At 35.4% G+C, this 144179-nt stretch overlaps 2 protein-coding genes, 1 long non-coding RNA gene and 5 pseudogenes across 3 annotated transcripts; 5 read left to right on the top strand and 3 right to left on the bottom strand.

Annotated features, from left to right (window-relative positions):
• Positions 1-12010: 12010 nt before the first annotated feature.
• Positions 12011-17771, bottom strand: LOC120157929 (WD repeat-containing protein 3-like). Its single transcript, XM_039168897.1, has 13 exons — positions 17538-17771; positions 17029-17133; positions 15946-16931; positions 15760-15889; positions 15438-15560; positions 14672-14858; positions 14320-14612; positions 13959-14168; positions 13259-13386; positions 12738-12852; positions 12510-12632; positions 12253-12303; positions 12011-12154 (listed from the first exon to the last, which is right to left on the bottom strand). Exons 1-13 carry the CDS (start codon positions 17769-17771, stop codon positions 12011-12013), a joined length of 2829 nt encoding a protein of 942 aa, XP_039024828.1.
• Positions 17772-51145: 33374 nt separating this feature from the next.
• LOC120157927 lies at positions 51146-51975 on the top strand (annotated as a pseudogene).
• An 11-nt stretch (positions 51976-51986) lies between these two features.
• Positions 51987-60689, top strand: LOC120157906 (annotated as a pseudogene).
• Positions 60690-62100: 1411 nt separating this feature from the next.
• On the bottom strand, positions 62101-68717 carry LOC120157926 (annotated as a pseudogene).
• Positions 62736-67578, top strand: LOC120157903. Its single transcript, XR_005519180.1, has 3 exons — positions 62736-62895; positions 67114-67122; positions 67487-67578. It is a non-coding gene; the product is annotated as an uncharacterized LOC120157903 (long non-coding RNA).
• Positions 68718-75495: 6778 nt separating the features above from the next.
• Positions 75496-94470, bottom strand: LOC120157925 (annotated as a pseudogene).
• Positions 94471-103918: 9448 nt separating this feature from the next.
• On the top strand, positions 103919-105309 carry LOC120157924 (F-box/LRR-repeat protein At3g58900-like). Its single transcript, XM_039168896.1, has 3 exons — positions 103919-104347; positions 104389-104413; positions 104534-105309. The coding sequence occupies exons 1-3, from the start codon at positions 103919-103921 to the stop codon at positions 105307-105309; spliced, it is 1230 nt and encodes a 409-aa protein (XP_039024827.1).
• Positions 105310-110990: 5681 nt separating this feature from the next.
• On the top strand, positions 110991-132774 carry LOC120157923 (annotated as a pseudogene).
• Positions 132775-144179: the final 11405 nt, after the last annotated feature.

Below are 144179 nucleotides of genomic sequence, written 5' to 3'. Positions count from 1 at the left end.
CCTATAATCCTCCTCAGTTAAACCGTATTTCATTCTCAATTATCTTAATTATATTTAGTATGCCTAGCATACCTATATTTCTTTATATGTTTCTTTTATTTTATTTATATATTTAGTCATTATTCTTTATTTTTATTGAGAGCATTCATTCATACTTATTATGCACCATTATGCATTTTCATTTATGGCATTCTTTCATGCCAATAATGTACCCATATGCATTTTAATCATGGCATCCTTTCATGTCGATAATGCACCCATATGCATTTCAATTATGGCATCCTTTCATGCCGATAATGAACCCATATGCATTTCAATTATGTCATCATTTTATACCGATAATGTACCCATATGCATTTTAATTATGACATTCTTTCATGCCGATAATGTACCCATATGCATTTCAATTATGGCATCCTTTCATGCCGATAATGCACACATATGCATTTCAATTATGGAATCCTTTTATGCCGATAATGCACTCATATGAATTTTAATTATGGCATCCTTTCATGACGATAATACACTATTATACATTTCATTTATGGTATCCATTTATGCCTTTTTTACAACATTATGCATTGTTATACATCTAGTCTTTTACTCAAAGGTATTTAACTTTTTATATATATGGCATGATTGACACCTTTTTGTCAAATGCACAGCTAGGTCATTAATCTTTTACTCAAAGGTATTTAACCTTTCATCTAACTGGCATAATTGACACCTTTCTGTCAAAGACACTTAGCCTTTCATCTAACTGGCATAGCTGACACCTTTCTGTCAATGCACAGTTAGATCTCAAAGGCACTTAGCCTTTCATCTAACTGGCATAATTGACACCTTTTTTTCAATGCAAAGTTAGGCCTCAAAGGCACTTAGCCTTTCATCTAGCTGGCATAACTGACACCTTTTTGTTAATGCACAGTTAGGCATTGTTTATGAATTTCCGTATGGGCACTTTGTGTGCAAAAATATAAGAAATTCGTAATTTATTTATGAATTTCCTTATGGGAACTGAGTGTGCAAAAAGTTAAGGAATTCATAATCTGTTTATGAATTTCCGTATAAGAACTTTATTTGTAAAAACTAAGAAATTATATGAATTTCTTTATTTGTATTATGGGTGAAACCCACGTAAATTATAGTAAGATTGTGGGATTATTGCAAGGACACTATAATTATAAAACATAGAGTGTATAATGATTTGAAAGAGTTAATTGATATTATGAATAATTATTATAGTAGAAATTGTTCTAAAATGAAATATTTAAGTCCTAACTATGTATTGACATAAAGGTGTCAATTATGCCAGTTAGATGAAAGGCTAAGTGACTTTGATGCCTAACTGTGCATTGACAGAAAGGTGTCAATTATGCCAGTTAGATGAAAGGCTAAGTACCTTTGAGGCCTAACTATGCATTGACAGAAAAATTTCAATTATGCCAGTTAGATGAAAGGCTAAGTGCCTTTGAGGCCTAACTGTGCATTGACATAAAGGTGTTAATTATGTCAGTTAGATGAAAGGCTAAGTGCTTTTGAGGCCTAACTGTGCATTGATAGAAATATGTCAATTATGCTAGTTAGATGAAATGATAAGTGCCTTTGAGACCTAGCTACTCATTTGATAGAAAGGTGTCAATTATGCAGTTAGATGAAAGGTTAAATACCTGAGTAAAATATTAATGGCCTAGCTGATCATTTGACAAAAAGGTGTCAATCATGCCAGATAGATGAAAGGTTAAATGTCTTTGAGTAAAAGACTAGATGTATAACAATGCATAATATTGTATAAAAGGCATGAAATGATGCCATAAATGAAATGTATAATAGTGTATTATCGGCATGAAAGGATGCCATAATTGAAATGCATATGGTGTATTATCGGTATAAAATGATGCCATAATTGAAATGCATATGGGTGCATTATCGTCATGAAATGATGCCATAATTGAAATGCATATGGGTGCATTATCGGTATGAAAGGATGACATAATTAAAATCCATATGGGTGCATTATCGGCATGAATTGATGTCATAATTAAAATGCATATGGGTGCATTATCGGCATGAAAGGATGCCATAATTGAAATGCATATGGGTGCATTATCGGCATGAAAGGATGTCATAATTGAAATGCATATGGGTGCATTATCAGCATGAAATGATATAATAATTGAAATGCATATGGGTGCATTATCGGCATGAAAGGATGCCATGATTGAAATGCATATGGGTGCATTATTGGCATGAAAGAATGCCATAAATGAAAATGCATAATGATGCATAATAAATATGAATGGATGCTCTCAATAAAAATAAAGAATAATGACTAAAGAGATAAATAAAATAAAAGAAAAATATAAATAAAGATATGTAAGCTAGGCATACTAAAAATAATTAAGATAATTGAGAATAGAATACAGTGTAACTGAGGAGGATTATAGGATCCTTAAAGAATATATGATTTAGTACGAACTAATTAAATATGACATACTTATGTATATATATATAGATTTCTTTACAATATTATGCCTCACAAAGTAAATACTTAATGTGTGTTGATTCCACGCGTAGGTAAAAGAAGAGACAAATCAAATAATGAGTGTAGCAGTAGCAACGTATATCATCAATTAAGGTTGACTCTTCAGTTACTATAGGACAATCTGGTTTGTTTTTGGGAAAAAAAATTAATTGGCATGTAATTAGAGTATAAAAAATGCTCTGAATTGTATTTAAGTAGAACCTCTTATCATATTTCAATTAATGTTTTACTTTATATTAAAAACATTTTGTTTTAAGAAAACCTGTAAACAAAATTTTACGGGTTTTTACTAAAGATAAAATATTTTAAAAGTGATATGACATATGTATTTCGTGTATGGAAAGGTATACGGGATATGGGTGTTACACCATCCTTGACATAATTGTAATCCCTTGAGTATAAGATTTCCCTTTCCTCTAGAGTTAGATTCTTGAAGACATCTTGAGTTTCCTCATCCTTCACTTATTTTGATAATGATTCACCCATTTCATTTGGATTTAAGATACCTACATCATCATCAATACAAGAATCAATTCTGACCCAAAAGTCCAGAATCGAGCTCGTTAATCCAAAAATGCTTAGTATTTTTAGCATTTTTGCTTATTTATTTGAAATTTGATTATAAAATTGTTTTGGGGAACCTACATATTTTGGTGATCAGATAGGGGTAGTGTCTATATTTTTAAAACATGTTTGATGAATTTATTTTTTTTAAAATATTTTATATGTATGTTATTATACACCTCAAGGAGCACACTGAGCTTTTTAGGTCATTTTGAAAATTTTAACCTTTTTTGATAGTAGCAGACAGTAGACTAGCAGACTTGGCATCAAGAGGACCGATGATTCCTCATTTTTGTACCACTGTATATCCCTATATGCCCTTTTTTTATACTTTGGTGACACGTCTTTTTTCTACTATTTTGATATATATGTACTACTAGTATTTTGTTATGTATATGTTTTATATAGTTTTTCCGATATATGTATATATATGTTTATCGTATAATCTCACTGATGGTGGTTTCTTATAATACTGATATATAGATTTCGACACTATTTTAAATATGAAAATAACTTTCGAATGCAATATGTGACCACCTAGATTTGGTCATAACGTCCAGGCAGGGCCTAAGGGATTACATTTTTTGAGTCAACATTCTAAAAATATATTTTTTACATTTATATTCACTGTCTATTTATCTGTTAAATATTATATATTTATTTATTCTTACATGCCATTTAAATTTATTTTTTTCACTCTAATTTCAGTATTAGTTCATGATGTCATGTATGATTCATATTATTTTTATGTTGGTACTTGTGACCTTTTTATCTCAATTTTATAAATTAGATTTAACCTTTTTTTCACTCCTCTAATTTATTTAATTTTACAATGATACATACTCAAATGTATGTAATTTGGATATTCTCTTTAAATTTTTACTATTAAGACAACTCATAATCCTGTTGGTACCGAAAAGGCGATGTAGGGTGTTCATCCTTCCCCACACGTAATCAACTTTCAAACTTTTCCACATAAATCTCTGGTAAGAAATAGATATGGTAAAAAGGTAAAATTTAGGTATCCAACCTTACCTAACCCAAAACATTGGTGGCAAATCCAAAAGGTAAAAATATCCACTTTATGTTGAGATTCGATCCCAGACCAAAGGTAAAATACAAACCCTGATCAATAGTACTTTACCAGGAAAATCTTGTCTATAAAAAAACACACATGAACTAAATCAGACCGAGCTAATGGTTACTATCCAATGTGAAATTCTTTGTATTACCAATATTCTCCCACTAATGCCAAATAATTCTTTTGTAAAAACGAAGAATTTGAAGCTAAACGCGAGAAGAACAATAGCGAGATTAGTTGCTCAAGAACTAGTGAACATATCTTGAACTAATACATAGTGATGATAAGTAATTCTTATTTTAGATAAGTGAATGAATCTTGAACTTTCTAAGATTAGGGTGAACTCATAATACATAACTAATTCTTTATCCATCAAAATCCACAATGTGTCAATAAGATATATATATATATATATATATATATATATATATATATATATATATATATATATATATATATATATATATATATATATATATAACCCTATTTCCTCAAGATTCTAGTAAGTGTACTAGAAAAATGACCCAACGTTTTTCATAGAAGATGACTAGTCCTTCTCACTTAGGTAGGTTATCATCAGGTTTATCTCAACATAAATCACTCGAACCAGACTATGAAATAATTAAGAGTTTTTACAACAGCTCAATGTCACAATAAATAAGGTGAATTTCTTCAAGTTCATATTAAATGAACCACTCAAACTCTGGGATTAGTAATCATTAAAAATAAATACTCAACCTATTTAATCGGTGAATTCAATATGTCATTCTCAAATAAGATCACCCAAATTATAGGATTGAATTCATTAAAAGTTTAAGAAAACTTATCATCTTTAGCGATAAGTTCATATAGTCCTTTGCGATAAGACCACCCACTTAACCCTGTATTATGAACTTATTAAGAGTAAATAGTCATCCAAAGATGGTAAATTCATCAAGTCTTTCTCACTAAGATCACCCAAATCCTGAGATATGAATTTATTAAAAGCAATAATGCTCATTTTGTGCATGTATATTATTCTTCATATGGATAGGTATGTAAAAATTTACACTATGAATCTTTCCACGGCTTAGTTTGATCACATTTAACTTAGATAACTAAGTTGGGTATTCATCATGAATTCATTAACCATTGAGCTTTAGACCTATCCCCTCGACAATCAATAACTTATTTTCGACTTAACCCTTTGGTTAGGGGATTAGCTAAGTTCCTCTCCGACTTCACATACTCTGAAGATAGTATCTCGTTCCTTATTAAATATCTTACGGATTCATGTCTTATACAAATATGCTTATTCTTACCATTGTAACTTAGTTATGAGCCACACATATCGCTGCCTGTGAATACATAATAAGGACACTAGAGGAGTCAGTTTTTCCCATAACGGAATTTCTGCTAAAAAATTCCTAAGCCACTTATCTACTTTCCCAACTAGATAGAAAGCAATAACCATTGAATCCATAGTAGAACGAGAAATGCATGTTTTCTTGGAAGATCACAAAATTGCTACTCCACCTAGTTGAAAACATACCCACCCGTATTACTTACCTCATTGATAACTTAGTTAGCATTATAATATCCCTCTAGAATTGTAGGACAGCAAACAAACTATAGTTCAATACTTTTAAGATACTTTAGTAAGCGCTTAAGTGCAATAGGTATATCTATTTTGTTTCATATACCCATACATTCTCTTATAGGCTTGACTATTATACCAAACTTGGTAATTTATGAGTCTTGTAAATATAAAAAATATTGAACTTTCTCATAAGATTCTCAACAAATAAACCATAGATTCATTTGACTTTTGGTTGACTAAGTCAATAGATATCAGCTCAGACCCCCACAATAGAGCTAGTAAAGTATATTTACCTTGCAAACTTTCACAAAAGTTGCTCTTATTCAAAATAAACTCATACCACTACTAGTGTGCTATAACTACATTATCGATTACACAATCTATATCATAATTTTTAGTATATCTGATAAAATGAAATGTCAAGTTATAATATTCCTTAAATTCTTAAGTAAAAACTTAAGTTTTTCGTATTTATTACTTGAATTATGGGCAGCTCTATTGAAATTAGCTTTCAAGTTAAATAAAACTCTTAACATTTTAGCATCCTTACAATGTGAAATATTGTTTCATTTAACTCAATCTTGTATGCTAAGTTTAAACAGAATATTTGAGAAATTCCTTCATTACTAAAACTTCTCTAAAACGACTTCACTTAAATAATGTCTTTTATTAGTTTTAGTAACTTTTTTATTTTTAGGATAATTAACTTATCCAAGTTTTGTTCATTACAATTTAAGAGGATAAAAGTTATCTTAGTTTCATAAAATTACTCAAAACATCACACTTATACGTATAAACTATAAGTTTATATGTTTAAACATTATACTACATGAAAATTATTTTTAAGATACCCCACAATTTCTACTACTTTTATGGTAGAAATCACTCTTTTAAGCATACGGACCTTAATTCACTTTATATATAACACATGAACAAATCCTCTCTAATTTACTCCATTTTACTAGAGTAAAGTCATAATAGGTTTCGAACATCAAATCCTGATTTAAACATAATCATGTTATGTTTTCATGTGTTTATATTCTCAACTCTACTAATCAGTAAGATTAGTATATATGATTTTCAATTATTATAAAATTCCTTTTATCTTACTCAAAGAGAATTTCAGTTTTTCCTAATTCTTCAGAAGAAGTGTTCAAGAAATTAGGAATATTATAAAAAATATTAGGAGTTTTCAACTTTTTCTAAAAAAAAATTATCTCAAATAGTTACCAGAGATTTCAACACAACTCCTAAGATAAACCATCTCTTTTCTTTTCTCTACTTGAGAAATAAACTCAAAGAGATTTAACCAATCTTTTAGTAGCACTAATGTCTATCATATTCTCATTCATATCATTCAACATATTTCATCACATATTTTATTTATTATGAATAAATTTGGTATTTTACTAATCACATTAATTTCTACTATTTTAACTTCTAAAATAAGTTTAAAGAGACTTTGACTCGTCATAGTATTTTTATAAAAGTGAGCACATTAAAGAACAATGCATCATGTATGTTAACATGAAAGAGAAGTGGTGTACTAGGCACACTTAAATATCAGGTCTTTCACAGAACCAATCATAGACATGCATTTTCATAATGTTTTCATATAAATCATTTATGAATTTTCTCTTTCTTTAATGCCTCTTAAAGAATTATGCTTGATACTTTTACTTATAATGATATATTATTAAGCATATACATTTTGGGTTCAGTACTGTGTTAGCCTTAGTAATCTTTCACTACCTTAGTCTTTACTAGTGGTTTATCTCATTTTATAATTTATCCACTAAGTTTTAAAGACTAGCTTAAAAGCTCATACAATCTAATTCATGTATTTTTAAAAAAGAATAAATTAATAGACAACAAGTCTAAATAATCTGAATTCATAGGTAAAACCATAATATCAAAGTAGACTTGCTCATTCTCACCATGCTTGTAACTTTACTCTTCACTCTTTGCATCATAATATCTTAATTATGATGATCTCAGAATCTACCAATCTTCAAATCAGAATAAATTCAATAATATTAGTCATTGAAATTTATTAACAGTAATAAATTTCATAAAAAAATACTGACAGTAATAGAATCCTTATCTTTAGGATTTGACAACTATTTGATTTGGAGAATTTTTTCATGTCAGCATAACCGATTTTTTACTTCTCCAAAATTGCAACGGACCCGTTGTCTTTATAAATTTCTAAAAATAAATATTTAGTTCGACAAACCATAATTATTTTCACCTTAGATTCTTGAGACTAAATAATATTACCCCATGTGAGAATAGATGGTTGCACGTCTCTACATACCGATTATTTCAAGAGCAAACATCTAAATATTACCAAATTCATCATTTAATTTTAGTAACTCCCTATAACCGTTAAAATAAATTTTATAAAATCAATGGTTGGTTTTGGTAAGACGTTAGTGAATACATGCCCCTAGGTTCTAAAAGTACTCTTATAAGAATGAAATTGTGATGGTGCTTCCTCTATGTTATCTCTTTTTACGAAAGTGGTGATGGTTTTGAGTTCCAAGTGTAGTCTCAATGGTAGGATTGAGAGTTGTGTCTCTCATCTTGGTAATTTTACGATAATTTTCTACCTAGGGTAGAGAATCGCAAGGTTCCGATGTTTGTGAGAGTCGTTGAGACGACATTCTTTAGAGGTTTGATTTTCATGCTTAGAGGGGTAGTGAATGTTTTTTGTACAACACAGACTACTTAACCAAACGCTCTGAGTGTGACAACACTATTAAAGTCTTTGATAGAGAGACTAAGGAGGTATAAGACTAAGGTGATGATAACCCGATTTCGATTGATCAGTAGTGAAGAGAAACTATGACTCAAAGGCAACTTCACCTTACCCCCAAGGGTAAGCTAGGATGTGCCACTACTTTGCTCAATCTAATAGCAGGAGACTATAAAAATGACTCTACAGCCCGAGATGCCTATGTGGGATCAGTCTCTAAGTCAGTCCAAGGAAAAGTATATCGAGGCATACATAAATGTCTTGAGGATGCAGTACTCCCAATGGGTTAAGGAGATTGTACGATGTACGATTACAAGAGAGATTTCTTTTGGTTGACTTGATATGCTTCAGAGTTGGTTACAACTGAGTCATTGAGTTGCAAGAGGTCTCTTGAGAGGCTTCGTATAAGTAGGGGTGTTCAAATTTTCGAATTAATTCGATTAACCGACCGAACTGAATTAGTTCGGTTAATTCGGTCAGCCACCGAATTAGTTCGGTCGGTTAACGGTTAATGTTTTTTTAGATATTCGGTTAACGGTTAATTCGGTTCAAAATCGGTTAATTAACCGAATTAGCCCTTAAATATTTTTTAATATTTTTTCACCATGTTGTCCCCACTTAAATATTTTCTTTCCCTTAAATATTGTTTCACACGTAGGTATAGCATGGGTGAGGCATCACTGCTAATGTAAATTATTATCATTTCTTTTGTTCTTGGTTTCAGCTTTGCTTTTATCAACTTCGATGGCAGCCTGGCAGGTGGGTTCTTCTATGTCTTTTTGCTGCAACTTTTTAGTTTATGGTGCATGTCATGCACGCTTTGTTGATAAAAATGTTGAAATTACTTTTTAAAGTAAAATTTTTATATGTATATAAAGCTAATGGTGAGACAAAATTCAACCTTGAGTTTTTAACATGCTTTTTTGCATAGAATAATGGGGTTTGAAGATGGCGTATGAAGTATTTTGCATGTTTAATATTATAAATTGTTTTTTAATTAAAAAATATTAAATTCAAAAATAATAAAAAATTTCGGTTAATTTGAAAATTAATCGAAATTTATACGGTTCGGTTAATACTTTCATAAAAAAGTTTGGTTCGGTTAACGGTTAAATAAAAAAATCGGTTAATTCAGTTAAGGGTATTTCAGTTCGGTTTTAACCGAATGAACACCCCTACATATAGGTATTAATGTGCAGTGGCGATAAACCCGCCCAAAGTATTCCCAGAGTTGACACGATATGTTAAGGTCGTGGAAAGGGTACAAACATCAGGATTAGTTTGATAGATGGTATCAATACGTTGAGTAGAAGGATTTTGGTATCGGTAGATCTATCTCAGCTGAGTGGCCTATAGGGTTGTGGATTCTCGTGAGAAAAGGAGGGTAACACCAGTTCAGTCGCACCAATCGAGTCAAAGGTCTAAAGTAGGGTTATGTAGGAGATCGCTAGCGTCACAGCCTATGGAGACCACGAGGGGTTTTGACATAGCGTAAACATATCCAGAGTGTGAGAATTGTGATAAGAGGCATCAAGGGAGATGCTTTGGACTCTCTAGGACGTGTTTCTGATATGGGTCCTTTGAGCATCTTGTGAGAGATTGCCCTACCTCGGATAACGATGTTATAAATCGACCTCGGAGCCCAACATGATGGAGGGTCTGCACATAAAGGTTTCAATGCTATGATCGAGAAAGAGAGCAGTGGAACAGATCGACTTGTTCCTAGCTTAGCTGCATATATCCTAGCTTGTCAGATCATCATGAGGTATATAGAGGATGTCGTAGTTGAGATATCAGTATGTTTTTAGCAATTTCAGTTGATAATGTTGCACTAGTAGACGTGAATTCGTTCATTCCTTCGTGGTGTCAAAGTGAACTAAGTAGGAAGAGTATTCACGTAGAAGATCCTGATGTGAGGGTCCAAGTGCCTTTTAGATTAATGTACTCATGTGAGAACCGTCAATTGTTTCTTGTTGAATTGAGAGTCAACTCTAAGGAGACATTTGATAGTAGATCTGTCCACCCGAGAGTGTTCCATGAGAGAGTATCGAAGTGGCTCTTCAAGGAAATGATTAAGATTATATGAGAGTGTGTTCGCATCAAGGTTGCATGGTTCATATGACCAGCTCGGTAGAGCTTGAGTAATCCTAAGTTTGGATTTTGAGGTGTATGTCCCTAAGAAAAACGTTGAGGATGTTGAGTTGCTTGTTTGTTGATCGTTAGTCGCGTGTAATGGGTTACTCAAATTTTCTAAGAGTAGAGGTGATGGTCATGTGCGACTACGAGATGTATGTTCCTGTCACGATAGCGATCCAGGTCTCATACAAAGTACCTATGTTAGTAGACTAGTGGCGTATGAATCTTGCGATGCTGTGTGACCCGACACTACATCATAACCTCTGTTTGTGTGTTTGGATAAGTGTTTGAACTTTACGACCCAAATTTTGTCTTTAATATCTTTGTCTTTAATATCTTTTTCTTGCTATATGAGTGTGAGCTATATACAACACCTAATGATATGCAAGATTATGATGCTTGAGGCTAAAGGAGACTCGTTTGGCTAGCGTTAGCTTATATTAAATAGCACGTTCGTGGTTAGTACGGGTGTAAACGAGCCGAGTCGAGCTCGAGTATTGCTGAGCTCGACTCGACTCGAAAACTCTGAAATGGAGCTCGACTCAAAAACTCGCGAGCTTAAAATTTTCAAGCTCGACTCGAACTCAAAATCCTGAACTGAAGCTCGTGAGCAGCTCGAAAGGGCTCGAAATGAAAAAAAAATCTTAAACTTAACTCGATTTAAGCTTCAAACTCGAACATGTACCTTAAATACATGAAAATCTTAATGTATTTTTTTATAAAAAAAATCAGTACATAAGTATTAATATTATTAATAATTTATTTTTTAAAAAATAAAATCTTAATATATTATATTTTCGAGCTGCTCACGAGCTTTTCGAGTTGAATATCAAGTAACTCATTTCGGCTCGTTAAGAACTTGAGTCGAGCTCGAGATCGAGTCGAGTCCATTCAATCCAAGTATTTATCAAACCTTGATCGAGTCGATCTCGAGTAGCTCGCGATCTCTCTCATCTCATTTACAGCCCTAGTGGTTAGCGATCAAGGGTACAAGGAGAATCTTGGATCCAATAATGTTCCCTTTTGAAAAGTTAAGACAACTTTTTAAAATTTAAACATCTTTTATTAATAGTAGTGTATTAATATTATTTAAAATCATAATATATTTATATTTTTATTATCTTCTTTTTTCTATTTTGTTGCTCTTGAGCTGAATGCATTTGTACCCAACTTGTATTTCTTCCTCGGGCTAGCATAATTGTAATATAGACATTAATAATAATAATAATAATAATAATAATAATTAATTATAAAACCCCATTTCAGTATTCTTTCTGATCCATGGGTATAGCCAAACTGGTCATGAAAATAAATAATGAAAGTTTTCCCATCTTGGAGATCATCACTCTATTTCTTATGTTTCTTCTTTTTTCGTTTTTCTGTTTTGGTCTCCGTTCTTGCTTCAAAACGCTTCAACTGCTGGGAACGTATCTCTACCAACTTCGACTTTGCATCTCGAAATAGAGCGTCCGATCTTGAAGCCATCAATTGCTGAAATCGAATAACATGCAACAGTTGGGGATAAAATTAAGTTTCTGCTATTGTATTAGAAATTGAATTGAAAATATTGGAAAAGCCAATTTACAAACCTTTAGATGATCCATTGCTGCGAGGTTGAAACCAAGAGTATCATGGCATTCCTGAGAAATTCAAAGTTTATGCCATTGAAATAGATCCTTAAGTTTTCCCAAATCAAAAATTTATGGATTATGTGACCATTTTGAACTTAAATTCAACAGTAGAAATGAAAGAGAGATCATTAAGGCTACTAGTTGCAGAACTGAATGTTTTTGCTCCAAGTGAATGCGCGGGTTTTAAACAATCATAATCCGAAGTACAAATTTACCTTAACTCTTGCATAAATAATCTCTTTCAGAACAGACAACACTGGTCTGGCAGATGGGGTACTAATTAACAGACTATGGTGTGTCTGCAACAAAATCGTAACAATCCTGCAAACCAGTTCAACCTGCACAAACAGCATAAATTCTAATAACAAGTATTACAAGTCTAGTGCTCAGACGCATAAGACGTATGCTTTCCTAACATCAAACGCGTCACAGAGAGCATTTACCAAAACATCCAAACATAAGCACATCCATAAGAGCATAGAGGCCAACTTTGTCATGATTTGGAGTCCAGTCCTTCGTATAAGAGAGCAGCTTGAGGGCATCTGAGAATGGTAATGCCTAGCCATAAAACAACTTCGACTCAGATATTGAGATAAATAATAAGATGCGGGAAAGATGAGAAGATCCTATCTGTATTGTACAGCATGGACAAGTTCAATTTAACTACTAGACATAGATAGTTCAGCCTCCATATATGAATTTAACTTGGCTATTAACATGGCTGAAATATGAAAATAAACTCTCTTTAAAGTGACTAGAATTTCAGTTGATGAGGGTCTTTGGTCCCATTATTAGGCCTGATTATCCAGATGTTTCAATTATGAGCTTAATCCTCATAGGCCTGATTGCAGGTGTGTAACTGTCTCCATGCATGCACTTGAAAACATGGATGAAATAACATATCATCTTTTCCAGAATGTTGGACTAGAACTAGAGCAGATCCCATGCATAATGCTCAATTAACAGTAAAGTCTGCTCCAGATCATTGGTGCTAATATTTGAGAGAGCACGAAGGACATAACCCGATGGGGATAACCCAAGCATAATCAGATTCGGTTGGAATTCAGCAACTTTTCCTCTGGCCTGCTCCTCCTGAAATATAACATAGTGAACAAATTAACTGCAACACAACCATTGAAAAATTTTGGCTCTTTCAGTTTTCTTCTAGCATTTTCAGCTGCTGTACAAATTTTCCAAATTATTCCAACAAGCATTTCTGAGCAAAATGAAAATCATCTCTGCAAGACAGATTTATCATCTTGGCAGTTGTATCTTTCTACAAGTAAAAAAAGTAACCGTTGTGCTGACACTCAATATAGTGGATAGGGAAAGTAACGAGCAACCACACCACCCCAAATATAGTTAACAGCTTTCTTTTCCTTTTCCCCTTCTTCCTTAGGGGAAGAAAAAATTATTTAAAAGTGTCAACCATTGATGATCAAAATACAACTTTGTCGTCAATGGAAAGGTTAAGGCCCTAGAAACCTTAATGTTTCAGGTACGAGTCCCAGCATGCGTAAATACCATGTGTGGGGTCTCAGTCCAGAACATATCCTAGTCTGGATATTTATGGTTATTCCAGTTTTTCCTCAAATTTAAACAAGCCAGTTAAAGACAACAACACGTCAGTATAGAAGAAACGGACCAAAGAAAGAGAAGAATACCTCATGTTCAGCTATTCGTTTTAACTCCACTTCTGCCACTTCTAGTGCATCAATAATTGAATCAGTGGCTGTCAGGGTTTCCAGAGTTCTCTTCCCTGCTAATGCAACAGCTCCCTCTTCTGGAAGTTCTTCCTTCGGTGCATTTCTGTCTTCAAATGTATCGTCCATGTAAGCCTCGAAGATTTCTTCCAATCTTTTCTCTTTTTCTTCCTGCACACTCAAGCAGGGTTAAATACAAAAAGAAGAAAATCCATCCCTAAAAGTAATCACAAATGCAGTGAGAAGAACTAGCTTAACAATGGCATTCTCATTCCTGAGCCAAGAAATTCACTTCTGGTACACGGCAAAAATTCGAAAATACCTCAATAAAAAATGGCTCCTCAGTACGATCCCAACGGCGAATAGACCGGTCATGAGATCCTGTAACAACAAAGTCACCACGGTTGCTGACTGCAAGGCACCAAACAGCAGCATGATGTCCCTCAAGCGTTAAAAGCAACTCAAACTTATCAGCATCCCAGTACTTCAAAAGACAATCTTCAAAAGACGATCTTTCCCAGCACTGAACATGTAATGTGTGTTGTGGACAAATTGAACATCCATAACACTGAAAAATTACCTCATCAGAATTAGTGATCAAAAGGTTCACCAAAACTACATAAACAATTTAGGATCAAGAGAACTTTTGCATTCCATAATAATTAAAATCGTACAAAACCTGTCAGCATGTGCAAAGATGGATTTGTGGCAATCGCCAAAATCCAAGCCCCAAATCCTCAAATTCTTATCTGCAGACCCAGTTACAATTAAATCTCCATCTGATGAAATATCCATACATAGGACAGGAAGTTTGTGTCCGTATAAGGAAAGGAAAATTTTGAATGAATCCATAAAAAGGATCTGCATAAAAAGGGAACTGAAAATCATTATTATCATTATAGCCCCCATAGTAGTGCAAAACAAGTTGACTCGCACATCCTGATTGACAATACAATATCCTACATGCTATTATTAAGTCAAATTGGGGAGTTATTCAGTTGATTAAACTTTATTTTTTCCATCGGAAACTTATACCAGAACATGTTTAGAGAGAAAGAATCTGAAAACAAACATTTTTGAAATCAACAGATTTAATTAGCACATATAAACCAATCTTTGCAAGACATGATTAGTGTGGTGGCATACATATAGATGCAAGGTCACATCTAATTCTCACATTTAAATCATGAGCTATAGAAGGTTTTATACAGAGGGCTGAAGCCATAGACAAAAACTGAGATGGTAGGAAAGGGCAACTATATAAATCAACTTCGTGTTTTACAAGTTGAGCAGGAAACTGCATGATGCTTCCATTTACAAATTCTAGGAAAACAATAACAAAATAAATTCATCAAACCATGACAAAATAAATTCATCAAACCAACCAACAGTGGACAAAGTAAATTCAAAAGAGAGAAGGATAAGTCGAACATTCCTTACCTTTACAGTGCAATCCAACAATGCAACAGCAACATATTTAGCATCTGGGCTAACGGCAACCACTAAAACATCATCATTCATTTTCATAGTCCTCACATTTAATATTGTAAGGCTTTTGGAATCCTGAAAATCAACAAGACCAACCTAGCATCACTCATCTGTTAACTCAGCATGATGACTAGATTTGTAATAAAGGATGTGTTATACATTCCATTGTATCAAGGCAAAGCTAAACAAGATGAGAGTTAGGGAAAATATATGAATAAATGGAGTTAGATACTGAAAAATGTTGAAGAAGGTGATGAAGGTATGAGGAACACACTTGACCAGGTTTTTGGTTGATGTATTCCCAGAACTTTACATCATGGTCTGCACTGCCAGTAACAAAGCCATTTCCATTTGGAATGGTAGCAATTGACCGCACAGAGCCACCATGAGCTCCAACAACTTCACTGCAAGTACCATTATCAATGTCAATAATTTCAATTTCCCCATCTTTAGTGCCAACAATTCCATATTTGTTATGGGTACAATTAGACCACAGAGTCCATAGCCAGAATCAATTGTTTTAAGGCAAGAACCAGTACTTGGATTCCAAATCTTCACAGCATTGTGACTGGTTGACATCAAAAAACTATTGTCTGAACTAAGTGTGACACTTCTAACATCGGAACGGTGTCCTTCAAGCTCAATAGAAAGTGTTCTCTCAAGCTCAATAGAAAGTGTTCTTTCAAGATTAATAGAAAGTGTTTTTTCACTTCCATCGCTTTTAATTGAATAGAACTCCAGCAAGTTATTATTCAAAGACAATGCTAAACTAGCTAGTGAACTCTCTGGTGTGACTGGACAAAAAGAGATGGAACATATCTTTTTGCTGACTAGAATAGTTGGAAGAAGCTTAAAAACATCAGGAACTTTAACAACCAATGTATTCCCAGCTCCTTTTGTTTCATGATTTGCTTCCACATTTTCAGTTTCTTCAACTTCCATTTTTGCAGACTTCTTCTCTTTCTTCCTGTTTTTAAGTCTTTGTTTTGCTTCGCACTTGGATTGAACTTCGTCAAGTACAAGGAATAGTTCAACAGTTTTTCCTGCCACCTGACAAGCAAGCAGATTTCCCGACTTGCTAAACCTCACAGTCGCAACCCTATCCTTACTTTGTCGCGTAATTTCACCAAAGGGCTTCAGAACTTCCCACTTATTTTGAGTAGATAACTCACGGTCATTCCCAGTTTTAGCCGCAGTTACATTCACCATAGACTCTCCACTCATCAACTCATGCTTTACATTGTAAAATAATCTGAGTTCAAGATCTGCTGAACCAGTGACCAAGTATCTTTCATCCGGGTCAACATCAATAGACCAAATTTCACTATGATGGCCGCTAACTATTTGCATACAATGCTGAGTTTCAAGATCCCACACTCGCAAAAATTTATCCTTGGAAGAAGTAACAAGTTTTTTATCAGAATCAAGGAAAACAAGGTCCGTGATCTGCAAGTTGCAAAATGCAAAGAAATTAAAACATATACAGTTAACAAATACCACGATAAGTTCTTAACTTTAATAAAAAGATTTACAAATGACAAACCTGATCACGATGCCCACGAAGGCGAAAAAGACCCGTCTCACCAACAACATCCCAATATATAATAATATCATTGTCTTTACTTCCGGAAGCAAGTACAGATCCAACCTTATTGTACCTTCAAGCAGTCACAGCCCCTTTATGTCCATTCAATGTAGTCTCACAACTTCCTTTATCACAATCCCAAATCCTTATACTACCATCAGCATAACCACTTGCCACCTGCAATTTAAACCTTATTTTCATTCGCTCATACTAATTTTTATGAAAATCGCTAAGAATGCATGAAGCACTTTAAGACTCCATTTGGTTGTTACTATTACAGTTCACAATTTTTTAAAAGTTCCTAATTTATCAATGGGAAAACAACATCGGGCAAGTTTATTATTCAGAAAAGAATATATATTATATCTAAACGAAACTTTCAGGTATTGCTTCAATCAAAGCTACAAAATAAAACGGAGCATCCATTACAATTAATGATAAAGGAAGGAGAATGAAAAAAAAATTACCAGTGAAGAAGGGGAGGAGACGACACAGTTTACGAAGAGAGAGGAGCCGCGAGAGGAAACAGAAGGAGACAGAGTTTTGGTGCAGACGACTTGACGGACGTGCCAAACACCGATCTTCTCGAGAGCCGGAGCTAGAAGGTGCTTGCCTGAGCTGTCGTATGTGATATTCGATTCAACAGATACAATTACACCGAAGGAAGCCGCCTGCTCGTACCTTAGATAGGATTTCACCATTGTCCCCGCCGCCGCCGCCGCTGTTGTTGCTTCTTTTTGCTCTGGCAGTTTGGTAACAGTTTCAAGGGTTTAAGCAAAGGTTTCTCTCCTTCAACTTTTGTGTGTTTTCTATAGACTTTGATTAATAAATGTGCTAATTTAAAGCTCGATAAAAATAACCTATTTAATTTTGGGCTTAAACCGAACCCAATATATTTTTTCATAATAGTCTTTAAATTCGATGATTTTTGTTTGAAAATATGTATATTCGAATTTTTTAAAAAAACTCAAATTTTAAAATAAAACTAAATCGTCACTCTTTGGATTAGATGTGGTGGAATACTTATAAAATTATTTTTGAAAAGAAAGATTCTTGAAAATCTTGTTTCTAAAGATAATTTTATCAAGTCCACATTTAAAAACTAGGGAATAAAAATAAATAGATTCGAGAGTCGATTATGTTGTTTTAGTAGTGTAATTACAAGTTCAAACCAAATTTAAATTGCGAACCTTATTCATGCAAGTTAATATAAAAGATTGCATTTTATTTGGAAATAAACAAAATTAGCTTCATTTCAGAATTAAATTATATAATTTACATGTTTTTAAAAAAAATGTCCTTTTGTTTCAAAAACAATTAACGAATATTTCACTCCAATTATTTAGGAGACTATAATATTTCACTCCAATTATTTAGGAGACTATCTCGTTATTGTTCTAATAAAATAATATTTTTAATTTAAATCAAATACGCTATGCAACGACATTATTGAATATCATGAATGAAATATATTTAAAATACATTAAATAAGTGAAAATAATAAAATTAATGATGTACGAAATTAATTGTATTATAATTAAAGGTAAATTAAATGGTTGATCACTTTCGTTTACTATTTGTATACTCTTACTCAACTAAATTTATAAAACATAAGTTTTGGTCACTTACGTTATCGTTTTATTAATATTTTGTCACTGAGATGTAAGTTGTCGTTTGATGATGTGCTACGTTAGTAAAAAGATTTAATTTTTATTTTAACCCCTGGACTTTAGATAAAATATTAATCTAAGTCTTTTTCTAAACCTAAAGTAGTTTAGGGATAAAATATCAATTTACCCCTTTTCTTAATATGTTTTCTTCACAAACCCTATCTTAAGCTTATGTAGTAGCACACCTCCATTGTTGTTCATCATTTTCGTCACTGGTCACCTGACGAATATGGAGCAAGAAGCTCTAGCAAATCGATCTCAAGCAACAATCCTAGTACTATCTTAATTTTGTTTGACAGGGCTTATCATCGGTTTCAACTAGTAAATTTAAGCAATCTGATATCGCTCGAAAACAGTATCACAATAGTCATGTGGTTGGTAATAAGGTTAGGTTGATGAAGTTTTTCCTATTAGATTGGGCAAGATAAAGCTTGGTGGCTTGAATGAGCTCTATTGATGGCTTCAACGGGTTGTACTAAATATTGTATAGTCTATGCATCATTTGAATTGCCACAGTTGTTTGACTTATTTCTTTGCTTTGGTTATAGTTTACGGAAAGAAACTTTCATAAATTTGTCTGATGTTTGGGCAGAAAAAGTGGAGCTTTACTCTACCAATCAGGACTGTGTCAAGATGTTTATTGGAAAGTAAGTTGATAGAGTAAGTTTAGTGTTTTTTGAAAGATAAATCAATATCGTTCACACGAATCAAACCTATCTATCGAAAAAGCTAAGAATAGATTAAATAAGTTTATTATACGTCTAGAGAAGATCCTCTAGAAAGTATCAAATTTCCGTTAACAAAAATCTTTGGAAGATTTTTTCTCTCTAAGAAGAGTCTCTAGAAGTTCTCGGAGACACCCTACTCTCAGTAGAACCATCTTTCGCTGGAATCACTTTTCCAAGTTATACTCCTCAGTTTTTGACATCATTCTTGACAGAACCAACAGTTGACATTCATATTTGCTATAGTTTAACATTTTATTAACTAGGAGTGAGTAAATATCAACTCAAAAAATTGATTTTTTACTCGACTTGACCCGAAAAAACACAAATTGACTTTCGAGTTGTATTTTCATAAACTCGACTTAAAAAAATTTGAAATTCAAATCGAGTTGTAAAATACAACACGAATAACTCGAAATATTTAATAATTAGTGGATTGATTTTCAAGTTTATGTCGGTTCGCTCCACAATCCAGCGTTGTACCATCGTCGTTCCGTGTCTCATCAAGGGTTCCTCTCTCCAACTATATTTTCAGGTGTCCAGTTGAAGCGTGTTTCTGCTTGGAATCAATACTGCCGTATCACTCTGCCACTGCTTCGGCTTTGATGACTTCGATGCTCACTGTTTCTCGCAGCAGCGCTGCTTGGTTCTCTGAAGGGTTGACTTTACATTGTTATAAAATTCTCCATCATAGTATGTGTAAAAAGTTGGTTTTATTTTTTAAATTTTAGCATTTTTTATTATTATTTATTTTATGTTTTTTACTTCTTATTATTTTTATTTTATTAGTTTTAGAATTTAACATTTTTTTATATTTTCCCTCTGATTCATTTAATATTATTTATTTAATATTTATTTATTATTTCTTATCTAACATTTTTAACTTTTTATGTATATTTTCAATCGATCAAAGGTAATTAGTTTGAATTGAATTTTTAAATTTCGATTTAAATTTTAATTTTAGCAATTAAGACAACTGAATAATTAATTGGTACCAAAAGGGCAGTACAAGGGTGTTAATCATTCCTTGACTATAACCGACTCCCGAACCCGACATATTTCTGGTAAAAAGTAGACCAAGTAAGATGGTGTCCGATCCACCTAAATGTTTTTAAAATGATCGGTGGCGATTCTAACCCATTATTTCAAGTCGAAGTCCAATTCTGGGCCCAACAGAAAGACGGCCGCGACATTTTGGCGACTGTGCTGGGGATAGGTAAGTGAGTCAGGCCATAATTAATTTTCGGTTGTCTTTTTATTTAAAAATAGTAAATTTTAATTTTAATTTATTTATTCAATTCTAATTATTTATATTTGATTATTTTTTAAATAAATAGTTGTACTGACATTTTTCTCAATGATTTCAGATTTTTGAAAAAGTTTTCATCTCAAGCTCTATACCTGAGCTCCGAACCCTTTTAAGTGGGGCGAAAACGACGCCTTCGCGAGAATTTATTCTCCGCATAGACCTAGCAAGTAACCTTCGGGATTTATATACCTTATGTCTTCGTGTGAATTTATTCACCTCACAGACATAAGGGAATGTTTCCGCTCGAGTTTAACTTAGTCCACATAAGCTTGTAATGGGCTTAGGACTAAGGGTCTGACAAGCCCAATCGGGCACCAGCAAGGAGAACTCGGGTAACTTTTTTTAGAACCTAAACTGGGAGACTACAAGGAGTTAGAGCCCACCCCAAAACCTCATTCCAAACCCTAGGCTATCTTGAGTTATTTCCTGCTTTACTTTCTGTTCAAAGCATGCGAACTAGAAAGATATGCGGTTAGGACTTGTTCAAAATTAACATGCGGGATAGAGATGTTGTCCGGGTAGGAATACTAAGCATGCTTGGGTAGATATCATGTGGGGTATGACTTTTTCATGACTGTTTTGATTATTATCTTTACCTTACTAACTTTTTTCATTTTTTCTCTCTTTCATTTTATTTTCATCTTTTTCATCATTCATTTAAAAGAGGTGTTGATCCACCGAAAACGTGTTTGTTAAACATAAATAATTTGCATTAATGGACAAAGGGGTTATAATACAAAAGATGAAAAACTCAGAAGTCCAACTATGGTCAGAGAACACTCAGAATGGACTGAAATTCACACTATGCACACCAAAAGTCAACTTTTTGAGCTGGCAAAGGTTACAAGGGCAAGACGAGAAAAGGTTATTGACCTGGAGAGCTCCTTCAAAGACAACATGCCACTATAGACAAATTCAAGAAGCAAGCTTCCGATAGTTCTTATTGAGGGAGGACTCCAATGACGCTTTCGTTAGGAACATGCTCAACAGAGAGTGAAAACCGGAGATGCAGTCCTTCGAGACTTTTTTGGGGCAAGCAGCTCGTCACTTGCACAGTTTAGCTAAAGGAACCGGAACGGTTTGACACGATATTCAACCGGTGACAGAAAAAATATGGAAGACGGATCAACTTGTCAGAGGCTGTTCGGGATCTATACCATCAAAATGTTTTTTGTCTCTTCAGATGTAACACTTTTGTCCCTAATAAGGATTGTTTATGATAACAGGCACATTTTTGGATCAATGCCTCGAACATTGCAAGCATTATGCATTTAAACATATATTTGTATTTTGTTTCTTTACATTTGCATTAACTAACAGAAGAATGTATCCTCAAAAGGAACAAACAATAAACATACAACCTCAAGCATTGGACATACCCCATCCAAATAACACCGTTTCAAAATGAAGAAGATGAAAGCTAGAATTGCTCAGATGGAGGAGAACATGTTGAAGCTGCAAAGAGAGTCGAAAGACAAGATAAACCAGAGCAGTCGAAGTACTTTGGATGCAATCACAAAGAGCCAAGAGTCCTTGGTCGATCAAATTGTGGCTAAGTTATACGGTCTACATCAAAAGAATTCCTGGCAAGTGAAACAGATGAAGGCCCTAGTCCTCAACGTTTGGAAATAGTGGGGCATCCTAATTAGGGATGGCAACTCAACCCGAATCCGATGGGTTCCGACCCGACCCGACCCGATCGGGTCAGATTTTTTTAAAAAAATTTTGGGGTCGGGTCGGGTCGGGTTTTTTTTAAATGCACTGTTCGGGTCGGGTCGGGTTTAAGGTAAAAAAATCTGACCCGACCCGAAAAATATATATAATTTTATCTTATATATTTAGGGATAATTACAATAATATCCCTCCATATATAATTTTTTTCAATTAAGTCACTGTTTTCATTGAATTAAATTTTTTTTTATTATTTCGGGTCGGGTCGGGTCGGGTCGGGTTTCTAAGTCATATATTCGGGTCGGGTCGGGTCGGGTGAAACATTAATTTTGTCGGGTCGGGTCGGGTCACGGGTGGAGAACCCTTTCTTCTCGGGTCGGGTCGGGTGGCCCAAAAACCCGACCTGACCCGACCCATTGCCATCCCTAATCCTAATGAGGATTTATTCTATTTTGCAGCATCCTATTTGGACTTGTTTTTTGAACATTCTCATATTTCATTTTTGTAACTTGCTTTTGAACTTTGACATATTTCTTTTTATGAATTTATGATGAGCATTGAATCAAATTTACAACTTGAAATTCTTTGAATATCAGCTGAATTGAAAAAACTCTGTAAATGATTCAGAGTTACATATCTTTGACAAAGTAACATGATTAAAAGCCGGTAAAATAAAGACTTAGACCTTACCCAAAAAATACGCTCAAACACCATACCCTTCTCTTGCAAATAACTAATATAGCCTTCTCCCTTAATAAGGCTTGGTATTTAGATATGTATAGATGCGGATAACATGGGACATCTTTTGCATATGACATTACTATACTTTTTGTTTAAAACATTCAGTGATGATAATGATCTTCACAGATGGAATAGTCGGGTAAGTGAATCTAGTTTAGGTCAGTTGCTTGGAAATTGAACTCTAAAAATGAGATTCCTTGACTTTCAACAACACATAGGCTATAACAGGTTCTTCTTGACAAACTTAAGAAATTGGAGTCGTATACCCAGATTATAATATTATATATATATACAATAAAGCTTGAGTTGTCCCTCTAAATCAATTGGTTAAACGCCCTGACTTTATGGATAAGATTCAGCTAGCCTGATAAATGTGATTATAATATACAATAAAGCTTGAGTTGTCCCTCTAGAGCAATTGGTTAAACGCCCCGGCTTTATGGATAATATTCAGCTAGCCTGATAAAGGTGATTATAATATTAAGTTGTCCCTATAGAGCAATTGGTTAAACGCCCCGGCTTTATGGATCTAGGTAGCCATAAATAAGGAGTTTCGGTAAAAGATAGACTAAGGGAGTTAAGAAACACCTGTTATAGTCAACTTCACGCGAGCACTCAGGAATTTCATCTTTAGATCGATATTTCGGCACTACCATTGTTAGAGGAGCCTACAAAACTTGAACAAATGGAAGATTTCAGAGGACCGAAATAGAAGGTCTAGTGATTGATCATGCTAGTTGCGTCATTTTGTCTGCATTCAATTAAAATGCCAAGCCAAAGAAAAAGCATGTTGCAATGACCAAAAATGACATTTTTTATGGCTGAAACCTTAGGTCAACCTAAAACCAACTCATCCATTTGAATATTTGTCAAAGAGCTATAACTCTGAAAGCGGTAAAGAGCTATTGATTCTTTTGATATTCTTTGAACTCATGTTTATGATTTGATTCGATTGCGAGCCTAGATTGAAGGGCGATGTTTTACAGAATTTTTACATTTTTATATCTTTTTTCTTCCCTCCTAGAATGAGGCTCCATCCAGAAGATAAAGCAGAGCCAATTCATGTCACATGCATCTTAGGCATATTTAATAGCATCACATTTGTTGTTTTTTTCACATACATAATTTTTGCAGCTTTAGAATCAAGTTTTGTTGAGTTAATCGATTGACGGAATCGGCCAAGAGGGGGTGAATTGGCAATTAAAATTTTGGTGGAAGCTTTTGCAGAAAATTGAAAGAAATTGCACAGCGATTTAGAGTGGTTCGACTTTATCAACCAAAGTCTACGTCCACTACCTTAGCTATCCACACTAAGGATTTTCCAAAAAATTCACTAATTTGTTCTTTCTTTTGAGGCCAAAGAGATAACCTTACAACTCCCTCAAGAATATACCCCAATTCTTGAGAACACTCTTTTCTCAAAGAGAAGATTACAAATTTGCAAACTTACAAGAAAACCTCACAAGGTAAGATGTTTGCACAATTCTAGAACAAAGAAAGAACACTCAAGAATAAATACAATTGAGCACAATAAGTGTTCTTGAAAGAAAAATGAATATTGAATGAAAATAGGCTTGAAATGCTCAAACTTGAGGTTTGATGCTTTCTCTTTGATTCTCTCTTGATTCTAGTTGCTTGATGTTTCTTGTTGTTGATCAATGGCTCATAAGCTTGCTTAAATACACCTTGAATCACTTCTGAACGTTGGGAATGATTAGTGAAGATAGTATAGCCGTTTAAGTGTGAAAACAATTAATTTTTCTGGGTGGAGCGTCTCATGCATCGATGCATGATCAAGGATGCATCGGTGCATACGTGTAAAATTCAAATATTTTGACCGTTAGGACACTTAGTGCATCGGTGCACTAAGGATGCATCGATGCATAAAATGCATTCGATGTATGAAAAATAGCCTGGTGCATCGATGCATGGCTTGTGCATCGATGCATCAAATGCATTCGATGTTTGAAAATATTCAGAGTGCATCGGTGCATGAAATGCATTCGATGTTCAATTAAATCATAGGTGCATCGATGCATGGACTGATGCATCGGTGCATACCTTTGAGAAATTGATTTAAGGCTTGATTTTGGTTCAAAATACTTTGTGAACATTGTTTCAAAAAAGTTTAAGTACAAATCACAATTTTACACATTTAGTAAGGATTAAAATTGATCTTGAAAAACTTGGAGTAGTAATTTGATATTCGATTAATTGAATCGAATATAATTTTCAAAATCATTTGTAAAATCTTAAAATTCATTTAACTTAATTTGTTATATCGAAATATCAAAAATGTTTTCAACAATCTCCCCCTTTTTGATATAACAAAACATTTGTGTTATTTTAAGATTTTCTAAAATTTTGAAAACAATTTTGAAAAATTACTCCCCCTTACTATAACACTTCTCCCCTTTAAAAACATTTCAAATTTCAACACACTTTTCAACACACTCACACTTTTCAACACATTTTCTCCCCCTTTTTGTTAAATCAAAAAGCTTCAAAACGTTTTAAACAAGTTAATGAAAATCATAGCCAATTGATATATATATATATATATATATATATATCTTAAGCTGCTAAGATCACAATCAAAAGAGAGATTAGCCATTAGTTTCATAAAACAATATTCATATAACATGCAATGGATAATTGGTCATATATGTCTAATGATGCAAAAAATAAGAAAAATTAACCAAACCAAATATATATATATTAAGTTCAAGCATTCATAAAATAAGTCCAAACATTCATCAACCAACAAAGTTAAAGTATCCAAAAACAAGCAAACCAGAAATATCAAAATCAATCCAAGTTTTAAATTTAAGAAAGCATGACAAGAAATATAAATCTACTCCATCGGAGGATCGAGAGGAGGAGGATAATGAGCTCGAACTTCAAGAGTAAGAGCATCCATACGATCACGCATCTCCCTCTGAAACTAAGTAAGCTGAGACTCCGTGGAAGCAAAACGTAGATCAAACACCTCTAAAAAAGATCAGAAATAAGGTGGTGTTTGATCTTCTTGCCGAGCGGGTTCCGGTGCATTAGCTGGATCGTCAATATCTTGAAATATCCCTTGAAGCTCGGGATCGTCATCCGCAGCCGGAGGAGGAACACGAGAAGAGCTAGGAGCAGCTCGTGAAGAACTAGCTCCCGGGGTTTGCTTACCGGGTCGAAAAGACCATAATCCGGTGTTCTCATCCAATTTCCAATCCGATTTCTTTAAGGATGTGATATTGATTGGGTTTTGGAGCGGGATAGGATTGTCGAGGGAGACATCTAGGCCGAGTTTGATAAACAAATTGCTTAGTAGACAACCATAAGGTAGGGTTTCTACATGTTTTGAGGGAATGATGTTTATGATATCGATAAGCGCGCTAAAGACAATATGTGGAAAATTGATTTTCTTTTTGTTCTTTATACAGTGCATCCACCATAAGTCTGTAGTACGTAGTGTGGAGTACCGACCTGCGGATGGTCTAAACCACCAAGAGATCATTAAGTGAAGAAATCGATCGTGGTGAGACCTAAAGGTAATGACACTAGCATTAGGGAGATATGGGTATTCCATATCTTCATTCTCATTAAATAAACCCTCGTCATCTAAACCAAAATGAGATGCGATAGATTCAGAAGTAATAGTGATATATTATCCTAAAAGATAGGATCTAATCGCTATAGTACCGTACTGAGTTGTGTTCTGAATACAAACTGCATTGGAATAAAAAATGCGAACAAGTTGGTGAAAGACGATGGGTTGAAGAGAAAAGAGTTTATCAAACTTCCATCGGCGAAGAATTGAGAGGTATTCAAATTCAAGTTTTATCATAGCTTGTAGAGAAGGAATACGCTCTTCCCTAATACAATAGGATTGGAAGGAGTTCATGTACCTAGAGTTCAATTCATCCCTACGGTGTTCTGGCATGTTAAAACAAGTACTAATGAGGGATGAAGGAATATTGGATGGATTTTGGGGTCTAGGAGCAGGAGGACGGTTTTGGTGAGACCGACTCGAGGATGACCTAGGGCGTTTGGGATTAGACATGGTTAGGGAAATCGGAAAAGAAATATCACCTGCAATTTAAAAAACACATGTATGCACAAAAATCAATCCCAAAACTCAAATGAGTCCTCAATAATTCAAGGTTCTCTAACATAATCCTAATGGGCAAAGTTTTTGAAAAACTATTTTAAAATAATATCATAATATGTATAGTTTTCATGAAAACAATACAATTAAATCAAAACTATCACTTAATTTTTGAAAATAATAATATTTTTTTTAATTCGAAATTTAAAAATAATTTTGAAAAATTATGTGTTTTTCATGAAATTCGTTGTAGAAACTAGTTTAGAATCATCATATAATCAATGCCCGATAATTATTTCAAACTAGAACTAATCTAAACTAGTCCTAAGTTCAAAAATTAATAAAATAGAGTTTTTAAAAAAATACCTTGAAAAATTCGGATTGAGGGGAATGAGGAGTTGTTTTGCGCGATTTAATGATTGTAGCAGGTTTGTAGGATGAAAATCTTGAAGAATCCGATGATTTCCCGAAGATTTTGAGCAAAAATAGAGATTTGAGGGAGAGAGGGGTCGAACAGCCGGTTTGGAGAGTTTTGGGGTTTTAGAATAATGAAGAAGATGAAGCAATTTAACCTAAAACCCGACCGATGCATGTTCTTATGCATCGATGCATATTCAAGGCATGCATCGGTGCATCATGCTGATGCATCGATGCACATTCAAAGGGATGCATCGATGCATTGTTAAGTGCATCGGTGCATTAAGCACAAAAATGTCAAAAATCCGTTTTAAACGCTTAAAAATGCTAAATTAATAGGCTCTAGTGGTATTGGCAACTCATATATCAAAAATTAATTATGTTAAATCAATTAAATTAATCTTTAAACATTATTTGAACATAAAATTAGTTTTCACTAAGAATCATAAACTCCCCCTAACTAATAGCAAGAATGCAATCAAAAATTATTATTATAAGCATTTTTCAAGATTTATTAAAAGTGCTAAAATTATTTTAAACACTAAGTGAAGATAGGTCAGTTAAACCTAATTCTCTCCTAAGTGTCCAAAATCTTTCCTTATCTAAGGGTTTTGTAAAAATATCCGCTAATTGGTGCAAAGTATCAACAAATTCTAGAACTACATCTTCCTTAGCCACATGGTCTCTAATGAAGTGATGTCTAATTTCAATGTGTTTAGTTCTAGAGTGTTGGATGGGATTTTTAGTGAGACAAATAGCACTAGTATTGTCACGCTTGATAGGAATAGTACCTACTTCAATTCCATAATCAAAAAGTTGTTGTTTCATCCATAAAACTTGTGCACAACAACTACCGGCTGAAATGTATTCCGCTTCAGTGGTAGATAATGCAACACAGTTTTGTTTCTTTGAAAACCAAGAAATCAGCATATTTCCAAGGAATTGGCAAGTACCGGAGGTGCTTTTCCTGTCTAATTTGCATCTTCCATAATCCACATCAGAAAAAGCATGCAAGCTAAAGCTAGAGTCTTTAGGATACCAAAGTCCTAAACTAGGAGTGTCCTTAAGGTATCTAAAGATTCTCTTAACGGCTAGTAAATGTGATTCTTTAGGACATGATTGAAACCTAGCACACAAGCAAACACTAAACATAATATCCGGTCTACTTGCGGTTAGATAAAGCAATGAGCCAATCATGGATCTATATAATTTAACATTCACACATTTACCTCCTTCATCTAAGTCAAGCTTTGTTGAAGAGCTCATTGGAGTGTCATGAGGTTTCCCATTTTCCAATCCAAATTTCTTGAGCATATCCTTGACGTACTTAGCTTGATTGATGAAGATGCCATCTTTTCTTTGCTTAATTTGGAGCCCCAAGAAATATGAGAGCTCCCCCATCATGCTCATCTCGAACTCACTTTGCATTAGCTTAGAAAATTCTTGGCAAAGAACATCATTAGTAGAACCAAATATTATATCATCAACATAAATTTGAACTACTAATAAATCTTTACCTTTATGCTTTAAAAATAATGTAGTGTCAACCTTTCCTTTTGAAAACCCTTTTTCAATTAAAAAGTTTGACAATCTTTCACACCAAGCTCTAGGAGCTTGTTTTAAACCATAAAGAGCTTTTGTCAATTTAAAAACATAATCCGGAAAAATTGAATCTTCAAAACCTGGAGGTTGTTCCACATACACTTCTTCTTTTATAAAACCATTTAAAAATGCACTTTTAACATCCATTTGATATAATTTAAATTCATGAAAACATGCAAATGCTAATAACATTCTAATTGTTTCCATGCTAGCTACGGGAGCATATGTTTCATCATAGTCTATGCCCTCTTCTTGAGTATACCATTGAGCAACAAGTCTAGCCTTGTTTCTCACTATATTACCACTCTCATCAAGCTTATTCCTAAATACCCATCTAGTACCTACATTAGATTTATTACTAGGCCTTTCAACTAATGTCCATACTTTACTTCTCTCAAATTGATTTAATTCTTCTTGCATAGCCATAATCCAATGTTCATCATTTAATGCTTCTTTAATATTCTTAGGCTCTAAGCATGAAATAAATGCAACATAATTACAAATATTTCTAAGAGAAGATCGAGTTGTTACCCCTTTGGATGGATCACCTATAATCTCACCACCCTTGACATAGTTGTACTCTCTTGGATAAGATACTTCCCTTTCTTCAATGGTTGGATTCTCAAGAGGATCATGAGTTTCCTCATTTTTCGTTTCTTCCTTTGATGATGGTTCTCCAACTTCATGTCTAACGTCATTTGTATTTATAACACCTACATCATCATTCACACAAGAATCCTTCCTCGGAAGGGGATTATCATCGAAAACAACATGTATAGACTCTTCTACAACTAAAGTTCTTTTATTAAATACTCGATAAGCTTTAGAATTTAAGGAATAACCCAGAAAAATTCCTTCATCACTTTTAGCATCAAATTTGCCAAGGTTTTCTTTACCGTTGTTTAAAACAAAATATTTACATCCAAAAGGATGAAAATAGCTAATGTTAGGCTTTTTATTTTTGAGAATTTCATATGGAGTTTTCTTTAAAATTGGCCTAATCATTACTCGATTTACAACATAACAAGCGGTATTTGTGGCTTCCGCCCAAAAATATTTTGGCAAATTATTTTCACAAAGCATGGTTCTAGCCATTTCTTCTAAAGTTTGATTTTTCCTCTCAACAACTCCATTTTGTTGAGGGGTTCTGGGTGCTGAAAATTTGTGGCTAATACCATTAGAATTACAAAAATCAATAAATCCAAGATTTTCAAATTCAGTACCATGATCACTCCTAACACTAGTTATAGAGTAACCTTTTTCATTTTGGATTATTTTTGAAAATGTGATGAACTGTTCTAATGCTTCATCTTTAGTACTTAAAAATAGAACCCAAGTATATCTAGAATAGTCATCTACCAAGACAAATGCATATTGTTTTCCACCCAAGCTAGTAGTCCTAGTTGGCCCAAAAAGATCTACATGGATCAATTGTAATACTCTACTAGTTGATACGTCATTAATGGATTTAAAAGAAACTCGCGTTTGTTTTCCTTTAGCACAAGCATCACAGATTTTATCATTATCAAATTTAAGCTTAGGCAACCCTCGAACTAAATCACCTTGAATTAGCTGTTGCAAAACACTCATACTAGCATGTCCTAGTCTCCTATGCCATAACCAACTATCATGTTCATCCTTAGCAACTAGGCACAAATTAGTCATATCAATAGAATCTAAATGCACCCTGTATATGTTTCCTATTCTATGACCAACAAGCATAATCTGATTAGATGCAATGTCAATGACCTTACAACCATTAATATCAAACATGACATTGAATCCCTTATCACAAAATTGACTAATACTTAATAGATTATGCTTTAATCCATTCACATATAAAACATTTTTAATTTGTATGGAAGAGGTATTACCAATAGTACCAATACCTTCAATGTGACCTTTTGAATCATCACCAAATGTCACTTCTCCATTTTTGGCGTTAAGCTTAATGAACCGGCTTTTGTCTCCGGTCATGTGTCTTGAGCATCCACTATCAAGGTACCATGAATTTGAATTTGTTTCCCGTGCCTTATAGCAATGCTCCTTTCCCTACAAACATAGATTAATTTTTGATTTTTGGTACCCAAATTCTTTTGGGTCCATATTCATTAGTTTCCAAAATTCTAGTCCCCTTAGGTATCCATTTGTGTAGGATATCTTTATCTTTAATAGTAATGAGTCCTTTAGAAACCCATATACTCTTAAAGATTTTACCATTTAAGGTTCGTTGAGGATTTCTATGATTGTAGTTTCTAAAATCTTTTCTAACAAAGTTGGATTTTGAATTTTCTTCTTTTTCAAAACGTTTTGTTCCAACTTTATCAAAAGAGATTTTAAGATCATCAATTTTCTTTTGATGATCATCATTGACCTTTGAAAGTAAATTTTGCAAATCTAAATTTTTCTTTTCAAACTCTTCTAGTTTGATTTGCAAATCTTTGATTTTACTTTCAAGATCGTTGTTGGTTTTGGATATGAGTTTATTTTCATTTTTCAATTTTGAAACATCATTTTTATATTTTAAAAATAATTTCTCATAATCCGAAGCCAACCCATTATATTCCTCTAATAACTCATAATAAGATAAATCATCAAAATCAGATGAGTTACAGGTTACCTTAGAATCTTCCCCGAATGCCATCAAGCACAAGTTTGCTACTTCTTGTTCCTCTTCATCGGAACCTTCTTCATTGCTCCATGTAGCCACATGAGCCTTGTGCTTATTCTTCGATTGACCCTTCCTCTTCAATTGTGGGCAATCATATTTGACATGCCCTGGTTTTTTGCATTCATAGTAAATGATTAGGTCCTTCTCTTTTGGTTCATTTTTGAGGCCTTCATTTTGTTTGAATTTTCTTCCTCGGTAAGGTCTTATCATTTTTCTGAACTGTTTGGCAAACAATGCCATTTCCTCGTCATCATCATCTTCATCCGAATCACTCTCATCTTTTGTGGATTTGAGAGCAACTCCAATATTTTTCTTCTTCTCCTTCTCCTTTTCCTTTGGTGTCTCTTCAATCTTACCAAGGTCCACCTCATCTTCAAGCATCATTTCATGGGTGAGGAGTGAACCGATTAGCTCTTCAAGAGTTAAGGATGTTAGGTCCTTAGACTCTATGATTGCCGTCTTCTTTGATTACCATGATTTTGGGAGAGAGTAGACTAACTTCCTCAAAAGCTTTTCATTTGAAATGATCTCTCCATATGATTTGAGACCATTGACAATCGTTGAAAATCTATCCGTCACAGCTTTGATATCTTCATTTGGTTTCATCCTGAAATTTTCATAGCTATGCGTTAGAATACTAATTTTAGATTTCTTTACCTCATCGGTACCTTCATGAGTGACTTGAAGTTTGTCCCATATTTCTTTGGCGGTTGTACAAGAATAAACTCTTCCATATTCTTCTGGTCAGAGAGCACAAAAAATGATATGGATGGCTTTGGAGTTGAGCTGGAACATTTTTGTCTCTCATTCACTCCATAATCTTGGATGAGTGAGAGGCTTGATGTATCCTTCTACTACGACATTCCATGCTCCCATGTCACTTGCTTGAATGAAATACATCATTCTATTCTTCCAATAGACATAGTTAGCCCCATTGAAGAAAGGAGGCTTGTTGACGGGCATCGAATCGAGACCGGAGTCGAAGTTTGAAGCGAAGGCCATTGATGACTTTGATTATCAATATAACTCTTTCCGAATCGACTCAAGAGGCGATTAAAGCTTCAAATGAGTTAGGCTCTAATGCCAATTATTGAGTTAATCGATTGACGGAATCGGCCAAGAGGGGGGTGGATTGGCAATTAAAATTTTGGTGGAAGCTTTTGCAGAAAATTGAAAGAAATTGCACAGCGATTTAGAGTGGTTCGACTTTATCAACCAAAGTCTACGTACACTACCTTAGCTATCCACACTAAGGATTTTCCAACAAATTCACTAATTTGTTCTTTCTTTTGAGGCCAAAGAGAAAACCTTACAACTCCCTCAAGAATATACCCCAATTCTTGAGAACACTCTTTTCTCAAAGAGAATATTACAAATTTGCAAACTTACAAGAAAACCTCACAAGGTAAGATGTTTGCACAATTCTAGAACAAAGAAAGAACACTCAAGAATAAATACAATTGAGCACAATAAGTGTTCTTGAAAGCAAAATGAATATTGAATGAAAATAGGCTTGAAATACTCAAACTTGAGGTTTGATGCTTTCTCTTTGATTCTCTCTTGATTCTAGTTGCTTGATGTTTCTTGTTGTTGATCAATGGCTCCTAAGCTTGCTTAAATACACCTTGAATCACTTATGAACATTGGGAATGATTAGTGAAGATAATATAGCCGTTTAAGTGTGAAAACAATTAATTTTTCTGGGTGGAGCGTCTCATGCATCGATGCATGATCAAGGATGCATCGGTGCATACGTGTAAAATTCAAATATTTTGACCGTTGGGACACTTAGTGCATCGGTGCACTAAGGATGCATTGATGCATAAAATGCATTCGATGTATGAAAAATAGCCTGGTGCATCGATGCATGGCTTGTGCATCGATGCATCAAATGCATTCGATGTTTGAAAATATTCAGAGTGCATCGATGCATGGAGAGTGCATCGATGCATGGAGAGTGCATCGGTGCATGAAATGCATTCGATGTTCAATTAAATCATAGTTCATCGATGCATGGACTGATGCATTGGTGCATACCTTTGAGAAATTGATTTAAGGCTTGATTTTGGTTCAAAATACTTTGTGAACATTGTTTCAAAAAAGTTTAAGTACAAATCAAAATTTTACACATTTAGTCAGGATTAAAATTGATCTTGAAAAACTTGGAGTAGTAATTTGATATTCGATTAATTGAATCGAATATAATTTGTAAAATCATTTGTAAAATCTTAAAATTCATTTAACTTAATTTGTTATATCGAAATATCAAAAATGTTTTCAACAAGTTTCAACTTCAAGGAGAAAGTTACTTGATTCAAAATAGTTTGTAAAAAATCGATAGTGGTTTCTTAACTCAACAGCGATGAGCTACACCTCAACCAATTTGATATATTGAAAGATCGACAGATCTTAGAATCAACTTCAAACAGGTTCGAGAGCCAATTAGAATAGATCCAGTTCACTTTTTCAAACCAGATTTCAGCTCCACGACGGAGGATATCCAGCTGACAAAATTTGGCTTTCCCGTGAAAGAGAGTCATCCAAAGATTTATGATCGGTTTAAACCCATGGATGGGGGCCATCCTTCATTTAAAGGAAATTTACAGCATGGATTAAGTCGAGAAAAATTGTCTGTCAACAAACAACTTTCTAGTTTCACTCAGAGTCAATTTCAACTTTACAACGAAGGATATTGAACTCGAAGCAACATTCATCTTTAGATTGGATTTCAACTTCACGACGAAGGATATCCAATTCAAGGCTCAACTTTACAACGAATGAGTCATCCACGATTTTAACTTCACGGTGAAGGATATCGTGCCCACCAGCAACATTCATATTTAGATTGGATTTCAACTTCACGACGAAGGATATTCAATTCAAGGCTCAACTTCATAACGAAGGGGTCATCCACGATTTCAACTTCACGACGAAGGATATCCAATTCAAGGCTCAACTTCACAACGAAGGGGTCATCCATGATTTCAACTTCACGATGAAGGATATCGTGCCCACCAGCAATATTCATCTTTAGATTGGATTTCAACTTCACGACGAATGATATCCAATTCAAGGCTTAACTTCACAACGAATGGGCCATCCACGATTTCAACTTCATGACGAAGGATATCGTGCCCACCAGCAACATTCATCTTTAGATTGGATTTCAACTTCACGATGAAGGATATCCAATTCAAGGCTCAACTTCACAACGAAGGGGTCATCCACGATTTTAACTTCACGACGAAGGATATCGTGCCACCAGCAACATTCATCTTTAGATTGGATTTCAACTTCACGACGAAGGATATCTAATTCAAGGCTCAACTTCACAACGAATGGGCCATCCATGATTTCAACTTCACGACGACGGATATCGTGCCCACCAGCAACATTCAACTTTAGATTGGATTTCAACTTCACGATGAAGGATATTCAATTCAAGGCTCAACTTCACAACGAAGAGGTCATCCACGATTTCAACTTCACGACGAAGGATATTGTGCCCACTAGAAACATTCATCTTTAAATTGGATTTCAACTTCACGACGAAGGATATCCAATTCAAGGCTCAACTTCACAACGAATGTGTCATCCACGATTTCAACTTCACGACGAAGAACATCGTGCTCACCAGCAACATCCATCTTTAGATTGGATTTCAACTTCACAACGAATGATATCCAATTCAAATCTCAACTTCACAAGAAAGGGGCATCTGTCAACAAACCCTCGAGTTCGATTACATTCAGCTAAAGGGCATAACAAATATACAGCATAGCTCAAGGCGAGAAGGGTTATTTGTCAACAAAAAATGTCGAGCTCGATTCCATTCAGCTCGATGGCGTATCAATCATATGGTAGCAGCAAGGAATTACTTTCCGGTTGAAGTTTAAACCAAGGTGTTTAAGTTAAGAGGAAGATCTGGGGCAATCTTTCAGCTTAGTACAATATAGCTCATGGCAAGAAGGGATATCTGTCAATGCAGACTTTCGAGTTCGATTCCATTCAGCTCGAGGGCGTATCAATAGCGTTGCATCAACAAAGAACTACTTTCCGGTCAAATTTTCATACCCAGGTCTTTAAATCGAGAAGAAGACCAAGGTCGACCAAGATTGGCAATAAAGAGACACTTTTCGATTCACCTACGATTTTGACTTCACAACAAAGGATATCGTATCCAAAGAATTGACCCAACTTCATGACGAAGGAGTCATATGTGACACAACAATGAAAAACCTATTTCATTCAGGTCAAATTTCAGCTTCACAACAAAATATACTGGGCTAAAAGACAATCCAGGAGTTACTTCCAAATACTTTGAACTCAACTCAACTTCACAACAAGGGTTGTCGCGCTCAAGAGGTCCATGATTTCAACTTCAAGAAGAATGATATCGTGCCCAATGGATCAACTTAGTGTCACAACAAACACTATAAAGTCTCAAATCAAAGAGAACTAGACAAAAACTGGTTATCTTTTTCATCTTTTCCATATTCTTGTTAACACAAAAATGTGCCAAGAGGGGCAGTTGTGGACACCCGTTTTTGTCCGGGTTTACAAAAATATTTTATTATTATTTATTATTATTATTATTATTATTTATTTTATTATTTTTGTAAGCCCCACACTCAACCATCACGATTTAACAACCTCGATTTAGTGGGATTCAGAAAACAAACCAACGTATTTGAGTCCTATTAAAACACTAAAAACTAAGGCATTTGAGTCCAAGTAGGACTCTAAAACGTCTCTAAAAAAAGCCAATCACTAGGCTATTTAAAGGCAAGCAAGGGGGAAGGTAACAGAGACAGATATTGGAACAAGCCATTGATTTGGGTAAAGATGGTTCTTTCTTTTATTTTAGCCTTCGGCCCATTATCGTTTTCCCATTTATGCTTATTCCCCTACTCTACTTCACCTAGTCCGGAAAGGCTTCCAAATCCTTGGAGCACCTGAAGGAATAAAAATTTTCCAATCAAGTTCAGCTCGTAATGTTGCGGCTCGGTTCGCTCCACAATCCAGCGCTGCACCATCGTCGTTTCGTGTCTCATCAAGGGTTCCTCTCTCCAATTGCATTTTTAGGTGTCCAATTGAAGCGTGTTTCTGCTTGGAATCAATGCTGCAGTATCACTCTGTCACTGCTTCAGCTTTGATGACTCTGATACTCACTGTTTCTCATAGCAGCGCTGCTTGGTTCTCTGAAGGGTTGACTTTACATTGTTATAAAATTCTCCATCATAATATGTGTAAAAAGTTGGTTTTATTTTTTTAATTTTAGCATTTTTATTATTTATTTTATGTTTTTTACTTCTTATTATTTTTATTTTATTACTTTTAGAATTTAACATTTTTTCCCTTTGATTCATTTAATATTATATATATATATATATATATTGATTTATTTAATATTTAATATTTATTTATTATTTCTTATTTATTATTTTCAACTTTTTAGGTATATTTTCAATCGATCAAAGGTAATTAGTTTGAATTGAATTTTTAAATTTCGATTTAAATTTTAATTTTCGCAATTAAGACAACCGACGAATTAATTGGTACCGAAAGGGCAGTACAATGGTCCTAATCCTTCCTTGACTATAACCGACTCCCGAACCCGGCACATTTCTGGTAAAACGCAGACCAGGTAAGATGGTGTCCGATCCACTTGAATTTGGAAAATCGCAATGTGAATTTGGAAAATCGCAATGCAATACTGACTTTCGCAACGCGATTCTACCTATCGCAACGCGATTCTGACTATCGCAACGAGATAATACATAATCGTAATGCGATTTTCAAAGTTCGCAACAGGTTTTAGTTTCGCAACACAAATGTTTTGGGTATATATCTACGCAGCAGCAATAACTCATAACCTAAATCCCTAAATCGCAACTCATTCCATCTCCATCTATTACTCTCTCCGGCGACATCCGTTCCTATATCCGTTCCTACATCCTTCCCCATCCGGCAACATGTTTTAGTTTCGCAGCTCGTTTGTTTAGTAAATTAATTTACAACCATGAAATCATCTAATATTGATCATGTTTGGATAGATTTGTCTTTTGGAGGGTCATGGGAGAATGTTCATGGTGTTTTACAGTATATGCCTTTACCCATGAATCTTCAACTAAAACTGTCATTAAAAAAGTTATCTTATGAAACTCTAATGTTACGTGTTTCAAAGAAATTGAATTTAGAGCCCCTAAGTGGATTTAGGCTATCTTATCAGAGAAATGGTAAAGTTTATTTGTTAACCAACAATGAAGATGTTGAACGATTCATTGCTTACATTAGTGTTTCAAGTGATGATGTTACATTGTATGATGTTGAACCTAGAAGTAGTATTGTTGGGTCAGTAGCGGGTAGTAATCAACTAAGTTTTTCTCAAAACCCACAACCTTTCTCTAATCCAAATCCCAATCAACTTTCAGCACCAAATTTCGGTTTTCGTATTGACCAGTTAGACGATGATGAGCCAACAGAAAAAATTGTGAGTACTAGTCAGTATTCGAAATTTCATCTTGGTCAATACCCGGACTTTGATCTTGGTCAATACTCGGATTTTGATGATGTTTCAGAAGAAGAAACATACCATGCGTGTAATGATTTTGATATTGGTCAATACCCGAATTTTGATGATAAAACAGCCGTTACCGAGGAAGATGTTGTTGATGATAATGAGGAGGAAGTTACGACTGTGAATGAACATGTTGAACATCCATTCTGTAATTCATATAATCCTGAAGAAGAAAAAGAAGAAGAAAAAGTCCCCGAAGAAAAGAAAAAGAAGAAAATGCCACGGGAGTATAACTAGAATATGCCAGAATTACTTCAGATACCGGAAGAAGAGTTGGTAAAGAAAGCAGTTGATTGTTACACAAAAGTTATTCGTATCAAGAAAGATGATTGTTTTGATACAAAGGAAGACTTGAAGATAGCTTTGTATACGAAATGTGTGGAAGATGGCTATCAACTAAAAGTTAACAAATCAAGAAAAGATCGTTTCGAAACAAGGTGTATGATTGACAAAAACTGTATGTGGCGTATGATTGCAAAGAGGATAAAAGATTACGAAATGTTTTAAGTTAGGACTTTTATTGATAAACATACATGTTCAAGAACCCAAGTTTTTCCTCACCAGAGATAGGCAAACAAAAAGGTGTTGGGTGGTTTTCTGGCTAAGTTAATGTTTTTGAATGGCAGGGTATATCGGGGACATGAAATTATGACTGACATGAATGCTCGGTTCAAGATTAGTATATCATATTCTCAAGCTGGGAGAGCCAAATGTTATGCCTTGGAATTGTTGAGGGGGTCGCCATAAGCATCGTTTGCCCAACTACCGGCTTATTGTCACAATTTAAAGCTAAAAAATTCTGGGTCGATAACTCATATCAAAACAGATAGAGATGGACGCTTTGAGTTGTTGTTTATCGCCATTGGTGTTGTGGTTAGTAAATCAATAAATTTTGTTGACTCATTTTTGTTAGTTACATGCATTTCACATTTAAATGATTATATTTCTTGTGTATATTATTTTGTAGATTCGTTCGTTTATTACTTGCATGCGCCCAGTTATTATAGTTGACGGAGCACATTTGAAAGTTCGATACCTTGGAGTAAACTTATTAGCATTAGCCATGGATGCTAACAATGGGATATTGCCAATAGCTTACGGGGTTGGCAAATCTGAAACCTCTGATTCATGGACATGGTTTATGGGGCATCTTAGGGATTGCATAGGTCCTATTAGCAATCTGACAATCATATCCGATAGGGCAAACTCAATTGACAACGCTGTTAGAAGGTGTTTCCCAGATGCTTTTCATGGACTTTGTGGTGTTCATTTGTATAGAAATCTAAAATCAAGGTCTGCTGGTATAAAAAAGCACAAATGGACATATTGGAAGGCTGTAAAAGCTTATCGGGAAGTGGATTTCAATAAGCATATAAACTGTTTAAGACGTGTTTTGCCTCAGTGTGCTCAAACACTAGAAGATGTCGGGTTTGAAAGATGGTCAAGAGTATATCAACTTGGAGCAAGATATGGTTTCATGACATCTAATAGTGCAGAATCAATCAACGCTCTAAGTCGTCATTCCCGAAAATTACTCATTACTATGTTAATGGAGTTTTTTCGAGCCTCTATTCAACAGTGGTACTACAAGAAAAGAAACCATGCAGGTATTATTTCTTTGAATTCGTAACTTATCATATATTTTACTAAGTATTATTTATTTAAATTTACAGGAACATTGGAACATCGTGTTACACCGTGGACTGAAAAAAAGATAACGAAACGTGTTGTGAAGTCAACGTCATGGAGAGTTGAACCATGTTCAAACACTTTGTTTGAAGTACTGGATAATAACTTAAATGGGCTTGTCGATCTAAATGCAAAGACGTGTAGTTGTATGAAATGGCAAACATCTGGTTATCCGTGTGGCCATGTTATAAAAGTTGCTCTTCATCTAAACCAAGATGATTCAAGCGCATACGCTATGGATTGCTACACTACAGAAGTATATCGACAGACTTATGCCGAGATTGTCTACCCTATTCCACATCCTTTTGAGTGGGACATACCTGATGACTTACAAACAGTTTTGCCACCAGCCATGGACAGAAGGCTACCTGGCCGACCAAAAAGTCACGATCGTATACCGTCTAAGGGTGAAGAGAAGAAGAGATTGACATGTAGTCGGTGCAAGGAAAGTGGTCATACAAGGTTGACATGTGGATCACCAGTGCCGTCACAATCATCTTTTCCTCTACCAAAATATGGATCCTCATCAAAATCCAAAGCTCATATGGTGTCAAGCAAAAGGTAATCAAAATCGCAATCATCTTCAAAATCCCAATCACAACCGGCTTCACCTTTTGGGACTGTTAACTTAGGTGATTTTTAAATGCAAACATTGTATTATGTGTATTTTATGTGTGCACTTTTAACATTTTTAGTTAGGCATGTATTAGTAACTTGAGTTTGAACATTGCTATGATCTGTTCAGTTGTTATCACTTATTAGACATTCATTTGACTATCGCAACAAGTAAATGACTATCGCAACGCGAAAATGACTATCGCAACGCGGAAATGGCTATCGCAACGCGAATTTGACTATCGCAACAAGAGAATCGCAATGCGAAATGAAAATCGCAATGCGAAACTGACTATCGCAACGAGAGAATCGCAATGCGAATTTAGTTTCGCATTGCGATTTGTGTTTTCGCGTTGCGATTTTCATTTCGCATTGCGATTCTCTCGTTGCGATAGTCAGTTTCGTGTTGCGATAGTCTGTTTTGCCTTCAACATAATGCAGATTGAAAATCAACAAATCAACTATTACATTTCAATCAATTAAACAAGCACAAATAAGAATTATGTACACATCAATTAAACAAATCAACATTTACAAATCATCTTTTACAAACCAATTAAACAAATCAACATTTACAAATCATCTTTTACAAATCAATTAAACAATCAAAAAATAATAATAAGAATTATTTCCTCATCAATTCTTGAATCAACTTTTGCACCCATACATCCATTTCACACAGCTCACTTCCTTAGATTAACCTGCAGAAACCAAACATTTTCTCAAACAAGACTTCCTACACATCTAAAACCTACAAACAGCAAATTATTGAATTCTAGGTACTTAACCAAACAATTTCAAACCAAAAGGAGTATATATGTTAACAAAACTTGCATTTGACTTACCAAACAATGGATACTTTCATAACGCGGATGCAGGTAGGCAGCGTCTCGAATATATCGCTCTAGCCATATAATGCCGAAACCACAAGCCTACTGCAACTCTATATCTATCGGTTGGAGCTAGAAACTCTATGCTTCCCGTCGTCAAACGCGCCAAGCACATGCATACGAGAGGACCACAATCCCCTCTGGCTCCCGGCGATTATTGTGGCGCGGTCTCGTCTCTGACAACTGTAACATTGAACTTCTTTGGCTTCTTGTGTCCATAATGAGTCCAATAATTAATCCCATCCAAGAATTTAGCCAAATGAGAGCTCCATCCCTTAATAAGATCTCTCAAATTAGACAATGATATGTAATTTATCATGCTGTCATATACAATTATCTTCAGGGATGGGAGCTGAAGTTGGACGAGAAGCCAATGACGACGTTCCAAAACAGGGATAAACACCTGCAATCATAAGTAATAATTCATTTATTTGTGCACTTATTTATGAACACCTTTAAAAAATTTAAAAAATAAATACTAACCTTATCGACCTCCCACCATACAGGATAAAGTTTAGCTTGTCCATTGCCCAACGCAAAAGATTCATCTCGTTGATTCTTCAAGTGAACTGCGTGAAAAGCCGCTGTCATTATTGTATATCGCGAATTTTTTTTATTTTTCCTAAGTTTCCTTATTATTAGAAGACGTGACACCCACGCATCGATATGCTGTTTTACAAAAAAAGACATATATTAGTGAATTACATAAATTTTAAAAAAAATTAATCAAAATCATATATAAGAAAAATATAAGACTTACCTCCCCATCCAAATAGCCACTGTCTTCAACCCCTAATAACACACCTTACCAAGACCGATTAAGCAACAAATACATATCATCGTTGAGTTTTCTTATGTCAGTGTAACACCCTTGGCTCCGCTCATGTAGATAAAAATCAACTGCGGTCTTCGCCCAAAGGGTATTATCCAGAATTGTTTCCGGTAGTTGTCTCCTCTCCACTTCAGATACCGGAAGGGTACTAACCGGTAACTCATACGAGAGCCAACTCTCATCCATCATGTCCGGCAACGGTGGGGGTTTCTCAATAATTCGATATATTACCCCATGTGAATCGGGCTCTGGAATGGTGGGAGGGACCTCTTCAACGATGACAGTGGCCTCTTGAACGGTGGGAGGTGACTCTTGAGGGATGATAGGGGTCTCTTGAACAATTGGAGGGGACTCTTGAGGGATGACAGGTGAGTCGGGCTTCTTCTTGCGGAGTCTTCGCACTATTGGGGTGAACGGAGACGTAATAGCATGTGCACGCCGTCTGATGCGTGAACTCCGTCGTACAAGAAAAACCCGACGTAAAGCATCCACCTTATCGGCCCGCTAAAAAAAATTAATACATAAATCAGTAAATAAACAGACATGATATTAAACAAAGACAAATATGTTTCAAACTTCCATTGTATTCACCCAAGTCATTATTATATCATAGTTCACAAAATGGATCAGATAACATTCCAGAAGTAAGCACTTATATAAACATTTAAAAGGACAACATATATAAACATTCCAGAAGAAGAATAGTTTACTTTCGCAACACGAAACTTAAAATCGCAACGCGGAAATGGCTATCGCAACGCGGAAATGGCAATCGCAATGCGAAATGAAAATCGCAACGACAAAATCGCAATGCGAAATGAAAATCGCAACGACAAAATCGCAACGCGAAATGAAAATCGCAATGTGAATTTAGTTTTGCATTGCGATTTTGTCGTTGCGATTTTCATTTCGCATTGCGATAGCCATTTCCGCGTTGCGATAGTCATTTTCGCGTTGCGATTTTAAGTTTCGTGTTGCGAAAGTAAACTATTCTTCTTCTGCAAATTGAAACTTAAATGGATTGCATTACTTCAACCAAAAGACAAAACCAAAAACAAATACTAACTTCACAGGGTTAAAGAATAAACAGTTTAACAATCTAAGTGAAATTACGAGTAAATTTATCATCAAGTTAAATATGAAAAATCTTAAACTTACCTCGTTGCGTAGAGTATGAACCTCATTCTACAACGATGCTACCATCTCACGTAGAGCGGCTACCTCACCACGTAAAGTAGACACCTCAACACGCCATGCACCATCGTCTTTGCGTAAAGTACCGACCTCCTCACGCAAGGCATCGACCTCATCACGTAACTCCCCTAACTCATCTCGTGGAGGTGGAGAATAGGGAGATAAACGTCGTGGCATCTTTGTCGGTTGTCTATCTTGAGGTGATGGTGGAGAAAAGGCTCGATGATGTGACATAATAGGTGATGGCTGTCGTCGTGGAGGTGTATAGTCGGGTCGATCAGGTGATGGTTCTGGGTGAGGTGATGGCTCTGGGTGAGGTGATGGCTCCCGAAGTGGAGGCTGCTCATCATCCGTGCCATCAAAAAAACGCTTACTAGCTTGCCACCAATCAGTGGCAAGCTCAGCTTCCGTGGGTGTCAGCCTCTGTATTGGAGTGTTGGCCTCCTAACAATATAAAAGCTCAAACAAAGTTAAACGTGTACTAGTAATAACTTGTTTATAAACATATGGTAGTATTTATGTTAACTTACATTATTTATTGTAGTATACCGTAGTAAATCTTCCCATTGCAAGGTCTGTTTCCTCTTCCAGGAAATAGCCCTGGGAATATCATTTGAAGTTTTTATTGCATATGTCTGCATGGAGGGAAAGGCCTCAAATATCCAAATCTACAAACAATATAATAACAAACATTAGTAATTGTTAAATAATTAATTATAATTTTGGAAACATTATATAAAAATTCTTACCTTAAAGGCCCAAATAAATCCTGACAAAGTGTATTTGGATCCATCGCCATGCAAACTTTTTCGATCATCCAAGGCAGACGATAACTTATTCCATGTAGCTTTCCATAAATACGAACCCCACGGAAACAGGTTCCATGCATTTAGGTCCTCTACCAATTTAATTAGATCATTCGGAATAGGTTGTCTGGCCTCTCTGCCTAAAAAGTCGGCATGCAGAAGTATTAGAAGGCATACTCGGACAACATCAACGTCATCCATCCGAGTAAAACCATCTTTCTTATTCAATAATCTCGTCAAGTCTTCCACGTGTAGATTCGGCCTCTCCAGCTCAGGAAAAACCCGGGATAGCCATGATGGGCGGGTAATATGTCTAGTGTACCGACCTACATCATCATGTCCGAAGCGTAGACCGGTGATTAAGCAAAACTCCTCCCGCCCAAAACACGTATACGCCGGTGGAAAATCAAACCATATCTCTTCATCACGACGTTGTATAGTCTCTGGTAGATCGCTAGTCATGGTTTGAAGAAACAGGTGTGTCAACATCGCATCTCCACCGAGATGTTGTACTTTCAGCCATGGCTCGAAGCAAGTATCCTCAATCATTTTTCTTTGTGCATGTGAAAGCTTCGACGCAATTGTTTTGGCTAGGCTTACTTTATTTCTTAAGGTCAAGTGAGCCGAATAAAAGTTCTACAAAAACAATAAACATACCAAGTTAGATATACCAAAAACTACACTGTGAAGATATAACAAGAACAATAAACATAAAGAGTAGTAGTTTATTCTTCAAACTTAAATTTGCAACAGTGTGAATTTAGTATTTGTCTTTGTTTTTTGGTTGAAGTAATGCAATTCATTCAAGTTTCAATTTGCAGAAGAAGAATAGTTTCTGAAACTTAATATCGCAACGACAAAATGACTATCGCAACGCGAAAATGACTATCGCAACGCAAAAATCGTAATGCGAATTGAAATCGCAACGAGAAAATCGCAATGCGAATTGAAATCGCAACTAGAAAATCGTAATGCGGAAATGAAAATCGCAATGCGAATTTGGTTTCGCGTTGCGATTTTGGTTTCGCGTTGCGATTTTGTCGTTGCGATTTTGGTTTCGCGTTGCGATTTTGTCGTTGCGATTTTAATTCGTATTGTGATTCTCTCGTTGCGATAGTCATTTCCGCGTTGCGATTCTCATTTCGTGTTGCGATTCTCGGTTTCAAATACTAAAATTGAAACTTGAATGGATTGCATTACTTCAACCAAAAGACAAAACAAAGACAAATACTAACTTAACAGGGTTAAAGACTAAACAATTTAGCAGTATTGGCAGCAATCGAATGAATTTAATAAGCAATCTAAATGAAATGGTTAATCTATTATTGAAATTACCAGTAAACTTATCATCAATTTCAATATGAAAAACCTAATAATAATGCAAAAATTTCAAAATAAAAATAATTAAAAAAACTAACCCTCGGTGGTTGATTTGGTTGATTTTCCATTTCTGACCGTGAATGATTATGAGGGTGGCTCTAAGAGATGGATATAGAAGAATTTCGCCGGAGATGGGGACGGATTTCGTCGGAGATGGGGACGGATGTCGCCGTAGAGAGTGAAAGATGGAGATGGGACTGAGTTGTGATTTTAGGTTTTAGGTTATGAGTTGCGATTACGGGATATACTGTGGACGGTTCAGTGTTGTAAATATATTAATATGCGTTGCGATACTAATGGCGCTTTGAAAATCGCATTGCGAAAATGATTATCTCGTTGTGATAGTCAGAATCGCGTTGCGAAAGTCAGTATCGAGTTGCGAAAGTCAGTATCGAGTTGCGATTTTCCAAATTCGCATTGCGATTTACGTATTCGCATTGCGAAATGGGAAAATCGCAACGCGAAATTGGAAAATCGCAATGCGATAGTCATAATCGCGTTGCGAATCTGGAAACTGATTTGCGATAATGGAGATCGCATTGCGAATTAGCGATCGCATTGCGATTTTGTTGGTCATTTTGGCAAATCCGGAAAAAGTTGGTTAAAATCGTATATTATATGGGATTTTTGGTCACTGAGGTTATTTTCTCTTATTTGAAATATAAATCTTAAATCTTAAACTCTAAGTCATAACTAATAGACTGTGTATAAAATTTCCCTAACTATATTTATCAATATTTATTTATAAATCTTCCATGAAACTTTTTATTTATTGATTGATAAAGTGACATTTTATAATTTACCAAAATATATAAGACTTACCATCAACAATACACTAAAATATGATCTCTATAAATAAAATGAAAAAAAACCTCCAACAAATTAAGTAATGTTTGAAATTGTTGATAGAACATAGGTGATTCTGTCAGTTGATGACATTACATCTCTTTTAATTTTGGTGGAAAGTCGTAGTTAATAATTTATCGATATTTAGTCATTTCATGGTAGAGCAACAAGATGTTAAGGTCACATACTTACACTGGTATAAAGTGTTACAATTAACACATACTTGCTAGGGGTATGCAAAAAAATCCGATCCGACCGATCCTATCCGATCCGTTGATCCGATCCAAAAATTCGGATATCCGATCCATTTTTTAATTTTCGGATAGTTCGGATCATATATCCGAATTTTTTTTCGGATTATCGGATCAAATACGATCGATAAAAAACCATGTTCGGATTATTTGAAAACCCGAAAAAATTTGAGCTATATTCGACCCAGAATTGTTTTCTCTGTCCACTTCCGTCTTGATCTCCGTATTCATGGCCAATTTGGACAAGGACCTCATAAGCTCTATTTCTAGTTCTCGTATTAGCCTGCATAAATGTCGATCACACATAAGAAATTAGAAAGAACGTGTAGGAATTAATCCCACAAACATTGTATTATACAGGAGTACCATACAAAAATAACATGCAATGCAATAATTTTTACCTCCAACAGATCTTGAAAATTAGACAAACAACGGATAGATGTCCACCAAAAACCTCTTCCAAAGCAAGGATTATTTCAGTCGGGAAAGAACTAAGAATTTCGTGTCTCCTCAAGTTTGAATCCTCAAGTACTTTGAAATTTTGAAGTACTTAGTGATCCTACTATCTCTTTTATTATTTTGTTAAGACTTGATACTCTTGTGTGATATTTTATTTTGAACATCTTGTGTTAATTTGAGACTTGATACTCTTATGTAATATTTTTATTTTGCACATCTTGTGTTGGTTTATTGTGTTGTTAATGTACATTATTTTATGCTATTTAACATTTAAGGGACTATATTATTGTACTATGTTATTTAAAATTTTAATTGTGGTGGTGCATGTAATTACATAAACAAATTGTTGGAAAACAAGTAAATATGAATATTTTAATTTCTATTAATTTTTTTTTGAATTTTTTTGTAAAAAAATGGATTCGGATTCGGATCCGGATATTTGGATATACTATCTCGGATATCTGATTTTTTCGGATCGGATATGGATCACTACTTTAGGTATCCGAAATTTTCGGATATCCAAAAATTTGGATCGGATAATATCTGATATCTGATAATGCACAACCCTAATACTTACACCGGTGTAAAGTGTTATATACATTGATATAAATTTATTTTAGGATAAAATACACAAATGGTCCCCTAACTATAGGATACTACTTTGATGAGTCATCGGCTATTAAAAGTTATAAAATGGTCCCTCGACTATAAGAAGTTGTTTTGTTGAGTCATTCGACTATTAAAAGTTACAAAATGGTCACCCGACTATACATTATGTTCCAAACTCGTCATTTTCTGTTAAAAAATTAACGACAGTTCGAGTTGGATGTTAAACTGCTGAATGAGATATGATCAAACTTGATCTCAAAATCTCAAACGACTATCATATCTCAGTGACATATTAATTTCCAACTCAGATGACTGTTAATGTTTCAACAAAAAAAAGATGAGTTTAGAACATAATGAATAGTTGAGTGATCATTTTGTAACTTTTAATATTTGAGGGACTTAACAAAGCAACTCCCTATAGTCGGGCTACCATTTTATGACTTTTAATAGTCGAGGGACTCAACAAAGAAACTCCCTATAGAACATAGGTGATTGTGTCAGTTGATGACAATACATCTCTTTTAATTTTGGTGGAAAATCATAGGCGATAATTTATCGATAAGATGATGCTGGCACGCTCGACGAGCGTTGATGAGTACGGTAAACAATGAGCACCATTAAATTAAATTATAAAAACGTTAAATCATAAATTACTAAACATATAATTATAAATTAGTTAAAATCTAAATGTAATTTAACTAAAATATAATATTTATAAAACATTATTTTTAGGGTAAACTATACCATTGACTACCTAATTATTTACCCTTTTTACTTTAACCATTGATTCTTCAATTTTATCAATCGGGAGACCTAACTATTTAAATCTTGTCAATCAAGCCACCTGCCGTTAAATATTAATGGAGGAGATGATGTGACAGTTAATAAAATTTGTATAATTATACATTTAGTCTTCATTACTTACACATTCTATTAATTTGGTCCTAAATTTTATTTCATTAAATAAATTTAATCTCTAATTCGATGGTGACATAAGTCACTGTGTAATTGGATTTTTTTTTAATTTTTTATTTAATAAATTTTCCATCCAATCAAGTGGTGCCATGTGTCACCAATTGAATGAGTGGAAAATAAATTAAATCAATAACTATTGCTGGTGGAATTTGAACCTGGGACACAAGTTGAAAAACTAAGCGTCTTAACTACTAAGCTAGACCACTAAATTTGTCTAATATACAAAACATAAATTTATAATAAAGTTAATGGTAATAAATGACCTTATAAAGACTCAGACATGAAATAACTGAATAATATGAAAATATATATATATATATATATATATATATATATATATATATATATATATATATATATATATATATATATAATTGTTTAATAAATGAATATGTTTTATTTATATTTTAAATCAAATTTAATGCAAAAAAAAAATAAAAGTGAATTTAATATGTTATAATTAAAATATATAATTTTAAAAATTTTAAATTAATAAATTATCTTCATTATTCTAATTTTATTGAACTGAAATGTATCATATCTTATATTTTAAAATATTATAACGTCGATCGAATTCTAATCTTATTTAACAATTCTATATTAAAATAGACTAATTCGATAAAATCAAGTTTCTCCTAAAATTTTCTTCAAATATATAATGAATAAATAATAAAATATAAAATTCTTACTCTAACTAGGATATAAACAAGTCAATGTGTAAGTTAAAATGCTTACTACGATAAGCCTTCAACCATTAGAAAAATTCTAAGTTAACGAAGCTCTTCGTTATATTTCAATTATAATATATTTCAATTATTTTTATTTTTTTCATTAAAATAATTTAAAATATAAATAAAATACATTCACATATTAATCAATTATAATATTTGTGTGAGTATATATATATATATATATATATATATATATATATATCATATTATCGTATTATTCAATTATTTCATGTTGGGGTTCTTATTAGGTAATTTTCCCTTTTCTTATTGCCATTAACTATATATATTATGTCGTTATAGGTTTGTCATTTGAATGGTGCAACCCAGTGGTTGGGGCGTTTTTGCTTCTTCTCCTCACGTATTGGATTCAAACCCCACTAGCAGCGGTTATTGATTCAATTTATTTTCTATTAATTCAATTGGTGACACATGACACCATTTGATTAGATGAAAAATTTATTAAATTAAATAAAAATATTAAGAAAAAATATTCAATCACATAGTGACACATTTCACCATCTAATTAAGGATTAAATTTATTGAATTAATTAAAAATTAGGATCAAATTAATAAAGTTCATAAGTATTGAGGACTAAATGCGTAATTATATATATTTTATTAACTACCACATCACCTCCTCCGTTAATATTTAACGACAAGTGGTTTGATTGGCAAGATTTAAATAGTTAGGTGACCCGATTGATAAAATTGAAAAATCGATAGTTAAAGTAAAAAGGGTAATCAGTCAACTTTTCATGGTTGAACAACAAGATGTTAAGGTCACATACTTACACTGGTGTAAAGTGTTACAATTAACACATACTTATACCAGTGTAAAGGATTACATATAGTGATATACATTTATTTTATGGTAAAATACAAAAATGATCTCTTAACTATAGAGATGACTTTGATGAGTCTTTGACTATTAAAAAATCATAAATTGATCCCTGCTATAGAAAGTTGATTTGTTTCTTTCTCTTCCATTATCAAAATACTTCCAACAAAATGTTGCTTTTACACGAGTTGTCCAAGGCTTTTTCAGTCTCCAGAGCCGCCTTATTCGCAGCCTGAGCAACGTACCTGAAAACGTCGTCTACGGCGGTCCGAAGCCTTAAATGCCCAACTAGAGAATGGCCCTTAACCAGCTGAAGAAAAAATAAAAGAAATGCGAGCCCATCTCCATTGTTACAGCCTATGACTACCCATCGGTGGTCCACCTCGATACTGCCGGGATCGATATCTGCCTGGTCGAAGACTCTACTTCCATGGTCGTTCACGCCCATGACACCACTCTCCCTATCTCACTCGACGAAATGCTCGTCCATTGCCGTGCAGTCGCTCACGGTACCACGCGGCCATTACTCGTTGGTGACTTGCCATTTGGGACCTATGAGACCAGCATCAGTCAGGTATGTACCTCTATGAACCAAAAAAATTCCCTTGTGCACTACATTATATTATTTGGTATTGATGAAGAAGCATTGCTTGAATAATTTCTCTTACATTTTAAGGACAAATATCAATAATGAAACATTGCTTGGATGAATATTGATCGTGATGTAATTGCCGTTTGAAATATGAACGGGCAGTTGATACGGCTGTTAGGGTCTTAAAGATGGATGCTATCAAATTGGAAGGAGGGTTCCCTTCGAGGATCTCCGTTGTAAAAGTCATCGTCGAGGCTGGGATTACGGTTATCGGACATGTCGGACTTACTCCACAGGCAATTAGCGTACTCGGCGGATTCCGACCACAAGGCAAAAATGTTACTAGTGCAGTCAAGGTATCTTTCATTGCCTCTTTTCATTTGGATAACGTTTTGATTATTTGTGTATGTTTATCTTGAGTTTGGTTTATGCAGGTTGTAGAGACTCCAATGGCTTTGCAGGAAGTCGATGTTTTTTGGTTGTTATGGAATGTGTTCTGGTTCCCGTGGCTGCCGCATCCATGTCAGCTCTTCAAATTCCCATAATTGGCATTGGAGCTGGGCCTTTTTGCAGTGTACATGTTAATTTTGTTCTATCGTTATCTCTGTGCTTTGGTATAAAATTGTATGCATAGTAACTTCTAGTAGTATACTATGGTATGTTATTCCTTCATTTTTTGAATGAATTAATTATAATTTTTCTTGATGCAGGCATGATCTATAGAAGGTCAGGTGGTGGAAATGGGACTTAGAAAAACAACATTACTCAACTCTGAGAAATTTCCGGTTCTGGTTTCGAACTCACTCTTTTCCAGTCAGGTTGGTTTTTCTTTTGTTAGAAACCTAAGAATCATGTTTTCACATCTCATTGATTGTACTGACTAATGAGAGTGCTTATTTTCTTATGGATACATTATATTAGTCATATCCAAACCCATCTGTCTTGATTGTTTACCTTGTAAATGTTTAGGTTATTATGAGCAAATCACGTGCCTAATGGCGTGCATTGGTGACCAAAATTCCCTTCCAAATTGAAAGTCTGGACAAGGTTCCCCAGATATCGGATGACATTAAAAGCATGATGCGATCAAACTCGAAAGTTTTCTTAGGAAAGGAGGCCCCTTACTATTTCCTGTCAAATGTAGATAGTTATTATGCAGAACTGACTGTTGGATGCAATCTCAGGCACATGGTAATCTCTCATCCTCGGTTCATTCTTTCATATGTGTGTTTCCTTTGAGTTTGATCCTGCATTGTGTTACTGGTTTCCCTAATCGTTTTATCAGTTTCATAATAAGACTTAATCCCACTTAGAGACGGAAAAAACTGATTTGTTATGCCCCTTTTGTAACATCCCAAACACCGGGTTAGTAACCAATTTGTAAGATTTTAAAATTTCATGATCAAATTAGAAATATTTAAAGTTTAAGGGTTTATCTGGAAATTGTTTGTGTAAGATTGAATAGCAAAGAGAGGAAGTTGGAAGGGCATATTGGTTATTAGACAGGAAAATAATTAAAAAGCCCATTATGGTTGTTTTATATATATCTGCGTGTAAGAGGGGAGGAAAATCAGAGAATTCTAGATATCTTCTTCATCCTTTCTTCCTCAACCTACCATGACTCCATAAGCTAAGTAAGGATTCTTTTAATGGGTTATTATTTTTTATTTTTAAGAGGTTTTGATTCTTGAAGTATTAGGAGAACTTAAGGAAAACTTAAGGTTACTTAAAACTCAAAGATTGATAAGTTATGAGAGATTAAATATAAGAGGTTTTTAAGTGAATTGTTGAGAAAGAGTTAGTAACTGAAGTTTGAAGTTAAATTTAACTTGTCCTCAGTTAGAATAAGAGAATTATAAGGTTAGAAATGTTTTATAACAAAGTTGAAAATTTGGTATGATTTTTTATTTCAAGTAGGCTATTGAGAATTTGGATATTTAAGAGTACTAAAGTGAATTAAGTTGGTTTGAGAATATATAGTTGATTTTGAAGGTTTTAAAGAAGAGTAAAATGATAAGACTAGTAAAGTATTGATAAATTTTTGGGTTAAAAGAAGAATTTTTGGGTTTGGTACCGATATGAAATGCGCTGACTTAGTCAATCGATCAACTATCACCCAAATCGAATCTCTTTTATTCGGAGTCAAAGGTAGTCCTGTCACAAAATCCATTGTCACATTCTCCCATTTCTATTGAGGAATGTAGATTGGTTGCAACAATCCTGAAGGGACTTGATGCTCAGCTTTGACTTGCTGACATGTCAAACATTTAGACACAAATTTCGTAATGTTTCTTTTCATTACTGGCCACCAATAACAACTCTTGAGATCCATGTACATTTTATTTCCACCAGGGTGCTTCGTCAACGGACTACAGTGAGCTTCTGTCAACAGATCATTCTTCAATTCCTTGTCATTCGGAATCACTATCCTCCCTCGATAATACAAATTCCCATAAGGCTTAAGTTCAAAATATTTATTTTCTTCATTCTTTACTTGCTCTATTATTCTCAAACATCTTTCATCTTTACCCTGCAATTCTTTGATTCGATCCAACAACGTTACCCTCAGCATCAATTCTACACATAATACAAAATCTCTGTCTAATGACAACCTTGCATCTAAAGCTCTCAAAGCTGTTAATATCTTCATGCTTAACGCGTCTGCTACCACATTGGTTTTCCATGATGGAAATCAATAACTACATCATAATCTTTAAGAAGCTCGATCCACATTCTTTGTCACAGATTTAACTCTTTCTGAGTCATCAGATACTTCAAGCTTTTATGATCTGTATAAAGGTAACAATGTTCACCATATAGGTAGTGACGCCATATCTTGAGAGCGAACACTACTGCATGTAACTCCAAATCATGTATCGGATAATTCTTCTCATGTGATTTCAATTGTCTGGATGCACATGTCATTACTTTCCCTTTCTTGCGTCAGTACATATCCCAGGCTATTATAGAATGCGTCACTATAAACCACAATGTTCTTGTCGTATTCAGGTTGAACCAAAACTGGAGCTTCTGTTAAAATTATTTTTAATGCTTCAAAACTCTCTTGGCATTTAGGAGTCCAAGTAAAAGATACATTTTTCCTCATCAACCTTGTCAAAGGCAAAACTATCATAAAAAAGTTCATAACGAACCTTCGATAATAACCTACAAGACCCAAGAAACTCTGAACTTCAGACACATTCTTTGGAATTTTCCAGTCAAATAACTTTGATCTTTTGAGGATCAACTCGAATCCCCTCGGCAGAAATTACATGCCCAAGAAATGCCACCTCATTTAACCAAAACTCACATTTAGATAGTTTGGCATATAACTTCTTATCTCGTAAAGTTTGCATAACTATCCTAAAATGCACATCATGTTCCTCATTAGACTTTGAATATACCAAAATATCTTCAATAAAGACAACCATAAACTTATCAAGGTAGGGCTGAAAGACTCTATTCATTAAATCCATAAACACAGCAGACACATTAGTCAACCCAAACGACATAACAATAAACTCGTAATTACCATATCTTGTCTTGAAAGTTGTCTTTGGAATATCTCTTTCTTGAATCTTCATTTGATGATATCCAGAACGTAAATCAATCTTAGAGAAAACTGAAGCCCCTTTTAACTGATCAAATAAATCATTTATTCTTGGTAGGGGATATATGTTCTTTATAGTCACCTTGTTGAGTTGTCTATAATCAATACAGAGACGCATTGAACCATTCTTCTTCTTTACAAAAAATACTGAAGCTCCCCAAGGTGACACACTTGATCTGATAAACCCCTTATCTAACAATTCTTTCAACTGAATCTTTAACTCATTGAATTCTTTCGATGCCATTCGATAAGGTGCCATTGCAATCGGTTTAGTTCTATGCATTACCTCAATTTGAAATTCAACCCCCCTATCTAGAGGTAATCTTGGCAGCTCAACAGGAAAAACATCTGGAAACTCATTGACTGTTGAGATCTCTTCTAATCCTTTCTTCTCAGCTTGAGTATCAATCACATTAGCAATGAAACCTTGATATCCTTGTAACAATAATTTCTTGGCCGACATTACTGATATTACATTTACTAACAGATTAAATCTGTCACTAAATATTATAACTTCTAATCCTTCTGGACTTATCAACGTTACCCTCTTCATTCTACAATCAACATTACCATGATAATGATATAGCCAATCCATTCCCAATATCACCTCAAATTCGTCAAAGGGTAATTCCATCAGATTAGCAGAAAATTCAATTCTCTGAATCCTTATGGGATACCCTCGATACACTCGATTTACCCAAACACTATGCCCTAATGGGTTTGTCACTATCACATCACTACTTGTTGCTTCTAGTTGAATTCTCAACTCTCTTACCAACTTACTACTAATGTATGAATAAGTTGAATCCGGATCAATTAATACCAAAACAAATTTATCATACAATTAGAAAGTACCCGCAATAATCTCCGAATCATCACGTTCTTCATTCGTCTTTATGTTATATATTGGGGCAGTTGAACGTACTTCCTATTGAGTAGAGGACTCATGTTGATTTCTTCCTTTACCTCTTCATCTTCCTCTCTGAGATACCGAAGCGGATCGCTTCGACTGTGCAGGCTCGCCAGCCATCAACAGATAATCCCAGATAAAATGTCTGGTGTCCCCATATCGAAAACAAGCTCCGGAGACTACCCGACATATTCTGGTATGGTTCCTTCCATAATGTTGACACTGTTTGGCTTAACCCTGATTAGATCTCCCAGTTCCAAACCCTACTGACTGAGTATGTCTGGCTCTCATCGGATTTGATCCTCTAGCAGAGGATGTAGCTGACTCAGACCTTGCCTGAGATCAAAAACTAGAATCTCTGTCCCTTTTTTATGATGCAGAACTCGACGAAGCACCATATATCTTAGACATCTGAACTTTCTGCTCCCCAAACCTCATTCTGAGCTCTTTCTAGAGCTTTAGCACAATTAACCACTTCCTGGAATGAATACAGATCCAAAACTATCAATATTTCTTTCAATATCAGATGCAAGCCCTCAACAAACCATTCACATGCATCCTTCTCGATCGGAACAAGTTCAAAAGCAAAACGACTTAACTTATTGAACTCATACTTGTATTCATACACGGTGTTATTCCCCTACTTTAGGCTCATAAACTCTTACTTCATTTGTCTTACAAACTAATCTCCAATATACTTGTGTTTAAACTCTTCTAAGAACAAGGACCATGTGATTTGGTCACTTGTCATTCTTATGGTGAAATTTGACCACCATACTCTAGCTTGTCCACGTAACAGTGAAATTACTCTATCTAGCTTCTCCACTTCAGAGCAGTGGAGACCTTCCAACATGATCTTCACATCATTCAACCAAAGGTTCGCAACAATATGACTTTCCCCCACTTCACCTTTGAATTCAGGAGCTCCTAATCCTTTCAATTCTTTAGCTACATTCATTCTGATGGTTGAAGGAACAAGAGGTTGGAAACGCGTCAGGATAGCGTCCAACATCTTGAAGAAAGCTCATTGATCTTATACATGCACTCCCTGGGTGCATGTTCTTCACCTTACCTGGACAGGGTAGATGAATTACTACTTCCCTCAGGTCTATCATCTTCCGCTTCACTTCGGGAGCTCTCGTGTTCAGATATCTAATAAGATATAATCAATAAATTCTATTAGCAAGACAACATTCTCATTTCTTATCAGATCAAAAATTCTCACTATTTTGTTGGCATGTATACTTTTTAAGACACTTTGGACTTCGATTTATGCCTAGAATCAACTAATCCTTAGCTCTTATACCATTAAATGTAACACCCCTAACCCGTATCCGACCCGGATACAAATTTAAAGTGTTACATTGCCTTTTTAAAGCGTTTACTTTTTCAAGATAGTTGAAAATCATCTTTCATTAAAATAAAATGTAAATACTTTACATAATTACAAAAAAAGGTTTAAAACCGATCATAGCATATTTAATTTAAGCCCTTATCTACATACCAACAAAATAACATATAACAAAAGTACCTACTGCTTAAATTAATTTTGATCTCATATTTAGTCGATAAATATTGTCTTGCCCGCCTGTCCTATCTTTGATCTCCTTGTTTCTTTGATCCTATGTGTGAAACACTCACACGCTAAGTCACGGACTTAGTGAGGCATATAATACAATAATGAAATCATGAAACATGCAATACTATAATATCAAAGTGTAATAAAAATCATCATATATATACTTAAAAAGAATATACATGAATATGCATTTAACAAATAATAACCTATCACATGATTCAATTTTATTTCATGTTATATCTTTTCTTAGGTCATGGTACATTACTGAACTTAATGTATGTGAGTGCATTTAGGTTGTGCACCAATACTGTCACTACAGCTTGTATAAAATGCACCGAAGTGCCGCGTAGAAATTTGCACCGAAGTACCACATAGAATGTCCCGGAGGACCACATATATGTCCCGAAGGACCGCATAGAAATGTCCCGAAGGACCGCGTAGAAATACTCCGAAGGACCAGGTAGAATTGTCCCGAAGGACTTCGTAGAACCCTCAACTCTTGGCATGTCAATTATACCATCAGCTCTCATATCATATACTATGGGCTTTACCACTTACATCGCATCTTATAACTTATTTCACATAGTCAATTAATCACATAGGTCATGTCTCATAGCTTAGACCATTAATTCATATAAATACATAGATCCTATCACATAACTTATATCTTATACTCATTTATCCACATAGTTTATATAACACATAGACTAACATATAATACATAACTCATGTATAACATTGCAAGTAAAATATATAAATATGCATGTACTCAAATACACATAGAAACCGTATTAATCAAATTTTAGTATTCATGCAATCATGAAAGCAAAACATGATAAACAAACTCATCGCGAGTCCAGTTTCCATATAATTATATGTCATAGTAATATGTACTCACCTTATCCTCACTTAGTCCAATCAACTCCTATAACTCTTTATCTCTCTCTTGATCGATCTTAACACGTCGACTGTTCTGAAACTTACTTATGTTTGATATCTACACAAATATACATTCGATACGAATATCAGAATTCTAAGCATTATAAATCGATCATTAATAACCTAAACTAAAAGAATTACTTAATTCAAATTTTCACTTTGAATAATATCAGTACCCAAGGTACAGTACCGATACTTCAAAGTAAAAATATGAAATATTGGGTTAGGGTATCGATACTGGATGAACAATATCGATACCATAAGCTAAAAGTTGGTAAATTATTCATGGAGCATCGATACTAAAGGGGTAGCATCGATACCCAGGGTACCAATACCATTATGCAAGTATCGATACCATTTTTAGAGATGGAATTCCAGAATCGAAAAAGGGTATCGATATTGAAGTATAGTATCGATACCACAGTAAGGAAGTATTGGTATTGTACCTTGGGTATCGATACTATTTAAAGTGAAAATTTGAATTAAGTACATCTTTTAGCTTAGGTTATTAATGATCAATTCATAATGCTTAGAATTCTGATATTCGTATCGGATGTATATTTGTGTAGATATCAAACATAAGCAAGTTCTGAAACAGTCAACGAGTTAAGATCGATCAAGAGAGAGAAAAAGTTATATGATTTGATTGAACTAAGTGAGGCTAAGGTGAGTGCATATTACTATGACATATAATTATATGGAAACTAGACTCGCGATGAGTCTGTTTATCATGTTTTGTTTTCATGATTGCATGAATACTAAAATGTGATTAATATGGTTTCTATGCGTATTTCATTACATGCATATTTATATATGTTACTTTCAATGTTATACATAAGTTATGTATTGTATGTTAGTCTAGGTGTTATATGAACTATGTGGATAAATGAGTATAAGATATAAGCTATGTGATAGGATCTATGCGTTTATATGAATTAATGGTATAAGCTATGAGACATGACCTATATGATTACTTGACTATGTGAAATAAGTTATAAGATATGATGTAAATGGTAAAGCCCATAGTATATGATATGAGAGTTGAGGGTATAATTGATGCCAAGAGTCGAGGGTTCTACGCGGTCCTTCGGGACAATTCTATATGGTATTTTGGACATTTCTACTCAGTCCTTCGGGACATATATGTGGTCTTTCGGGACATTCTATGTGTCACTTCGGTTCAAATTTCTAGGCGGCACTTCGGTGCATTTTATACGAGCTGTGGTGACAGCATTGGTGCACAACCTCAATGCACTTACATATCTTAAGTTTTCAGTAATGTACCAAGGGCTAAGAAAAGATATAACATGAAATAACATTGAATCATGTGATAGGTTATTATTTATTAAATGCGTATTCATGTATATTCTTGTTAAGTAGATATATGATGATTTTTATTACACTATGATATTATAGTATTGCATGTTTCATGATTTCATTATTGTATTAATGCTTCACATGACTTAGCGTGTGAGTGTTTCACACGTAGGTTCAAAGAAACAAGGAGATCCAAGTTAGGACAAGCGGGCAAGACAATATTTATCGACTGAAGATCATATCAGAATTAATTTAAGCAGTAGTTACTTTTGTTATATGTTATTTTGTTGGTATGTAAATAAAGGCTTAAATTAAATATGCTTTGATCGGTTTTGTAAACCTTTTTGGTTGTAATTATGTAAAGTATTTACATTTTATTTTAATGAAAGATGATTTTCAACTATCTTGAAAAAGTAAACGCTTTAAAAAAACAATATGACACTTCGAATTCGTATCTGGGTCGGATACGGGTTAGGGGTGTTACACCACTTGCCTTTCAAAATTTCTTTTCTACCCCTAAAATAATTCATGTACCCCTTTTATATTTTAGTTTATCATATATACTATTACAAATTTACAATATTAAATTAAAACTAAATAGCAAAAGATAGGGGTGAAGTAGCTATGGATGTAATCGATGTCCTTGGAGGCAAGTGGTTTAAACATATATGCAAAGAGCGGGGAGGATATGGATAAGGTAATCTTTGCCTTTGGCCATCTCCCTTTTCGTTCCTAATCCCACTACATAAAACAGATGTGAAAATGTTCCTTGACTTATTTTGATCTTTGATTTTTGTCGGGAATGTCTGGTGCTCGGCAGCATCTTTTCTAAAATTCATCAGTTCAGGTCTCACTTGTGTTTTCAATGGCATCACTGATATCCCCATTGATGTTTGACATGCAATTATAGAGCAAAGATGAATTGTACTCTGCACAACAAGATATTCTTCTGCAATCGGTCTAGATTATTCAGAAGCATGGTGCTCAATTGGGGAGTGCCTCATTCCAAGGTACACCCACTCAGTGATAAGAGTCCGAGCCGTAGGAACTACGAAATCACCCGACCGACACCTGTGGTATCAGAGGTTTGTGGGATGTCCATTTCTTTTTTCATTTTCATCTAGAAGTCATAAATCATGGAATTCAATGGAAATAGGAAGTAGGAACATGTTTAGTTTAAAGTGAGTTTTTCACATGGCTTTTGACTTGGTGAAACGTATTTTGCCCAACTGAGCAAATGGTTCAATCAAACTATTATCGGACTTTTTTTTCTTTTCTTTTTTTGCCCATGCAGCTGATTTTTGTTAGGAATTTATTTGCATTTTAAGTGAAAGCATTTGAAAATCTATAATTGGTTTCATTTAATGCATTGAGTGTATTGTGTTATTTTTTGGTAAACTACACATTTAGTCACTCAAAGTAACGTGTTATCATTCAACTTGAAAAGTTTTCAAACTTATCATCTAATTTCGTTTTTTATCATCCGATTATTAGTAGTATAATAACAGTAGTAAAACAGAGTTTTGGAAAGTTTTATTTATGAAATTAGTCTAATATCTCAGCCAAAGTTGTTAGACTGTTGTTGGCCATTATTTGTAACATAACTAATTCTAAAATTTTATCTTTTCTCCTTTTTATCATCTTAGTTTGTTTTTTCTTGAAATCAATAAAACTTGAATCAGAATTTTAATATCTTAGTTTGTAGAAGTTTGTTCTACAACTTTCACTATCAATATTTGGATTTGGAAGAAAATATTTTGACTTCAATAAATCAAAGAGAGTCCAAAAAGTTGACGTTGAGAGAAAAAAATCCCAAAGTTATTTTTCTTGCACAAGTTTACTTAAAAATTTAAATAATATTATAGAATTAATTATCGAATGATCATTTTTAAAATTAAATAACAAAATTAAAAATTTTAAATTTGGATCATCAAAACATTTATATAATACATATAAAATGTATTGTGTTATTTTATCAAAATTTATACCAATCTAAAACCCCTTACTTAGCCCGGACTTACTTTTCTCTCTATATGCAAAGATTTTTACGCAGAGATTTATTTGCAGGGATTACTTCCCATTACAGACGCGCATATGTAGATTGCATATAAAGACTGTTCAACTATGTATTTATTTATACATGCATTGTATTTTATCTTTATTTTTTAATTTTCTGAATGCCGGAGGTCTTCCACGGAAGCTGCTCTCAACATGGCGTTGGGGGTAGCCTACTACCCTACCTCCCCCTTACCCCATTGCATATGGGAATAGAGTTTTATTGTTGTTATTGTTGTAAAATCCCTTACCATATGGGCACAAATTGCCCGATCAAAGGAAACAAAAAGTAAAGAGAGAAGACATTCATGTGGTGTGGAGACTGTGAAACAAAAACTGCAATGGCATTATTTTCTCCTTGATGAATTTGATTAAAGTCAGCTGAAAAATCCTAGTCTTATTTTAGTTGCTTCGAGACCGTAGGCACAGGGTCATTGCTCCGTGTTCGTCTTCTCAGGCTCAGCAGCTGCTTCGGTTGCCGCAGATGCTACTTCGGTTGCCACAGATGTTGCGTCGTCTGAACCCAACTTTTGCAACTCCTTTGTGAAAGCCTCAGCGTTTTTGGGATTCATTTTGTATGGGGTGTGGGAATGACCATTTTTTACTTCCTTGTATTCCTAGAGAGCTTTATTGATGACGTCTCCAACTCGTGCATACTGCTTGCAGAACTTCGGAGTAACCTGCAGGATGTGGGGCAAACATTTTAGATAACATTTATTTTTATACGAAAGGAAAGAATCTGCTATCCGGAACTGGCAATAGTTCGGTTAACCTTTGTATGATGCGGGTGTTGTAGCATTCCGAGTAGATCATGGTAAACGAGAACATGTATCAATGGTCTTATCAAAATTAATGGCAATTATTATTCAAACACGCAACGGAAATGCTACCATCTCTTTCTTGTGAAGCAAATAAATGAAAGATCAAAAGTGAAGGAACATGATCACATAGCTTCATGACATTAAAATAAAGCTTTTTTTAGTCTCTTCAAAACAAATATCATTACAGATAATGAACAAGCATCGCTGATATTCTACAACTATATTACTCGAACTTAGAATAAAATACGTATATTCAACTCTTCCAAAGTTTTTCAATGCGAGAGGGGTTATATCCACATACCCATAGCTAGATATGTGTAGGACACGAGTGTCGGATAAGAAAAATGAATAGTCAGAGCAACATAGCTTATAAGAAACCTTTTTAATTAATGTGGAGGAAGTGATGTTGAGTGTTGAAAGATAACGTGCATGGTGAGCTAAGGTGCACGTAAATATTGTGCTCTCAGTTATATATAAGCTAAACCTATGTTTGTTAGGTTGTTAGTCCAGTAGTTAGATTGTTAAGGTGACGGTTTTCAGCCTTTGTAAGCTATAAAGCTATTGTACTTTTGTTGTATATTTCAGTGGAAATAAAATGATATAGGTTCATCCTTGAGTTTCTAATATGGTATCTTTTGCCAACCATTCTGGGCATTTTCTTTGTTGTGCTTTCTGATGTGTTGTGCTCTGCGTCGTTCTCGTCGTTCGTCATGTTTACAAATAAGAAAGTAAATGTTGTCTTGGAAGAGACGAACTTTCTCCTCTGGAAGCAGCAGATCCTTCTCACGGTTTGTAGTCACTGTCTCGAAAGGCTTCTCAATGGCACGATGTTAGTTCCACCTAAGTTTATCGTTGATAAGAATGGAACATCTGTTGTTAATGAAGCATTTGAAGATTTCATGGCACAAGATAGTGCTCTTGCCTTATGGCTTCTGTCAACGATTAGTGCTCTTCTTCTACATCAGTTTGTTGGTGCTGAGTCTGCAACGACTGTTTGGCGCACTGTTGTGCAGTTCTTTGCCAACAGGTCTACGACAACGGTCATGAATTTGCACTATAAGCTTCAGTCATTGAGAAAAGGTGACGATTCGATGTGTGTGTATCTCACTCGAATAAAGAAGGTGTGTGATGCTCTTGCGTCGTGTGGCAGTCCTGTGTCGCAGGTCGAGTAGTGTTAACTATGTGAGTCTTGACAATGTTGGTTGTGTGTGCTGTGCCAGCAAGCATGGTGCTGTCTCGATGCAAGCTGGTGGTGTGTCTCAGGCTAATATGGTCTCGTCTCCTCGTGCTCAGTGGGTTGTTGATTCGGGTGCTACACATCATGTGACTCCTGATGCTTCCAATATCGCTCACACTACTGATCTAGATGGTCCAGGTAATCTTTTGGTTGAGAATGGAGTTTCTCTTAATGTAAATATGGTTGGTAAATCTTTGTTGTTCTCTTCATCATCCTCGCGAGCTTTGTTACTTACAGAGTTGTTACATGTGCCTCAAATCAATAAACATATTCTTTCGGTGTCAAAACTTGCTAGGGATAATCACATATTTTTCGAGTTTCATGCTGATGGGTGTTGCATTCATGATGAGGTGACGGACAAGCTTCTGCTTCAAGGAAATCAGCAAGGTGGTCTTTATACATTTGCATTGGATAATAGTTCTAGTAATTGTAATAAACTAGAGGTTCTTTTGGCTGATGCCTCTTGTAATGCCCTTGATTTGTGGCATAGAAGATTAGGACATCCAATTTTTTCTACTTTAAAATCTATTTGTAAGACCATTGTTGTTACCATTTCAGATAATGCAAATCATACTTGTGTTGCTTGTTGTTTGGGTAAAAGTCACAAGTTATCCTTTATTGAGTCTGCCACAGTCTATGATGTGCCTTTTCAACTTGTGTTTACTGATCTTTGGGGGCCTTCAACTGAGCTCTCTGCTGGGTATCGATACTATATTTCTTTTGTGGATACGTGTACTAGACATACATGGGTGTATTTCTTGAAGGACGAATCACATGCAATTGTTGCATTTCGCCTATTTCAAATTATGGTTAAGACTTAATTTTCCTTATCCATCAAAGCAGTGCAAAGTGACTGGGGGGAGTACATAAACTACTCGAATCAGTTAGCTCAGGAAAGTGTTTTGCATAGGGCCACTTACCCTCATACTTATGAGTAGAATGGGATTGTTGAGCGTAAGCACCGATATTTAATCGAGTTAGCACTAGTGTTGTTAGCTCAAGCCTCTCTTACAATTCATTTTCGATCATTGCAATAGCTACTGCTGCTCATCTAGTGAACAGGTTGCCAACCAAGGTGCTAGGTAATATTTCTCTATTTGAGAAGTTGTTTGCAAAGAAACCATACTACAAGGTCCTGTGCGTGTTTGGTTGCAGGTGTTTCCCGTATCTTCGAGTGTTTCAACCACACAAGTTGATACTCCGGTCTCAAGTGTGCACGTTTTTGGGTTACAGTCCTCAACATCGAGGATTTCAGTGCCACGACCCCACTGGACATGTATTTATTAGCAGACATGTTAAGTTTGATGAATTTGTTTTTCCTTTTATAGAGACAAAGCCAACTGCAGGTTATCGTGCTCAGCTCTCTTCTCAGTCAGCAACACTTGAGATTGTTGCTGAGCACCACAATATGTGTCCTCAAGTAGTAATATTGTCACATGCAACTACTAGTGCCACCTCACATGTAGATATTGTGTTGGGTGATGATGGTCATGATTCTTTGATGGCAGATCCTAACTTGGGCAATAATATAGGCATTCCTTCTCTGTCTGTTGATGTTTCCTTCTCGAATGTTGATCCAATTATCAGTGGTGCGAACAATGAAGCTGCTCAGTCTGTTGGTGAAGCTTCAGTTGAAGAGTTTAGTGAAAATTTACCTGTCACTAATAATCATCCCATGCTTACACGAAGTAAGTGTGGTATCTTCAAGCCGAGAGTGTTTGTTAGTGAATTCGACACGACTATACCTACTGATATTCATCAGGCCATGAAATCTAGTAACTGGGCAGCTGCTGTTCAAAATGAATTAGCAGCTCTACAACGAAATGGTACGTGGTCGTTGATGTCACTGCCAGCTGGACGAACAACAGTTGGTTGCAAATGATTATTCAAGTTAAAGCAAAATCCTGATGGTACGGTTAATCGTTACAAAGCTCATCCTGTTGTAAAGGGTTTTTCACAAGTGTCCGGACAATATTTTAAAGAAACCTTCGGTCCGGTGGTCAAATTTCCAACTTTGAATGTAGTTTTGTCTCTTGCTATCACAAACAAGTGGTCTCTGAGGCATGTAGATGTTAACAATGCCTTCTTACATGGTAACTTAAAAGAGGATGTCTTCATGCAGCAACCACCTGGGTTCGAACAATTTGTTGCATATGACACCAAGCTTGTTTGCAAACTCCAGAAGGCTCTTTACGGGCTGCGTCAAGCACCAAAGAATTGGCATACTAAGCTGAAGGATAGCCTTGTGTAGATAGGATTTCGCTCATCGAAAGCTGATGTCTCGCTGTTTATTTCTCATGCTCAAAGAGTCTCTACATATGTACTTGTCTATGTAGATAACATTCTTGTTACAGGGTAATCTGTTGTTGAGATTGAATGAGAGGTTCATTCACTTTGCGATAATTTTTCCTTAAAAGATCTTGGTGACTTACAATATTTTTTTGGAATTGAGGTTCATCGATATGGTGATTCCTTGGTTCTCAATCAGAAGAAGTTAATTTTAGAGTTATTGGAAAAGACATGCATGTTAAAGGCTACACCAACTGCCACCCCTATGGTTTTCAATAACAAGCTCTGTAGTGATGAAAGTGAACTGCTAGAAAATGCTCGAGAATTTCGAAGCATAGTTGGTGCATTGTTATATATCTGCCATACAAGACCAGATATCATTTACAATGTGAGCAAGGTAGCTCAATTCATGCATGAACCTCGAGAGTGTCATTTGTTGGCTGCCAAACGCATCTTACGTTACCTGGCAGGAACTGTGGAGTTTGGATTGGTGTTTTCACCATCCAAGGAAGCAATGTGTGTAGTGGCCTTTGCTGATGCTGACAGGGGTGGTTGTGTTGATGATCGACGATCCATGTCAAGCCATTGTGTTATAGTTGGTGGTAACATGGTGTTATGGACTACTAAGAAGCAAAAGGTTGTCTCAAGGTCAACCATGGAGGCGGAATATCAAAGCCTAGCTGATGCAGCTAAAGAGGTTGCTTGGGTTGATGCACTTTTAACTGATTTGGGTATGAAACGACATGAGAAGCCTATCATCTGGTGCGACAATATCAGTGCGATTGCATTGAGTGCAAATCCAGTTTATCATGCTCAGTCCAAGCATGCGGATTTAGATGTTCACTTTGTAAGGGAAAAATTGTTGCCAATCAGTTATGTGTTAGCTATGTTCCTGATGTTCATCAAATTGTAGATGGGCTAACAAAACCATTGACCAAAACAACATTTACCACGTTTCATGCAAGGGTAAACATGAGTTTGCTGTAAGGAGAATAAGTAGCGAGAATGTTGAAAGATAACGTGCATGGTGAACTAAGGTGCTCTCAGTTGTATGTAAGCTAAACCTAAGGTTGTTAGGTTGTTAGTCCAATAGTTAGGTTGTTAAGGTGACAGTTTTCAGCCTTTTTTATAAAAATAGGAGGTCTCATTAAAAGCCTCCCTCATAGTAGTCCTTTACCCGTAAGGCAAGTACCGACTAGTGGAAAGAGGAAAAGAATACCTCATTATATTAATGATAAACCAGTTACATAAGACTTAAACACACTCATATTACACCTGTATTCTAAAACATACACAACAACTAGAACAAAGCTTAAAATCGCCCAATTCCCTCCTTTGCTAGCTTATCAGTCTCGCAATTACAACATCTAGGTTTTCAGCTTTTGTAAGCTATAAAGCTACTGTACTTCTGTTGTATATTTTAGTGGAAATAAAATGATGTTTTGAGGTTCATCCTTTTCTAATATTGAGTTTCTGCAAACCTAAGCTTTTCTCTACGATATTTATGAGAGCATATCGTATTTACAGAAATAACCTGATATTGCATAAACCTAAGCTTTTCTGCATGACAACAGAACCACATAACTTGATGAGTATGACTCTATTTTCATTGTTGAATTTCAGCTATTGATTCATATCTAAGAAAAACCTTGAAGTCCATAGTATACTACTAGAAGTTTCTATGCAGGCAATTTTATACCAAAGCACAGATAATGATAGAACAAAATTAACATGTCCACTGCAAAAAGGCCCAGCTCCAATGCCAATTGTGGGAAATTTGAAGAACACATTCCATAACAACCGAAAAACATCGGCTTCCTGCAAAGCCATTGCAGTCTCTACAACCTGCATAAACCAAACTCAAGATAAACATACACAAATAATCAAAAGGTTATCCAAATGAAAAGAGGCAATGAAAGATACCTTGACTGCACTAGCAACATTTTTGCCTTGTGGACGGAATCCGTCGAGTACGCTAATTGCCAGTGGAGTAAGTCCGATGTGTCCAATAACCGCGATCCCAGCCTCGACGATGGCTTTTGCAGCGGAGATCCTCAAAGGGAATCCTCCTTCCAATTTGATAGCATCCATCTTTAAGACCCTAACAACCGTATCAACTACTCGTTCATAATCCAAACGGCAATTACATCACGATCAATATTCATCCAAGCAATGTTTCATCATCGATATTTGCCCTTAAAATGTAAGAGAAATCATTCAAGCAATGCTTCTTCATCAATACCAACTAATATAATGCGGTGCACAAGGGAATTGTTTTGGTTCATGGAGGTACATACCTGACTGCTGCTAGTCTCATAGGTCCCAAATGGCAAGTCACCAACGAGTAATGGCCATGTGGCACTACGAGCGACTGAACAGCAATGGACTAGCATTTCGTCGAGTGAGATAGGGAGAGTGGTGTCATTGCCGTGAACGACCATGGAAGCAGAGTCTCCGACCAGGCAAATAACGATCCCAACGGTATCGAGGTGGACCGCCGATGGGTAGTCATAGGCTGTAACAACGGCGATGGGCTCGCCTTTCTTGTATTTTTGCTTCAGCTGGTTAAGGGTTATTCTCTGGTTGGGCGTTTGAGGTTTTGGACCGCCGTAGACAGTGTTTTCAGGTACGTTGCTCAGGCGGCGAATAAGGCGGCTCTGGAGACTGCAGAAGCCTTGGACAACTTGTGTAAAAACGACATTTTGTTGGAAGTATTTTGATAACGGAAGAGAAAGAAACAAATGATCAATGTGCTTAAATTTTGGGAGGTGAAATTAGAATTTGTTGATTTGCGAAACGTAAAGTCACGTTGCAAATAAGGCTGCCAATGATGGCGGCGCCACCTGCACTACACCAACTTTGGCACCGCCTCTTTTACAAGATTACTCATAAACATATAAAAATATAAAGGTTAAACTACAAAACTGATCACTTTTATTTTAGTTTTCTAATTTTTTTATCATTAGTTTTAAAATATTTTGTTTTAATCACTTATATTATTGATATGTTATATTTTATTTATTAATATGTTACTATGTTAGTTCTAATTAATTTGATGATGATGTGACATATTAATGAAAAATATTTCTAAATTACTTACAAAATTATAATTTTTTCATAAAAAATATAGAAAATCTAAATATTTTTTATTATACTAGAGTGGTTATAAGTGATAGTATTTGTTTTAAAGACTCTCAATCATTCGATAATGAATACTCAAATATGGATTAATTTAGTAAAATAATGATAATGAAAAAATCCATTATTATATAATATTACTACCTGGCTATATATTATTTCTGCTTTGCTTTTCGTTTCCAGTAATCGGCAATCATGGTATTTGTTTTCAAAGTTGGTAATTCTTATTGCATCTTTACTTGATGATTTGTGATGATTTTTGTCTTAAAATTGGGTAATTTCCTTGATTTTATGTTAAATGTTTACTTTAGTGTACGGAAAAGTGTTAGCCTAACTTCGAAGGAAATAACGAACGAGTAATCCTTTTCGATATGAATTCAAAGTTTTTAGTTGGACTATTAATTTAGTTATTTTGCTTTTGAATAAACTACTGAGATCTTCTAAATTATAGCTGATATGGAATATAAACATGATCTTTATTTTTTTAAAAAGTACATGCAACTAAGTATTTGATTAAATTCTGGAGATTATGATGCATTTAGTTTGATTTTTCTTTTCTTAAAGTTTTACATAATATTTTTTTTGAAAACATGTTTAAAGATTCTTTTGAGAAACAATCAAAGATATTGGTTTTCGGTTTCTAATAATGTCATTTAGACAACCTTATTATGGGTTACTTCGAAAACCATGACGTGATTAGAAAATTTATTTTTTTTGTTTTTGACTGCTATGGATTATATAATATATATTTGACATTGATATATTCGATTTAGTTTGATTAAAGATTTTATTCATTAATATGTACTTTAATTTTGACTTTTGGTTAAATGTTGATTGTTTTGAATTCAGATTTGGTAAATTAGGAAGTTACGAAGAAAATGCATTTTTAAGGAACTTTTCAGAAACAATCAAAGATTTAAGTTTTCGTTTTTATAGCACCATTTATGTAACCTTGTTTTAGGTTCTCTTGGAGAGTGTAGTCCAATTAAAAATTTCAGTTTTGATCTTTCATTGTTATAGAAATATTAAATTTAAATATCGATATTTATTTTTGAGATCACTTAATTAAAGCAATAAGTCGTTAAAGTGATATCAGTTATGGAAAATGTTTTATTTTATATGTACATTTAACTTAGGATGTTTTAGTATTAATAATTCTAAAGGAAGATTAATAGTTGACATAATCGCATGTACAACTTTATTAATAAACATATGATAATTATTCGGTTTGATGTGTGAGTAATAAATCAGCCCAAAGGAAGATTTTTGCTTGACATGTTTTTATTATCAATGTTTGGTTATCGCACCAGATATCACTTAAGGTGAATATTTTGTCTAAAGATAAAATATTAATGAAATATCTAATATCTTGAGTCGAGGTTTAGGTGTATTTAAATTTATTATTATTATAGTCATAATTGTTTTTAAAATTTAATGTGTTAAAATTATTAAATTTTAAAAATAATTATGACTATTATGATTATCTTTTAATTTAATTGAGAGATAAAATTAATAGAAATTGATTGGTTGATAATATTTATATGATTTTATTTATATTGTTAATGCAATATATGTAAATATTCAATTCAGTTTGATCAAAATTTCAGTTTTGGTTGTTGGTTATTAGAATATATGTACTTAAACAAAGTAATTCATATTTTGGCTAGATCTAATATTTTGATATATTAATTGAAACAAAATCTCGTTAAATTGACATCTTTTTTGTAGATTGATTTATTTAAAATATCAAGATGATTATGTGTTTCTTGTAATTCATGCGTTTATTAATTGCCCCAAAGGAAAATTAATATTTGATCGGATTCCAAGGGACACATGTGGTAATAATATGTGGTAATTATAAGGTATTTTATATGAACATAACATTAATCCAAAGATTAGTGTATTGTTGAACAAGCTTTTTGTCAATGTTTGATTACTATAACAAGAGTCTCGTTTATTGTTAATATTACTGTCCAAAGACTTGATATTAATGTAGTGTTTGGTATCTTAAGATAATAATTATCTATTATTTGTTTAATTAAGAATTTCAATGTGAGTTTAAATTTTATTTATGTTTTGTTCTATATTCAAAGGTCGAGTAACACCGTAGATTAGATGCTTGAGGCTAAAGGAGACCCGTTTGGCTAGCGTTAGCTAACATTAAATAGCACGTTCGTGGTTAGCGATCGTGGGTACAATGAGAATCTTGGATCCAATAATGTTCCCTTTTGAAAAGGTAAGACAACTTTTAAAAATTTAAAATATCTTTTATTAATAGTAATGTATTAATATTATTTAAAATCATAATATATTTATATTTTTATTAATTTCAAATAAAAAATTCGTAAATTTCAAAGTAAATAACCAATGAAAATAATTTAAGCAATATTTAGAGAAAATATATAATAGAAACCATTATCCACGATTAGAGAAAATTAAACGAATAAAAAGTTGATAAATATTTTTTTTCTTCCTGTTTGTGTACTTAATAAAAAAATATAAAAAAATTTGTGAATCAATTAATATTTCTCTCATTTTTACATTCATTAAATGATTTATTTTTATACATAAAAATAAAGATGGTAATCCTCTCAATTTCTTATCGGAAAATCTTTTGCTTTGAAATAATGGCCAAAATTGTGCCAAGAGAAAGGATAAACGAAACCTGTGTATTGCTTTTGCTTTCTCATCTTCATTGAAACCCAAAAGATTTCTGTTAATATACTAATCCACCTTCCTATATTTGTACCCTACATACTATTTAGTAAAATAAGGGTCTTACCCCCTTCGACCTAGGAAAACATTAGGCCACATTAGGGGTGCACAAAAAATCCGAATATCCGAATATCCGAAAAAAATATCTGAAACCGGTTTTGGGAAAAACCGGTTTTTTTTTAACCGGATCGGATTTTTTTAAACCGGTTATTTTAACCGGTTTGGAGAAAAAACCTAGACCGGTTTTTTTACCGGATAAAAAACCGGTTTGAAAAAAACCGGTTAAAAAACCGGTTTTTATCCGAAAAAAAAACCGGTCTGGGTTTAAAAAACTAGCCGTTAATATAGCCGTTGGGGGGTTTTGTGACCGTTTTTGACCATTTTTTTCTTTAAAAAATTACCATTTTACCACCCTAAACATGTATAAATAGGTTGGGGATGTATTTGGTTGATTACAAATTCCTCAAATCTTATTACACAACACTTAAACATCTCTCAAATCTTACTTTTATAATTTTTTGTTCATCATGAGTAACACGGTTGAATCTTCCGTCGGGGGAAACCTTGAAGTCGTGAGAGTGATCGAACACACTCGAAACAAAGACATTTGGGATCACTACGATTTATGTGAGATGTCAAATGGCTCGAGGAGGGCGCGTTGTAAACTTTGTCTAAAGTTTCTTGCATCGGAAGGAAACACAACGTTGAAGAACCATTTGACAAAATCATGCAAGGCACTTCGCTCAAGATCGGATCCTAGTCAATCGAATCTTACACCGCAAGGTGGTGTTTTTGTTTACGACAACGAAAAATTACGAGAAGCGTTTACAAAGTTCGTGATTACAAAAGCATTGCCGTTCGACCACTTTGATGATGAAGATTTCACGACAACAATTCAACAACTAATGCAACCACGTTATACTCAAGTAAGTCGTACTACCCTTAGAAGAGATGCTATAAAAATGTGGCGTACGGCGAGGGAAAAAATGATTTTAGGATTCCAAGAACACCGTTATGGTGTGTCGCTTACATGTGACGTTTGGAGTTCCCCTCATAATACCGGAAATTCTTTTTTAGCCGTTACGTCACATTGGTTAGATCAAGATAATTGGCAAATGATGAAAAGAACAATCGCGTTTGAATTATTCGGTGAGCCGCATACCGGTGTTAATTTATTTACACTTTTAAAAAGGGTAATTTGTCTTTATAAATTAGAAAATAAAGTTTTTTCTATATCCTTTGATAATGCATCGAATAATACAAACGCGGTTCCAAGATTGAAAATATTACTTTCACCGATTTTAGACGGTGCGTTTTTTCATACCCGTTGCGTTGCACACATAATTAATTTATCCGTGCAAGCCGGTTTGGAGGTTATTGAGCCGATTAGATTAGAATTCAAAACAATGATAAAATCGGTTCTTTGTAACAACAACAAAAGACTAAATGATTATAAACGATTTTGTAAGTCCGTTAATAAAAAAGCTTTGGGTCCTAATTTGGATTGTCCAACTCGTTGGAACTCAACTTGGATGATGATGCATACTGCCTTAAGGCAAAGGGAAATATTGCAAACATTTCACGATCGGCTTTTCGAGAGGGGTCATGTCCCAAACATTTATCCGGATTCGAGTTGGGAAACTATAGCCAAAATAACCGATTTGCTTGAGGTTTTTAAAAATGCAACAACTTTTTTATCCGGTGTTTATTACCCTACTAGCCCGTTGGTTCTTAATCAAATATTTTTGTTGGCTACCCGACTAAATGACTTTGAATTTGAAACCGAAGTTTTTCAAGAAATTGGCTTTGCAATGAAGGAAAAACTTTTAAAATATTTTAAGGAGATTCCCCCCATTTTTACTTGTGCCGCCGCTTTAAACCCAACGTTAAATGTTGGTGGGGTTGAAACACTAATTGAACAAATTGCGTTTGCTTTTAATCTAACCGATGATGAACCCAACTTTGTCCAAAACCAAATAAATTATTTTAACAAATGTTTTCGAGACATGTTTGCAATTTATTTAAATAAATACGGATCAAGTAGTGTAATACACGATCAAATGAGAATGAATGCGGAATCATCTAGTAGACGTCCAAGTAACATAAATTTGAATCTTTTTAACACTCTTGTAAATTCCCAATCCAAACGATCACGTACTACCACCCCAAGTAGCGAGTTGGGAAATTATGTCATGCGATTTTCTATCAAAAATGACATTTGAAGAGTTTGAAAGTTTGGATATTTTGGCTTGGTGGAAAGAAAAGGAAGCACAATTTCCGATTCTAGCCGCCATGGCCCGTGATTTACTAACCGTCCAAGCTTCTACGGTAGCTTCGGAATCCGCTTTTTCTGTTAGTGGCAGGGTTATATCGCAACGGAGATCAAGACTAAGTCCCGAGTCGGTGGAAGTATGCATTTGTTTAAAGGATTATTTGGATGGAGCGGCTCGTAAGCAACATATCACCACCCTAGAAGATGCAATTGATGCCGATTTGGAAGCAAACTTACACATTGAAGAAGTCGAACTTGGAATATCCCCTCCAAACGAAGAAGGCGAAGATGATGAAGAAGAGATGGCAATGTAGTTTATTTTATAACTTTATTTCAATTATCGTAAACTTTTTTTCAATTATCGAACTTGAAGTTTTTAAGTATTTGAATTTATCGAACTTGGAAGTTTTTAAGTATTTGAATTTATCAAACTTGGAAGTATTTAAGTATTTCAATTATGTTGAGTTAATTAAGTATTTCAATTAAGTATTTAAATTTATCGAACTTGAGGTTTGATGCTTTCTCTTTGATTCTCTCTTGATTCTAGTTGCTTGATGTTTCTTGTCTTTGATCAATGGCTTCTAAGCTTGCTTAAATACACTTTGAATCACTTCTGAACTTTAGTGATAATTAATGAAGATAATATAGCCGTTTAAGTGTGAAAACATTTAATAAAAATGCTTGGAGCGTGGGGGAATCGGTACCCTCATAGGGAATCGGTTCCCTAAGTGTAAAATTCAAATATTTCGACCGTTGAATAGGGGGGAATCGGTACCCCCTATGGGGGAATCGGTTCCCTCCGAGCATTCTGGAAATCTCGGAGCCAAACCATTCAGTGAGGAATCGGTACCCCCTTGGGGGGGAATCGGTTCCCTATGAGTAATCTGGAATATTAAAATCGGTTTTTTTATAACCGGTTTTTTAAAAAAACCGGTTTTTTTAAAACCGAAACCGGTTACACCGGTTAGGATATCCGGCCCTCCAAACCGGTTAAAAACCGAACCGGTTATTTTATAAACCGGTTTTTTTTCTATGAGAAAAAACCGGATCGGATAAAAACCGATCCGGATCGGATTGAAATCCGACAAATGTTCATCTCTAGGCCACATCCCCAATGTCTTCTTTTTTCTATTTTGTTGCTCTTGAGCTGAATGCCTTTGTACCTGACTTGTATTTCCTCCTCGGGTTAGGCATAATTGTAATATAGACATTAATAATAATAATAATTAATTATAAAACCCCATTTCAGTATTCTTTCTGATCCATGCGTATAGACAAACTGGTCATGAAAATCTAAAAATGAAGATGTTTCTTATGAAAATAAATAATGAAAGTTTTCCCATCTTGGAGATCATCACTCTACTTCTTATGTTTCTTCTTTTTTCGTTTTTTCTGTTTTGGCCTCCGTTCTTGCTTCTAAACGCTTCAACTGCTGGGAACGTATCTCTACCAACTTCGACTTTGCATCTCGGAATAGAGCGTCTGATCTTGAAGCCATCAATTGCTGAAATCAAATAACATGCAACAGTTGGGCATAAAATTAAGTTTCTGCGCTGTATTAGAAATTGAATTGATAATATTGGAAAAGCCATTTTACAAACCTTTAGATGATCCATTGCTGCAAGGTTGAAACCAAGAGTATCATGGCATTCCTGAGAAATTCAAAGTTTATGTCATTGAAATAGATCCTTAAGTTTTCCCAAATCAAAAATTTATGGATTATGTGACCATTTTGAACTTAAATTCAACAGTAGAAATGAAAGAGAGATCATTAAGGCTACTAGTTGCAGAACTGAATGTTTTTGCTCCAAGTGAATGCGCAGGTTTTAAACAATCATAATCCGAAGTACAAATTTACCTTAACTCTTGCATAAATAATCTCTTTCAGAACAGCCAACTCTGGTCTGACAGATGGGGTACTAATTAACTGACTATGGTGTGTCTGCAACAAAAGCGTAACAATCCTGCAAACCAGTTCAACCTGCACAAACAGCATATATTGTAATAACACCAGTAAGTATTACAAGTCTAGCGCTCAGACGCATAAGACGTATGCTTTCCTAACATCAAACGCGTCACAGAGAGAGAGCATTTACCAAAACATCCAACCATAAGCACAGTTATAAGAGCATAGAGGCCAACCTTGTCATGATTTGAAGTCCAGTCCTTCGTATAAGAGAGCAGCTTGAGGGCATCTGAGAATGGTAATGCCTAGCCATAAAACAACTTCGACTCAGATATTGAGATAAATAATAAGATACGGGAAAGATGAGAAGATCCTATCCGTACTGTACCGCATGGACAAGTTCAATTTAACTACTAGACATAGATAATCCAGCCTCCATATATGAATTTAACTTGGCTATTAACATGGCTGAAATATGAAAAGAAACTCTCTTTAAAGTGACTAGAATTTCAGTTGATGAGGGTCTTTGGTCCCATTATTAGGCAAATATTAACTAAACAGTAGAAGACCATGGACTACGATATGAAAAAAACAGTCACATTCAGGTGGATCACAAAAAGATAAATGACAAAAACTGCTTATCCAGATGCTTCAATTATGAGCTTAATCCTCATAGGTCTGATTGCAGGTGTGTAACTGTCTCCATGCATGCACTTGAAAACATGGATGAAATAACATATCATCTTTTCCAGAATGTTGGACTAGAACTAGAGCATATCCCATGCATAATGTTCAATTACCAGTAAAGTCTGCTCCAGATCATTGGTGCTAATATTTGAGAAAGCACGAAGGACATAATCCGATGGGGATAACCCAAGCATAATCAGATTCGGTTGGAATTCAGCAACTTTTCCTCTGGCCTGCTCCTCCTGAAATATAACTTAGTGAACAAATTAACTGCAACGCAACTATTGAAAAATTTAGGCTCTTTCAGTTTTCTTCTAGCATTTTCTGCTGCTGTACAAATTTTCCAAATTATTCCAACAAGCATTTCTGAGCAAAATGAAAATCATCTCTGCAAGACAGAATTATCATCTTGGCAGTTGTATCTTTCTACAAGTAAAAAAAGTAACCTTTGTGCTGACACTCAATATAGTGGATAGGGAAAGTAACGAGCAACCACACCACCCCAAATATAGTTAACAGCTTTCTCTTCCTTTTCCCCTTCTTCCTTGGGGGAAGAAAAAAATTATTTAAAAGTGTCAACCATTGATGATCAAAATACAACTTTGGCGTCAATGGAAAGGTTAAGGCCCTAGAAACCTTAATGTTTCAGGTACGAGTCCCGGCATGCATAAATACCATGTGTGGGGTCTCAGTCCAGATCATATCCTAGTCTGGATATTTATGGTTATTCCAGTTTTTCCCCAAATTTAAACAAGCCAGTTAAAGACATTAACACGTCAGTATAGAAGAAACGGACCAAAGCAAGAGAAGAATACCTCATGCTAGCTATTCGTTTTAACTCCACTTCTGCCACTTCTAGTGCATCAATAATTGAATCAGTGGCTGTCAGGGTTTCCTGAGTTCTCTTCCCTGCTAATGCAACAGCTCCCTCTTCTGGAAGTTCTTCCTTCGGTACATGTCTGTCTTCAAATGTATCGTCCATGTAAGCCTCGAAGATTTCTTCCAATCTTTTCTCTTTTTCTTCCTGCACACTCAAGCAGGGTTAAATACAAAAAGAAGAAAATCCATCTCTAAAAGTAATCACAAATGCGGTGAGAAGAACTAGCTTAACAATGGCATTCTCATTCCTGAGCCAAGAAATTCACTTCTGGTACACAGCAAAAAATTCGAAAATACCTCAATAAAAAATGGCTCCTCAGTACGATCCCAATGGCGAATAGACCGGTCATGAGATCCTGTAACAACAAAGTAACCACGGTTGCTGACTGCAAGGCACCAAACAGCAGCATGATGTCCCTCAAGCGTTAAAAGCAACTCAAACTTATCAGCATCCCAGTACTTCAAAAGATGATCTTTCCCAACACTGAACATGTAATGTGTGTTGTGGACAAATTGAACATCCATAACACTGAAAAATTACCTCATCAGAATTAGTGATCAAAAGGTTCACCAAAACCACATAAACAATTTAGGATTAAGAAAACTTTTGCATTCCATAATAATTAAAATCATACAAAACCTGTCAGCATGTGCAAAGATGGATTTGTGGCAATCGCCAAAATCCAAGCCCCAAATCCTCAAATTCTTATCTGCAGACCCAGTTACAATTAAATCTCCATCTGATGAAATATCCATACATAGGACAGGAAGTTTGTGGCCGTATAAGGAAAGGAAAATTTTGAATGAATCCATAAAAAGGATCTGCATAAAAAGGGAACTGAAAATCATTTTTATCATTATAGCCCCCATAGTAGTGCAAAACAAGTTGACTCGCACATCCTGATTGACAATACAATATCCTACATGCTATTATGAAGTCAAATTGGGGAGTTATTCAGTTGTTTAAACTTTATTTTTTCCATCGGAAGCTTATACCAGAACATGTTTAGAGAGAAAGAATCTGAAAACAAACATTGTTGAAATCAACAGATTTAATTAGCACATATAAACCAATCTTTGCAAGACATGATTAGTGCGGTGGCATACAGATAGATGCAAGGTCACATCTAATTCTCACATTTAAATCATGAGCTATAGAAGGTTTTATACAGAGGGCTGAAGCCATAGACAAAAACTGAGATGGTAGGAAAGGGCAACTATATAAATCAACTTCATGTTTTACAAGTTGAGCAGGAAACTGCATGATGCTTCCATTTACAAATTCTAGGAAAACAATAACAAAATAAATTCATCAAACCATAACAAAATAAATTCATCAAACCAACCAACAGTGGACAAAGTAAATTCAAAAGAGAGAAGGATAAGTCGAACATTCCTTACCTTTACAGTGCAATCCAACAATGCAACAGCAACATATTTAGCATCTGGGCTAACGGCAACCACTAAAACATCATCATTCATTTTCATAGTCCTCACATTTAATATAGTAAGGCTTTTGGAATCCTGAAAATCAACAAGACCAACCTAGCATCACTCATCTGTTAACTCAGCATGATGACTAGATTTGTAATAAAGGATGTGTTATACATTCCATTGTATCAAGGCAAAGCTAAACAAGATGAGAATTAGGGAAAATATATGAATAAATGGAGTTAGATGCTGAAAAATGTTGAAGTAGGTGATGAAGGTATGAGGAACACACTTGACCAGGTTTTTGGTTGATGTATTCCCAGAACTATACATCATGGTCTGCACTGCCAGTAACAAAGCCATTTCCATTTGGAATGGTAGCAATTGACTGTACAGAGCCACCATGAGCTCCAACAACTTCACTGCAAGTACCATTATCAATGTCAATAATTTCAATTTCCCCATCTTTAGTGCCAACAATTCCATATTTGTTATGGGGTACAATTAGACCACAGAGTCCATAGCCAGAATCAATTGTTTTAAGGCAAGAACCAGTACTTGGATTCCAAATCTTCACAGCATTGTGACTGGTTGACATCAAAAAACTATTGTCTGAATTAAGTGTGACACTTCTAACATAGGAACGGTGTCCTTCAAGCTCAATAGAAAGTGTTCTTTCAAGCTTAATAGAAAGTGTTTTTTCACTTCCATCCCTTTTAATTGAATAAAACTCCAGCAAGTTATTATTCAAAGACAATGCTAAACTAGCTAGTGAACTCTCTGGAGTGACTGGACAAAAAGAGATGGAACATATCTTTTTGCTGACTAGAATAGTTGGAAGAAGCTTAAAAACATCAGGAACTGTAACAACCAATGTATTCCCAGCTCCTTCAGTATCATGATTTGCTTCCACATTTTCAGTTTCTTCAACTTCCATTTTTGCAGACTTCTTCTCTTTCTTCCTGTTTTTAAGTCTTTGTTTTGCTTCGCGCTTGGATTGAACTTCGTAAAGTACAAGGAATAGTTCAACAGTTTTTCCTGCCACCTGACAAGCAAGCAGATTTCCCGACTTGCTAAACCTCACAGTCGCAACCCTATCCTTACTTTGTCGCGTAATTTCACCAAAGGGCTTCAGAACTTCCCACTTATTTTGAGTAGATAACTCACGGTCATTCCCAGTTTTAGCTGCAGTTACATTCACCATAGACTCTCCACTCATCAACTCATGCTTTACATTGTAAAATAATCCGAGTTCAAGATCTGCTGAACCAGTGACCAGGTATCTTTCATCTGGGTCAACATCAATAGACCAAATTTCACTATGATGGCCGCTAACTATTTGCATACAATGCTGAGTTTCAAGATCCCACACTCGCAAAAATTTATCCTTGGAAGAAGTAACAAGTTTTTTTTACCAGAATCAAGGAAAACAAGGTCCGTGATCTGCAAGTTGCAAAATGCAAAGAAATTAAAACATATACAGTTAACAAATACCACGATAAGTTCTTAACTTTAATAAAAAGATTTACAAATGACAAACCTGATCACGATGCCCACGAAGGCGAAAAAGACCCGTCTCACCAACAATATCCCACAATATAATATCATTGTCTTTACTTCCGGAAGCAAGTAAAGATCCAACCTTATTGTACCTTAAAGCAGTCACAGCCCCATTATGACCATTCAATGTAGTCTCACAACTTCCTTTATCACAATTCCAAATCCTTATACTACCATCAGCATAACCACTTGCCACCTGCAATTTAAACCTTATTTTCATTCGCTCATACTAATTTTTATGAAAATCGCTAAGAATGCATGAAGCACTTTAAGACTCCATTTGGTTGTTACTATTACAGTTCACAATTTTTTAAAAGTTCCTAATTTATCAATGCCAAAACAACATCGGGCAAGTTTATTATTCAGAAAAGAATATATATTATATCTAAACGGAACTTTCAGGTATTGCTTCAATCAAAGCTACAAAATAAAACGGAGCATCCATCACAATAAATGAAAAAGGAAAGAGAATGGAAAAAAATATTTTACCAGTGAAGAAGGGGAGGAGGCGACACAGTTTACGAAGAGAGAGGAGCCGCGAGAGGAAACATTAGGAGATAGAGTTTTGGTGTTGCTTCTTTTTGCTCTGGCAGTTTGGTAACAGTTTCAAGGGTTTAAGCAAAGGTTTCTCTCCTTCAACTTTTGTGTGTTTTCTATGGACTTTGATTAATATTAGCCAAGTCTTATTCTCATATGTAATGAGGGTAATGGGAAGTAGGATAGTAGGCTGCCTCAACGTCAGGTTGAAAGCAGCTTTCGTGAGTGACCTCCGAATTATGAAATGCCCTTCGTAGGACTCGATCCCACAACCTCAAAATTAACAACTTTGCGCTCTACCAACTGAGCTGGACGGTCATTTCAAATATGCTAATTTGATTAATAAATGTGCTAATTTAAAGCTCGATAAAATTAACCTATTTAATTTTGGGCTTAAACTGAACCCAATATGTTTTTCCATAATACTCTTTAAATTCGATGATTTTTGTTTGAAAATATGTATATTCAAAAATTTTTAAAAAAACTCAAATTTTAAAATAAAATAGAATCATCACTCTTTGGAGTTAGATATGATCGAATACTTATAAAATTATTTTTGAAAAGAAAGATTCTTGAAACCCTCGTTTCTAAAAATAATTTTATCAAGTCCACATTTAAAAACTAGAGAATAAAAATAAATAGATTCGAGAGTCGATTATGTTATTTTAATAGTGTAATTACAAGTTCGAACCAAATTTAAATTGCGAACCTTATTCATGCAAGTTAATATAAAAATATTGCATTTTATTTGGAAATAAACAAAATTAGCTTCATTTCAGAATTAAATTATATAATTTACATGGTTTTAAAAAAATGTCCTTTTGTTTCAAAAACAATTAACGAATATTTCACTCCAATTATTTAGGAGACTATCTCGTTATTGTTCTAATAAAATAATATTTTTAATTTAAATCAAATACGCAATGTAACTACATTATTGAATATCATGAATGAAACATATCTAAAATACATGAAATAATTGAAAATAATAAAATTAATGATGTACGAAATTAATTGTATTATAATTAAGGGTAAATTAAATGATTGATCACTTTCGTTTACTATTTGTATACTCTTACTCAACTAAATTTAAAAAACATAGGTTTTGGTCACTTATGTTATCGTTTTATTAAGATTTGGTCACTGAGACGTAAGTTGTTGTTAGTTTGATGATGTGGTACGTTAGTAGAAAGATTTAATTTTTATTTTAACCCCTGAACTTTAGACGGAAGTGTGCTCGATAATAGGCATAATTCATTCAAAAGAGGTGTTGATCCACCGAAAACGTGTTCGTTAAATGTAAATAATTTGCATTAATGGACAAAGGGGTTATAATACAAGAGATGAAAAACTCAGAAGTCCAGCTATGGTCAGATAATACTCATAATGGACCGAAATTCACACTATACACACCAAAAGTCGACTTTTTGAGCTGGCAAATGTTGCAGGGGCAAGACGAGAAAAGGTTATTGACCTGAAGAGCTCCTTCAAAGACAACAGGCCACTATAGACAAATTCAAGAAGCAAGATTCGGATAGTTCATGTCGAGGGAGGACTTCAATGGCATTTTCGTTAGGAACAAGCTCAGTAGACAGTGAAAATCGGAGTGCAGTCCTTCGAGACTTTTTTGGGGCAAGCAGCTCGTCACTTGCACAGTTTAACCAAAGGAGCCGGAACGGTTCTACTGATATTCAATCGGTGACAGAAAAAAGATGGAAGACGAATCAACTTGTCAGAGGCTGTTCGAGATCTATACCATCAAAATGTTTGAATCTTTTCAATCGGTGACATTTAAAAATGTCAGAGTTACAGATCTTTGACAAAGTAACACGATTAAAAGTCGGTAAAACAAGGACTTTGACCTTACCTAAAAATACGCTCAAACACCGTACCATTCTCTTGCAAATAACCAATATAGCCTCCTCCCTTCATAAGGCTTGGTATTTAGATGTGTATAGGTGCAGACAACATGGGACATCTTTTGCATATGACATTACTATACTTTTTGTTTAAGACGTTCAATGATGATAATGATCTTAACAGATGAAATAGTCGGGTAAGCGAATCTAGTTTAGGTCAGTTGCTTGGAAATTGAACTCTAAAGATGAGATTCCTTGACTTTCAACAACACATAGGCTATAACAGGTTCTTCTTGACAAACTTAAGAAATTGGAGCCTTATACCCATATTATAATATTATATATATACAATAAAGCTTGAGCTGTCCCTCTAAAGCAATTGGTTAAACGCCCCGACTTTATGGATAAAATTCAGCTAGCCTGATAAAGGTGATTATAATTTAAAATAAAGCTTGAGTTGTCCCTCTAGAGCAATTGGTTAAACGCCCAACTTTATGGATAATATTCAGCTAGCCTGATAAAGGTGATTATAATATTAAGTTGTCCCTCTAGAGAAATTTGTTAAACGCCCTAGCTTTATGGATCCTAGTAGCTTTAAATAAGGAGTTTCTAGACTAAGGGAGTCAGAGTCAACTTTACACGGCAGGAATTTCATCTTTAGACCGATATTTCGGCACTACCATTGTTAGAGGAGCCTATGAAACTTGAACAAATGGAAGATTTCAGAGGACCGAAATAGAAGGTTTAGTAATTGATCATGCTAGTTGCGTCATTTTGTCTGCATCCAATTAAAATGCAAAGCCAAAGAAAAAACATCTTGCAATGACAAAAAAATGACATTTTTTATGGTTGAAACCTTAGGTCAACCTAAAGCCAACTCATCCATTTGATTATTTGACAAAGATCTATAACTCTGAAAGCGGTAAAGAGCTATTGATTCTTTTGATATTCTTTGAACTCATGTTTATGATTTGATTCGATTGCGAGCCTAGATTGAGGGGCAATGTTTTACAGAATTCTTACATTTTTATATCTTTTTTCTTCCCTCCTAAAATAAGAGAAAGGAAAAAAAACATTTTCAAACAGGACAGTCTCAAATGTGAAAGGCTGCAACCCGAGAAGAAAATGGGGCATGGTCGATTCTGAGTACAAGACCGACATACAAAATGAGGCTCCATCCAGAAGATAAAAACAGAGCCAATTCATGTTGCATGCATCTTAGTTATATTTAAGAGCATCACATTTGTTTTTTTTTTCACATACATAATTTTTGTAGCTTTAGAGTCAAGTTTCAACTTCAAGGCGAAATATACTTGATTCAAAATAGTTTGTAAAAAATCGATGGTGGTTGCTTAACTCAACAGCGATGAGCTACACCTTAATTAATTTTACATATTGAAAGAGTGACAGATCTTAGAATGAACTTCAGACGGGTTCGAGAGCCAATTCAGAATGGATCCAGTTCACGTTTTCAAACCATATTTCAACTCCACGATGGAGGATATCCAGCTGACAAAACTTGGCTTTCCGATGAAAGGGAGTTATCCAAAGAATTATGATCAGTTTAAACCCACGGATGGGAGCCATCCTTCATTTAGAGGAAATTTACAGCACATATTAAGTCGAGAAAAGCTGTCTATCAACAAACAACTTTCTAGTTTCACTTAGAGTCAATTTCAACTTCATAACGAAGGATATTGAACTCGAAGCAACATTCATCTTTAGATTGATTTCAACTTCACGATGAAGGATATCCAATTCAAGGCTCAACTTTACAACGAAGGGGCCATCCATGATTTCAACTTCACAGCGAAGGATATCGTGCCCACCAGTAACATTAATATTTAGATTGGATTTCAACTTCACAACGAAGGATATTCAATTCAAGGCTCAACTTCATAACGAAAGGGCCATCCACAATTTCAACTTCATGACGAAGGATATCGTGCCCACCAACAACATTCATCTTTTGATTGGATTTCAACTTCACGACGAAGGATATCCAATTCAAGGCTCAACTTTACAACGAAAGGGTCATCCACAATTTCAACTTCACCATGAATGATATCGTGCCCACCAGTAACATTCATCTTTAGATTGGATTTCAACTTCGCGACGAAGGATGTCCAATTCAAGGCTCAACTTCACAACGAAGGGGCCATCCACGATTTCAACTTCATGACGAAGGATATCGTGCCCACCAACAACATTCATCTTTAGATTGGATTTAAACTTCACGACGAATGATATCCAATTCAAGGCTCAACTTCACAACGAATGGGCCATCCACGATTTTAACTTCACGACGAAGGATATCATGCCACCAGCAACATTCATCTTTAGATTGGATTTCAACTTCACGAAGAAGGATATCCAATTCAAGGCTCAACTTCACAACGAATGAGCCATCTACGATTTCAACTTCATGACGAAGGATATCGTGCCCACCAGTAATATTCATCTTTAGATTGGATTTCAACTTCACGACGAAGGATATCCAATTCAAGGCTCAACTTCATAACGAATAGGTCATTCACGATTTCAACTTCACGACGAAGGATAACATACCCACCAGCAACATTAATCTTTAGATTGGATTTCAACTTCACGGCGAAGGATATCCAATTCAAGGCTCAACTTCATAACGAAGGGGTCATCCACGATTTCAACTTCACGACGAAGGATAACGTACCCACCAGCAACATTAATCTTTAGATTGGATTTCAACTTCACGGCGAAGGATATCCAATTCAAGGCTCAACTTCATAACAAATGGGTCATCCACGATTTCAACTTCACGACGAAGGGCATCATGCCCACCAACAACATCCATCTTTAGATTGAATTTCAACTTCACAACAAATGATATCCATTTCAAAGCTCAACTTCACAATGAAGGGGCATCTTTCAACAAACCCTCGAGTTTGATTACATTAAGCTCAAGGGCATAACAAATTTACAGCATAGCACAAGGCAAGAAGGGCTATCTGTTAACAAAAAATGTCGAGCTCGATTCCGTTCAGCTCGATGACGTATCAATCATATGGTATCAGCAAGGAATTACTCTCCGGTTGAAGTTTAAACCAAGGTCTTTAAGTCAAGAGGAAGATCTGGGGCAATCTCTTAGCTTAGTATAGTATAGCTCAAGGCAAGAAGGGATATCTATCAATGAAGTCTTTCGAGTTCGATTCCATTCAGCTCAAGGGCGTATCAACTGCGTTGCATCAACAATGAACTACTTTCCGGTCAAATTTTCACACCCAGGTCTTTAAATCGAGAAGAATACCAAGGTCGACTAAGATTGGCAACAAAGAGACACTTTTCGATTCACCTACGATTTCGACTTCACAATGAAGGATATCGTGCTCAGGATTTTACAGTTTAACTTAACTTCACAACGAATGAGTCACCCATGATTTCAAATTCACGAAGAAGGATATCGTGCCCAATGGATCGAATTAGTGTTACAACAAACACTATCAAGTTTCAAATCAAAGAGAATCAGGCAAAAATGGTTGTCTTTTTTCATCTTTGCCCTATTCTTGTTAACACAAAAATGTGCAAAGAGGGGCAGCTGTAGACACCCGTTTTTGTCATGGTCTACAAAAATATTTTATTATTTATTATTATTATTATTATTTATTTTATTATTTTTGTAAGCCCCACACTCAACCACCACGATTTAACAACCTCGATTTAGTGGGATTCAGAAAACAAGCCAACGTATTTGAGTCCTATTGAAACACTAAAAACTAAGGCATTTGAGTCCAAGTGGGACTCTAAAACGTCTCTAAAAATAGCCAATCACTAGGCTATTTAAAGGCAAGCAAGGGGGAAAGTAACAGAGACAGCTATTGGAACAAGCCATTGATTTGGACAAAGAGGGTTCTTTCTTTTATTTTAGCCTTTGGCCCATTATCGTTTTCCCATTTATGCTTATTCCCCTACTCTACTTCGCCTAGTCCTGAAAGGCTTCTAAATCTTTGGAGCACTTGAAGGAATAAAAGTTTTCCGATCAAGTTCAGCTCGCAACGCTGCGGCTCGATTCGCTCCACAATCCAGCGCTGCACCATCGTCGTTTTGTGTCTCATCAAGGGTTCCTCTCTCTAACTGCATTTTCAGGTGTCCAATTGAAGCGTGTTTCTTCTTGGAATCGATGTTGTCGTATCACTCTTCCACTACTTCAGCTTTGATGACTTTGATGCTCACTGTTTCTCGCAGCAGCACTGCTTGGTTCTCTAAAGGGTTGACTTTACATTGTTATAAAATTCTCCATCATAGTATGTGTAAAAAGTTGGTTTTATTTTTTTAATTTTAGCATTTTTTATTATTTTTAATTTTATATTTTTTACTTCTTATTTTTTTATTTTTTATTACTTTTAGAATTTTACATTTTTTTATTTTTTTATTTTTCCCTTTGATTCATTTAATATTATATATATTTGTTTTATTTAATATTTATTTATTATTTCTTATTTAACATTTTTAACTTTTTAGGTGTATTTTCAATCGATCAAATGTAATTAGTTTGAATTGAATTTTTAATTTTCGATTTAAATTTTAATTTTCGCAATTAAGACAACCGACGAATTAATTGGTACCGAAATGGCAATACAAGGGTGCTAATCCTTCCTTGACTATAACCGACTCCCGAACCCGACACATTTCTAGTAAAACACAAACTAGGTAAGATTGTGTCCGATCCACCTAAATGTTTTTAAAATGATCGGTGGCGACTCTAGCCCATTATTTCAAGTCGAAGACCAATTTCAGGCCCAACCGAAAGACGGTCGCGACACACCCAAACCCTCATCATATATTATTTGCGCCCAATCTAATTTCTATATAAGTCTTCAGACTATTATGATTTATTTAAAAAAAAATTATATGTTAATATTTTGATATATTTTCTATAATAATTTTATTTGAAAATTCAGAGCTGAATCAAAACAGAGAATTTTTATGAAACGGGCCTCCAAATAAAGTTTTTAGTGCATAAAGAATTTTTTTCTAAAAATAAGTGTCTAACATTTTTTTCGTTACATTTTTAAGTGTCTACCGCTATATTTTTTTATTTTTTATAGTAAAAAAATATTTTTTAAAAAAGAAAAAAATTAAAAAATCAAATCACCCATTTCTTTCCTCTCCCTCTCATCGCCCCACCTCTGACGACGAAAGGTCACCACTGACTTTTTAAAATTTTGTCAATACTAGTTAATATTTGACGGAAATTCCAACATGAAAATTAATAAAATAGTTATAATTATCTTTACCTCACTAACTCTTTTCATTTTTGCTCTCTTTTATTTTATTTCCATCTTTTGCATCATTCATTCAAAAGAGGTGTTGATCCACCGAAAACGTGTTCGTTAAACGTAAATAATTTGCATTAATGGACAAAGGGGTTATAATACAAGAGATGAAAAACTCAGAAGTCTAGCTATGGTCAGAGAACACTCAGAATGGATCGAAATTCATACTATGCACACCAAAAGTCGACTTTTTGAGCTGACAAATGTTGCAGAGGCAAGACGAGAAAAGGTTATTGACTTGAAGAGCTCCTTCAAAGATAACAGGCCACTATAGACAAACTCAAGAAGCAAGCTTCAGATAGTTCCTGTCGAGGGAGGACTCCAATGGCATTTTCGTTAGGAACAAACTCAGTAGAGAGTGAAAACCGGAGATGCAGTCCTTTGAGACTTTTTTGGGACAAACAGCTCGTCACTTGCACAGTTTAACCAAAGGAGCCGAAACGGTTCTACATGATATTCAACCGGTGACAGAAAAAAGATGGAAGACGAATCAACTTGTCAGAGGCTGTTCGAGATCTATACCATCAAAATGTTTTTTGTCTCTTCAGATTTAATATTATATATATATATTTGATTTATTTTATATTTATTTATTTTTTCTTATCTAACATTTTCAACTTTTTGGGTATATTTTCAATCGATTTAAATTTTAATTTTTGCAATTAAGACAACCGACGAATTAATTGGTACCGAAAGGGCAGTACAAGGATGCTAATCCTTCCTTGACTGTAACCGACTCCCGAACCCGACACATTTCTGGTAAAACGCAGACTAGGTAAGATGGTGTCTGATCCACCTAAATGTTTTTAAAATGATCGGTGGTGACTCTAACCCATTATTACAAGTCGAAGCCCAATTCCGAGCCCAACCAAAAGACGGCCGCGACAGCTTGGTGACTCTCCTGGGGATAGGTAAGTGAGTCAAGCCAGAATTAATTTTCGGTTGTCTTTTTATGCGAAAATAGTAAATTTAAATTTATTTATTTGATTCCAATTATTTATCTTTGATTATTTTCAAATAAATAGTTGTACTGACATTTTTCTCAATGATTTCAGATTTTTGAAAAAGTTTTCATCTTAGGCTCTATACCCGAGCTCTGAACCCTTTTAAGTGGGGGTGAAAGCGACGCTTTCGTGAGAATTTATTCTCCGCATAGGCCTAGCAAGTAACCTTCGGGATTCATATACCTTATGTCTTCGCGTAAATTTATTCACCGCACAGAAATAAGGGAATGTTTCCTCTCAAGTTTAAGTTAGTCCACATAGGCTTGTAATGGGCTTAGGACTAAGGGTTTGGCAATCCCAAGTGGGCACCTACAAGGAGAACTTGGGTACCTTCTTTAGAACCTAAACTGGGAGACTACAGGGAATTAGAGCCCACCCCGAAACTCCATTTTAAAACCTAGGATGTTTTACTTCCGGTTAAAAGCATGCAGTTTGTCAATTTTTGCTTTTATCATTATTATTTATATCTTACTAACTGATTTTTCTTTCATGATTGCTTTTTTATCATTTACATCATAAAAAGAGGTAATTGGTCCAATAAAGTGTTTGTTACACATAAATAATCCGCATTTATGGACAAAGGGGTTGTAATGCAAGACATTAAAAATGCCGAGGTACGACTATGGTCCGAAAAGTCTCAGAAATAAAAGGAAGACAATTTGCAAGGAAATTATGTGTTAGATCTGGTTAGCTATGTTTCTGTCAGCCTAAAGCAGAATGGTGTTTAAGAATTACCAAGTATTTAGGACAGCTGGAAAAGTGACCAGAAAGGGAGGTTCTGCCAACGGTATGGTGATATGCCACTTCTACTCTATGTCAAGACCGATGGGCCCCTAATTTAAGCCGTATTACAATTATGGAATCCGGGGTACAACTGCTTCACATTTAACCAAGAAGACATGGTACACACAATTGAAGAATATACTGCTTTGTTATACTACGAAGGAATCAGAATGGGTCGGGTTTACATCAAGCACTTCAAGAGTCAGCCTTTCAAGAACAAGTTGGCAAAAGTGGCGGGGTAGATGAGAAATGGGTAACTGACTGGATTCAACATAAAGTTAATGGAGAAAGAATTTCTTGGACTCATATCAAGCAACTAATGAAGTATCACCCTGATAAATAGAAGGCAAATGATATTTTTGCACTGGGCATTTATGGTTTGGTTATTTTCCCAAAGACATTGGGGTACATTGAGGCAGCTGTGGTGGAACTGTTTGAACAACTCCTAAAACGAGTTAATCCAGCACTGATAATTTTAACTGAAACTTTTCGCTCCCTCAACCACTGCAGAAAGACTGGAGAATGTAGACTTATAGGGTGTGCACAGCTTCTCCAAGTTTGGATCCATAGTCACTTCTGGAAGACTAATGAGATTTCTTACTACTGATTTAGCACCACTTATTCTCCTTTGGAGGAATTCCTCACCCTGAAATGGCACAAAGGCATCCCAAAAGAAAAATGGACAAAGGTATTCACACACCTTCAGGATAGGGATGTTGTCTGGAGAGCCCCCTGGTTGACCCATAGTGACATTCTTTTCCGATGTGGAGATTCAGAAACTATGACATTACTCAGATTATGGGGAGGAGTCGGATACTCTCCACTTTTGGCACTTCAAAAATATGGGGCACGCCAGTTTTTCCCAACAACACATTGAATATCTGGATCGAAATTTGCATATCATGGGGACAACTACAAGAAAAATATCAAAAAAGTAGATGAGTCATGGAAGAAAATGTTCTGTATGGATATCATGGCCGCTAAGGACATGCTTACTCCAGACTATTTGGAATGGTGAAGGTCAAGGAAAAATGACACCATCCCAATACCAGACCATGAAGACACTCGAACCATGAAAGAACATCTTTAGTATGTTCCAACCGAGCTAGAGATAGCAAGAAAATAATTTGAAGCCAAAAAAGCAGGAGATGAAACAAAGTCTAAGGGAACTCGAGGCTGAAAGATTCTAGTGGAAGTTGGATACTGATACTTAGAAGGATCGGGCAGACAAGTTAGATAAAGAAAAAAAGAGAATTTGTTTTGAGCTTGAGGATTTGAGAAAAGGATATCAAGAACAAGTCCAGAGCAATTCCAATCTGAAAAGGTCTTCTGAGTATTAAAAAAGTGAAGTAACAGCCTGAAAAGGAAGTTTAAAGGGCACGAGGAAAGAGAAACCTTAAAAGAACAGCTAAAGACCACTCAGAGACGTTTGTTAGACTGTCAGCACCAGAATAAACATTTGAATATCTAGATAACTGATTTAGAGAAGTCTATTCAGAAACAACAAGAGCAGGATGTCAAAACCATAGCTGAGTTGGAAGCCATTGTGGACGGGTTCAAGAAACAAGCAAGTGAGCTTCAGATAGTTCCTTTTTATGGAGGATTTTAGTGGCATTTTTGTTGGGAACACACCCAGCAAAGGGTGAAAGCTAGAGATGTAGTTATCCGAGATTTCTTGGAACAAGTACGAAAAATAGCTCATCACTTGTACGGTTTAACAATAGCAGCCGGAATGGTCCGACAAGGTATTCAACCAGTGACAGAAGAAGGAAGAAAACTTGTCAACCTATTAGAAGCTGTTTGAGGTTTAGAGGATTTAGTCAGAATGTACCTTTAAGATATTTTTATCTCTTAAAAAAATAAGACATTTTTATCTCAATAAAGATTATTTATAATAACAGATAGTTTCTGGATCAATGCCTCTAATTCTCATACATCATGCATCATTTTCATATCTTGCATTTCATTTTTATTTTCCATATTTTTTACATTCACATTAACTAACAGAAAATGTCTAGGGAACAAACACCGGATATACCTCCACGAGCCTTGGACACACATCATCCTTAAAACACTCGTATAAAGAAAAGGCAAATGGAGGCCAAAATTACTCAACTTGAAGAGAACATGTTGAAGTTGTAGAGAGAGTTAGAAGAAAAGATAAGCCATAATAACCAAAGTACTTTGGAAATGATCACTAAAAGCCAAGAGTATTTGGTTGATCAAATTTTTTCAAGTCTATCTAGCTTGAGTCGGGAAAACATGCCTGGGGCAGGGGTAGCTATGCCACCTACCCCACAGGTAGTTATTTCATATGGAATCTTACCAGGAATACAAGGGGACTCGTCCACTGCAAAAGCAAAAACCTCGTCAGCTGTAAAGATACAAACTTTATTATCCAACCTTAAGAATAATCTGGATGACTACCATATACCAGATTTTGATGAAGAAGACAAGGAAACGAAAATGGATAAAAAATCAAACTGTTGGAAGACCAAATGAAAGTGGTTAAAGGGGACCATAATTATTATGGGGTTAGTGCTCTAGAACAGAGTTTAGTCTCAGATTTAGTGCTACCACTAAAATTCAAAGTTCACGAGTTTGAGAAATTTGATGGGAATAGTTGCTCCTCATCTCACATTATCATGTTCTGTCGAAAGATGAAATGATATGTAGGAAATAATCAGCTCCTGATTCATTGCTTCCAAGAGAGTCTGTGTGGTTCAGCCATCCGGTGGTACAATCAGCTGAATCGATCTCATATCAAGACCTGTAAAGATCTAGCCAAGTCATTCTTAGAACAATACAAGCATATAAACGATATTAGACCAGATCGAGTCACACTACAAAGAATGGAGAAAAAGCATAATGAGAGCTTCAGACAATATGCACAGAGATACAGGGATTTATCTGTGCAAGTTCATCCACCCTTGGATGAGAAGGAAACTAGGAAACTCTTCGTGGAAACCCTGAAGACTCCTTACTTTGGCTTGCAATCACATCAGGAAATTTCTCTGACTTAGTTATGGTCGGGGAAATGATTGAAACGGCCATAAAACAAGGCAAGATCGAGGGAGGGGAATCAAGTAAGAAACCTCCTATGAAGTAGAAAAAGAGAGAAATTAATAACATCAACACCTACAATGCCAACAAAGGTGTTACAATCTTTAACTAAAAAACAACTGCAACTGTACCATCAGATACTTCTAGTTAAAATCTGAGGGAACTTAGGAAAGAAAGAGAAAATGAGTATTTTGATCCTATTCCCATGACGTACAAGGAACTGTATCAACAACTCTTTGACACTCAAGTAGTGTCACCATACCTGGTGGAACCTATGAAGCCCCCATACCCCAGATGGTATGATGTGAACACTCACTGCGAATATCATGGTAGACTGCCAGGGCATACTATTGAGAATTGCATCGCATTCAAGAGGCTCATAATAACCACTGTTGTTACCATAATGAAGAAGGGAATGGAGTGCAAGATTGCCCAGAGTTTAAAGATTTGATCCATCCCATTATGGGTAGGAATTAGCTGGAATTCTATGATGAAATCCAAGACTCTCCAGAAATGGATGTTTGTGCCACCGGAGAATCATCCGAAAGTAGATATGGCAGGGGTCATCCTTTAGTAATTACCCCTAAAGCGAATATAACAAAGAAAACACAAGCAAAGGTGGTGATCACAGCACCTCGACCTTTTTCCTATAAGGACAACAATCTAGTGCCTTGGAAGTATGAATGCCAAGTAAGCACCCTGAAAGAATATGACAATGAAGTGAAACATGCCGTGGGGAAACGCTACTTCCAAATAGACTAAGTCCCCCCAGAGACCACTTGAGCCCTTCAAGTGGGATGTGTTGATAATAAACGAGTCAATAAAGGAGAAAGAAACTATATAATTCCTAAAATTTTTAAAGCACAGTGAGTACAACATCATAGACCAAATACATACCTTGCTGACACGTGTTTCAATATTGGCACTGATACTAAATTCAGAGGCACACATAGAAGTACTTTTGAAGGTCCTAAATCAGACCTTTGTGCCACAGGACATACCAATCATCAAGATGGATTGATTGGTTAACAATATTCAAGCTGATAATCTTATTTCATTTTCTGATGATGAAATTCTGTCTAGAGGACGATGTCGAGCTAAGGCATTACACATCACCACTCATTGTAAGGGGCACACCTTACCGAGTGTGTTAATTGACAATGGCTCATCTCTAAATGTGATGCCCTTAGTTACATTGAAAAGGCTGACAATAGATGTTTCCCATATGAGAACATGCCAGAGCGTGGTCCGAGCATTTGACGGGACCAAGAGGGAGGTAATCGACAAGATTGAGGTGCCTTTAACCATTTGACCTGCTACTTACAATGTTGAATTCTTGGTAATGGATATCATGCCTTCCTACAACTTCCTTTTGGGAAGACCTTGGATCCATCAAGCTGGAGCAGTACCATCTACACTGCACGAGAAAGTCAAGTTTGTCATCGATGGGGCTCTGGTAATTGTTAATGTTGAAGAAGATATCGTGGCGAGTGTGACCACTAATGTCCCATACATATAAGCAAATAATGAAGTGGTAGAATGTTCGTTCCGCTCCTTAGAATTTGTGAATGCCACATTTGTGGCTGAAGGATGAAATATTTCTAAACCCCAGCTCTCCGAATGCACTAAAATGGAGATCAAACAGATCTTAGGAAGAGATGCCAAGGTGGAAAGAGGATTTGGGAGCCTGTTGCAATGAAGGATCAACCCTATCATTCCTATAACAAAGCTAGACCAGTTCGGGCTTGGTTTTCAGCCCAGCCAATAACAGAAGATGAAGAAATCCAGAAAGGCTGAGACAGAAGGTCGACCAGATTAAACGGGAAAGATTTTCAATGGGAACCCATGGTTTTTCCACCTCTTTATGAAACCTTTAAAGTTTGGGTCGACTTCACTATATTTGGAGGTTGCTTTGAAAGATTGGAGTATTAACGCTATAACCACAGAGAATGCCGAAAATACGAACAGGTCAGGAATCCTCCCTTTACCACCTGGATCGGTGCTTAGCAACTGGATGACTAAAGAATTACCTGTGGTTTTAAAATTTCTTTCAGAGTAATACTTAAACTATCCCTATTCGCTTACACCCAGGGTAATGGGTGATCTTTTGTAAGGGCGAATAATTTTTTTTTAAATTCAATAAAAGTTGCAGTTTCTTTCACGACAAATATTTTCCTTATTTCTTTTGAACTTAATTTTTTTTTCATTTAGTACTTTTCTTTTGAATTCAATTTTCTTTCATTTTATCCTCTTTGGAATTTAAGTTTCGACCATTCCATGTAGGATATTTTCCTCTCACATATAAACATTTCATTTCTCCTTCAGGTCCCAAGATAATGATAATACATGTACTGATGATACTGACCCGGAAGTGGATTTTGAACAGTTTGATTGTCTCGGGGAAGTTAATTAATGTGACAATGAAGACGAGTGCAGTTTATCTTCCCAATTGTTAAGGATGGTAGAAAGACAAGACAAGCAAATATTGTCACATGAAGAGAAAATCGAAGTCCTGAATCTAGGTACGGAAGAGGAAAGAAAGGAAGTAAAAATTGACACATCTCTCTCAACTAAAGCAAGACAAAACTTAATATTCTTACTTCAAGAATACAAATATGTGTTTGCATGGTCGTATCAAGACATTTCGGGACTGGATATGGATATGGTAGTCCACAAACTGCCCATCAAACCAGAATGAAAATCGGTGTAATAAAAGCTAATGAGAATGAGACCTGAAATGCTCCTTAAGATCAAGGAAGAGATCAAGAAACAATTCGATGTCGGCTTCCTCCAAGTGGCCAAGTATCCAAAATGGGTGGCTAATATAATGTTGGTTCCAAAGAAAGACGGTAAAGTACGCATGTGTGTAGATTACCGAGATCTTAACAAGGTGAGTCCCAAAGATAACTTTCCTCTGTCGTACATAGACTCTTTGGTGGATAATACTGCCGGGAAAACTTTCTTCTCATTCATGGACGGATTCTCAGGATATAACCAGATTAAGATGCATCCCGAGGACATAGAAAAGACCACATTCATCTCAATATGGGGAACTTTATATTACAAGGTAATGCCCTTCGGATTAAAGAATGTCGGGGCAACATATCAAAGATCCATGATAACATTTTTTCATGACATGATACACAAAAAAATCGAGGTTTATATATATGACATGATTGTCAAAGCACAAACTGAATATGAACACGTCAAGAATCTGAGAAAACTCCTTCAAATATTAAGAAAGTTCTAGCTGAAACTGAACCCCAACAAATGTACCTTCAGGGTAATATCTGAAAAGCTATTAGGCTTCATTGTTAGCAGGATAGGTATCGAAGTCGATCCAGATAAAGTCAAAGCCATCCAAAATTTACCTCCCCCATAATAATAGAAAGAGGTTCGAGGTTTTTTGGGCAGGTTAAATTACATAGCGCATTTTATATCTCAATTGACCGACAAGTGCGACCCAATTTTCCTGCCTTCTTCGAAAGAAAATTCTGGAACATAGGATGAGGATTGTCAGACTGCATTATAAAAGAATACTTATCTCGCACCCCTATCTTAATGTCTCACATCTAGGGCAAACCTCTTTTCTTATATTTATCCATATTTAAGAATTCAATGGGGTGTGTTATGGGTCAGCATGATGAATCTGGGAGAAAAGAAAGGGTCATTTATTACCTGAGTAAAAAGTTCACTGATTGCGAGGTTGGATATCCTCATATCGAAAAGGTTTGATGTGCTTTAGTCTAGGCTACACGCAGACTTAGACAATACATGCTATACCACACCACTTGGCTTATTTCCAAGTTAGACTCGCTAAAGTATTGATGGGTGTACCTGCTCTCTCTGGAAGGTTAGCTCAATGGAAAATGTTGTTGTCTGAATTTGACATCGAGTACGTGAGCCAAAAATCTATAAAGGGAAGTACCATATCATATTTCTTGGCAAGCAGAACTGCTGAAAATTATGAGCCGTTAGACTTTGACTTCCCAGACTAAGACTTGATGGCCATATCCTTAGAAGAAGCAAGTACTTCCACATGTGATTCTTGGAAAATGCATTTTGATGGTGAATCAAATGTATATGACATGGCATTGGGGTAATATTAATCTCCCCTGAAGGAAATCATTACCCATTCACTAGCAGACTGAATTTTGATTGCACTAACAACATGGCAGAGTATGAGGCTCGCGTTTTGGGGAATCGAGCTGTTATTGGACAAAATATAAAGACCTTATAGGTATATAGAGATTCAAATTTAGTGATCTATCAGCTCTGTAGAGAATGAGAAACAAAGGATGTAAAGCTGGTGGAAAGCTAATATTAGATATACTCGAAGAATTTGGCGAATTCTCTTTCCATTACGTACCAAGAGAAGAAAACCAAATGGCCGATGCTTTAGCTACCTTGGTAGTCGCATTTAAGGTTGGCGATGAGTCTGATATGATGCCAATTGACATGCAGTCGTATGAGTACCCGACTCATTGTTACCAAACCGAGGAAGTAAAAGACATTAAGCCCTGGTATCATGACATTCTACAATACATCAAAAACTGAAGTTATCCAGAAGAAGCCACCGAAACCGATAAAATAACTATGAGAAGGATGGTGGTTGAATATGTTCTTGATGGAGAAGTTTTGTACAAGAAAAGCCATGATCATATCTTGTTGATATGTGTAGATGAAAAAGAGGCAAATATGATATTAGAAGAGGTACATAATAGAGTTTTCGGAATGCATGCGAATGAACATATGATGTTAAGGCAAATTATGAGATGCAAATATTTCTGGTCTACATTGGAAAGGGACTGCATCAATTATGCTAGAAGATGTCCAAAAGTCAAATTTATAGGGATAAAGTCAATGTTCCACCTCAACCTCTTCATGTGATGACCGCACCATGGTCATTCCTATGTGGGGTATGGATGTTATCAGAAAATTTCATTTGAAGACTTCAAATGGCCATCGTTTCATTCTTGTGGTAATTGTCTATTTCACGAAATGGGTAGAGGCTACATCATATGCCAGTGTTACTCAGTCCATTGTTTGTAAGTTCCTGAAGAAAGAGATCATATGTCGGTATGGTTTACCTGAAAGAATCATTACCGATAATACCACGAACCTGAACAGTAAGATGATGGACGTTGCGTGTGAACAATTTAACATAAAACATCACAATTCTACTGTTTATAGACCAAAGATGAATGGAGCGGTAGAAGCAGCAAACAAAAATATCAAGAAAATAGTGGAGAAAACAACTAAGATATACAAGGATTGACACGAGAAATTACATTTTGCTCTTTTTGCTTACTGAACCTAGGTACGAACTTCGACTGGGGAAACCCCGTTCTCATTAGCATATGGGATGAAAGCAATACTGCCTATTAAGGTAGAGATTCCATCACTCCGAGTCCTGTCAGAAGTTAAACTAGATGATGCATAATGGATCCAAACTCGATATGATCAGTTGAACCTCATAGAGGAAAAGAGGTTGAAAACCATTCACCATGGTCAACTCTACCAAAAACAAATGATTCGAGCACATAATAAAAAGGTGTGTCCAAGGGTATTCCATGAAGGGGATCTTGTACTAAAGAGAATTTGGCCAATTCAAAAAGATTTCTAGAGGAAAATGGATGTCAAATTGGGAAGGACCTTATGTTATAAAGAAATCTTTCTCCGGAGGAGCACTGATTCTGACTGAAATGGACGGGCCATAATTACCAAATCCCGTTAATTCGGATGCAACAAAAAAATATTTCGCTTAGGGTGAAAACCCGAAAGGGTTCCCTAAGTTGAAAAAACATTTAGGGTGAAAACCCGAAATGGCACCTTAAATTTAAAAAAAATGTGGGACCAAGATAAAAACATGCAAATGACGCCTTGAGACCAAGGATGGATCCAAGTTGAAAACCCAAAAGGGAAATTTGGATAAGGATTCAGGAAAGGTTCTGCGTCACGACATCCAAATCTTCTGCAGACTTAACGATTCAGGGAAATGTGGCACTTCTGAACATTGTCACATTTTCAAAGTCCCATTAGAAAATGTTGTACTCAAAAGTCGTCTAACGACGTATTAGTTTAAAAGCGCCCTCATTATTATGATCTAAGGCATCTACTTATATATTTTCCCCCAAAATGTTTGTCATATACTTTGTTCATTTTCCTTATAAATAAATATGATAATTTCTCTAAATCAATTCCTTTTAATCATCTTGTGTTGAATTTAAACTTAATGATTTATTCACTCTTGAAAAGATAATTGGGTATTATTGTACAAAGATTTTCCTGAAAGGTACATATATTTGGAAGCCGATCAGAGCTTTTGCACTATACTTGAGATGACTAAAATGCATTTTCTATACATCGAATTTAAACATGGTGAAGAATACAAGATCAAGATCAGAATTCAAGATTCCATAATCAAGAGTCATAAGGACTGACAACCAGAGATTGAAGATTTCCCCCCAAATCCTAAAATAACATATTTCACATATGCATTTTAGGCACACATAAAAACATTGCATCCATAGCATAACATATATGCATAATTTTTGCAGATTATTCTTGTTAGAGTCAATTTCAACTTCACAGCGAAAGATATTGAACTCGAAAGTGATACAATTCACAAGAGTAGATTTCAACTTCACAACGAATGACATCAAATTCAAAGCTCAACTTCACAGCGAAGGAGCCATCCACAATTTCAACTTCAGATATTAATCTCAAAGCGATTCAATTTACAAGATTGGATTTCAACTTCACAACGAAGGACATCCAATTCAAAGCTCAACTTCACAACGAATGATATCGTACCTAAAAGATTGACCCAACTTCACGACGAATGAGTCATCTGTAACACAACAATGAAAAACCAGTTTCATACCAAAGTCTTCATATCAAATTTCAGCTTCACGATGAGGTATATTGGGCTAGAAGACGACTCAGGAGCGAATTTCCAATGCTTTGAGCTCGGTTTCAACTTCATGACGAAGGATATCGTGCTCAAGATTTTCCAGTTCAACTCAACCTCATGGCGAGGGAGTCGTTCGTAATTCAGTCCAAATTTACTATCAATCATGACATCGGATTTCAACTCTACGACAGATGATATTCGATAAGATGGGAATCGACTCCCATAATATATTATGTTAAATTCGGTGATACCTTTATATTGGATGAAAAGTGTGTCTTTTACTCTTTGCCCTATTCCCGTTACACGCTATGGGCAAAGAGGGGCAACTGTAGACACATTTTTTTTGTCTGGGTTTGTGTATTCATATATCCTATAGTATATTTACATTGTATATTTATAGTTTAGCTTACATATATATTATATAGTACCTTAATATATATATTACTATTATTATTTTAACAAATTAATAATTTTCCTTTGTTTTTGTTAGGTACAATCCAACCCGGAAGACGGTCGCGACAAACAGTTAAGTGGTCATATTGATAAAATTTTGAAAATGGTGGTCATATCGACACTAACCTCATAGTTAGGTGGGCATTCAAGTAGTTTACCCTAAAAGACATCATGGGTCTGTAGCTCATATGGTATGACTTATTTGAAACCAATTAAAGAGTTAAATGGTCATGTTGATAAAATTTTGAAAATGATGGTCATATCGACACTAACCTCATATTTAGGTGGACATTCAAGTAGTTTTCCCTAAAAGATATCATGGGTGCGTAGTTGATATAGTATATAGAGTGCTTGTTTTGCATGCGAGAGCCTCTGGTTTTTGATTCACCGTACCTTCTCTTATTCTTTTTTTAATGAGTAAAATATATATATGGTCCCTTATGTTTTCGGTCTAATTGATTTTGGTTATCGGTTAAAAAAGAATAATTTTGGTTCATTGGTTTAAAAAAAGAGTGATTTTAGTCCCTTACGTTATCAGTTCGTTCGATTTTAATCCTTCAGCTGTTAACCCTTTAACGAAAGTGTTATGTGATAATTAAAAAATTAAAAAAAATACATGCTTCTTCTTCTTCTTGAAAACGTGTACCTATACTCCCTTGCTGCCGGTAAACAAGTCATTCTCGTTGGAGTTCTTGGTGCTTCATCTTCCGGATGCAGGTAAACCACATATAGAATTATATATTATAGAAATATTTGCAAGTGGGTTCTAAACTCCCATTATTGTCCTTGTTTTCTCAATTCCATGCAGCTTAAAGAATGTTCTAGGTTTTTTTGAAAAGGTAGAGGAATATGTGATGTTGTAGTTAATGACTCATATGTGATGAAGGTATGGACAACAAAGATGGTTATCGAGTGGGAGCCTGATTCTCTTGATGAAGCATTAGGATACAATAGGCACATTCTTAAGTGAATTCTGGAACAAAACTGAAAAGAGCTTAGTAAACGCGGAGATGTTGTTTACAGATATTGAGGCAAGCTCAAACTTATGAACCATTTTGTTCGTTTTATGACTAATTTTAAGCTCAAGTTCATCATTCTTTTCAAGTAGGAAACTACGGTTAAATGGAGATATGGGGTAATTACTAATTACTATCGTCTAAACTACATCCCCTATTGAATTGTAAGAGCATGTGAGGGAGGAAAATTATCGTTTAGAGTTGTCAGAACATTCTAAGTATCTGGAACCTTTAGTTTTATAGTAAACAAAAAACAAACTACAATGACAAGAGATAGAACAACCAAGGAAGTATATGAGATGACAAATAATGATGTTTAATTTTGTGGGTTAGTAATACTCGATCACGACACATGAAAAGCTGTCTCAACAGCTGTGACACTGTTGTTCTTTAGGCTTAGGAATTTAGATAAGTGTTAATTGCTTAGGCATGCAAATGCTTGAAAAAATACCTAGCAAGTGGTTTCATGCTTTCCCATGTTGGGAATTCGTATTTGCATGGATAATCATAATATCTAGCACCATGGATAATGCACTATATTCAGCAGTATGCTTTCCCAATAGATAATGCATAATATTTAGCAGTATGCTTTCCCAATGGATAATGAATAATATTCAGCACCATGCTTTCCCATGGTGGGAATTCATGTTTGCATGCTTTTTCACTGATCGATTCGTTGGTGGGAGGAAAAAGAAGAAGACACATGAATTATCTTTTACTTTTTAGTTGTCAACTCAGGTTTCCGTTAACGAGTTAACTGGAGTTAATGATTAAGAGACTAAAATCAAACGGATCAATAACGTAAGAGATCAAACGCACTTAACTTTTAAATCAATGACCAAAATCAGTCAGACAAAAAATAAAGGGAACTATTTGTATAATACGAAGCATTTATTAAACTCCTCATTGAAACTTTTTTGACAACAAAGAAATAAGTTGGTTTACTCTTATTGATCTTATAGTATATACAATCGTCACTAAATTTATATCAAAACCGATGAGATAATCACTTATTGATATTTATAACACCATTAACGAGATGCTTACTTGAATTCAGAGATCGATTAACTCAACAAGCCTTCTATCACATTTCTTATCTACTTAGAGTGTTTATCCATTCAATTAATTTATCTTGATGGATTTGTTAACCATACTATTTTATGTGAGATCGATACCTCACACACGAGAGTGTATCCGCTTTATTACTTGAAGCGATAATGGAAGCTTACACTTGTCGGTACACACATCAATACCTAACTGCACGTACCAAAAAATTAGATATGTATAAATAATAAAGTTAAGTATATATTTAATCAAAAAGAAACTTTTTCAACAAACAAATTTTAAAAAGTTGAATTTATTTATAAACATAATGAGAATAAGGCATTGGCTTATGGGAGGTTAACACTTATTTAAGTTTTAATATGTATATATAAATATATATATCATGTGTGAATTTTCATTGAAGATTTTATCTTAATTTTAAATTTATTATATGTGAGTGTTGTTCAGATACATTTTAATTATTAGTTTAATTATTAATGTGTATTTGTATAATTCTCTTATTCATTCATTTTTAAGAAATAAATTATCTACATCTCGATTCGACTACCAACTAGTTGTTTTGGTCCAAATATCATTTCTTCGGCAATTGAGTGTTTAAATATTACAGAACCGAACCCTGTACTTTATCAAATATTTGAATTTCCCTCTAACTTCATTTCCTACATTCCATTTGTTGTTTCCAGTGAGATAATAACAGATTTGGTACCTATAATTTGTCAAGTTTTTATAATATAATTCCTCCACTTCCAATTCCTTGTAAAAATATCACCTAAAGTTTCATTTAGTCCATCAATGTAGTACCTCCCTCACATGTTTTTTAATGGGATGATTGAGAGATTTGACCCTTTTACTTTATCAAGCCTTTTAATTTAGTCCATACGATATATAAACACACACAAAAAATATATGGGGTGGGCCATGGTATAAGGTAGGCCCAGGATAATATGGAATCAAGAATCAAACTGCTTCTTCTCCAATCTCCCATAACTGTTCCCGCTCTCCCATCTGAATATCTGATCCCCATTACCATTCTCGTTTCTTTCTCGGGCGGCCGTTGAATCTCCGTTCAAGGACCGGTGGAACACCGGCCCGGAACTGCCAACGCCGGTCATAAGGCTTCTTTCATGCAAAAACGCTGGCAAGATAATATTCCAAGAATACAAAGTTTTTGCCATTGATCTTAGTAAACGGGTGAGCAAGATAATATTCCAAGAATCTCTGAAATGGTCTCTTTAAATTGTTGTTCATAGGTTAACCAGAGTCTTTAAATTTTTGTTCATAGGTTAAGCAGAGTCTTCACTCACATATGGCTGATTTGGTTCAAAGACTATCCAAGAAAAGGAACGTGGAAAAGGAAAAGGAAAAAGATATGGAAAAGGGTCAAAAACACATTGATCAACTTAGCAACCTACTAGACTCCATTATTTGCCACATCCTTTCCTTTCTCCCCACCAAATTGTCAGTTGCCACCAGTACCTTGTCAAAGCGATGGAAGCATTTATGGACTGCTGTTCCCGTCCTCTCCTTCAGTTCAGCTGAATTCATTGGTACATTGGGCAGCTTTGTGGATTCTATAGGTAAGTTTTTAACCAACTGTCAAGCTCAAAATGTGTACCAGTTTACCATAGACTTTAAACCTTTCTTGGAAGTGGATGAAGAGCATCTGGGTACATGGGTTGCTGCTGCAGTAGAAAGGAATGTTCAAGAGCTGAAACTCAGCCTCAATTTTTCACATGTACCAACGGTTAGACTGCCTGGTCGTTTATTTGCTTGCAGAACACTCAATCTCTCAAGCTGATTGGTAATATTTTCATCGATCTCCCTGAAAATGTTTGTTTACAAAATCTAAGGACTCTGCAACTGGAGTGATTACACTACGCAAATGAAGGGTCTTTCAACATCCTACTTTCTGGTTGTCCAGTTCTTGAGGACTTGGTTGTTGAGAGGATTTTGGATAATGGGATTCTTGATATGGTCATCAATGTTGCTTCATTGAAGAGACTGAATCTGAAGAATTATGAAGCTAATGATCACGGTATACTGATCAGCGCTCCGCTCTTGGAAAGGATAGAGCTGTCGCAGAAGAATTTTAATGTTTTGAATTTTCAGATCGATTCTTCCAGCTTGGTGGAAGCAATCATAGATATCCATGTAACATGTGAGCCCATTGAAGAGTTCGCTAATCTTGAATTTCTGTCTTTATCAGAATATGCCTTATATGGTATGGCGTTTCATGAGTTCCATAATCTGGTATGCCTGGAAACTACAACAAGCTGTGCAAATTGGGATGATCTGGAAGAGTTGCTTCACGGCTCAAACAATCTCAAGACTGTGGTATATCACATTGAAGTACCAATACTCCACAGGGGTCACAACTGTGATAAGTCATTTTCGAAGACTGTTCCGGTGTGTGTGTCTGCGAGTTTGAAGGCCCTTAAACTGACGGGATTCATCAATCAAAACTGTAACTGGACATTCATTCAATATATGCTGAAGAACGCTAAATTCTTGGAGGAAGTGAAGATCAGGACTTCCTCGATGTTGAAGAAACGACGCAGCCATATTAGAAACATGTTGAACTGCCCTAGGGCCTCAACAGAATGCCAGATTCGTTTTTTCTTGGACTTGACAAGCGAAGAATATCGGTTCCGATTGAAGTTCTCTGCATTCTGGTTTTGTAAATGTAGTTGCTTGTGAATATTGCTTGTTTGAGTGTTGAACACTGAATGAACTGAACAGGTACATTTGATAATAGTAGTCCCTGACTCCCTGCTATAATCTACAAAGTTGCTTGTTTGCGAATATTATCTCTTGTTCCATAATCTGAACAGGTACAAAGTTGTTTTTTTGATGAGTCAACTCCTTCGCTAATTACTGCTGCAAATACCTTTTCTTTCTGTTTTTTAACTTGTTCCTTTTTCTTTTGCATCCATGTAGTTTATGTTTTGTAATAATCAAAACTAACAACAAACGGGATATATAGAAAAATCCAAATGAAAAATATAACCAATGAAGGAACGAATATCACCTCTTGTGCTGCTATGTTTGGTATAATGTTTATTTCCATGATTTTAGACAACTTTAATTCAAGGAGCTTTCTATTATGATATCAAATAAGAGGATAAAGGATATTGGGACAATAGTCATAATTAATTTTAAATATACGAGTAATTTTTTATGTAAATTATATAAATTAAAATTTATATAATCATAATTATTTGAAATATAAATCTTAAATCTTAAACTCTAAGTCTTAACTAATAGACTGTGTATAAAATTTCCCTAAATATATTTATCAATATTTATTTATAAATCTTCCATGAAACTTTTTATTTATTGATTGATAAAGTGACATTTTATGATTTACCGAAATATATAAGACTTACCATTAACAATACACTAAAATATTATCTCTATAAATAAAATGAAAAAAAAACTCCAACAAATTAAGTAATGTTTGAAATTGTTGATAGAACATAGGTGATTCTGTCAGTTGATGACAATACATCTCTTTTAATTTTGGTGGAAAGTCGTAGTTAATAATTTATCGATAATTAGTCATTTCATGGTAGAGCAACAAGATGTTAAGATCACATACTTACACCGGTGTAAAGTGTTACAATTAACACATACTCACACCTTAAATAAACAAATGGTCCCCTAACTATAGGATACTACTTTGATGAGTCATTGGCTATTAAAAGTTATAAAATGGTCCCTCGACTATAAGAAGTTGTTTTGTTGAGTCATTCGGCTATTAAAAGCAACAAAATGGTCATCCGACTATTCATTATGTTCCAAACTCGTAATTTTCTGTTAAAAAATTAACGACAATCTGAGTTGGATGTTAAACTGCTGACTGAGATATGATAAAACTTTATCTCAAAATCTCAAACGACTATCATATCTCAGCCGACAGGTTAATTTCCAACGCAGATGACCGTTAATGTTTCAACAAAAAAGGATGAGTTTAGAACATAATGAATAGTCGGGTGATCATTTTGTACTTTTATTATTTGAGGGACTCAACAAAGCAACTCCCTATAATCGAACAACCATTTTATAACTTTTAATAGTCGAGGGACTCAACAAAGAAACACCATATAGAACATAGGTGATTGTGTCAGTTGATGACAATACATCTCTTTTAATTTTGGTGGAAAGTCGTAGTCGATAATTTATCGATAGGATGATGCTGGCACGCTCGACGAGCGTTGATGACTACGGTAAATGATGAGCACCATTAAATTAAATTATACAAGCTTTAAATCATAAAGTACTAAACGTATAATTATAAATTAGTTAAAATCTAAATGTAATTTAATTAAAATATAATATTTAAAAAACATTATTTTTAGGGTAAATTATTCCATTGACCACCAAACTATCTATCCTTTTTACTTTAAACATTGATTTTTCAATTTTATCAATCGGGTGACCTAACTATTTACATCTTGTCAATTAAGTCACATGTCGTTAAATATTAACGGAGGAGATGATGTGTGCATGTGGCAGTCAATAAAATTTGTATAATTATACATTTAGTCTTCATTACTTACACTTTCTATTAATTTGGTCCTAATTTTTATTTGATTAAATAAATTTAATCTTCAATTCGATGGTGACATGTGTCATTGTGTAATTGGATTTTTTTATATTTTTTATTTAATAAATTTTCCATTCAATCAAGTAGTTTCATGTGTTGACCAATTGAATGAATGGAAAATATATTAAATCAATAACCATTATTGGTGGGATTTGAACCTGAGACACAAGTTGAAAAACTAAGTGTCTTAACCACTAAGCTAGACCAGTAAATTTGTCTAGTATACAAAACATAAATTTATACTAAAGTGAATGGTAATAAATGACCTTATAAAGACTCAAACATGAAATAATTGAATAGTATATAAAGTTAATGGTGATCATTTTGTACTTTTAATATTTGAGGGACTCAATAAAGCAACTCCCTATAGTCGGGCTACCATTTTATAACTTTTAATAGTCGAGGGACTCAACAAAGAAACTCCATATAGAACATAGGTGATTATGTCAGTTGATGACACTACAATCTCTTTTAATTTTGGTGGAAAGTCGTAGGCGATAATTTATCGATAATCAATCGGCTTTTCATGGTAGAGCAACAACATGTTAAGGTCACATACTTACACTGGTGTAAAAGGTTACAATTAACACATACTTACACCGGTGTAAAGTGTTACATACATTGATTTAAATTTATTTTATGGTAAAGTACACAAATGGTCCCCTAATTATAGATACTACTTTGATGAGTCCTTGACTATTAAAAGTCATAAAATGGTCCATCGACTATAGGAAATTGCTTTGTTGAGTCATTCGGCTATTAAAAGTTACAAAATTGTCACCCGACTATTCATTATGTCTAAACTCGTCATTTTCTGTTAAAAAATAACAACAGTCTAAGCTGGATGTTAACCTGCTGACCGAGATATGATAAAACTTCATCTCAAAATCTCAAACGACTATCATATCTTAGCAATTAACACATACTTACACTGGTGTACGTACATATCTCAATATCTTAGCAATTAACATATACTTGCACCGGTGTAAGTATGTACATTTCGCAATACCTTAGCAATTAACACATACTTACATCGGTGTAAGTATGTACATCTCTCAATATCATAGCAATTAACACATATTTATACTGGTGTAAGTATGTACATCTCTCAATATCTTAGTACCTAGAAATAAACACATAATTTTATTGGTGTAAGTATATTTCTATATTTAAAAAAAATAAAAAATATATATTAAGTTATTTGTGTATAAATTTTATTGAATATATATATATATATATTAGAGAATATAAAATTATATTTTCTATGAAATTCTGTGTAAATATTTTGAATTTAATATTAAAAAATTAACTTGTTAAAAAAAAAATATATCTCAAGTACACCTTGGAAAACATACATTTTTCTTATCTTATATTCCTTCAAACAAACATTATAATCTTACATTGTTGCCAAACAAATCAAACAAAGTAATATAACATTCTCATTCATATGTTAAGTAATGTAACATTCTAATAATCTTATTTCTAATAGTAATCTTATATTTTGTTAATCAAATTATGATGACTACTCATAGGGATGAACTAGAGGGGCTGCTGTCAGGGACAGTCCCCTGCAAATTTCAAATGGTCATATATTTTAAATATTTTCTATTGATAATTTGTTTTTGTTCCCTAACATAAAATCTTGTGTTCGTCCCTAATTACTCTTAAGTTGACATGATAGGCAAATCTTGTTGTTGTGGTCAGTTGTTAATCAACTTTGATTCTATCAAATCAAGTAGGGTATGCTAGAAATTATGTCAAAAGATTATGATTTTTTAGGAATACAATACGCCAGGTCCATTACATCTTATGTTGAGATGTTCTTCTGTGGAGACTTTCTTCTGAAAACACAATCTAAATGTGTTAACGTGCAGAGTGAAGGAGCTTTGTAAGGGGAATAATCATAGTAAAAAAATCAACAAAGAATATGTATGTATTAAGTGATGCACCGAGAAACCGACAATAAACAAAATTTATTTTTTTTAGAAAACGAATACGTACTTACACCGATGTAAAGTGTTGTATACATTGATATAAATTTATTTTAGGGTAAAATACACAAATGGTACCCTAACTATAGGATACTATTTTGATGAGTCTCATGACTATTAAAAGTTATAAAATGATCCTTCGACTATAGGAAGTTGCTTTGTTGAGTCATTCGACAATTAAAATTTACAAAATAGTCACCCAACTATTCATTATGTTCCAAACTTGTACTTTTCTGTTAAAAAATTAACAACAATCTGAGTTGGATGTTAAACTGTTGACTGAGATATGATAAAACTTGATATCAAAATCTCAAACGACCATCGTATCTTAGTCAGCATGTTAATTTCCAACTCAGACATCGTTAATGTTTCAACAAAAAATGATGAGTTTAGAACATAATGAATAACCGGATGATCTTTTTTGTATTTTTTAATATTTGAGGGACTCAACAAAGCAACTCCTTATAGTCGAGTGACCATTTTATAACTTTTAATAGTCGTAAGACTCAACAAAGCAGTATCATATGGTCAGGGGACCATTTATGTAATTTACCCTTTATTTTATATCTTTTGGTTTTCTATCGTGGTTCTAAATCTTTTAATATTTGTTATTATAAAATAATATGACGCATACAATAAAAAGTAAAAAAAATACTAAATTTTTATTTTATTTTGAGTATTTATTATGTATGTGTTTGATTCAAGTTTTATTTTTATATGTATTTTATTGAGTTTAGCTTTTAGTATTAATTTTCATAAAATGTTTTCTATATTATAATTTTTTATGTTTTATGTTAATTTTATCAAATAATTTGATATGATATTTCGTTGTACAACTTATACATGTAGCATGTATAAAATAAAAAAAGTGTAACAATTATACATACTTACACCGATGTAAATATGTATATTTCTCAATATTTTAGCATTTAACACATACTTATATCAGTATAAATATGTTCATTTATTCTCTTATATGCAATATATTTTTAGTTTTTGGTGCTCGAGGAGGTAAAAAAGTGTGGGGAAGGGAGAGTGAAGAAAGGACTAGTCAAAATGATTATTTTTATGGTTAAATTGTGTCACCTCAGTACTTAACACACCATATTAGCTTTATGTCACCCAAGTTAACAACTACTAATATTGATGGATGGATTTGTTATAAATCGATAACGTTAGTGATTAATTTATTATAAACTAATAACATTAATGACTAATTCATTAGTTTTGAAACTCCGATGAGAAAACGAAAGATTAGTGACAATTTATGTAGTTACCCTTATTTAAAATAAAGATATTTTAATCACTGAACATAAATCAGAGGTTTGGAGCAACCATGTCTCTCCACCTCACATGCTGACTATAGCACTCAATATGCTTTTAATCTAAAGTGGAAAAAATGGTGCTAAAAAGAACGAGAGTGACCGACATAGAAAGCTGGGACCTCTCTCCACCTCAACTGCTACAGCTGTTAGTTACTATTTAATTCCCCTTAAAGAAACAGAAGCGGTGCTAAAAGAAAGAAACTAACATAATAGGCTTAGACTAACTATATCTCTCCATCTCACCTCCTGTATCATTCCCTCTTCTTTTTAATTCCCAATTCTCTAATTCCCTAAAGAGGTGGAAGCGGTGCGCCCAACGCATCTTCAAAAAGTATTCGCCTTTAAGCGCCTGAGAGAGCCCTTCGTTTGTCACTTCGCTTATGGCTTTAGAGGCGTTTAGTTCTGCACGTATAAGCGCCTCGCGCTTTAGGCACACCTTTTAGGTCTGGTTCTTTGAGTTTTCTACCATTAAAATTTTGTAGTCCGTGTATAGATTTAGGTTTCTATTAGGATTTCGAATCTTTTTTTTGGGAGTTTATAGTTGTGATATGGATAGTAGAGGAAGGTATCCACCGGGGATCGGCGATGGTTGGGAGGTGGACTGAACGTGAACTCTAGCTTTCATTCAAGGTCGTCACAACTGTAGTACGTGCAGAGGAATTTTTTTGATAGAATAGGGAGACCTCATTAAAAACCCCCTTCATACTCAACGAAATATGAAAGTTTCATCGAACATTGGAAGGAGGAAAAGAGTGTCTCATAAATTTTATTGAACCATTGAAAATTACAACTTAGATTACATCAGAAATATACAACCATAAAACCAAACGAAACAAAACCCCCATAACTACACCTTAGGGCCTACAAACAACCCTTCTCATCCAATGCCTTCTTTAGTCAACTTATCAGCCTCCCAATTTTCCCCTCTAGGAATATGCCTGATCATCACATCTTTATCCCTAATAAACTCTAAAATTTCATTCAACAATAAACACAACTGATTCGAACAACCCCCAAATTCTTAATCCAATTAACCACAACAAGACTATCACACTCAACAATAAGTCTACCTTTGCCACCCTATTGGAAATCAAAGAAAAGATTCAAACCCTTAATAATGGCTAACATTTCAACAGCTGTAGGAGGCCCTTTACCTACAACCTCAGAGAATGAAGCCAACGTAGAACCCCTTGAATCTTTAATAATCCCTCCTATGTCACCTTTCATCCAATCATCCGTGACAACACCATCCACATTTAATTTGAAGAAACCTTCAGGAGGCGGAACCCACCGAACCCGATTGACCACCTTATTCCCCTAACTTCCACATCTATCCGCAATCGAAGGATCCCCCATAAGATAATTGAAGAACCTCAAAAACTCTTTGTATTTTGCAGTGTACCATGCCACCAGTCTGTATCTATCTAGGAAAAATAGATTCATCTGATCCAAAGACCCACCTTCAAACACTATCATATTTCTGTACTTCCAAATAGACCATAAAATAGCCCCGAGAATAACTTTCCAAATATCAGAGTTCAAAACCAATCCCCACCAAACTTACATGAAAAAATCAGCGCCAAAATGTAAACATGATTGAACATTCCAAATTCTTAAGAATCTACACCACAACATCCAGGAAAATTACATGTAAAAAATAGATGTGAAATCGTTTCAAGAAGCAACCCACAAAATGGGGACAACGAATCAACTAAACATGGAACCTTTCTCTTCACTAATTCGCACTTCACAACCAACTTTTTGTTTAAAACCTGCCATAGGAAAGATTCTACCCTATGAGGAACCAGGCCACTCCACACCATCGGACTCCGAACTTGTTCAACCCCCCACTATCTCAAACCAACCCTTTAAACATGACCTGACTGAATATATCCCATCTCCACAACCTTTCCATAATAAGCAATCCATATGACTATGATCTACATTAACAGAATCCAATAATGTCATAAATTCAATCCATATATCCACTTCCCAATCTGCCAAATTCCTCATCCATTTTATATCTCAAATTCACTTTTCAGAGCAAAAGGAACCAAAATCTGAAATTTTCCCCACTTTATTCATTGATAAAGCATACAATCTAGGAAACCTAACCTTAAGAGACACCCTATCAATCCATACATCATGCCAAAATGAAATAGATTTCCCATCCCCGACATTCAAAACCAATTTATTCCGAGCTACCTCACCAAACGCATCCATTACCATCCAACTTTGGGCAACATTCTTCCATAACAAGAAGCTTGGGTTGAAACCACCTTAAAAAACAAATCATTACAGTCCAATTTATATTTACAACAGATCAGTTGTTTCCATCTAGATCATTTTTATCAGAAAATTTCCAAATATATTTGCCTAATAAAGCTCTATTAACTAGTTGTAGATTAGGGATCCCCAGCCTACCACAATTCCTAGGCAAACACATCGAAGACCACTTCATCCAATATATATTTTCCTCTCACCCGACTCTCCCACATAAATCTTGCCATAATAGAATTTAAAACTCCCAAAACCGAGGCAAGAATATTAAAGATTGACAAAAAAATAAATAGGCAGAGAGCTCAACACCGACTTAACAAGAACAGTTCTGCCAGCCAATGAAAGCGATGAAGCTTTCCATCCGGATAATTTAGATTTAAATATCCTCACTACTAGTTCCCACAAGGCTGCTGAATTTCTCTTAGCACCTATAGGAATACCTAGATAATCGGATGGGAAAGAACCTACTAAACAACCAATAGAATCAGCCCATTCGTTTAACACCCCCTCCTCCACATTAATCCCAAAAATCTTACTTTTAACCAAATTTATCTCAAGACCCGATAATAATTCAAAAATCAACAATACCCTCCTAACATTCTTCAATTGATTGATCGAAGCTCCACAAAATATCAAAAGATCATCAACAAATTGTAAATGGGAAATATTAAAAGCTTGCCCATGATTTTCTATGGTAAAACCAGCAAACAACCCCAAATTCACTGTTTTTGACAACATATGGCTAAGAAGCTCTCCCACAAAGTTAAAAAGCAGGGGTGATAGGGAATACCCTTGACGACGACCTTTAGATATTTTAAATTCCTTTGTGGGTGAACCATTTACAAGAACAGAAACCGGAGCAGTTGAAATACACTTTCTAATCCATGAAATCCACTTTTCACCAAACTCCATTAGCTCAATGACTTTTATAAGCAAAGAGTAGTCAACCGAATCATATGATTTCCTAAAATCAACTTTGAATGCAACACATGATAACCCTTTTTCCCTCCAATAATCAATACCCTCATTAGCAATGAAAGAACAGTCCAGAATATATCTTCCCGGAATAAATGCGAACTGTGAAGACCCTATTAAATACTCCATGCACCCTCTAAGTCTTCTAGCTAACGTCTTCGATAAGATTTTATAAAGAGCCCCAACGAGACTAATGGGATAAAAATCATCAATGCAATAAGGACCCACTTTCTTATGAATTAATGTAATAAAAGAATGATTAATTCCTCTCTCCCATTGTTTTCCAGCAAAAAAATCCCTGTAAAATGTCATTACCTCCTCCTTAATTACGTCCAATTTTTTTGAAGAATCCCAAATTCATCCCGTCTGGCCCAGAGGCTTTATTCGGATCCACCTCAGACACAATGCCCCATATTTCCTCCTCTGTAAATTCCACTTCCAACCTCTGAGCCATATCTGGACAAATCTTAACAAAGTCCACATTAATCTCCACTGCCTCTAACGTTTTCATTAAATTATAAGCCTCTTTAAAATGATCATGAATATGGGCTTTAATTTCTTCAGGATTTGAACATTCCACCTCATTAATCTTTAAGAAAAGAATAGAATTTACCCTACCCATGTTTGCTGCACATTGATGGAAGAATCGAGAATTATGATCCCCTTCTAAAAACCATTTACACCTCGATTTCTGATGCCATATTCATTCATCACTTTGGTAAAGCTTCCATAATTCATTCTTTGCTATAACAATCTGATTGAAATCCACCGATTTTGCACTCTTCTGCCTTGCCAAATCCATCTCATGTATTGAATTTTTCAACTCTATTATTCCTTTTGAGAGTCCAAAATGCTTACTTTCAGACCATTCTTTAACAACCACCTTAATATGTTTCAATAACCAAAAAATTCCTCTGCGCCTCTTCCTCGTCTTCAAATCCCCAAGCTTAACTTTTATCATCTCCTGGAAGCTAACGTCCTCCAACAAATAATTAAATAACTTAAAAGGTTGAGGACCCCAATCAAATGAAACATTCTCCAACAAAATAAGATTATGGTCAGAAATAGAATGTGGCTGCAATATTTGAGAAATTATCGGAAAAAAATTTAAGAACACCGAATCCACCAGAAACCTATTCAACCTCACAACTGATTGTTCCTCTCCATTATTTCCCCAAGTGAACGTACCCCCACTCATAGGAAGATCAATCAAATCCAACATTCAAATAAAATCTGAAAAACCTTCATTGAATGAAAATTCTGATTCATACCTAATTTCTCTTCAGGAATCAAATAAGAGTTGAAATCTCCTCCTACACAAATAGGTCCACCAGCTTGTTCAACAAATGACAACAACTTAGTAAAAAACCTTCATTCTCCACTTCAATTGTAGGACCATAGACATTAACAAACCAACATTTAATATCCGGATCATTAAATTTTTCTAAAATCGTAACAAATCTCCTATTCACAACCTGGTCCACAACATCAATCTTCTCTTTATTCCACATAATAAATAACCCTCTGTAGTCCCCACTGAAGGAGCAACCACACTACCTTTTAAGAAACTCCCTCCCACTCTCCTTAACAACGATTGGTTCATCAATTGCATTTTAGTTTCATGCAGGAATACCACTAACGACTTCTTTTCCCCTATCTTTCTCCTAAACTCCCTCACTTTCTCCTTCCTCCCTAAACCTCGTACATTCCAAGACAAAACAGAAAATTTTAACATTAATACAATACCACCCTTTTCAGATGAAGAAAAGTCTATCAACCTTCCTCCTCCCCACACTTTTTACTCATTTTAGCTAATTTTTCAGCCACCGTTTTCCCCCTAATATACCTAAGAGATTTCCCACTTCCCATGTAGCATTAATTTCTTCATCAACTTTTGAAACTATAAAAGTTATATCCTCCACTTCAGATTGACATTTGTCTTTAACACCCCCGGTTCTCCTATAAACTCTCTCATATCTCCTATCTTTATTGTTGTTCATTACAAAATCTCTAGCATATCCATTGCACTCAGAACATGAAGTTTCATTCTCCAATGATTTTTCTCCCAAATTCCCCTCTGAAGAAACTAATATTGCATATTCTTTCCTTGATTCACTCCCCTTATCTGTCGAATTACAAGTAATACCAACTTTTTCTATTTCCTTAACTCCATTATCTCCGACCTTACCCATACCATCCAACTCACTTATATGTTCCTCACTACCAGCCATATACTTCTCAAAGCCCATAATCTGTAATTAACTGTAGGCCCAGATGAAATTATTTTTCCTATGGGAGAGGTGGGCTCACTAGTTTTATCGGAGTGGGCTTGACCACTAGCCCCAAAATTCAAATTTTCCCTCAGACCAATCCCCTCAAAGTCCCCTCTAAAGTCCCTACTTAAGTCAAAAAAATCTGACACCCTTCTCTCATCATGTTCCCCATGATTTTCTTGTTGCGTTGACATCAAGCTTCTCCGCCGCTAGAATTTCCAGCTACCCCAGTCCCATCAGGCCACTTGTCAACCCTTAGACGTGTTTCCTTTGCTTCTAGATTACTTTTTTAAACCACCCCAACTTCTCTACCTTCCCCCTCCTCGCCGAAAGCTGCACCATCACCGACACTGTTTTTCGACCCCCTCTCTGAAATTAATTCTGACGGTACCATCGACATCCTAGAAGAATACCATTTTTTAATAGTAAATTTGTATGATCTCCCATAAGCACCTAAAGTTATCCAATTCGGTATGTCAAAGGGGCTTCCCACCCTCAACAGCACCCTTGCCACCGACAAATCCAACCTATTCAACGTGCTATACAGAATACACATCAGTTTCCTCATCTTCCAACCAGCTTCTCCCAAAAGAAAGCATTCCAACATAACAATGGAATGCCATATAATTCTACCGAGCAAAAAGCCATTGGAATACATTCATCATTCAGAAGGGGTTTCAACCAATTTAACCAGAACATTAACTCCTACTTCTTCTTTGACCACGTTTCTTCAGGCTCTTTAATCGAACCAAAGGTAACCATGCATGATTTCCATGCATAACCCCTTCTGGAAACTTTCACCTATATCCCATCACTTTCCAATCTCTTTTAAACCAACCCCAACTCAAATAATGGTTTAATGATCCCTGTAAGAGAACATTTTATCCAATCTGAATCACCCGAGGGGATGTGCATCTCCCATACATTCTTCACCCCTACATCCCTTCTCGAACATCCTTCTCTTTTATCCATAAGAAATTTTTCATTCCTCCTCCATTCATTTGAAACCAATACATCCTTATACGATCTTCCATCCCTTAATCTGTTCAAAGCAACTATTTTTTCTCTCTTCTTACCATCCTCACCCCTATTCAACTTCTCAGTAATCAACTTGGACGTACTCCCAACTGCTAACATAGCCCTCTTACTCTTATATTTCGCAACCCCTACAAAAACTCACTTTCCATCAATCCATGTACCGTTTACCTTCTCAATCGCTTTCTTTAACCCCTCCTCTTTCTCGAACTGATTAAAGGCAAAAGTATGGTTCCTATACTTTAGTTTAATGGATCCGATCGGAATGTAAACCCTTAATACACGACCATTGTATTGAAAAAGTTCCCTGACAGCTCTCCTAGACACCCTTTTACTCAGATAGTCCACAAACGCCGTCCATTCCTCACCAGAAGACAAAGAAACATTCAAATTTTAATCATAATCACCACCACTTTCAACAACAACAACAGCAACATCAGCACTGGCTCAGGAGAAACCAGTTTCCTGGCGGCAATGACTCCAATGTCGTGGACGAGGTCGAGAAGACCATACAATCCGAAGCCACTGACTCGATGTTCATTTTGATTTCTTCTTGTTTTGTTGTAATTCCCTTATTTGTATTTCTGGCATTATCTCTTCTGGAATATTACTACTTACTCAGTGTCGAATTTATGTTCATTTTCGTATCACATTTTAGTTATTCCCCCTATCGTGTTGTGTCCTGCGTTGCCGGATAGAGCTATAACTTTTGGTTTGATTTAGCCCTGAGCTTCCAATTTGTTAGGAAGGACTTAATGTAGCTTGGCAAATTTATGAATTGCTCCTGTAATTACTATTTACTTCGTTGATTTATAAAAATATAACTATGTATGTTCCATTGAGTTAACAATTTATATTCCATAGACTGAAAGTTCATGTTTATTGTGCGTCGTTTTACAATTGTTTACCTTTTTACGCCATCCACTTTCAGCTCACATGATTGGAAGGCAAGGCTAAAGATGCCACCGTATAAAATAGTGGTGTGTTCATAAATGATATTTTTGTCATGTATGTATTAGATTTTCTATTTCCTTGTTATTAACCTTGTATAGCGGAACTGCCATTTAACAATTCATTGAAGGCCCTGTTTATATTGGATAGTTTAGAAGGCAATTTCAGCATAGGACAAATAAATTATTCTAAGATCTTTAGAATGGTGCAAAATGACAAATTGTTCTCTTATATTATTCTGGTAATGCAGGTGTACTTTCTTTAATTCCTATTATCCTATGATATATCTAACTTGGGGAGAGTGATACTGTTAGGTATGGCTCATAAATATACCAGTAAAGAGGACAGGAGATGGTACTTAAAGGGTACTGTGGGACATGAAATTGTTTTTGGGAGTCAGCGGGATAATCCTTTGGTTGTAGGATATGTGGATTCAGACTATGCAGGTGACTTGGATAATAGAAGATCTACGACAGGGTATGTCTTTACTCTTGGTGGAGGGCCTATTTGTTGGAAGTCTACTGTTCAATCTATTGTGGCTCTATCTACAACTGAAGCTGAGTACATGGCAGCGGCTGAAGCTGCAAAAGAAGCTTTATGGCTTACTGGTTTAGTGAAGGAGTTGGATGTTCAACAAGGTGAAGTTCATTTGCTTTGTTATAATCAAAGTGCTATTCACTTGGCTAAGAATCAGGTGTATCGTGCTAGAACTAAACATATTGATGTAAGGTTCCACAAGATCAGAGAGTTGGTTGCATCTGGAAAGGTTTTGTTTCAGAAGGTACATACTGATGAGAATGCCGCTGATATGTTCACCAAGCCAGTTACGACAGACAAGTTCAAGTATTGCTTGGACTTGTTGAATGTTTCGAGTTGTTAAAGAAGCAAGGTAACCCAACCCATATTGAAGTTTCCAAGGGGCAGGATATTCGCCAAGGTGGAGATTTGTTAGGTATGGCTCATAAATATACCAGTAAAGAGGACAGGAGATGGAGAGGACAGGGTTGATTTTGTAATTATGTACTAGAGTTTTCTATTATAAATAGAGATGTAACCTAGACCTAAAACATCATTGAATAAAACTTCTAGTGCCGCCTAGGCACCGAGGACGTAAGCACATTGCCGAACCTCGTAAAATTCTCGTGTTCTTTTGTTTTCTTTACCCGTTTTCGTCAACAGATACGTAGTTCACTAACGTTGAGTTCATCTGGCTTAGTTAATCTTTGCTAGCATATCTATTGTATTTTTTCTGACACATATCTAATGTCTAGGGGAAAGAGTAGTACCACTAGTATTTGGAAATGCATGAATTTTTTTAATGAAGTCTAATGATTTTTTTCCTGATACAAATCTAATATCCAGGATGTGATAGCTACAAAGGGAAATGAGTTTGAGGTCAACTTTTGAAACATGAACTTCTTATGGGAATATATGAGAAGAGTTTTGAAAGACCTTCACCTATTCAGGAAGAGAGTATTCCCATTGCTTTAACTGGAAGTGTAACCCCCCAGACCCGGTCTGTAAGTTAGACCCAAACCTAAGTGGTCACATATCCCTTTCAGAGGTTTTTTTACAACTTATAGAATATTAAACAAATATATTAATATTACAGATATGTCCAAAGCGATAGCAAATACATGTCACCAAATATAACTGAAAAACATATAGAAATATATGTTCGTACAAAATAAGTAGTTGATCTCCCCTGATGCCAAATCTGCTAGCTTATGGTCTGTTGTTATCTGAAAAAGGGTAAAAACTATAGAATGAGCTAAAAAGCTCAGTGTGCTCCAAACAGTGTATAAAACGTACGAATAAAATATTCCAGTAAAATCAGTTATCAAACATGTTTTATATATATAATTTTTTTATATGAATACTACCCCCGTCAACCAAGTCCAAATTGTGTAGGTTCCCCAGAACCATACACCCACCAACAAGTCCAGTAAGGCCCTGAGCACACAGCAGAGGAGCCGGTAAATAAGGTCCTGAGCACACAGCAGAGGAACCTCCAGGTATACTTCCTCCAACATTATTCCCCCCCAAAATAATCATATTCTGCTTATAACGGATATATGTATATCAAAAATTAAAACATAATTCAGGTCAAGTACAAAACAGAGTCCATTATCATATAAAAATTCAGGTCAAATATCATATCAGAATCCAGGTCAAAAATCATATAAACTATTTATATGATAGTTTAAAACAGTAAAATAACATTGTCAGGAAACACACCTGTAACAGTCTGGGAATCAGATAGGGAAGCCTATTATTGGGTCTGTCGATCACGTTCTGCTGCAGCGCTAGATCCTACGAATTGGAAAAATCCATATTGGAATCCTAATATAAATAATCTAAATATTATTTAAATAATATACGGAAACCTATGGGTAATTCTCGTATTACGCGGTTCGGACTGATCTGACGAACGGATAACACCGGACCTAATTGTTCCTTGCTCAGGTGAAACACGAGTACCTTCATAAAATATTTTCATTGAATACATCCTTGACCAAATCTCAATTAAATAATCAAAATATTAAAATATTAAGCCTTTTTGGGTTTACAAGCTCGATTTGGGAATTTCGGATCAGAATTTGGAAAAACGGACTTCAGAATCAGATTCAGGACGTCGAAAAACATAAAGTATGACTTTTCGGATATTTAAATTCTTGGTCAAAGTCAAAGAAAAAGGGTTTGACTGACAATTTGGAGACTTTCGGGTTCGAATTTGGTGAAACGGACTTCGGATTCGGATTTGGAACGTCGAAAAATGTCAGGATAGGTATACTCGGTCGAAAACAAAGGTCGTTTAATAGCCGGTCAAAGTTCTGGTCAAAGGAGGTCAACAAACTGTCAAACATTTTACACAAATAGCACCCTTTTTAAAATAATTACCGAAATAGCACCCTTTTCGAATTAATTCCCAAAATAGCACCAATTTCGAATTAATTCCCAGAATATCACTTTTTCGAAAAATTACCAAAATAGCACCCATTTCGAATTAATTCCCAGAATAGCACCAAAACCGAATTAATTCCCAGAATAGCACACCGATCAACGGTCGGGTCAACGGGTCGGGTCAACGGGTTAAACCGGTTTCCAGATTTCACTCGCCCTGCGGCGGCGCGTGTGGGCGCGTGAGGTGTCCTCCGTGCTCTAAAAATCACGGAAAAATTTCTAAAAATTATTTTGAACGATTTCGAGATACTTACAAAGGTCGGTTCAAATTTTTGAACGGCGAAGAGCTCGATTTCATCAAATCGGAAACTTTGACCGGTTCACCTCCCCACGCGCCGCCGTCAACGGAGACCGAGGATGACACCGGCGGACTCGGAACGGCACAAGGAACACGATGGTGCGGGAGGTATCGTAAACGGAGCAACGATCGACGATGAATTTAGAATTTTCTAAACGATGAATTTAGGATTTTCTAGGCGATTGAGCTAAAAAAAACGTCGATGCTTTGACTTAAAATTCACGGCGTTTGGCAGTGTTTCGCTTCAATTAAATTGAAGGTTTGTTCCTCGCTCGATGATGAACACGATGGTGGTTTTAAAATGACGATCGGAATTCGGACGACGTCGGGATCGTCGTCGGAAGTTGAGGTTGGGAGAGGGAATTTGGGATGAATTGGTTTCTGATTTTCAGAAACCAATTCACGTATATAACAACCCATACCTAACATTTTAGGGTAAATTCAGGGCTTGGTCCCTGAATTTTCTTTAACTCTAAAACAAGCTTCAAGTTTTAAAAACTTCCAATTTAGTCCCCAAAAATCCACCAATTTTCACAATTAAAACCTCAATTCCCAATTAAATATTATTTTGAAATTTTCGGGTTGTTACAATTCTCCCCCTCTACAAGAAATTTCGTCCTCGAAATTTACCTTATGAAAATAGATAAGGAAATTGAACCTCCATTGACTCCAGTGTCTCCCAAGTAGCTTCTGAGGGGCTACGATTACTCCACTGAACTTTGACCATTGGAATACGCCTATTCCGAAGAACTCGCTCATCCCTCTCTAGAACCTGAACAGGCTCCTCCTCATATGACAAATCAGGTCTCAGCTCTACCTCATCAACCTGAATGATGTGATCTGGATCTGGACGGTATCGCCTCAACATAGAAACATGAAAAACATCATGAATACGACTGAGCTGGGAAGGCAACTCAAGCTGATAAGCAACAGGTCCAACTTTCTTCAGAATACGATACGGCCCAATAAATTACGGACTCAGTTTACCTTTACGTCTAAATCTCAATACCTTCTTCCATGGAGATACCTTGAGAAAAACCTGATCTCCAACCTCAAACTCGATATCCTTACGTCGCTTATCTGTGTATGACTTCTGCCTATCAAATGCCTCTCTTAAGCGATCACAGATCAGTCTGACAGTATCTTCAGTCTCTCGAACCAAGTCTGGACCCAAAGTTTTTCTATCATGCAACTCTGTCCAACATATAGGAGTACGACATCTACGTCCATACAGAGCCTCGTACGGTGCCATGCGAATACTCGCCTGATAACTATTATTGTAAGCAAACTCAGCTAACGGCAAGAAATCTTCCCAACTACCATGAAAATCAATCACACAACCCCGTAACATATCCTCCAACACCTGAATCACTCGCTCAAACTGTCCATCAGTTTGAGGATGAAAAGTTGTACTGAAATTCAAACGAGTACCCAGAGCCTCGTGCAAAGCTTTCCAGAACCTGGAAGTGAATCTCGGATCTCGATCAGATATGATAGGCAATGGAACACCATGAAGTCTAACGATCTCAGAAATATACAACTTAGCTAGTTTATCCAAAGAATAATTAACCCGAATAGGGATAAAGTGCGCTGACTTGGTGAGTCGATCAACAATCACCCAGATAGAATCCTTTTTGGAAGGAGTTAGAGGAAGACCAGTAACGAAGTCCATCGTAATACGCTCCCATTTCCACTCAGGAATCTTAATTGACTGTAACAATCCAGACGGATGCTGGTGCTCTGCCTTAACCTGCTGACAAGTCAAACACCTCGCCACAAAATCTGAAATATTTTTCTTCATACCAGTCCAAAAGTATCGCTCTTTGAGATTATTGTACATTTTGTCCCCGCCAGGATGCATAGCATAAGGACTACTATGAGCTTCCTGAAGAATAATCCATCTCAACTCATCATCTTTAGGGACGCAGTAACGACCGTGAAAACACAAAATACCATCCTGATCCACAGTATACTCCGAACTCGATCCTTGCTTAACTTGTTCAATAATGGGAAGCAACGAGCTATCAAGGAGTTGTTTGGCCTTAATCTCCTCGGCCAAAGTAGGTTTAACCTGTAACTCTGCTAACAAACTATTATCATCAAATAAGCACAAGTTGGCAAATAAGGCTCTGAGATCTGATATCGCCTTACGGCTCAAGGCGTCTGCCACTACATTAGCCTTCCCTGGATGATATTCTATCTCAAAATCATAGTCCTTTAAAAGCTCCAACCAGCGACGATGTCTCAAATTCAATTCTTTCTGAGTAAGCAGATACTTCAGACTCTTATGATCAATATAGATATAACACTTTTCTCCGTAGAGGTAGTGTCTCCAGATCTTTAAAGCAAAAACCACAGCAGCTAATTCCAGATCGTGAGTAGGATAATTACGCTCATGCGGCCTTAACTGACGTGACGCATAAGCGACAACCTTCCTATCTTGCATCAAGACACTTCCTAATCCAGAATGAGAAGCATCACTGTAGACAGAAAAATCCTTCCTAGATTCAGGCTGAATCAACACTGGGGCTTGAGTCAGAACAGTCTTCAATTTCTCAAAGCTAGCTTGTTGGTCCTCAGACCAGACAAATGGAACATCTTTCCTTAATAGTTTCGTCAGATGAGCTGCAATAAGGGAGAACCCCTCAACGAAACGACGGTAGTAACCAGCTAAGCCCAAGACACTACGGATCTCAGAGACGTTTCTGGAGGGGCATTATTTAACCCGAATGACATCAATAAAAAATCAGTGCCCATATCGAGTACGGAAAGCAGTCTTCGGAATATCCGAATCTTTCACTTTGAGTTGATAATAACCAGATCTCAAGTCTATCTTTGAAAAGATAGAAGCCCCTCGAAATTGGTCAAATAGATCATCGATCCTGGGTAGAGGATATTTATTTTAACAGTGAGCTGTTCAGTTTTCTATAATCAATACAGAGTCTCAATGTCCCACCTTTCTTCTTGACAAAGAGAATTGGAGCTCCCCACGTGATACACTAGGTCGAATAAATCCCTGTCCAACAACTCCTGAAGTTGAACTTTTAGTTCCTTAAGCTCCTTGGGCCATACGATAAGGAGCCATTGAAACGGGGTGGAACCAGAATAGACTTCAATCACAAATTCGACTTCTTATCTGGAGGTAATCCAGGCAACTCCTCGGGAAAAACATCGGGAAATTCCTTGACAATTCGGATGCCTTCATATCGGATTGCGATCTCCTAGTGTCCAAAATAAGCAAGAACGCTCGGAACCCTTCCTGATCATCTCCGCTACCAAGGCAGACACAACATTCGTCAGAATCCACGTCGTTCCCCGATCATTACAATCTTTCGATTATCTGGGGTCTTTAGAACAGCTCTCTTAGTCTCAAAATCAATATTTACTCGATGTTTGTCCAACAAATCTACGCCGAGAATCAAATCGAACTCTTCAAAGGGTAACTCCATCAGGTCAGCCAGAAAAATCTCCCCATTGATCTCTATAGGGCACTCTCTAAAAATACGATCCAACACGATGGATTTGCCTAAGGGACTTTGAACTATCACTGAACGCTCAGTATTCTCAACAGGAATATTTAGACCCTAGAAACGGAATGTGATACATAGGAATTTGTAGAGCCACTATCAAACAATGCAAAGTATGGAACTGAATGAATAGTAACAGTACCTGCAGTCACATTAGGCCCATCACGATCTTGTCGAAGTCTAGCAGTGTAAACCAATACAGGTTGTCTGGCCTCAGATCTGATTGGACCCCTACTCTGAGATGCTCGGCCTCTGCCAGGTGCTCTATCCTGAGTACGTCCCCGTGTTGGAGTCTGAACTGTACTATGAGAACTAGCGGGAGTACGAGCTGGTGTCTGAAATGAACGATCTCGCTCTGGACAGTCCCTCAAAAAATGGTCACCAGAACCACACTTATAACATGTGCCCAATTTCATTCTGCATTCTCCAATATGATGTTTTCCACAGTAATCACATATCTTCAAAGGTTGCAACCCAGATGATCCACCATGTCTAGAAGAATGTACAATTGAAGAACCGGATGCAACAGGTCTGACACTCGCACCGCCTCTCTGAAATGAATCACCACTGCCTCTCTTGCTAGGATGTGCAGAAGAATTAACAGAACCAGAAGGCCTCCTGAATCGGGTTTAAGCTCGATCACTATCTCTCCGGTGCTCCATACCCAGTCGCTCTATTTCCTCAGCAGTGTTGGCTATCTCAACCAAAGCATCAAAATTCCTCTCTCGGTGGGTAGCGACTCGACTCCTGATCTCATACCTGAGTCCATTCTCGAACCTCAAGCATCGATCTGTCTCCGTGTCAACAAGTCCAGGAGCATAACGGCTCAATCGAATGAACTCCACCTCGTAATCCATAACATACATATTACCTTGCTCCAGATTCTAAAACTCCTGGCGTCGCTCCTGCAGATATCTCTCTCCGATGTAACGACTCCGGAAGCGCGTCTTGAAAAGATCCCATGTTAATTGGTTCCTCGGAATACTACCAGAAATGGATTGCCACCATCTGAAGCTTTCTTTCTTCAACATAGTTAGGGCCCCCTTCAACTTCTGCTCAGGTCTGAGGTCCATCTCATCCATAATCCTCTCTGTGTCCTCCAGCCAATACTCAGCGTCTGTCGGAGGTCTACCAGTAATACCCTCGAATGGAACTACACCAGCAGCAACCAGAGAATTTAAAATCTCCACTGCAGTCATGTTACTAGGGGCTCTAGCAGCTCTCTGAAACATGCGGAAGATAGCTCTATTAATGGCGTCTTCATTCATCTCAGAATCCTCATCTTCAGTGACGGAAGGGTCTCTCATAGGAGTAAACTGATCATCATGAGAAAGAGTTGGGTCTACTTGCGGAACAGGAGGATCACGTGGTGACATCGGATCGTCTATCGTAACAGAAGGTCGAGTGACTCGCCCTCTACCACGTCCACGTCATGTCCTACGACCTCTAGCAGCATTCATCGTTGGATCTATAAGGCTCTACAGAAGAATTTGAAACATATGTCAGATTAGCATCAGGGATCTCGAGAAAACTTTAAATCATAACATAAGGTGACATTTTTTTCCTTAAAAATTCAAAGTTTAGGACCCATATACATTCCGAGTGTTTAAAATTGAAAGCTCTGATACCACCAAATGTAACCCCCCAGCCCCGGTCTGTAAGTTAGACCCAAACCTAAGTGGTCACATATCCCTTTCAGAGGTTTTTTTTACAACTTATAGAATATTAAACAAAATATATTAATATTACAGATTTGTCCAAAGCGATAGCAAATACATGTCACCAAATATAACTGAAAAACATATAGAAATATATGTTCGTACAAAATAAGTAGTTGATCTCCCCTGATGCCAAATCTGCTAGCTTATGGTATGCTGTTATCTGAAAAAGGGTAAAAACTATAGAATGAGCTAAAAAGCTCAGTGTACTCCAAACAGTGTATAAAACATAGGAATAAAATATTCCAGTAAAATCAGTTATCAAACATGTTTTATATATATAATTTTTTTTATATGAATACTACCCCCATCCATCAAGTCCAAATTGTGTAGGTTCCCCAGAACCATAAACCCACCAACAAGTCCAGTAAGGCCCTGAGCACACAGCAGAGGAGCCGGTAAATAAGGTCCTGAGCACACAGCAGAGGAACCTCCAGGTATACTTCCTCCAACATTATTCCCCCCCAAAATAATCATATTCTGCTTATAACGGATATATGTATATCAAAAATTAAAACATAATTCAGGTCAAGTACAAAACAGAGTCCATGTCAAGTATCATATAAAAATTCAGGTCAAATATCATTTCAGAATCCAGGTCAAAAATAATATAAACTATTTATATGATAGTTTAAAACAGTAAAATAACATTGTCAGGAAACACACCTGTAACAGTCTGGGAATCAGATAGGGAAGCCTATTACTGGGTCTGTCGATCACGTTCTGCTGCAGCGCTAGATCCTACGAATTGGAAAAATCCATATTGGAATCCTAATATAAATAATCTAAATATTATTTAAATAATATACGGAAACCTACGGGTAATTCTCGTATTACGCGGTTCGGACTGATCTGACGAACGGATAACACCGGACCTAATTGTTCCTTGCTCAGGTGAAACACGAGTACCTTTATAAAATATTTTCATTGAATAAATCCTTGACCAAATCTCAATTAAATAATCAAAATATTAAAATATTAAGCCTTTTTGGGTTTACAAGCTCGATTCGGGAATTTCAGATCAGAATTTGGCAAAACGAACTTCAGAATCAGATTCAGGACGTCGAAAAACATAAAGTATAACTTTTCGGATATTTAAATTCTTGGTCAAAGTCAAAGAAAAAGAGTTTGACTGACAATTTGGAGACTTTCGGATTCGAATTTGGTGAAACGAACTTCGGATTTGGAACGTCGAAAAATATCAAGATAAGTATACTCGGTCGAAAACAAAGGTCGTTTAATAGCCGGTCAAAGTTCTTGTCAAAGGAGGTCAACAAACTGTCAAACATTTTACACAAATAGCACCTTTTTTTTAATAATTACCAAAATAGCACCCTTTTCGAATTAATTCCAGAAATAGCACCAATTTCGAATTAATTCCCATAATATCACTTTTCGAAAAATTACCAAAATAGCACCCATTTCAAATTAATTCCCAGAATAGCACCAAAACCGAATTAATTCTTAGAATAACACCGGTCAACGGTCAACGGTCGGGTCGAATCAACGGGTCGGGTCGGGTCAACAGTTCATGACCGGTCAAACCGGTCAAAACCGGTTAAACCGGTTTCCAGATTTCACTCGCCCTGCGGCGGCGCGTGAGGTGTCCTCCGGGCTCTAAAAATCACGGAAAAATTTCTAAAAATTATTTTGAGCGATTTCGAGATACTTACAAAGATCGGTTCAAATTTTTGAACGGCGGAGAGCTCAATTTCATCAAATCGGAAACTTTGACCGGTTCACCTCCCCACGCGCCGCCGTCAACGGAGACCGAGGATGACACCGGCGGACTCGGAACGACATAAGGAACACGATGGTGCGGGAGGTGTCGTAAACGGAGCAACGATCGGCGATGAATTTAGGATTTTCTAGGCGATTGAGCTAAAAAAAACGTCGATGTTTTGACTTAAAATTCACGGCGTTTGGCAGTGTTTCGCTTCAATTAAATTGAAGGGTTTATTCCTCGCTCGATGATGAACACGATGGTGGTTTTAAAATGACGATCGGAATTCGAACGGCGCCGGGATCGTCGTCGGAAGTTGAGGTTGGGAGAGGGAATTTAGGAGGAATTGGTTTCTGATTTTCAGAAACCAATTCACGTATATAACAACCCATACCTAACATTTTAGGGTAAATTCAGGACTTGGTCTCTGAATTTTCTTTAACTCTAAAACAAGCTTCAAGTTTTAAAAACTTCCAATTTAGTCCCCAAAAATCCACCAATTTTCACAATTAAAACCTCAATTCCCAATTAAATATTATTTTGAAATTTTCGGGTTGTTACAGGAAGTGATATTCTTGCCAGAGCCATAAACAGAACCGGAAAGACAGCAGCATTTTGCATTCCCGCCTTGGAAAAAATTGACCAAGAAAAGAATTTTATTCAAGGTTAAATCTTCATCCACTGTTTTTCATAATATATTTCTATGTGCATCAATTTTAGGCCCAATTGATCTGTTTGTCGATCAAGTAGTAGAAAAGAGATGAATACCATCTGTGCATATAGTTAACTAAAGTTTTTGAATGCTTTATCATGGATGTTCATAGTCTAGTGAGAGACAATATTCTGTACCAGTTCCTGAAGCAAGTGCATTGAGTCTTCCTTCTTGCAAATAGGTTCAAGTTTTTTGCATCAGTCCAGGCATTAACATTATCTTTCTGTAGCCTACCCAAATAAGTTCTACATTTGAACTCAGTTTGTCTTAATTGGAGAAACAAGTCAATTTCATACCTCCCTTCTCTATTTTATTATCTTACTTTTCGCCAAAGAAGTTGTCAATGCTTCTCTTGGATGTTTTTACATTAATTATGTGTTTAGTTTCTTGTTTTTACTCAATGTATGTGTTTTTGCAGTTATACTTGTTCCAACATGAGAATTGGCTCTGCAGACATCGCAAGTGTGCAAGGAGCTTGGAAAGCATTTACAAATTTAAGTCATGGTCACAACAGGAGGTACCAGTCTCAAGGATGATATCATGCGTTTGTATCAACCAGTCCATTTGCTGCTTGGAACCCCTGGCAGAATACTAGAACTTGCTAAAAAGGGTGTTTGTGTTTTGAAAGATTGTTCAATGCTTATCATGGATGAGGTAATTATTTGGTTGTTTCTATGTACTTTTCTCTCTTAATTTTTCTTTCTTTCAAGTTTAACATGAGAGAAGTTGACGAAGTTAGAAGCATTTTGGATATACTAGGAAAGAAGATTATTTTTTTATTTATCTTGACAAATGGTTTTTATGGCTGGTCTTTTTTGCTTGGGTAGGAGGCCAGAAGTGTTTGCCACTATTTGAACCAGTAATTAAGTATTTGTACTTCTTTTGTTGCTCAAAAGGGAAAGTGGTAGTATCCTTAACCTGTTACAATCGTCCATGTTGTTGAGGAATGCACCAAAGTGTGCCTAGGCAAATTTGATCAGTCGTGTGCTTACTACTCCTAGGCTTCCCCCAACCCCCAACACCCACACCCACACCCACACAACCACACACTCCCAGATTATAGGTGTAGAAAAATTATACCTTTTTGAAGTTCTTAATTTCTTTACTTTCTACTTTTTTTAAAAATTAACTGTACCTTTAATGGTAGAAAATGGGGACAATATCAAACTCTTTATTCTCAATAATTTGAGCAACGAACAATCAAAGGAAGTTGTTCAGCAAATTAAAAAAATTGCATGGTTTATTGGACACACTGGAACACAGTTTAAGATTTTTTATTAGAATATATGGCGTAATCTTATTCTATATGTACAAGACACAAACAAAACACACATACATTTATTTACTGCAATATAGTAGTTTTAGTGCTTAGTGTGCACCTTGTTCTCTTCACAACGGTTTACTGTATTCTATCCAATGGTCCAAGTTTTAGCTTAAGGAATTTAAATATAATTCCTAATACTTATTCAGTGTAGTAATATGAGAAACTAAAGATAAAATGCTCAATCTTTACCGAACCCATATATTCTTTCTTTGGAAAATTTAACTGATATACTATTTGAAGTTAGTGAAGCTGGTTGCGGCTGCATTTATTTTATTTATTTTTGTGCATACTAATTTCATTAGATCCCCGAGTCCCCTTGTCTATTTTTCTGTAAAGATTGAGCACTTCTATCTTTAGTTTTAATATTACTACACTGAATTTTTTATTCTTTTTATATTATATTATATCTTCTCTTATATTATATCTTCAACTAGAATTAAGTTGAGTCATCAATAATTCTTAGAGGTTTCAGTAAAAAGGAAGGTATTTGATTGTCTTGTAGTGTACTTGTTTTAATTTTTTCATCTGCACAGTTTGATGTTATGTGTTTTGGTTTCTTTCAGGCAGATAAACTTCTGTCTCCTGAGTTTCAACCTTCTGTAGAGCAGCTGATTTGTTTTCTGACAGCAAATCGCCAAATTTTGATGTTTTCAGCCACATATCCAGTTACAGTTAAGGACTTTAAAGACAGATATCTACAAAAACCTTATATTATTAATCTAATGGATGAACTTGCCCTAAAGGGTATTACACAATATTATGCTTTTGTGGAAGAAAGGCAGAAAGTCCACTGCTTAAATACTCTTTTCCCTAAGGTTTTCCCTTGAATAAACTTCTTATCTAATCTTCTCTCTTTTCCTTTTGTTTTCATGGTATGTGAATATATTTATATACAGCTGCAAATAAACCAATCAATCATTTTCTGCAACTCGGTAAATCGAGTGGAGTTGTTGGCCAAGAAAATTACAGAACTTGGCTATTCTTGCTTTTATATACATGCAAAGATGCTACAAGGCCATCGTAACAGGGTATTTCATGATTTCCGCAATGGAGCATGCAGGAACCTTGTCTGTACTGGTATGTTATGCTGTGGGTTTATCATACAAGCTAATCTGACGCCGACCAAAATAATGATTATCCTGCAGGCTCGTTTTAACGGATGAATCACAAGAGAAAATTCGTCCAAAAAACCAGAGAAAAAAGTCTCTAGGATTTATTAGAATATTATAAAATAAAAACCATCCAAAATCAGTCCACAAGCCGGACTGTTATAGCAAAAAATATTATTTATTCGTATTTTGCCAAAAATAGCAAAATCCCGAAAATCACTCTAAATTAAAATTCGAAATAAAATAAGCAAACTGTAAAAAACCGGCCTAAATCGGATTTAAATTGATTTCCTAATTGATAAGCGAAATATTACCATAAATAGTAAAAAAATAAATAAAACTAGTGATTCGGAGGGGAAAACGGCAGAATTTGAGGTCGAAAAAAAGACACTCAAAAACGCACTCAAAACGGCCCCAATGAAGAACATATCACAATCAACTACCGCCTTTGCGCTGATCTGTCAACTCATGGTATCTCAGCGCCATCAAGGTGCAATCTGACAGCTCAACATCATCTGTCTCGGATCCCCTGCATCATAATCTTCCTGGATAATTCGATTATTTAACTAGGAAACGTGTAGATTGTTGGACTTCCATTTGATGTATTTCTTGTAGGCTTTTTTTCTTTAGATATACTCTTGCAGGCATTTGTTTTCTTCTCATCCTCTTTCATTTTCAGATGCTGAAATGTATAACCTACTACCCGAACTCTCTACTGCTGATCTTTTTCAGTGCTATTCCACACTTTTAGCTTTGATGTCTCTCTTTCGCAAAATCCTAAACTAAGGCATTAATTATGTGAATACTTGCTGCAGATCTTTTCACAAGTGGTATAGATATTCAAGCGGTGAATGTTGTTATTAACTTTGACTTCTCCAAGAACTCTGAAACCTACCTTCACCGAGTATGTTTGCTAAAATATTTTCTCTATTTTAAGTTGCAGCATTGATCTTTATTTTCTCTATTTTAAGTTGCAGCATTGATCTTTATTTTTGGTAATCCTCACGGACGTCCACTTAATGAGCAGGTTGGTCCATCAGGAAGGTTTGGTCATCTTGGATTAGCAGTGAATTTGATCACTTACGAGGACAGCTTTAACTTGTATGTTATCATATCTCTAGCAGGGTTGAAACTTTTAGTACAATATACATTGAATTTGAAATGATTCATTGATTATATGTCCCCCCCCCCCAACAGGTATAGGATTGAACAAGAACTTGGGACTGAAATAAAGAAAATTCATCCACATATCAATCAGGCCATTTACTGCGGTGATTTGTTTGGGATGTTTCCTTGGACTACAGTTGTAACAATGGTGAGCAAACGTTTTAGATTACATGTATATGTTTGAAAAGATTGGGCCATTTGTTTGGGCCTTTAAAAATCAAATCAAATGTAATGGGCATATACTAATAAAAGTGGACTCTCTTTTCGGTTTTTCAAAAACAAAAATAAAAGTGAAATGGCCTAATCTAATGTGGATTGTTCTAACAAGAAAAGGCTAATTATTTAACTATATTAATTATTTAATGCACAATATAACATTCACCTATTTAACAAAACTATATAATATGCAACTACCTAATGAACTACATAACATATAATATGCAATGACCTAATGAACTATGTAACAAGTAACAATCTAATGAGCTATATAATATGACATGATACATGATCTTTAATGAAAACTATATACTCACTAAACTATATTGCTATGGTACTCAACATGCAAACTATATCCTAATATACTACATAAACTAAATTATATATGCTCATACATTTATTTTACTTTATATTATTATACGGTATAATATGTCACGTGCCACCACTCGTCATCCAGATAAAATAACACTGTAATACTTGAATTTTGTCTGAACATTTCGAGACAGATTGAAGGAAATCGAGAATCAACTTTAAAATGTTCGGATTTCGAGATCAAATTGATTTTTAAGTTCGGATTTTGAGATCAAATTAATTGAAGTGGCACTGGCGGTGGAAATGAAAATTAGTTCATGGAATATTTGCAATGGATCAACGAGCTTTGAGAAATTTCCAACATATAGTGTTTATAAACCTTAAGTAACCATCTATTCATTTTAGGTGTTTAAAGTCCAAATTATAGCCTGTTATTACTTACAACCAAAATACCAAATAATATCAAAAATCCAAAATAAATGTCCATATTTACAAAAACATTCCGCCCCAAATAGCCATAGACTCATAACCAACAACCCATTAAATTTACATCAAGCCCAACGAGCCCACATAGTTAGGGTAACCAAAAACCCTTACTGATTCATTTAATCCTAGTCGCCGCCAGCCATGACCTCTCGACTCCCACATGTAACCCCAATGACATGAGCGTGCAGCAGCCCGTGACCCCTGCTCCACGCCACCTCATCATCAACCCAGCAGTGGTCCCGAACGGTTCCAAGCATCTCACATCAGTGACCACGTACGGCAGCCACGTGAACAGCTCCCCACGTCGGCAACAAGCGTGCCCCATTTAGTAGCCATGTCGCGACCAGTGGACCAAATCAACCCCAACAGTGGTCCCTCCAAGCCACAACAACCCCCCAATGCCAAATTGGCCATGCAAGACAAAAAAAAAAAGGACACAAATCAGCAAAATCTCTTTTTTTTTTGTTTTTCACTTGTAAAGGGAAATATAAGACCCATCAAAATCCCCATTGTAATTTTTACCTGTAGAAAAAAATCAAAAAGCAACATCAAAAGGCAAAAACCTTTCCTTCGAAAGGTATTCTAGGTTTCTTCCTTTTCATTTTTTGGTTGATGCATGTGGGTAAAGAAAAACAAAACATAATAGAGGAGGAAAGTGACTTACCCTCGCCGTTCGCGTCCTTTGGTGGAGTTTAGGTCGCCGGCTTGCACATCGGAAGCTTAGGGGGGTCTCGGTTCTTAGAGGTTTGGGTCGGGGAGGAGAGTTTGGTAAAAAAAAGAGAGTGGGGCTTAAGGTCATTTTTTGGTGGCGCTCGGGCTCCTTGGTTGCTCGGGTTGCCGGTCGGAGAGTAGTGTGGCCACCATAGTAGTGGCCGGCGTTGAAAGCCTTAGGCTTTTATGGAGTGGCCGGACGTATGGTTTGGGAGCTTTGTTACAGAAAAAGGAAAAGGGGAAGGCTTTTTTTGGCTGGGTTAATTTTTTAGCCAAATATGGTCAAAACATGAATATATAGGCTTAGTTTTGGGTTAATACCCACTTAGGTCCCTATATCTTAGCCGAATTCTTCCATTTCAGTCACTAGGTCCTTGATTGCTATTTTCTTTCATTTTGACACTCTGTTTTGCTTTGCTTTAATTTAGTCACTATTTTGCTTTTCCATTTGTTTAAAATTAGTTACTGATTTTTATTTTGTTCTATTTTAGCCACTAATCGATTCCGTGTCTTTATTTTATTTATGAATATGATGTGATAGTTTCAATTTATGCATTTTGGTCACTATTTATTCATATTTGGCTACCTTTTTTATTTCTATTACATTTTGATCCCTGTTATTAAATTCCGAATATAAACTTTAATACGACCATGTGGTGCCTGCCCTGGGGTATGATTCACATTATTTATGGTCCGGGTAAAATTCTATTTTTTAACTGCTAACTTTGCTAATTTCTAACCGCTAACTCGCTAATTTTCTAACTTCTAACTTTTATAAAATGTATACGAATTATTCTACGACTTCGCGATGACACACCCTACGATATGATTTGCGTTATTTATGATCCGGGTAAAATTCTAATTATTAACCCCTAACTTCTAAATTTATTCAATTGATTTATTTTCTGTTATTTACTTTTTTGCCTTTAATTTTCTGCACCTTTAATTTATGCCTTTAAATTTCTCGTATTTACATTTCAGTCCTTTAAATTCTAGGTTTTAATTTTCTACACTGTTTTAATTTAAGCTTTATATTCTTATTTCTTTCATTTTAGTCATTTATTTAATATTTCAATTTTAATTCTATTTTTTAAATTGTTTCAATTTAGTCATTTTATATATTTTAATTGCCTTTAATTATTTTATCCTTTTAATTTAATCCTTGATAGATCACTTGTATCCTTAATTTATTCTTTGAATTTAGATTCCTTTCGATTTGGTCCTTAGAGTTTTTTTATTTTAGATGAATAATTTCATAATTGATTAAAATTAATTAGGATTAATATTAGAGCCTCCATCTTAGGCCTAGTTTCACATTCATCCTTAAATTAGGTGAATTTTTTACTCGATCCTCGTTTTTGCTCGGGATTCCATTTTAATTATTCGAATCAAATAATTGGTTAAGATTGACTAGATTAATATTGTAGAGCCTCAATTTTAGGTTTAATTTCACTTAGTCCTGTTTTAGGAGAATTTTCGATTTGGTCTTCGTTTATGTTCAAGGTTCCATTTTGACTATTCGATTCAATAATTCACTAAAAGTGATTAGGATTAATATTAGAGCTTACACTTTTAGGTTTAATCCCTTAAGTTCTTTAAATTTCATAATTTGACACTTTAAGTTTGAGAGAAGCTTTGATTTATTAATTTAGTATAATTAGGTTCTATAACCGATTGCTTGACTGCATTTCGATTTTTAAATAAGGCAATGTTCATTTATTAGAGGTTAATATTGTATCCTCCGCTTTTTCCCAGGGGTGACCGCTGTTGATTGTCGAAGTAAATTAACATCCTTTTCAAAACCCTCATCATGTTTTCTAAAATCATTAAGGTAATGTTTATTTATTGGGGTTGGTAATGAAACTTTCACTTTTGCTTGGGGTGGTTGTTATTGATCTTGGTAAGTCGACATCCTTTTCGAACTTTGCATACATAGTGGATTTTAAATTAAATAAGATTTTGAACTCAAAATCTCTAATTTTAAAATATGGGGTAATCGATTAGGTACCAAATTTGGACGCTGCGGGGTGCTAATCCTTTACCACGCGTAACTGACTCACAGACCTGATTTCTGATTTCTCATACCAAAAAATGGTATTTTTGATAAAAATAAAATGTTTTATTAAATTCCTACTAGTTTTAGGTGTTCCAATCTTACCTTAAAAATGATTGGTTGCGACTCCCATCTTTTTTTTTTATAAAAATCGTTTATTTTCCTAAAAAAGTCGTATAGCCGAAAATCGGTTGTGACATTTTTCATTCACTTTGCAACCAAAAAATATTATTTTCCTTCCCCTAGGTAGAAGTTGTTCAATATGTATATATAGGAATGGGTTCTACTTACCCTATGTAAACTAATACATTTTACATTAATTTATAACCATTAGAATTAATTAAATTTATAACCCATAAACAAATATTTTTCTAATTCACGGTAAAACAATTTTATAAGGGTAAACTATACCTATAGTCCCCTATGTTTTCGGTATGACTGATTTTTGTCAAAAAATTAAGGGAAAATGGTCCCTAACATTATCGATTCATTTTATTTTAGTCCATCCGTCGTTAACTTCCGTTAACCATTAACAAAATTATTACGTGGCAATTAAAAATTTTAAAAAATTCACGTGCTCTTTTCTTCTTCTTCTTCTTCTTCTTTTTCACGTGGTCTTTTTTTCTTCTTCTTCAAAACAAAAAGGGCCCTGATTCAGCTGCATTTGCAGGCACACCATCTAATCAGTTTATATTCCCCTCCCACTTCCTTTTTTTCAATTCATCATCATTTTCCCATATATTCCTTATGGGTAGATCTTCTTGTTGCGAGAAAGAACACACCAAAAAAGGTGCATGGATAAGGTAAGAAGACGAGCGACTCATTAACTACATCAAACTTCATGGTGAAGGCTGTTGGAGATCTCTCCCCGAAGCAGCTGGTCTGTTTGTTTTCCATATCATCATATGTTCATTTGCAGTGAAGCGTTTTCAACTTTTTTTAGGGTTAACATGTACTGATTTTTCCAGGTTTACTTCAATGTGGGAAGAGTTGTAGGCTTAGATAGATAAACTACCTGAGGCCTGATCTCAAGAGATGAAACTTCACTGAAGAAGAAGCTGAACTCATCATCAATCTTCACAGCTTACTTGGCAATAAGTAAGTTATTTTCTCATATTTTTTCCTTGATTATACGAGTGAATCACATTAAAATCTCAACCTGGTAGCCTTCTATTTTTGTTTCAGATGGTCTTTGATTGCTACAAGGTTGCCGGGAAGAACAGACAATGAGATGAAGAACTACTGGAACACTCATATCAAAAGAAGCTGTACAGACGAGGGATCGATCCTCAAACCCACCATCCACTCAGTTTGATTTCCAGCACGAACAAAACAAGTAACAACAACAACAATAATTGCAGTAACAGTAGGGACATCAACACTGTTAATCGACTCCAATTAGAAACGAAACAATCAGTGGTGACATTGATACAAGTGCCTCCCAACATAGATAATGGAGGCGTAGACTCAGTTGAGGATTCTAACGGAACCAACAATGGATTGAGTCGTGAAGAAGTTTTCCCATATATTAATCTCGAACTCTCTATCAGGCTTCCGTTTCCCTTCCATCAGTCTCGAGTTTCATCTGGCGGCTTAAATCAGTCGCAGCAGCAATGAGTTTCCTATCAGTTGTTTCGATCGAAAGCGTTAGATGTGTGCTTATGTCATGGTTTAGGGTTTTGAAAAAGCCAAGCTTATAGTTGTGGTGCTGTCATACCCTAATTTAGGGGCTAAATATTAGAAATGTTAAAATATTGAATTTAAGTGATATTTTGAAAGAAATTGAAGATTAAATTGTAAAAATCGCAAAGTTGGTAGATCATTTTAGGTAGTGTAAGAATTCGGGGACCAAACTCATAATTTAACCATTTTTCTTTAGGAGAGAATTATAAACTCTCTCCCCATTTGTTTTCCAGAGAGTTTTTCTCATTTTCCCTCCCCCGTTGACCCTCATTTGAGCTACAATCTATTCACCGTCCGATCACCATTCGTTTATCCGAAACCACCATCGTGTTCATTGTCGACCGTAGAATAAAAAACCCCCAAACCTCTCGTTGTGAATCGACATCGTTTGTTGTAAATTTCAATCGAAAGTATCATCGGTTTTAACTCGATCGCCATTGGTTTTTCGTCAATTCAGGTCGATCCGACCATCCGTTTTCGACGCCTCCCGCACCATCATGTTCTTGCATCATTCTGAGTCCGTCGATGTCCTTCTTATCTCCGTCGCCACTGGCGCGTGAAGGGGTGAGAAAGTCAAAGTTTTTGATGTTTCGGAATCGAGCTCTCTGCTATTCAAAATTGTGAACCGAGCTTGGTAAGTGTCTCAAAATGCCTTAAAATAATTTTAGAAATTTTTGTGGAATATTTTGGACACTATACGATACCGCACGCGCCGCACGCTAAGAGTGGGCTTTGTCTGGAAGCCTGGGGAGCCATTTGAGCCGAGCCGCCTGGACCGAGACGTTTACTATTGACCACTGTTGACCATTGACTTTGACCATAAAGTCAAAATTTTTGAAAAGTCATATTTTATATTTTTGACGTCTTGAGTTCGATTCCGAAGTCCGTTTTGCCAAATTCAAACCCGGTAAGCTGTTTTTCACTGATTAATCACTCGATTCGATCCGTTTTACGCAATTAAGCTCCGTTTTGATGAAATTTCAGTTGTTATGTATCTGAAGAATTATTGGAAGTTGAATTAAATATCAAGGGTGTTCGAATGGAATTTAAATGGTCAATCAGTATGACATAAAAATCGAGGTAATACTTTACTACCTCTTAGAATGCTTTATGGAACATGTTGATAATGGGTAAATGCATGGATGTATATAATTGGTCTATTATGCATGTTAGATTATGAATGGACTCGAACTGAATCATGTTTAAGTGATTAATTGGTTAAGACTCTATTGAATTATATAAAAAAAATGGGAAGACTGGTAAGAAATGATGTCTAGTACATTGAGTAATATGAAAAGAAAATGCCCTCAGATTTATTAAATTCTCATTAATTTCATTAAAAGGTTTAATACCAAAAATCACCTGATTAAGAAATTACTAAAATGGCCTTGAGAGGTAAATATAGTCCGAGTTGACTCTGAATGAGAAAGTACCCTGAGAATTCATACCTAACCCAATAAATTACAGATTTAAATTGTTAAGATCCTGTCTTTGTACAAAAAATTCCCGATTACCTGTTTGTAACATTTGAGAAGGCACTTGACCCGAAAATCTCCGAGTTATGAGTAAATACCTGAAGAATAATTTATGATGGTGCTCTTTTATCAGAATTGTTTGAAAAGACTGAAATAGATGATAAGGGTGAATTAAATAATAAGGCCAAACAGAAGGAAATGATTTAAATACACTGGATCTATCAAATGACCAAAATACCCCTAGAATGAAAATGACCCAAGAATATCACCAAGCTCAGGAATGATTGGATATTCTCGAGCTCTGAAATGAATGGAATAAAACTGAGCACCAAAATAACCAACATACCCTTATGACCTAGACTAAGTAAATGTCTTGGATTAATGAAGGAATCCAAATAAACATGGGTGTTGTACGACCCTTAAAAGTTATGGAACTTAGCTTAAGTGAGTTGATCAATACTAATGGTATATTCGTATCTAAATGGCATATATATCACTTGAATCCTTGTTCGTCTCCTCAAGTTTGGATCGATGATCATTCTGGAAGTACTCAGCTCAGCTCAACTCAAGAGTGCATTCGGTACTAAGAAGTGGATATTCGTGAGACAAATCAACCACGAATACCAAAATGACTTTATTATATGACTAAATTGAACTGAAAGAAAGTACAATATGTATCCGAAATTCAGAAACGTCTGAATTACTCTGGAAAACTCTGAAGTAACAGGGATAAACTTGATTGGTAAATGAACTAAGTAACCTCAATGACTGAGGATTAAATAAGTGATTTGGATGAGTCTGGAAACACTGTTGAACTTACATGATGAATTGTCCTTATAAGTCATGAACCATGAATCAAGTAAGTCAGTATTTCCTAATATCGTTGAAACATGGAAATGAAATAAAGACCATTGGAAGATCTATTCAGCGTTCATTACGAAGATGATTTATGGACAATAATTGTTAGTATTAAAGAGTGAATACCCTAGAAAGGCAACAAATTGATGGGTCGACATGCATTAGTTCTGAGAGTTGTTCAGTTCGAATTATTCGATAAACCGATTGAACAACATGGATTGTAAATGTCCCGAATCTTCATTTCTCTTTCATCAACTCAAATCACTCCAGGCATTCTTGAACACTTTCCTGATGCACATGAAAACATAGTGGGATTCTAAAGTATCAACCTTAAATTTCTGATTAGATCGGTTAGTAATCGATTCTCTCCAATAGGACCTCGTTCTTGTAATTCGATCAAATTACACAAGTTCATGTTATCCATACTGATAACTACAAAATACCTCTGAAAAATACTTGGATCCTCTAGTGTGTTCCATATGTACTACATGACGGTTTGATATGTTTTAAAATGAGTTTTAACGAAAATATTGATTTACTAGTTTATGAACCATGACAACATGGTATATGATATCCAATTGCGGTTTTCATCAAAAAATATGAACTTTTCCTGATTTATGGAATCATGGAAATTACTGGTTTATGAACCATGGTTACTCGATGGGTAGACTGGAGATACAACTCTGATCAAGATGAAAATTTCTTACGGAGCTAAGGTGATCCTTGGGTAGGCTCTCAAGCCCCAAGGTACTCCCTTGGGTTAATCATTTGACTACTTATAGTGTACATGTGGAAATTGGTTATACGATTTATTTTATTATCACGGTTATGACATATTACTGGATCACGATCCATGTATTACGATTTACGAATAAATTGATTTCTACTGGATTTTTATATGGATATGATTCTAAAGTATGTTGTGTGCTTAGGGTAACCCTACGGACCTAATGATACCCTTGGGTAGGCCCATAGGCCCCAAGGAATATCCTTAGGTTGGCTCCCTTTTGCTATGTGCTTAGGGTAAGCCCTACGGACGCAGTTCTAGGGAACTGCATAATGGAGTTTGGTTGGGGTTTAACTATAATTTTAAAAGATTTATATCTTTTCACTGGTTTTGATTGGAACACACTAGACATCCTATTCGATCTCCTGAAAATGTCATACTATGAATGCTTCCTATGAATTGATATCTTCATGGCTTCTACTCGATGAACTACCAAAGGAACCCCAGATTATCCTGAAAATCGGTATACGTCTGATTGAATAAGAAAATTATATGGCTTTCTATTTATTTGCATGACCTATAGCATCATCTGGTAGTTCTATATTATTGAGCTTTCTGAAGGTCACTCTATTACTCACCATTGCAGGTTAAAAAGGATTGAACCAGTGCAACTATGGACATCCGTAAGGGAGTTTTTCCAAGTGCCAGTGTCATCACAACCCTGTAGCATGCAACCGATTTTCTATGCAGACAGGAATTAATATCGAGGTTATGTATATTGCCAACAAGAATGTTTTATTAAGTGTTTTAAATGATTAACATAGGTATTAAGTAATTTGCATCTGTGTTGTAAAATGAACTCCGAAAAGCGTTTAGTCAAACTGCTCAAGCCAACCCCATCCATTAAGTGAGACAAAGACTCTAAACCTCTTTAATGGCCACTCAATGGCACCGAGGCTTTATATCAAACTAACACAATCGAGTCAAAGCTATTATCAAGCCAACTTGAATGCAATGCTTGTAAGTACAGATACCAGGAGATATTGCCACGTGAATAGGAGTAGTTTAATGAAACACTAGTATTGGAGAAAGCCCAGGTTAATGGAAGAATAAAAGGAGAAAGAAGGTAGCCCAGGTTAACGGAAGAAGAAGAAGAAGGGCACGCGATTTTTTTTAATTTTTAATTGTCACCTATTAATTCTGTTAATGGTTAACGTAAGTTTACGGAGGAGGGACTAAAATTGTATGGATCGATAATGTTATAGAGCATTTTTCCCTTAATATTTTTAGTGACCAAAATCGGTAATACCGAAAACATGGGGAACTATCAGCATTGTTTACCCTTTTTTAACCATCAAAACCCACCCAACTAGGGTTGGCAATTATTCATGGGCGAGTGGATTATCCACCCACCCACCCCGAATAAATGGATGAAAACCCGCTATGAAACGGATGATTGGCGGGTGACGGATCAAAACGTTTTGTTCTAACTTTATCAAAAGAGGTTTTAAGATCATCAATTTTCTTTTGATGATCATCATTGACCTTTGAAAGTAAATTTTACAAATCCAAAATTTTCTTTTCAAACTCTTCTAGTTTGATTTGCAAATCTTTGATTTTACTTTCAAGATCGTTGTTGGTTTTGGATATGAGTTTATTTTCATTTTTCAATTTTGAAACATCATTTTTATATTTTAAAAACAATTTCTCATAATCCGAAGCCAACCCATTATATTCCTCTAATAGCTCATCACAAGATAAATCATCAAATTCAGATGAGTTAGAGGTTACCTTAGAATCTTCCCCGAATACCATCAAGCACAAGTTTGCTACTTCTTGTTCCTCTTCGTTGGAACCATCTTTATCGCTCCATGTAGCCACATGAGACTTGTGCTTATTCTTTGATTGGCCCTTTCTTTTCAATTGTGGGCAATCATATTTGACATGCCCTGGCTTTTTGCATTCATAGAAAATGATATGGTCCTTCTCTTTTGGTTCATTTTTAGGCCTTCATTTCATTTGAATTTTCTTCCTTGGTAAGGTCTCATCATTTTTCTGAACCGTTTGACAAACAATGATATTTCCTCGTCATCGTCATCTTCATCCAAATCACTCTCATTTTTTGTGGATTTGAGAGCAACTCCAATGTTTTTCTTCTTCTCCTTCTCTTTTGGTGTCTCTTCAATCTTATCGAGGTCCACCTCATCTTCAAGCATCATTTTATGAGTGAGGAGAGAACCGATTAGCTCTTCAAGAGTTAAGGACTTTAGGTTCTTAGCCATGATGATTGTCGTCTTCTTGGATTGCCATGATTTTGGAAGTGAATAAACTAACTTCCTCACAAACTTCTCGTTAGGAATGATCTCTCCATATGATTTGAGACCATTGACAATAGTGGAGAATCTATCCGTCATAGCTTTGATATCTTCATTTGGTTTCATCCTGAAATTTGCATAGCTATGTGTTAGAAGACTAATTTTAGATTCTTTTACCTCGTCAGTGCCTTCATGAGTGACTTGTAGTTTACCCCATATTTATTTGGCGGTTGTACAAGATGAAACTCTTCCATATTCATCTAGTCCAAGAGCACAAAATATGATATGGATAGCTTTGGAGTTGAGCTGGAACATTCTTGTCTCTCCTTCACTCCACAATTTTAGATGAGTGAGAGGTTTGATATATCCGTCTTCTACAACATTCCATGCTCCCATGTCACTGACTTGAATGAAATACATCATCCTATTCTTCCAATAGGCATAGTTAGCTCCATTGAAGAAAGTAGGCTTGTTGACGGGAATCGAATTGAGACCGGAGTCGATGTTTGAAGTGAAGGCCATTGATGACTTTGATTATCGATATAACTCTTCCGGGATCTACTGAAGAGGAGGTTAAACCTTCAAATGAGTCAAGCTCTGATGCCAATTGTTGAGTTAATCGATTGATGAAATCGACCAAGAGGGGGTGAATTGGTAATTAAAATTTTTGTGGAAGCTTTTGCAGAAAATTGAAAGTAATTGCACATCGATTTAGAGTGGTTCGAGTTTTCTCAACCAAAGTCTACATCCACT

Source organism: Hibiscus syriacus, unplaced genomic scaffold (genome assembly GCF_006381635.1).
Source record: "Hibiscus syriacus cultivar Baekdansim isolate YM2019G1 unplaced genomic scaffold, ASM638163v2 tig00111278_pilon, whole genome shotgun sequence".
Taxonomy (NCBI): Eukaryota; Viridiplantae; Streptophyta; class Magnoliopsida; order Malvales; family Malvaceae; genus Hibiscus; species Hibiscus syriacus.
Note: the sequence above shows the minus strand (reverse complement) of the source record. Positions and strands in the feature narration are given on the sequence as shown.

What these genes read in the sequence shown, in the direction of transcription:
- LOC120157929 (XM_039168897.1), bottom strand. Translation starts at nt 17,771, where the DNA reads ATGGTGAAATCCTATCTAAGGTACGAGCAGGCGGCTTCCTTCGGTGTA. An exon ending in TTCGTGGGCATCGTGATCAG is followed by an intron (nt 16,932 to 17,028) that starts GTTTGTCATTTG and finishes TGCAACTTGCAG; the next exon opens with ATCACGGACCTTGTTTTCCT. An exon ending in CAGCAATGGATCATCTAAAG is followed by an intron (nt 12,155 to 12,252) that starts GTTTGTAAATTG and finishes ATTCGATTTCAG; the next exon opens with CAATTGATGGCTTCAAGATC.
- LOC120157924 (XM_039168896.1), top strand. Translation starts at nt 103,919, where the DNA reads ATGGCTGATTTGGTTCAAAGACTATCCAAGAAAAGGAACGTGGAAAAG. An exon ending in TCAGCCTCAATTTTTCACAT is followed by an intron (nt 104,348 to 104,388) that starts GTACCAACGGTT and finishes ATTTGCTTGCAG; the next exon opens with AACACTCAATCTCTCAAGCT. An exon ending in TCAATCTCTCAAGCTGATTG is followed by an intron (nt 104,414 to 104,533) that starts GTAATATTTTCA and finishes CTGGTTGTCCAG; the next exon opens with TTCTTGAGGACTTGGTTGTT.